At 41.8% G+C, this 144,179-nt stretch overlaps 1 protein-coding gene and 1 long non-coding RNA gene across 3 annotated transcripts; one reads left to right on the top strand and one right to left on the bottom strand.

Moving 5' to 3' along the window:
• The first annotated feature begins 23,289 nt into the window (after positions 1-23,289).
• Positions 23,290-113,894, top strand: Hsd17b4 (hydroxysteroid (17-beta) dehydrogenase 4). Its single transcript, NM_024392.2, is given in 24 exon segments — positions 23,290-23,396; positions 25,208-25,261; positions 36,187-36,294; positions 47,154-47,213; positions 49,134-49,155; positions 49,259-49,305; positions 51,110-51,194; positions 52,697-52,884; positions 60,874-60,965; positions 64,076-64,100; positions 65,921-66,049; positions 67,762-67,862; positions 69,761-69,997; positions 72,100-72,151; positions 83,136-83,207; positions 84,429-84,532; positions 85,823-85,888; positions 89,154-89,223; positions 90,273-90,379; positions 91,521-91,607; positions 94,327-94,413; positions 95,612-95,750; positions 107,260-107,387; positions 113,479-113,894. Coding segments are annotated over 24 exon segments (2,208 nt in total). The 5' UTR covers positions 23,290-23,338; the 3' UTR covers positions 113,569-113,894.
• LOC120098292 (uncharacterized) lies at positions 96,202-97,718 on the bottom strand. Of its 2 annotated transcripts, none has more exons than XR_015642958.1 (3): positions 97,629-97,718; positions 96,653-96,736; positions 96,202-96,527 (listed from the first exon to the last, which is right to left on the bottom strand). It is a non-coding gene; the product is annotated as an uncharacterized LOC120098292 (long non-coding RNA). The 2 variants fall into 2 exon arrangements; XR_015642957.1 differs by having other exon boundaries at positions 97,456-97,671.
• Positions 113,895-144,179: the final 30,285 nt, after the last annotated feature.

Genomic DNA, 144,179 nt, shown 5'->3' on the forward strand with positions numbered 1-144,179 from the left:
TGTTCCTTTGTGGGAGCTGTAGAGCTGTTGGCCTCCTGCCATTTCCCAAGAAGCAGTGCGAATAAGCCTGAACCTAAAGGGAATTCAGCTACAGGCTTCAACAGATCCAGAGAACCCCATCCAATTCAGGGCCCCCCTTTAAAAATTGGCTTTTGCTTTCAATTTAGGAAAATTGTTTTCAGTTGAGTTGTGAAAAATCCTGCCTGGTTGTTATTTGAGAATGACCTCTTAACCATTACATTCTACATTTCTGTAAATTGCTTGATCATTTCTGCCGGCATTAGTCACTTATTGCTATATCTCAGGCAATAGATCGTGTGTTTGTGTGTGTGTGTGTGTGTGTGTGTGTGTGTGTGTGTGTGTGTGTGTGTGTTTAACCAAAAACATTTAGCTGTCTCTCATGATTCCTAGAGTTACGTAGGCTCAACCAGACCGTCCCCTGTTTAGATTTGGGACTGGGAATTGACCTCAGGACCTCATGCATGTTCATGCTGAGTACATGCTACATACCCTGTACTTTTGGCATTTCTCTTCCCTCATGGCTCAATATGACTATAATGAGACAGAAGATTAGCCTGGGACTCTGGGGTGACTGGACCTCTTGATCTCCTCCAGCACTTTCTACCTCCGTCTCCTTAGAGTACCACAAACCCAAAAGCAGAAGTTTGCAGGTCTTTGAATACCTCACACTAAGACCCAACATCACTTCTCCTCCCTGTATCTGTCAAAGTACAGTACACCAAGACTCTTCTGAGAGTCCTCAATTGTACCCTTGGGGTTGATGGTTCTCTAGGAGAGGTTGAGGGACTCCAGGAAAGAGTTATACTCAGAGTAATGGTTCATTACACCCCAAGGATACAGTCAGCAGAGGAAAAAGAGACCAATTTGAATGTTTCCAGGGGGCCTCCTCCAGTAGAATTTTACAGACCACTTAATTTTTCCAGACGCAATGTGAGACAGCATATGCAAAATATTACGAACCACCAAGAAAGTTCCTCTGACTCATGGGATCCATGGTGTTCACTGAGGCATGCAGCTTCCACTCGGCTGATTCTTATCCCTGAGACTCCAGCTCCTCCAATAGCAAAAGAGCACAAACTGACTCGGGAGCCCCCGGGTGAGTTTTATAATAGATATCCAGTACCAACGACATCGTCAGCACAAACTGTTTGGCAAGGTTTCTGGTTCCTGGGTACATGAACAAATTTTGGTCAAGCAAGGTACTCCAAAGCATAGATATGATCTTCTGGAGTGTGGTGAGGGTCTGTGTTTTCTTTGGAATGTGCACACACGTGCAACCTGGAGGAACTATGTCAGAGCATGAACTCTAGAATGAGTAGTTCTTTGAAGTTGTCTTTACAAAGACAGTACTATGTCATTATTTTTCTTTTCTCTCCTGGCTCCAGTAAAGACACCAACACTTTGGGGAACTAGAGTTCCTGGGGGAAATGTTTTCAACTGGAAACAAATAGAAGAAATAATGGTAGACTAACCTGTTCTTAGTTACATCCTTGTCCATGTGAAAGGTGAGTCCCCAGCCGTGCCTGACAGATTAATTTAACTATGGACTATGCAAGAACACCTGGGTGCTATTCCTAGAGTTTACTGACCGATGCACAGCCATCAGTTAATCTAGTTCTAACTTTGGCTTCCCAGAATGCTGAGGACATACTTCCTGATGTGAAGATTTTCCTACCAGTTTGGGGTTAAAACTGACAGTTTTAAAGCAATAGACTCAAAGCAGTGGCAGATTCCTTTAAAATATCAAATGTATGTGAGCGTCTGTGTATGTGGATGAGCATGCTTGCCTGTGTACGTTCACGCCTGTATGAGGGACAGTACACATGGAAGAAGCATAACACGCATATGGGTCTTTTGTTTTTATTCAAACCAAAAGTAGTTACAGATGAGTCCATGACAAGATGTGGATTACAAACTCTGGTAAGTGAAAGAATGAATTTGGAAACAAGGAACAGTTTCAGCAAGAGTTAACGTTTAACTCATATTTAAAGTTTCACAAATATCTGGGTGATAGCAACAAAGGGGAACTTGTTTGACTTGGTTTTTGGAAAAAGGATCTCAGTTACAGCCCAGGCTGACATAGTACTCACAACCTTCCCGTCATCCACTCCCTTCCTGAGTACTGGATAATGTGATACCTACTTTAAAACCTTCTGTTTCACATCATTAACTTGAAGAGTAGACTTCTTCACACCTCATGAAGCTAGACAAATTCTGAGTTGACAGCCTGTGATCATGTGCCCCCTAAGCCCTGGGGTGGAGACCCAGGAGTGTACATCAGCATGGATCTGAAGAGAGTTGCTTCTCTTGCAGCCATATTTGTGGACTATTTTGCCATTGACCCAGGAGTCGATGAATTTTCCCCAGCATTTGCCCACACATCACTAGCACTGTCCTGAGGAAAAGCACTAACAAAATGTCCTGTTCTCTTATCAGCAGAGGATTAGAGAGCAAACTTAGGACAGACCCCTGAGCATTGAGCCCAAGGTGGGAGTTAGACTGTCACTGAGATTCAGCCCCAGTGGCTAGAAAAGACAGGGCCCTTCTTCACCCTGAGTTCCATCTAGAGAGCTGTTCCAGATCCCTTATAGACAAATCACAACATATTTCCTGACTCAGGAAAGAAATTTTTATTTTTCATAATTATAAAAAGATGTGGTTTAACTTATTTTTAAAATATGGAACTGGAAAGATGGTTTAGTTGATAGAGAACTTATCATGCAAGCATGAGGACCAAGTTCAGATCTTTGGCACCCTTATCAAACAAACAAACAAATAAAAAGAGTATGGGCGGGCTGGAGAGATGGCTCAGAGGTTAAGAGCACTGACTGCTCTTCCAGAGGTTCTGAGTTCAATTCCCAGCAACCAAATGATGGCTCACAACCATCTGTAATGGGATCTGGTGCCCTCTTCTGGCCTGCAGGTGTACATGTAAGCAATAATAAATAAATCTAAAAAAAAAAAAAAAAAAAGCACTGACTGCTCTTCCAGAGGTCCTGAATTCAATTCCAAGCAACCACATGGTAGCTTACAACCATCTGTAATGGGATCTGATGTCTTCTGCTGGTGTGTCTGAAGACAGATACAGTGTACTCATAAAATAAATAAGTAAATAAAGATATATTTTAAAAAATAGAGAGAGAGAGTATGGGGAATGGGAAAGTGGAGACAGGAGGATTCCTCTGCTGTCTGACCAGCTACCTAACCAAATCTAAGCTCTAATATAGTGAAAGAACATGTCTCAAAAAATAAGTGAAGAAATAAGGGACACACACAGACAGACAGGCAGACAGACACGCATGTCACAGGCACAAACATACCACACAAGGACATATACGAACTTCGATCTATCTCTTAATCATGCCCTCTCATCTGAGAATGACAATGTAAAGATATACATTGCTTATAAACCCCAGTCGACTTAGTTTTCCACAGCAGGCCAAGAAAGACATCTCTCTAATGTCTTACAGGTGGCCTTTGTCATACTTCCCTCCTCAACCCCAGGCTTTTAAAGGAAACAAGACATGGCTCACCACTTCCTTCAGCTTAAGGGAAGGGAAAAATCACCATTTTTAAAAATCTACTGTATGTTGTGTGTGTGTGGTTAGAGATGGTTATAAGCTACTGTGCAGGTTCTGGGACCAAACTGTGTAAGAACAGTGCTCTCTATGTGAGTGTTCTTAATGCTGAAACTTCACTCCAGGTCCATGAAAGTCACCATCTTGTGACTTCCTGGCTGCTGTCATTGTGAACTGAATTTGGAATGTAAAACAAACTAAGTCTTTCAGTAATCAATTTCAACACAAGAGGGGTTCCCTAGATAGTGTACCTCCAAGTCCTCAGCTTACTTTTCGTAATAGACAAGAAAATCTCCCTGCACACAATGAAGGCTCCAGTTCTTGGAAGCCAGCTCTGAGTTGATGTGATACTCCTCATGCAGACTATCACACGCTCAAGGAGAAAGACAGATGAGGCTGGACGTCTTAGAAGCACAGGGCATTTGTTCCTTCCTTACCAAGGGCAAGTACTCTCTGTAGATGCCCTTGCATAGTAAGCAGGATGTTCTCAGCCCTAAGCATTAGACCCAAATGGAGAGGAGCTCTGGGTTTCCGGCCCTGTTTGAGGGAACAGCATTTGCGGATATGGACAGAACTAGTTGAACCTAGACAGACCTAAAGATACTTTTCTCTCCAGTGCTAGGAAGAGAGATGCAGGACCCTACACCAGGCCTTTTCACATGGGTCCTGAGGATCAGAGCTCGGGTCTCCAGGCTCGTACAGCAAGTGCTTTGTCAACTGCACCTCTCCCCAGTGACTTTAAATTATGCTACTACACATCCTCTCGGGTACTACTTATTGGCCTGTTTTCTTTCTTTATAGATATTGCTTTCAATTTTCGTGTGTTTCCTTTAAAAAAACTATTCTATTTCTTTTCTTTTTATTAAAAGAAAAAGTATTATTTTATGTTTATGGGTGTTTGGCCTACATGTATGACTGTGCACCACCTGCATGCCTGGGTACCTGGAGAGATCAGAAGAGGGTATTGGATGCCCTGGAACTGAAGTTACAGACAGTTGTGAGCAACCATGTAGCTGCTGGGACTAGAACCTGGGTCCAATGAAAAAGCAGCCAGTGTTCTTAACTGCTGAGCCGTCTTTCCAGCCTTTCTGTTTCCTCTCTTGTTCTCCTTATCTCCCTCCTTCCCTTCCTCTCTTTATCGTCTCTCCTCTTATAAACATACTAAAGTATAACAGGCATATTGAGAAGTACAGATCTACAGAACTGAAAGGCGTACTAACCAACCAACACCACCCCAGGACAGCTGAACCCTCTGTACCACACGTACTCGGGGTAACCAATTTATTTCTTATAGAACTGGAGATTAGTTTTGCTTGGTTTTTGACTTGCTATAAATATAGTCATTCAGCACGTACTCTTTTGTAATGGGTTTCTTTTAATCATGAGGTTCCTCAGACATTCCTGAGTTACCTCCAGGCACGATGACTGTCAACTTCATGCAGCAAATTCCATGAGGATATCAACAATCATGATGATGTCAACTGTGAAATCATCCACAGTCCTGAGGTCCGAGACACCTCATTAGCCAAATAGTATTTGGAGGTGATAACATGTTGATGGTGCGTACCTGAACTGCTCTGTGAAGGATGACCTAACAGCAAGGCAGCTTCTAGGTTGTCCAGGTGACTGTCGAGATGGGACAAGCATGATGTCATCATATTTCTTGGAATCTGGGGACCCATAGACATCACCCCCCCCCACCAAATGGCATTTCTGAGAGCATCTGGGTAAGGATAGAGGTGAATGCCTAGGTTGGCCTGCTCCGTCCTCCCTAAGCAGTAGCTGGCTGCTGCTACTCTAAAATCTCCTGTGTACAAATGAGAGTGAACCCAGGGGAAATCTGATCCAAATTCTCATAGACGATAAAATTATTTGTTCCAGAACAGAGGAAGCAAGGCATCTTGGGTAGTCAAGATTAGTTCTTACAGAGATAAAATGGGTTTTGATCCTTTCCTGTTTTCTTTTAAGTTCTGTCCCCTTTCAGACACTTCTCACATGTTGGTTATCTCTGAATTCAGACTCTTCTACTCTGAGCACGATGCTGTCATAAGAAAATGTTCTCTGTTTGCCAACATGGAGGTGCTCCATGGTCTTTGCCATCCTCCCCCACCAGGACTTATACAGCATCATGCTCTTTTACAGAAGAAGAACTGGCTCCTGGAAGATAACACATCTTCTAGCTCAGTGGTTCTTAACCTTCCTAATGTGTCCATCCTATAATACAGGTCCCCATGTTGTGGTGACCCCCAACCATAAAATTATTTTATTGCTAGTTCATAACTGACATTTTGATGCTGTTATGAATTGCAATATAAATATCTGTGCTTTCCAGTGGTCAGAGGCAACCCTTGTGAAAAGGTTGGTCATCCCCAAAGAATGACCGACCCCAAATGAACTCCAAAGGGACCACTATTCTAGCTAATACAGCTAGTAAGTAGCTTAGCTGACTAGGGTTTGAATCTGCAACCAGTATTAAGGACCCTGTCCTTTGCCACTCACCCTTTGCTCATGCATGGGTGGGTGACTGACATGTGTCTCTGTTCCCAGATATGCATTTGTGCAAGGCTCTGTGGCTTAACGGAAGATGCTGTCAGAACGTACTTCAATCACCTTTGCTCTGTGTTTTCTTCCGTGATGTTTGCTCATGAATATGAAAATCAGAATGCTAACAGTCATTAGATGCAGCAACCAGCTTGCTGCTGAACGTGTGACGACTGAGGTCTCTTCTGTTGTGTCCACAGCTCCGGTGATTATAAAGCTTATGGATGAGGAACATCTGAGTGGCTGTGATGGCACCCATCACAGTAAGATAGGGCTACTCACTTCTGTTGAACAGAATTGATTGTAGCTGTAACACATAAAGCACATAAGGCATTTGAGTAAAACAACAATAAAAACAAACAAAACAACAACAACAAAACAAAACAGTACCTCACATATTGAAAGTGCTCTACTACTGTTCGTTTTCACCACCTCTACTGACATTGTCACCACTGACACTACCACCACTGACACTATCACCATTGATATTACCATCACTGACATTACCACCACAGACACTATCATCATAGACACTGTCACCACTGACACCATCACCACTAACACTATCATCGCTGACACTACCACCACTGATATTACCATCACTGACACTATCACCATGGCACTATCATCACTGACACTATCACCACGACACTATCATCGCCATCACTGACACTATCACCATGACACTGTCACTGCTGACGCTGCCACCACTGACAGGACACGACCATCACTACTTCTAGCTTCACCTGCAGTACCACTGCTGTCACCTACAAGAGGTGGGTGGGATGCGAAGGGGATGACGACTTGCTGAGTGCAGACTGAAGCCAGTATGTGGGTCAAGATTCATCCATAGTAAACAGTTTCTTCTTCTAAAAGAATTCTAGTTGCTAAATTTCAGATTCACACTACACTTCATCTGTCATCCTCGCTGGTTTGTGAAGAGGGGATCTGGTATTGAGTGTATTCAGGAGGCTTGCTTCATTCTGGGAGCTTTTTTAGATTATGGGTTGAATGGCCCTCATGCAAAAGTCTTGGGACCAGAAGTAGTTCAGATTTTGGATGCGGAGTTTTTTTTAAAATAATAACAACAACAACAATAATAATAATCATAATAATAAACCAAAACCCCAAACACTTGAAAATGTTTCAAAATTCTAACAACCTTTAAAATGTAGCAGTTTATATGTAAGGAAGATTCAGGTTTACAATAAGATGCTAACCTTTATTTTAGGAAATGTATGGTACCTATCACTTTACATTGTGATTTTTACCTTTACAATATAATAACACATTTAACCATCAGTGCCAGTGCTGTGCTCACTGCCATCCAACCAAAACCAAATTCTGACTGTGATCAAGTCTGCTTGTCCCTCTAACAGTGACCCCTCTCAGTCCTCAGTGCTTGGCTGACATCAGGTTCTTGGTACATTCTCACTCCTAGAAAGGTGATCGCTCAGTTTTCTATAAGTCACTCTTGCTCCCGGCCCTGGATTCCATGTGTATAAATGCAATCCGTATGTGTGTCATCTGAAGAGAACCTGCTGTTTCTATGAACTCTTTAAGACACACAAAAACATTCTGTTTGTCCCTCTTGGCTTTCTAAGGTGGCCCTATTATTTAAACTCCTGGCATTTCCAAGGTCCTGACCGACTGGTGTAAGGGGAAGGGGAGGGTTGATTCATGTTATAGTACTCTGCCTTTGTAGGTATTGACCCTGGTTTACAACTATTGGGCTGGAAGTGCTTTCAATTAACTGACTAAATCTACTCTTCCCTAGAACATAGACCTCTTGCCCACATTACAACACAGGTGATCTGGCCTGGATTTTATGACTTGCCTTGGTTTCTGGTGTTGTATTTTACTGCCATTCAGTATGCTGGACATTAATTAAGGATATATGTGCTCAGGCATGTTTTGGGAGTTGATAACCATGGCTGAAGTCCATTCCTTGTTACACTGGAACTTTCCCCTGTTTTTCCTTTAGAAGAATCACCCTGTCTCCAGTTCTCTTCCCCTCTGTGTATCAGCTACACCAGAGAGATGGCTCCACAATTAAAAGCACTTGCTTTGATTTCCTGACAAACCTGGAGGCCACGTAGAAGAAACGAGAGAAAACAGGAGCCGCCTCCGCGAAGTTGTCTTCTGACTGGCATGCCCTCTGTAGCGGGCACACTCAGACTCACGTGCACATACGCGCATGCACACACATCCACACACGCTTGCTCACACAATAGTAATGAAGGTAAAGTTGATAAAACAAACAAAATTCAGTTGGGCATATGATCTTTTCTGGCCCGTCAGAATATTCCATTCCTGTCCAATAATGATTGGTTCAGAACTAAATACATTAATACAGTGATACAATCAACACCGACTTAGCTGTAGGGGTTGGGGGTGCAGTACCCTGGGTCAACACGAACTAGAATGCACAAGTCCCTTACATTTGGAATACTTCCCTGGGGCACAGTGTTGGTGTTCTCTCTAAGCTCCACCCCCACAGCTACCTGGGAACAGCCAGGCATGCTCCGCCCCACAGTTGCCTAGCAACAGCCAGTTGTGGCTGACTAGAAAGGGGGCTGCTTGCGCCATCCTCTCTCTCTTGCTCTGTTCTGGGTTCCTAAACTCCTAAAATAGGCCATAGATTTTCCTAGTAGTTTTTATTTATTTACCTTTTGCTGGTGTTGGGCAGTGAATCCAATGTCTTGAGCTAGGTGAGCACCCTGGGCGATTTGTGCTCCTTCTCTCTTTCTACTTTTGAGACGGGGTCTCACTAGATTGACCAGGCTGGCTTGAAATTACAAAATAGCCCAAGTAAGCTTTGAGCTTCCAATCCTCCTACCTCAGCCTCCTGAGTGCTGCAGTTATAGGCCAGTGATTAAATCTAGTACCAACAGGCTCAGGTCCCTCCAGGATCCCTGCCTGAGATACAGGAGGAAACCATGACAAGAGGCTTCTTGTGGCTTCACATGTGGCTGTGAGTCTGGAGCTTCCTTGAGGAAAAACCCTGAGGAGAAACCAAATCTGTAATGCAAAGCCAACAAAGAAGGAAAAAGCAAACCACTCATGCCATGACCTCGGGCCTAGCTGACATCATCAGCCTGCTTGGGAATTCTGCCAGTTCAAAGCCAATACACCGCAATCACCACCATCATCGCGTTCATCTTAGTCACTGTTCTATGGCCATGAAGAGACACTGCCCTGGCTAGTTTTATGTCAACTTGACACAAGCTAGAGTCATCAGAGAGGAGGGAACCTCACTGAGATAATGCCTCTATAAGATCGGGCTGTACATGAGCCTGGGGGGCATTTTCTTAATTAGTGGTTCACGTGGTTGGACTCAGCCCACGGGCAGCGTGGGGCCACTCCTGGGCTGACAGTCCTGGGTTCCATGGGGAACAAGGCAGTAAGCAGCGAGGTCTGTGGCCTCTGCATCAACTTCTGCTTCCTTCATTTGAGTTCCTGTCCTTACTTCCTTCAATGATCAACAAAGACATGGAAATGTAAGCCAAATAAAAAACTCTTTTCTCTCCAACTTGCTTTGATTCCGGTGTTTTGGCACAGCAATAGTAACCCCAATGGCCCAGGCAACTTTTATAAAGGAGAGGATTTGGTTGAGGGCTTGCTAACAGTTTTAGAGGTGTAGTCGGTGAGCATCATGACGGGAGCATGGTGGCACCTATGACGGGAGCATGGTGGCATGGGCAGTCATTGGAGCAGTAGCTGAGAGCTACATCCTGATCCATAGGACGGGGCTTGGCCTTTAGAAACGTCAAAGTCTGCCCCCAATCACACACCTCCTCCAACAAAGTCGAACTTCTAGTCCTTTTCATCCTATTGCTTGACAAGTTGCCTTTTCAGATTGACCTGTAGAAAGCCTGTTCTCAGTCATGCTTGATATGGGAGGGCCCAGCCACTGTGCACAGTACTGTCCCTGGCAGCTCATCCTGGACTGTATAAGCAAGCAAACTGAGCAAGCCATGAAAGCAAGCCCATAAGTATCACCCCTCCATGGCCTCCACTTCAGTTCCTGCCTCTAGGTCTGTGTCCTGATTTGAGTCCCAGCCTTGCCCTCCTTCAGCGATGGCCTTTAAGCTGTCATATGAAATAAACCTTTTCTTCTCCAAGTCACTTTTTACTCACAGTGTTTATCACAGACAGCAAACTAGGACACTGAGTATCAATGAAGAATTGGATATTTGTATTCTTAAGGCTGAAATACATTATCAATGGCAGTCCTCCTGATGGACAAGTTTAGGCTAAACTTTTTCCAGTGGACATTTGGAAAACAAAACAAAATAACTATCACCACCACCACCACCACCACCACCACCACCACCACCACCACCACCACCACCACCACCACCACCACAAGAAAACCAATCCAACACTAATCAAAAGGCCTAACCCCAGTTCTATGGCTGGCAGTAAAAATGAAAACTTCCTATGTCTGATCTTGTTTCTTTCACAACACCAGGAGGTAGACGCACCATTTCAAAGGTGGGAAAATTTAGAAGAAAGACATTATTGAAGGATTCCCTGTTGCTAAGCTATAAAGGCAGAGTTATAACCCAGGCTGTGTGGGTTCAGAGCTCTTTGTTCAAACTCTGATGCAAACTGCTCACGACCCTCCTCCAGCCCGTGCACATCCAGTCTGGCAGGATTTGCCTCTGTTCTCCAGGTCCTGTGTGTTCTATATCAGGTCTCAGTTCAACAGGAGACTTAGATTCCAGGACTCAGGACACCCTGGGTCATCCACAAGGCTCACTGTGGGTTTTTCCAGTGGCAATTATGGACAATGGGGACAGAAGCCAATCCTTTTGAGGAAGTGGAATGTCTTTCCTGAGAAGAATTGTTATATTCTGTCTGCCTGTCTCTTTATATATTTGAAGAGGTCTTGTTGTGGGAGAACAACCAACCTTTCCTAATGAATCACTTGCAATTCTATTTCATTGCACATAGTTTTACTGCAATGAACTGGATGGCAATGAAAGGTAATAACTTTTATTATTTTATTTTATTGATAATGTTCTAATGGGAAGTAGAGATGACTTGAAACTTTTGATATTTATTCTATGTGAATTTCTTATCGATAACACATTTTTGCTTCACAATGAATTAAGAACAGAACCGGTTCTTCTATGCTCTAGCATCTTCACATTTCCCATGCCGCCTGAAGATTACAATATGCATTCTGTGCTGTTTTCCAATTCTTACCATTGTCTTGGCTTGGACCCCTGGAGATTGTGTGTGTATGTAGGTGACTTGGTGACAACAGAGACCAGTGAAAGCCACAGGCAGAGACTGAAGCAGCACCAGGCAATAGGATAGGAGTGAGGCTCCTGTTTGCCATTCACACCATATGGCTGCTGAGTCAAGGCTGTCACATTGTACTGCACCAAAGGAGAGGACTTGTTTGCACTGCATTTAAAACTCTAGATAGGCTGTAGTGGGTGACGTCTATGGTTTGGATGAGTGTTTCACGAAGTTCCTTATGTTAAAGATTTCTTTCCCATCATGGTAATGTGGACGTGCTGTGGATCCATAGGGGGTAGGACTTAGGATGTTCTTAGATTTTGGAAACATGCCCAGAGTTATTGTGGCACCCTTACTCCTCCTCTCTGCTTCCTTTCTAACTTGAGATGGGAACACTTGTACTCATTTGACCATTTATATCCACCGTGAAATGGGACCCTCATCAAAGGCTTAAACAAATCGGCCTATCTAATCGTGGACTTTAACCTTCAGTCAAAATAAGTCTCAACATTACAAGTAGCTTATGAAGTGTGTCATTAGAGTTACCTGAGGCTCACTGATACAGAGGGATGAGACTGGTGAGAGACTGAGGGGGCTCGAGTCAATTCTTGACTGATTAGCATTCATTTGCTTTATTTGTGTAGCTTCTGACATTCCAGACAGTCTTTTCTTGTATAGATTGTTCCAGTGAAGCCGATTTCTAGTCTTGATGTAGCTTAAGAACAAGTTTGACCAAATCCCCATATACCTGGTTTGATTCAGAGCTGGGAAATGACAAGGAACTAGGACTCTACCCTCTTTGCTGAAGCATTTAAGCTAGATCTTGACCTAGAACCTTCTTAGTGCAATTACAAGGCTAGCCTGTGTGTCTCCTGAGCCCCACTGTAAGCAGCGTTGGCTTTAGCAGGTCTGGAGCTAGGAAACAGAACTGATAAAAATGTCAGGGATGTAACCTTATGGTGAACTGGAGTCACGTAACCAAGTATTGTGAAAGAGAGACAGCATTAGCAGCAAAAGATCTAAGGATGAGGAGTTCATGACTGCACCAAGAGACTTTCCAAATCTGAAATCTGCTGGAGGAGCCAGAGATTTTGGGTGTGGCAGGTGGGGGAGCAGTAAGCTCTGGAACAATAAGTACAGGGCCTTAGTAACTCGTTCCTTCCTTTAGCCCTCCATATATTCTCTCTCTCTCTCTCTCTCTCTCTCTCTCTCTCTCTCTCTTCTTTTTCTCACTTTTCTTTCTCCATTCCTTCCTTTCTTCCTTCTTTTTGTCTTTCTTTCCTTAAAAAGATTAATTTATTTATTTTCTGTATGTGAGTACACTGTCAAACACACCGGAAGAGGGCATCGGATCCCATTACAGATGGCTGTGAGCCACCGTGGTTGCTGGGAATTGAACTCAGGACCTTTGGAAGAGCAGTCAGTGCTCTTAATTAAGAGCTGTCTATCCAGCCCACTCAGGATATAAGACCTCTTGATTTCAATTTGCTTCTGCTCCTGCCCTTCTCCTCCACTAGGCCTAGGTGGCTTTTTGCCTCCATCAGTGTTCAAATGAAATTCATATTTCCATTCAGCCTGAAGACATGTTCTAGATGAAATCTAGTGGTGGGGAGTGGGGGGGAGAAGGGACTGTGTGTTCAGTTATAGGCCTTTAATTCCAAGCATTTAGGATGCTGAGGCAGGAGGATGGTGTATTTGAAGCCAATAAGGTAAGACACTGTCTCACAAAACAAAACAAAAACAGAAAACGAAGTCCCAGGCATTTGATAATTGTATTAGGTTGTATCAGCCAGGACCTAAGGAATCACAGTGGTCAAAGGGACACAGTCACTGTTAATGCACCAGTGTGTTACTCCACCTTCTGTTTTTTGACTGTGATTTCTGCCTGCAGCATTTGACTAATTCTGCAGAGGAGAACCATCCCTTTACCAGGCTATACTGTAATGAAAAACCAAATCCCTAAGCCCCTGTGTGGTGCTGGGGTGGGGGAGGCAATGTTTTACCATTTATTGTAGCTGTTTGTAGGACAACCCTGGGAGCAAAGGACTCAAGACTCACAGGGCACTGTAGTTGAAGATAAGTCCTTACACTGTTCAAGAAAGGGTTCCCTTAGCTCTAAACCTGACCATTTTCTACCTATGGCTTGCTGTTGGCCTTTGAAGGTTATTGCTGGTCTGTATGTTGTCATTTAATTGCTTGACAGGAAACTCAAAAGGCAATTGAACTGTTAAACCAGTGATCTGGGTCTGAGAACAGAGACCAGTCCTGAAGGGTGCCTTAGGCTTGGAGACAGGAACCCCCTGCTGTGGAAATTGGAATCAGCTGCATTCCTTTGTAGAGCCCTTCTGGGAACACAGTCACAGATGCCTCTCCACTCTCCTTACCTCTTCTCTACAGCAGGATTCACAGGTATTGGCTCTATCTTGTGTCAGCTTCTGGATTATTAGGAGAAAGAGGCTAAGAGGAGTTGGAACAGAAGTCAGTATTCTTCAGCATAATGGAGCCTAGCTTGAACACCACTTACTGGCCTGATGTGGTGACTCGTGTCTCTAATCCCAGTGCTGAGAAAGGATGATTGTCATGAGTTCAAAGCCACCTTGAGCTACAGAGTGTGATATACAGATGAGTAAATAAACCAACGCACACAAGTCAATCCACATGCAGTACCAGCTGTTACTGTGGCTCTTTACTCCCTCTGGTGGTGGTGTGTTGCCACTGTCCTCTATAACACACAAACTTGTATATTAGGCTAAATCGCCTTAGTTACCCAACAGCAGAATATAACTGGGGTGGTTATAACAGTCTGATGGGGCAGAAAGAAGAAAGTCTATGCTAAATGTGGATACATTTTTCAGACGGTTCAGGAATTCAGCTCTGGGAAGTTTATAGAAGCATGTAGTATATCGTGTTCTACAAACTTCTTTTTTGGATGGGGATGTGGCTTGATGGTAAAACACCCTCCCAGCTCCTACAAGGTTCTATCCCCAGCACTGCAAGAAAACAAAACAAATCAACACAAACATTTTCTCTACCAAATGCTTGATCAACATGAGGGGTTTAGGAAATCAGCCAAAACAAAAATGCCAAATTTCACCACTCTTTTCCCAGCAGAGGGAAACAGTATAACACAAATGAAATGTGACGTCTTAATTCATATTCATATTCAGTGTCCCCTGTTGCACACAGAGAGGACCAGAAATAATGACACAACTTGAGATGTCCCTCTTTGAAATCCTGAGTGGAATTAACATATCTCAAGAACATATATCAGGAAGAGACTGTTTGCAAAGGAAGACAGACAAACTGGTAGCATGGTTTATATGGTCTATGTTTCTTTAGGGACCTTCCCAACGGGTGGGGTCAAGAACATTTGTTAAGATGAGACCATTTCAGGCCGAGGGTCTATAAGGGCCTTCTTTAATGGTCCTGATGCTGCCATGAGGTCAAGGTGCCTGCTGCATTTGTCTTATCCTTCATGCTGGGAAAATGTAAGTGTCTTCCCCAAGATCCTTCCCTCACACCATTCAGGTCCTGTGTCATTGCAGATGAACCTGACTTACTTTCAGTTCCCAGAATATCACAATAGTAACGGCTATCATTTACAAAAGCTGGCTATGACATGACCATAGTTTGCCAACATTTGGAAGCAACAAATATTCTTCCATTCTGTAGCACGTTGAGATACTGGAGTGTTATCCAGCTACCAAAACAGCTGTAAAACACACACACACACACACACACACACACACACACACACACACACACACAGAGAGAGAGAGAGAGAGAGAGAGAGAGAGAGAGAGAGAGAGCGCATAAATGCATGCTAAGTGAAAGAGACCCATTTGACTGGGTTATGAGGGTCAGATTCCAGATGACAGGACAGTTGGGAAAAGGCAAACTATGGAGACTGCAATGAGACCTGTAGTTGCAAAGGGGTAGGGGAAGGTGCATGTGAGCAAGGGGCAGGGGATAGGTATGTGCAGTAAAATAAATTTGACATGATAGATACATACCATTGTCCATTTATAAAAATCCAAATATTAGGGATTTGGATGTGAGGATGTGTGAATATGGGTTCATCCAGTGAAGAGATATACCATTCTAGTGGAAGGTGTTGAGTGTGTGTGTGTGTGTGTGTGTGTGTGTGTGTGTGTGTGTGTAAGAGAAAGAGAAGGGGAGAAGCATAAAGAATGCTCCATCTCAACTATGATTTTTAAGCTACCTGGGTTTGGGAACAATTTGTTAACTATCAACAGGCAATCGGTATATCTGTTAAGCCAAATGTTCTATCTAAATGTTGACGAGATTATTTATGTATTATGCTGGGGACTGAACTCAGGGTCTACACACATTCTAGGCAAGTGCTTCATCACTGAGTTTCTTTTTGTTTTATTGACGGTTTCTATTGCTGTGATGAAACATGACCAAGGCAATTTGGGGAGAAGAGAGTTTAGTCTGCTTATGGTTCCATTTCAAAGTTCATCATCCAAACCAGTGAGAACAGGAACTCACATAGAGCAGGAAGTTGAAGGCAGGAACTGATGCAGAGACCATGGAGGAATGCTGCTTACTGGCTTGCTATTCATGCTTGCTTAGCCTGATTTCTTATAGAATCCAGGACCATCAGCCCAGAGGCGGCACCACCCAGAATAGGCTTGGTCCTCCACCATCAATCACTAACTAAGAAAATACCTTACAGGCATGCCTGGTGTTTTCTTAATTGAGGTTCTCTCCTCTCAGGTGACGTCAGCCTGTCACAAATTGATATAAAACTTGCTAACACACTTCCCCAGAACCACAGTTCTTTAAACTGACAATTTATGTGAGTTATTAAACCCATAGTTTACACTATGAACACTATACACAATTAAACATAAATGCAACCAATCACATAGAATGTAAAAATGTACTTATTGTGTTGTTCCATAGTGAACTGTTGATCCCTCTTCATATAGAAAATTACCCTCTACTGAGGAATTAACCAGGAACGTCTTTTAGAAAGAGATTAAAGACTTTCTTCCTAAATCTATATAGTTAAAAAGAGAGGAGGTGCGATTCCACCCTAGGCAGGTAAAAATACCTTTTATTTGTCTTCCAGAATGTTTTCTCACATTCGAATGATTCTGTCCTCTCCTTGTTAGATAACTAGGTCTCCTACCATCAAGGTTAGGTGGGCCATGCCCTTAAGTTTGAGATGTTACAATGATTTTAGTGTTCTCATTTTGTATTGTTTATGAAAACGGTGGTCTATTCCTTTTGAGGAATTCACTATATTTCGGGACTACCTATTTTAGGTCTTGCCCTAAAGCATTAGATCTTGACACCGAATAAGCTCAACAGGAACCTGTTCAACAGCCATTATTTTCTAGTAAAATAATGATCAGAAACAGTTGCCAGATGTTTGAAATCTTGCTAAGCTTCCCATGGTTTTCAGGATGGTGTGGGTATCGTCTAAGTCCTTACTTTCTGTAGAACAGAGAATCAGAGGAGGGCTGCATAAGGCAAAACAATACATAAAATAAAAATGAAATGGAAAGAACAGGATATTGAGAAATAAATCCATGAACAGGAGGATATTTTAGGTATCTCAGAAACTAGGGAACAAGCAGGAAAGATACCAGTGAGACTTTAGACACAGGGAATAATATGAGTCACCAACCTGATCTAATGGCCATGTGTTGAGCTCAGGCCCAAGCAACAGAGCACACATTCTTGTCAAATACATGTGGAATCCTTATTAGTGCTGGCAAGAAGAGTCAGAAGGCCAACCTGATGTACTTCAGAAGATTGAAACCAGCATGTCGTCTTTGATATGAATGTATTCAGTTCCAAATCATCAGCGAGATTATTAGAAAATCCTCCTGTTTGATAGTCAATAAATCTGTAAAAGCTAACATGGGTATGGAGGTGAGGGACTCCAATCTCAGTGCTTGGAAGGCTCAGGTAGATGAACTTCTGTTAAAGCTTAACTTTTATACGTTGGTCAGCACTGAGCGCCATCACTCTATCTTGTGCTTTGAAGCAAGAATTGATGTGATCTCCTCGAACTTCTAAAACAAGATTCACACTCAGCTGCAGTTCTCTCAGGAATCTTATTTTGGCCAAAGGTACATAGTTCACGCCACACTGCAGCTACAGCTGCCTGCTGGCCATATTTAGAAAACACCCGCAGACATTTTTGAAAGTACAAACCACATTGCCAGATTGTTGTACAATGGAGACCTGTGTAGCAGTTGCCAGCGTGGTGATTTAAGACTGTCTAGGGATACAGAAAAGAGAAAAGTTTCCTGTTTGGGCTTTGTTGGATTTCCAGTCTGCTGCTGCTAGCTGACCAGAGTTGGTGAGCCTAAACTCCACTGGGAAATATTTTTGGTTCTTTTTTTTTTTTTTTTTTTTCGGAGCTGGGGACCGAACCCAGGGCCTTGCGCTTCCTAGGCAAGCGCTCTACCACCGAGCTAAATCCCCAACCCCCGGGAAATATTTTTATAAGCATATTAGTTCTGCTTCTGTGTGCTGCTTCTGATATCCCATAGGAACCTGAAGCTTTATTGCAGCCGCGTTACAGCTACTGTTTCTACCAGTACAGGTAGTTCAAGGGCATAGGCCATGAACTTTGCTACTCCAAAGGATGCATACGTTTCTTTCCTACAAATAAGTTCCTTTTTCCTCCCGTTCCTCCTCTTATGCATCTACCCGATGCCATCGAGAGCTCAGCTGCTCTCAAAACTCCTTTGTAGCTAAAACTTACAATCCTCCTGTCTCAGAATCTCTTGCACTGAGGTAATGGGCTTTTTACACACATCTTTCTGAAAAAATTTCTTCCTGTAGCTGAATAAGTATATTATCTATTTATGCAAATGAAATAAGATGAAGGAGAAAAACATTTAATCTCAGCACTTGGGAGGTAGATACAGGAGGATCTAGGAGTTCCAGGTCATCCTCAGCTACATAGCAAATTTGAAGCCAACCTGGGCTACCCTGGGCTACATGAGACCCTATCTCAAAACAAACAATCAAACAAATAGACAAACTAAATGAAAAACAAATAACTCCAAACCAAACCCACAATGCTGGCTGGGTATAGTGATGCACACCTTTTATCTCAGGATCTGAGAGCAGAGGCAGTGGATCTCTAAGAGTTTGAAGTCAGCATGGTCTACGTAGCAAGTTCTAGGCGAGCAAGGACTCTATAGTGAGACTCATCAACAAAACAAAACAAAGAACTCAAGAAAACAACATCACTGCAAAAAACAAAACAAAACAAAACAAAACAAAAAAACCAACCAACAAAACAAACAAAGAAACAAACAAAAACTTATGTTCATGTTACCAGCTGAGTGTGAGAAGAAAGCAGATCTGAACTTTAGTAAGATACAGCTGCCTGCTGACTGCTGCGTCCCCTTGAGGATTTCTTGTGACCCTCTAAGAATAACATTTCCATTTCTATCCATGACTGAGCATGATTTATGCAGTGTAATTCTTAGCTTGTATTTACCCCAAATGAATCCATTTTTTTTTTTAACTTACCTCTGCTACTGAGGTCTAGATGGGAGGTGGCCATGTAAAAGCTGTACTGTAGGCAAACCCCGCTGCTACTCAATGAGAATATTGCAACTAGCCAAGAAACACAGTTTTCACCTTGCTTCTTCATATTTTTATTCCAAGAAGGTAGTTTTTATGTGTTACCACATTTGACACCAGTATTTTCAAGGGTTCAGCATGGTTCTCTATTTCACACACCAAGTTCTTCAACTGGAGACGAAACTATGAAGATCCCAGGAAACAGTCATATAGGTGGGGGAAAAAGGACTAAGGTTATCTTATTGCCCAGTGTCAAGTAGATCTAGGCTGCCCCTTCATGGCTTAAGTGATAATCTGGACCAAGCTGTTAAACTAGAAAAAAGGGATGGTTGAGCCTTTGACCAGCTGAGAAACAGTCTTGGCAACCAGTCCACATGTTGCCAGGAAGGAAGAAGCCCTCTGGAGAGATGTAGGGAGTGAGAAAGAAACGGCAGGCCCTTGTTACTGCATTCCCTTCACGATTCTCACCTGTTAGTAAATGTGGCTCATTCAGTGAACATCTAGGCTCTCTTCAATCAGATTGACCCTTCCTCTCTGAGGAGGAATACAAAGTATGTTGGTCTATCAGAGGGTTGAGACATGTCCTCAGTTTACTGTGACCAAGGCCAGAATATGGCTTAGAGCTTACAAGCACTCTACCACTGAGCTAAATCCCCAACCCATATTGTATATTATTGTATATGTATTTTTTGTTAAAATTCTATTTTAAGGGGTTGGGGATTTTAACTCAGTGGCAGAGTACATCTACCTTGTGCAAGACAACTCTAGGCTTTATCCTTTCTACTTTAAAAATAATTTTTATTATAAGAATTTGACTCACGTAGACATTGCTAAAGTAGTACAAAGACTGAGATACATTATAGTACGTTTGAAGACACTGCTGTAAATATGATTTAGAGTCTATCTAGATTTGAGCTGGGGCCAAGGGCACGTGGGTTGAGAACCACTGAGGGAGTAAACCAGAAGTTCTATTTGTGGTGGACTGTATCATCCTAGCCTTAAGGAGTAGCTCTATCCTACCAAGTTTGTCCTTTATGCTAAGGACAGAAGACAAAAGGAGGAAGAATCTCAAAGTTCATTTATTTGCTCTAAATACACCAGGGTGACTTTTTTTCTTTTCCAGAGTCTGGTCTGACTATGCAGACCTATCTGGCCTGGATCTCTCTGTGTATACCAGACTGGCTTTGAACTCAGAAAGATCTACCTGGCTCTGCCTTCACAGAGCTGGGATTAAAGGCATGTACCACATGACTGGACCAATATGCTTTTAATTAGCAAGAATAAGTCTCTCTCTCTTTTTTTTTTTTCTTGTCCAAGTAAGAACAGGACTCCAGGGCAAGACAATTCTATACACGTAGGAATAGATAAAGCCATACTTATGTAGTGAAACTCTTTTGCATATTAAATCAGACAACTCATTCTACTTTGACGGTTGTAATTGCTAAATATGTAGCCATTCATATTCTGAACATATTTGTAGACTTACTTTGTTTGTCACCTGCATTTTCTTATTTCTGTTGGTCGTGGTCAAGGACAAGCTAGAAGTAGCCAGATCTGGTTTTTGAGATTGAGATTGGCAAGTGGAATACCAAAGCTCCCATCCCTGCTCTACCCCGACTCTATAACGGTTCAGTTCTAACAGGTGTGATCCAGATTGTCCCTCTTCACAAGTTCCGTCTGAGTTGATTTTGCATTTCAATTTCTAAAAGCAGGGATAACGCGGTCAGACTCGTTCTTAAAAAAACAGAGAGACAGTTATTGGATAAATCAAGAAAGATTACAAGACGAGGTCAAAACAGATACTTCAATGGTGACTTTGGAACCTGAACTGCTCCAAACACTAATTCATGTAATCACTCCTTTTTTGAGCTAGCTTGAGGAAGTTTGACTCCTCATTGTTGCCACAGTTGTAGAGGCTCCCCGCCCCCCACCCCCCACCCCTCCAGTCTTAAGGGCACAAACCCCACACTGTTACTGAGTGGTCACCGTGGTCACCTTGCTTTTACCGGAGTCAAGTTCCGGATTCCCCACAGCTAGGCTCACTTCTACATTTCAGTTTAAGCTCCTGTTTAAAAATGCTCGCACACTGGGCCGTGTGTGGACAATAAGGAATGCAGAGAACCCAGATAGGAGCCGGCCGATTTACCCTGGGGTCCGTGGTCTGGAGTAGGCTCCACGGGTGAGGTTGGAAGCCATTGCATCAGAGAAAAGGTGCCAAGGTCCTGAGCTGGACAAGCCCTTGGCGTATTGTACCTCCTCCCTGTTTCTCTCGGCAATCACTTTCTGTAGGTGCTGGGCATAAAGCAGAGTCGGGAGCAGAATAGGCAAGTGCTCCTAGCTCCATCCTCAGCCCCACTCCTCCTTTCTTCACTGACTTTGCTTTTTCTATTGGAGAATTGTCATTAAAATAGTGGGTTCACAGTTCCAGTGAAGGAAGTTGGTTTTACCAACAGAGGTTAAGAGAAAAAGAGAAAGACTCGAAAAAAGCAGAGTGGATTGGTAGTTTCAAAATTCTTTTCCTTGAAACAAAAATTATAGGAGTGAGAACGATGGACAAATACCAGGCTAATTGGCATCGTGTTACTTTGTTTTCTGTAGAGTAAGCTGGAGAGAACCCTATTGTCTTTGCAATTGGAAATTTGTTGGAAAATTTGGCTGGTATATGGCTACTTTTTAAAGGGCTTTAATCTTTTGTTTTTAGAATTGTTTTTAAATGTTGAACCCAGGATGTCACTCACCCACCTTTTTTTATCTTGAGTCCTATGTGCTCTCTGAACTCATCTGCCTGGATTTCAGTGAACATGGGAATTCAAGGGTCAAATGTGATAAGCAAATGTGGACGATGGCTTTGAGAACAAAGTGCTGGCTTAGCTTTGAGCTGCCAGTGAAAGGACTTGAACTGTGAAGTTGAAGGTCTGGGTTAGGCAGCAACTCTGCTCCCGCTGGTGTGTCAAACCACATTGGCAGTTCCCAAGACTGAAGTTGTCGGCTAGGTAATTACCCCAGAATCTTCCCTCCCTTGCCCCCTACACAAGTGCCTAAAACTGATGCCATATTCTTGTTCAGGTATAGTTTTTCCAACTCTTTGTTTTGATGAATGACCCACCATAACATTGATTATCAAGTCAGAGTATGCCTTTCTGATGCATGTCCCTCACATCTGACGACCCACAGAGACCTATTCACTCCATTCAAGTTATACTCCAGATTTTCCTCTTCAAGATTTCTTCCTCTGTCCTCTTTGAGCTCTTCCCAGGTCTTTTATATCTTCTCGCCTATCTCTACTCAAAACTCCTTAAAAAAAAAAAAAAAACCCAAAGTGTTCTTTCCAGTCAGTAGATGTATTCTAACCATCTTTCGGACTAATCCTGCTCAGAACCATTTTCTGCGCTGAAATATGATCTAGTTAGCTCCGTTTTGCAGCTCCATTCTTTTACTGCCCCAGCCTAGCTAGTATTTCCCCTCCCTTCCCTTATTTCCAGTTGCCCTCTAACTTGCCCAGTCATTACTCAAGCAGCTCTGCTTCACTTCCTTGGGAAAGCCTTTCTTTTTTCCATCTTCTCTCCATGGGTGCATAGTGTTCCTTTCCTTTGCCACCTTCTGTTGGCACACCTGCACACTTTTCTCACAAGACTTGTCAGGCAGCAATGCTATTGAAAGTTTAAGTGTCACATTATTAATAGCTTCGATAGCCTTTTTGCTCTGGCTGCTCAATATTTGTTGAATAAATGACTGACACTGTATGGGTGTTCCCAACACGTAAATACTACACTCAATTAGCAACACTTTTATTTTGTTTGTTTGTTCAGTTTTGTTTTTATTTTTTGTCCACTGTGTCTAGAGAAGGCAGTCGTAGGGATGCAGGTCCAGGATTCTGCATTTTGACAGTTTCATTGTGACTTTCATATAGTAGATCCAGGGGATACACTCTGAGAAGTCTTGATTGCTGTGAGAGATAACTTTCTTTTTTAGAAGCTTTGTCAAAATGAATGGGAGCCAAGTGCTATTCATCAGTGGCTGAAATCAGAACACGCTGAGTGAATGATGAAGCTGTAGTGGAATATATGAAAGTAGAGTAATAAGTCACTTAGCCACATGGGCCTTGGCAGTGTTCTCTTCTGAAAGAATTTCCGAGGCAATTCTCTTGGACAGATATTTCTCCGCTAAGGAGAATTGTTCTGGACTACATTTCCCATGAGGCCAAGCCAGACCCACGCAGGCGCACTTGGAATCACCAGCGCCAGTTTCCCGAAACCACCAGGTCACTTGTTTGTGTCCCGCCCCTCCTCTCCCCGCCCTCCGTGCCCGTTTCACAGAGCAGTACCCGGGCCACTGCCAGTGTGTGCGTGGTGCAGGATAGACTCATGGCTTCGCCTCTGAGGTTCGACGGGCGTGTGGTCCTGGTCACCGGCGCCGGGGGAGGTGAGTCTGGTGCTGGGCCCATGATCTGGATAGAGGGACTGTGTCGTGCAGCTGCCCGGGTGCTGAGCTGGTGCTGGATCAGGAGGGACCGCGGCGTGGGCCAGGCACGGAGGGGTACTGGGTCAGCAGGTGCTCCGGGTTCCAAGCACGGTGGGAGCTTCTAAGGCCCACGTTTTTCCCAGGGGAGAAGTCAGCAGGGTTGCAGAGTGTACAGCTGAGTAAAGTTCGTCCTCTCTCTAGTCTGTCTATGGACTGTGACTTTTGCTGCCTTTGGACGCTTAGGCCTCTGTTAAGTCACACATGGGTTTAAAAGAATTTCTTGGGCCTGGCATCCCACCCGAGGAGGAGTTGACATGCTAACCCCTTTGAGTGTCGTTGAGTGTTTGTTTTCCTCTGACTCATGATTCAAGTTTTTTGAGAAGTACACACACCAAAGTTCACCAGAATTGTGGCAAAGGTCACAAACTTTTTTTGTGTGTGTGTGAAAGGGCAAGAGATGATACAGGGATAGATAAGATAGGAAGAGAGGAGAACTTGAGAGCAAGGGCATTTCTGAAGCGAGCCACCCAGTGGGAAAACTGCCTGTCTTTTATTTCTGCATGCCTTTTATTTCGAAAGAGGTAATTGTGATTCAAGCAATACTAAGTTTAAAGGACAGGTAGATGTTTCGCAGTGAAATGTCTTCATTAGTTCCACGCCAGTGAGTAACTTCTAACCTCAGTGTGCAGGGTATTGACTTAATCAACCTTTAGTCTCTCACCTTTGTACTTAAAAGGGCTCTCAGTTACCAACTGTTATTACTGAGACAGGGTCTCATCTAGCCGAAGCTGGCTTCAACGCCTGATCTTCCTCCATCCATTTGTATATTTACTTGTATAAGTGTTAATTTATCTTTTTTTTTTTTTTTTTTTTTTTTTTTCCGGAGCTGGGGATGGAACCCAGGGCCTTGTGCTTGCTAGGCAAGCGCTCTACCACTGAGCTAAATCCCCAACCCAAGTGTTAATTTATCTTAAATATAAGATAAATAAGTTTTCTATTAAGCCTCCCCATTTAGCAATGAAATGCATTAACTAAAAATCGAAAAAAAAAGTTAAGAAAAGTTTAAGCCAGAGAAAAATCTTCTGGAAGCTCTGGCTGTTAACTTTACAGGTCAGTTCCCCAAGATTATTATTATTTGCCAGTCTCATATATTCAGAGTTAAAGTGATTTGTAGTTGACAGTTGCATATTCCAGGTTCAGTACGGGTTATAGAAATCAGACATTTTAGAATAAGAAAGAATTTGGGTTTCAGGCGGGGTTTTGGAAGTCATACCTTTGAGCTGCCATTGGATCTCTGTCATAGTCCAAGAACCATAGATCACTAGGGTCCTGAAGTGAGGGGACTGCCACTTATGGGTTAGGAGACCAGGTTAAGAAGTTGCCTCTTCAGGCACTGTTTTTTAAATATGGAGGGTGTTTGAAGAGAAGCAACTGCTTAAGCAGCAAGTGCCAGAGCCCAGGGAAGGTGGCACCTGTCCCATTTCTGCTTCTTAATTCCCGTAATTGCACCTAGTGGTGGACTCCAGCTCACAGGCAGTGTTCTAGCAGCCAGGGAGAATGCTAGGAAATGGGTGGGAAAACATGGCTTTACCTTGTCTAACTTCTGCAGTCAGGAGAGGGTCTTAGTGGAGAGAATGAAGAGTGTTCCATCCGAGGCACCATCTTCGACTGTGGTAAGGAACTGTTGAGGTATTACTTTAAAATGGAGACCAAGTTTCATGGAATGAAATAACCATGCTAATGTCTTTCAACTTTCCTTTGTTTCTCCTTAGGGTTGGGCAGAGCTTATGCCCTGGCTTTTGCAGAAAGAGGAGCATTAGTTGTTGGTAAGATGTGTTTTTCTTTTAAACTAGTAGCCATTAGCAAAAAAAAAAAAAAAAAAAAATACAGTTTTCACAAGTGTCCTTTGTTCTTCTAGTGCAATTAAGATTTCATTTCATAATTTTTATTTCTGTCAGAGATTTTTTTTTGTTGTCGTTGGTTTTTTTTAGTTTAAGGCTAACTTTCCTTTATAAAGGTTGGCTTTTATTTATTTTTTTTAAGGCAGAATCTTATTTATTTAGCCCTGGGTTGTTGAGATTATAGGTATTCGCCACCATGCCTGGCTTAAGTCACTTTCTGAAGTAATCTAGTTTTATATAGACTTTTTTGTTTAAAAGAATTGATAAGGAGGTATAAATATTCATTGTATAGATGGAAATTCTTGGCTTTAGTTTTGTGGGTTGTTATTTTTTGAGGTATACACTCATCTGCCGACATGAGATATTAAATGAGAAGCCCCTGATAAGTACCTTAGCATCCTGTGTTTGGGAATTGGTGTGGGTACAGGAACCACTTTGTCCACAGTTGGGAATGAATGGGAGGCAGAGCAGGGATGTATGCAGGGCAGATGCTCAGGCCTGATGATAGTTTATAGTATATTCTGAGGTTAAAACTGTTGGCTCACAGTGGCCTCCTAAGGGTTGACCCTATAATATTTAGCAAGGCTGCATATTACTTATTGTCAGGTCTACTTGAAGAAACTTCGTGTGCAGGTCTGAAGACACACACCATTACTGTTTTCTCTTTCTTCATGTGCTATTAAGTTCTTAGTATTTCACCCTTAGCCCCTTTGTAATGTAAATTCTACTCTCTTTTTGAGTCTTCACAGAACTTGTTCAATCTTTCCTAACTCCTAAAGGACTCTAGAATATTTCCTTTTGCAAAGAGGGCATTTTGTTCATTGCTGACATGTTCTTGTTGCTGTTGCTTTTTGGTTTTTGTTTGTTTTTTTGGAGGAAGGGCTGTACGATATTTTTTTCTTTTCTTTTTTCTTTTCTTTTTTTCGGAGCTGGGGACCGAACCCAGGGGCTTGCGCTTGCTAGGCAAGCGCTCTACCACTGACCTAAATCCCCAACCCCTTTTTTCTTTTCTTTTAAACTAAGACATGAACATAGTGTATAAACTTATTTTAAGCCAGGGGTCATGGGGATTTTTGTAATCCTAGCACTTAGGACACAGAGACAGGAGGATCAAAAGTTCAAGGCCAGCCTTGGCCATACCCAGTGAGTTCAGAGCAAGCCTAAGCTACAGGAGAATGTCACTTAAAAACCAAACCAAAGCAAACAAGCGAACAGTCCCTCCACCACCTCCTGGAACCAAACAAAACCTCCAGAACAACAAACCAACCAAACAGCCTTGCGTAGACACCTCCCACCCACCTCCAGTCTCAACTCTTTCTTCATAAATGATTTCAGAGCAGGGAAGCTTGAACTCTTCCTCGGAGTACAAAAGACAAAGCACTACAGTGACATACACGCGTCTGCTCATGCTACTGTTCCACTTCTCATTGGCCCAGCAAAGGCAGCCGTTCCTGGGATTGAGCAGGGGTTATGGGAGACCCATTTATTCACAGTTTATTCTGTTTTTAGGTGTGTGTGAGGCGTAAGAATATATATGAGGATTTTAACTATCCAAAGTTTATCTCAAAATGGGAAAGGTGCATTGTGTAAGCCTTGTGGGCACTGGTGGGAAGTGATTGAGGCCATTGTCTCAGTGTCTTTGCTTACTCAGACTTTCCGGCAACCTTGGCAGTTTCTACTGGTGGCCCAGTAGAGAGTTGTTTCTTTTTCATACCCATTAGCCCACAGATTCCCCACATGTACTCTAACATGAAGAAGCAGCCCAGTGCTTGCATTTAAAGCATTTATCTTGTATTAATACTTAAAGAAAAAGGCCCACTTTAGGTATCAGTATTCTCTGCAAGTGTAAGCAAATGGTAATCAAGAATGAGCAGTGACGGAGTGAGCGAGTGAAGCTAAGAGAACACGAGGAGAAGGACTAAATCCTGTGTGGATTCCAGCGTATAAGGAACAACTGCATTCGCATTGCTGTCTCCTCTCTAGATGTTTCCATGAGCATCACCCACACAGTTAGGTGAGAAAACCACTGTTACAATGAGTTTCTTACCAGTTAAAAAGCCCAGTTAAAAAAAAATCCTACGAAAGGTAATAAACTTAGCCTCAGGTGGAGCAGTTGTTTACTCTGCAGGTATTTATTGAGTGTCAGTTGTAAAGCACATACACCTCATACAATGCTGGATGGGGCGTCCCAGCAGCATGTGCATAGTACTTAGGCTCCCCACTTTGTCTCTTATTTTTGCTGTGTAGCTCAGGTTGGTCTTGAACTTGCGATCCTGCTGCCTTAGTGTCACTCCTGCTGGGAGTGTAGGCATGTGCGGCGGCTATGCCCTGTGGCTCCTACTGTAGGAAGCTTAGGTTGTAGTGAGAAGGCAGTAGACACACAGTAACAAAAATATAATACATAAAGCTAGATGGTAGAGTGGAAAAACTTAGGGAGATTGGGATAGAAGATGCTAAGCTAAGACTCTTGAGGAGGAACCATCCAGGAGTGGAGTTTGAAGGACTGAGTTTCTGCCAGAGATGTCCTTTGGAGCTGAGGCCCTGAGATGGGGGCAGGTCTGGTGTGTTTTAAAGTTAGTGTGGGGTCAGTGCGTCTGGACTGGTGGAGGTCACTGAAGGGAGTTGAAGCTAGAGATGAGAGCATAGAGTTAGCAGGAGGCTAGAGCACACAGAACGATCAGCTTTGACCTGGTTCAGAGGGTGAAATACTGCAGACTGGGTGGAGGAGCAGCATGGCCTGGTGTAGGGGATTACTGTTTTATTCTGGGTGCTGCCTGAGGCTGTATGCCACAGGTTAGGAGTGGAAAGGAAAGGAAGGAAGGTCAGGAAGCCTGCGGACACAGGTTGGTTGTTTTTGAATATACTTTGTAATCTTTAAAAGTGAAAACAAACAAGAAGGAAAGAGGCCAGCCAGAACCTTTTGTAGTCCTGGGATTTGGTTGTCCTCCATGACTTCATGTGGTAAAATTTAGTGCACACATGCACGCCCGGAAGATGGTGAAGCCTAGTCAGATAGTGGTGTTTTGAGTTGGCACCTCTGGGGGAGATTAGGTTTCAGTCCCCTGTGGCCCCACCCTCACCTCTTAGTTGGATCCTGGTGACTTTAAAGAGAAGAGTCAGGGAGAGGGAGGAACACTGGTTTCACCTCCTGTAGTTCCATGGTGTGCTCTCTCTGCTCTGTCTTTGTCTCTTATCTCGGTCTTTCTCTGTGTGCACATGTCAGAGGCTAACTTCTGGTACCATTTATCAGGAGCTGTCTACACTGTTTTTGAGGCAGGCTTTATTGGCCTAGCGCTCACCAGGCTGGCCAGGCTGGCTAGCAGGCTCCTGTCCTGCTTCCTCAGTCGAGTGTGCTGCTGTTCTCGATGCTCCAATTTGTGTTCTGGGAATCAAGCTCAGGTCTTTCATGCTTTCAAGCCCTTTGCTCTTTCTGCCTCTCTGTTACTGTCACATATAGCCTGGGCTGGCCTAGAATTCAGTCTATGGTCAAGGACAGCCCTCAACCCATTCCTCCTCTGAGTGATCAGTCTCCATTATCTATCTACTCTTGGTCTCTGACAGTTTAGTTCTCAAACAGGACAAGAGGTCTGAGGATCAGTCTTTTGTTTTTTAAGATTTATTCACTTATTTCTTATATGTATAAGTACACTGTTTAGCTGTCTTCACACACACCAGAAGAGGTCTTCGTTACAGATGGTTATGAGCCACCATGTGGTTGCTGGGATTTAAACTCAGGACCTCTGGAAAAGCAGTCAGTGCTCTTAACCACCGAGCCACCTCTCCAGCCCTGAGTCTTAGTCTTTAATTACTTGTTTTCTTCTCCTTTAAGGACATGTTTGCCTCCTTCCTGGTGAGGAAAAGAAAATCAGTTAGATAAGGCTTGGCCGACACTGACTCCCAGCCCTGCCAGGTGTGGCTGTGGAAGAGGATCAAGTCAGAAGGCTCCACCCTCCCCAAGGGGAGCACTATCTAAAGGGGTTAGGGTTGAAGGAGCTTCCCCTCCCTCCACTCCGCGCAGCTACAGGACACCATTACTGAAAGAGAGACCAGTCTTCATCATGTCATAGTTTTGGGGTCTGGGCATTCTCAACACTAGAGCAGTAAAAGCTAAGTTCTGTTTAGTAATCTCCCAGTCTTAGCCGCACAAGAGGTCAAGACAGACGCTAGTGAGGGCTTTGCTTTCTGAGTGGCTCTTCCCTGAGCCTTTACACATTTAGATACATTTGTAGCCATTCTAGAAAAGATCTTTCTGTACCAAGGCGATTGCTTTGACCAAATGCACTGTGATAGCCAGTCCAGTGTTTCCTTCCTTTCTTAGCAGTCGGGCTGTGTTGCTTAAGAGGAAGCCCCGCAAGGTCCCCCGCTTCCCCGCAAGGCCCTCAGTAACTATTGGCTATGCCCTGTATAAGCTTGTCTTTCTCTAATGTAAGAAAAAAAAATATATATCTATCACACACCTGGTTAATTTTCCTTTTCTCTCTCTTTGGAAACAGGTATTATTGTCAGATAACTTAGCCTGCCTTTGTACCCTGGATCCTCTTGCCTTCACTCCCAAGTTCTGGGATTACAGATATTTTTACATTTAAGTTAAAAAAGAAAAAAAAACAAAACCAAAAACCAAAAACCAAAACAAAACAAAACAAAACCAACCAACCAACCAAACAAACAAAAAACCCAAAATGCTTTGGAGGTCAGTGAGGTCGCTCAGCAGGCTCAGGAGCCTGATGCCCTGCTTTCCTCCCCCAGAAATATGTGGTGGAAGCAGAGAACTGACTCCTTCCTTCTCATTTCCCTTCAGGCCCCATGTGAGCCCACAGCACCCGTGTGGGCCCCAAGTACACACATCTAAAGGTTGTCTTTGGTAGTCATCAGGGAACAAGCATAAACGAGTTAAAACTCCACTGGGACCAAGCTACTGTAAAGTTAGTTAAATGCTTTTTTGGGGTGTGGGAGGTGCTAGGGATGACCATTTTCCTTTTCTGGGAATTGAACTTAGAATTTTATGCATGCTGGGAAAGTGCTTTCTCATTGAGCTATATCCATAGCCCTAAAGTAATTCTTGTAAAAAATATCAGATTACATTTATAATAATAATAATAATAATAATAATAATAATAATAATAATAATAATAATAAATTGTTTGTGGTGTGTGTGTGTGTGTGTGTGTGTGTGTGTGTGTGTGTGTATAGAGTGGGGTGTGCATGCTATAATGTACCCGTAGAGTTCAAAGGGCAACTTGTAAAAGTTAGATCTTTCCTTCCCCAATGTGAGTCCTGACCCTATGCTGTCAGGCTTGGTAGTAAGTTCCTTTACTGGCTGAGTCACCTCATAGGCTTTCATCTCGACTGTCAATGGAACTGACTATGACTTGGTGACAAATACTTTGAATGCTAAGAACCTGATGTTAAGAATGTGTGTATGTCATGCAGTACTCTTAGTGGGTGGGTGGGGAGTTGGAAGAACTGCTGTATAAGGGATAGTGGAAGAGTGGCCTATGGCTAGCAAAAGCACTGAAGTGAGCCTGCACTATGTGGCACCTTCAGATTGGCCAGTGGATAACAGGAAACCCACTGCAGATCTGAGCAAGGCACCGTGACACCTAACAGTTACTTGGGTACCTGCCTAGGGCAGTGTTGAGGTGTTAGAATCAATGAGGGCAAACGCCCAGGGGGCAGCTGCAGCTATCCAGGCTCAAGTGATACAAAAGGAAGAAAAGGAGAATTGTCCGAAAGTCTGGTGCCTCCCACTGCAGACCTGAAGCTCAGAGCATGAACTGCCTGGCAGGGACGGTAACCGGGAGCTCAGTAAACAGTTGAAGAATTCTCATGAAATTGAAGACAAAAATGAATGATGCGTGGCCTGTGCTTTTCAGAAATGGGAGACGGGCAAGAGTTATGCAGATTAAAAGTGAGCTGGTACTGGACAGATGGCAAAGGTGGTAGAAATGTTGGCTGTGTAAGCAGGAGGGGCTGACTTAGAAGCCACGCAGGGTGTAGCGGCTCAGGCGACTGCAAGGCCAGGACTTGGAAGCGTAGACAAGCGGATGCCTGGGTCTATGGCCAGTTAGCCTAATCGAGTCAGTGAGCTCCAGGCTCAGCAGAGATCCTGTCTCAACCAAGGAAGGTGGATCTTGAGGAACCACATCTGAGGATCATGTCTTACCTCCACACATGTGTGCAGAGTTCACCTGGACACATGTAAATCATGTGCAAAACCATACACAACACAGAAGTGAGCTGTATTTTCATTGTTTCAGCTCTGGCTTAGCATCCAGCCTAGAGAGCAAGACACCAACAGATATTCCCTTCCGCTTCTCCCCTGCTCTCTCTTCCCTTCTCTTCTGTCTGTCCGTCTTTTGAGACAAAATCTTATAGTCCAAGGTGCCCTCATCCTCATCATTGTAGCCCAGGCTGGCCCTGATCTTAGATCTCCTTGTCTCAGCTTTCCGAGTGCTGTGATTACAGATGTCCATTGTCATATACTTACTATTATTAACTGCCTCCAAAGAACCATAAAATGCTAGGGCAAAGGACAGAGAGAAAGAACGAGAAAACCCATTTCCAAGAATCATGGCTTCTACAGCACATAGATTTCTGATTTCCCTCCAAGGTGTACACAAAACACTGAAAAGCAGTGCTATGACCCTCATGAAGCAAATATGCACTCAGGTCGGACCTTTCCCGCTCAACATTTTAATGAAGGGATTTATGATTTGTAATACATATGAAAACGAATTAAAGGCTTTTAAAAATAAAAGTCACTTGAAAATATAACAGAGAAGAGCCGGGCATCGTGGCACACACTTTTAATCCAGCAGAGGCAGGTAGACAGGTGGATGGATCTCGGAGTTTGAGGCCAGCCTGGGCTACAGAGTTCCAGGACAGCCAGAGAAACCAAAAAACCAAACCAAACCATCCCCAACAACAAAACAGCAATAAAAACAACCAACCAAAAATAAATCAAAAAAGGATACCAGAGACACATATGCCAAATGGATAGAGATGACTAATGAGAGTTAAGTGTTAATTCATTAGAGCTCAAAGAAGTGTGCGTTCAAGCAGTGGGCTAAATGTACGCCCAATCTTCAGATTGACAGACAACACTGAGAAAGTGGGGATTCTCTGACAGTGGCTCTGTCTTTAAGATAACTGCAACTGGATAAACTGGATAGCTTGGTTCTCTTTCTCTCTCTCTCTCTCTCTCTCTCTCTCTCTCTCTCTCTCTCTGTGTGTGTGTGTCTGTGTGTGAGAGAGAGAGAGAGAGAGAGAGAGAGACAGACAGACAGACAGACAGACAGACAGAGATAGGGTTTCAAGTGCAGTTTAGAATTCTGTGGATCTATGAGTTCCTAAAACAGCTGTTATTTAATGAAACCCTAAGAGTAGATTTTTAGGAGAACTGTTCCCCAACCCAACAAAGAAAACAAAACCTCTACAGCCCTTAATAGACTTCGCAGCCAGCTCACTGATGTATTAAAGTGACAAGAAAAGAGGGAAAAATAACTTGCTTAAGAAACAAACAAAAACCTTCCAGGATGTGAACTGATTTTTTTTTTTTTTGAAAGAGGATCTGATGTAGCCCAGGTTGGCCTAGAATTCTCTGTGTCCCTAAGGATGACTTTGAAACTCTCGTTCCTCTTTTCTCTATCCCCACGTGTCAAGATTGCAAGCATGTACCAGGACAACTGTCTTTGAAAAGGACTTGAATGGAGAATTTACAAGTACATCCATCTACATTAGGATTTGTGAGGATCCTGCTGAGAGAACTATGCTTACCATCATGATCTTCCCACAGAGGTCAATCTTCCCACAAATGTCCTTAACCCAAGAGGAGTGCCTGCTTCATCTTTCCTCTGGATCTTCCTCAAGCAAACATGTTTCATTTATTTTTAGTAGAAATGATTGTCCTTTTTTAAGGCTGAGTGCTTGAGTGTGACAGGAACAAAGTGTTCCTAAACTAAAATTTGCAGTTAACATAGTCTGGGCTAAGGTATAAACTGTGTTTTTATCCAGTAGTCATTTCAAAGTCTTAAAAAACTGTGGGTATTAAGCACACCAGTGTATAATTGTTAAAAGCTGGGAACCATACATCAATACAAGCTGTTTGGTTTGTTACGTTTGCGTCTCCAACTTCACCGTGGTGTGTTGGAGTGGTGGCCGTGCTGCATAGTGTGGGTATCTGTGTGTTTTTGAACACAGATAAACTTTTAAATTATTGCTTTTCAAGCCATTCAGTGCTTGAACAGGTGTTTCTAGCCTCATGATTGAAGGAATTTGTTAGTTTACTTCTGTTTAATGATGCATCCTTTCAGCATTAGCAACCTTCAGTGTTTGTGTGTTTTGCTGCATTTTCTAACTTCTCCACTTGGGGGCAGTGTTTCATTACACAGTGAAACCATTCTCTCCACTTAAATGCTCTGGTTTTTTTGGTCTTGGAAGTTCTTGTGTTATTTTACTTTATTTTTGTAAAGAAGGAGGAAAGGGAAGAGAGGAGTGATGTAATTACATTTTAATTTAAATGTAAAATTAATTTAAAAAGAGCCATCAAAACTTTTTTTGTGTTAAAATTTTGATAATTTTTAACTAGGTTTTTTTTTTTGTCATTTAAATAATTGCATGGGGATGAATAGTTGATAGAATTCGGATTTTGAAGAATCATCTTCCTTCCCATGCCCTGAGGGGTAATGTAAGGCTGTTCATTATTTGTGTCTCCACAGAGTGTTTTAATTTTCAGTGAGACTGGTAATGTTACTTGGTTAGGAAAACATTCCTGCACACATTTAGGAAAATTCATTTATTTAAAAAATAATAAAAGAAAACGACAGGAACTCATCTCTTGTGACTGTTTCTACATGTGGCCAGGTGTGGGTGTTTTCTGCCTGTCATCCCTTTACCCCACAGTCATACACTACACACTGAGCCCTCACTTTGAGGTAAAGGAATGGTTTTCTAAAGAAAAAACCCTAATAACCAATCATCAATATTAATTGTAGTCTGTAACCTGTCACCATTTGTAATTAGTAATTTTTAAGATTATACTCCTCAAAATCAATGACCCATTCACAGTACAAGTCTTTGCCCCAAGTATTTTGCCACATTCTGTTTCTCTAAGTTATATGGCACTGATCTGCAGGTGTCCTTAGTGTCTGCATGCTGTGTCATAAAGCTTGCCCTGCACTGCTGTGCCACTTGAGTTTGTCATCTGTCCCTAGTGTTTGGTGACTTTGGCTTTGCTGTGTACATCTCGTGAACGCCTGACATCACTCACTAACGTTCAGTGAGTTAGAACTGAGGTGGGCGCCCTTCCCATGCGCTGACTCACACTGGAGAGTTCTCTGAGGACAGTCGGTGTATAGTCGGTGCTAGCAGTCGTATAATTGAGTGTATGAGGGTTTCGTGTGTTTACTTGTTAAAAACAATGAAGTCATGCTATAAGCTAGTGACCGAAACATACTAGCTTCATGTGATCTCTTTTAATAGATATTTTCCTGAATTCTAGATAATGACATTGTGTTTTGGGACAAACTACTGTAGTAAGGACACAATGTGTGTGTTAACTTCCATTCCGAGTTTACAGTACACTATTAGGTACTATGTTACACAGTAGGCCTAGGTAAGTATTCATTTTGCATAATTGAAACTTTAGGCCTATTAAAATTCCCCAGGTCCACTTTCTCCCAGTGTGTGGCACCCATCTTTCTCTTCTGTAAGTCTATGACTCTGACTATCCCAAAAAACACATATTAGGGGAACCACCTAGTATTTGCCCTATTCTGGTAGGGTTACTTTCCCTGGCATAGCGTATTAGGATTTACCCTCTGCCCATTGCTGCCCGTGGACGTTGGGGGTTTACCCTCTGCCCATTGCTGCCCGTGGACGTTGGGGGTTTACCCTCTGCCCATTGCTGTCTGTGGACGTTGGGGGTTTACCCTCTGCCCATTGCTGCCCGTGGACGTTGGGGGTTTACCCTCTGCCCATTGCTGTCCGTGGACATTGGGGGTTTACCCTCTGCCCATTGCTGTCTGTGGATGGTGGGGGTTTACCCTCTGCCCATTGCTGCCCATGGACATTGGGCTGCTTCTGTTCCTTAGCTGCACTACTAGCGGCTCCCCAGTATTTGAAGAGAGCTTCTATTGTTTTTTCTTTTGATTTTAGTTCTTTTGGCTAAATGATTTCAAATGGATTTCTGGTAATTTCCTTTTGGTTTTTGATTTTGTTGACTCATTTTAATTGCACATGTTCATGAAGCTCCCCGTGCTCCTTCACGTGTGCACACAGTACGCATCCATCAGTCTGATCTCCATCTTTCTTCACACCTGCTCCCCACCTCCCTTCTCTATCCCTAGGTCATTAGGGCATTTCAAAGCCCACTTCTCTGTTTATTTGTTTTAAAGTTTCCAGAAACCCCTGGATAGTTTTCCTGTATATTTATTCTTGAAGTGAGGTTTCTCACACCTTCACCCCACTCACCCCCTCCTTTTATTTCTCTTACAGAGGCTTAAGTCATCTCCTTTCCCATTCCAAAAGAGGAAAAGCATAGTTCAAAGTAAAAAAATTCATGACTGACCCTTAAGTGTTTTTGCTGTTTGTATCTGTGTTGAAAACTTTATTTTCTCGATGCTGAGATAAATCTGGGCTTGTACGTGTGAGGCACGCGCTCTATAGCAGAACTGCGTCCCAGCAGAGGGACCTGTTTTGATAACAGGTATTTTGCCTTGTGTTTGGTAAGATTGGTAGTAATGTAGGTAGGAAGTGGGCAGGCGATTGAAGAACTACATCAATAATTTGAAGTTTTTATCTAACATACTTGGAAGGTGGGAAAGATTAATTGCTTGTTCTTTTCATTGCAGTGAATGACTTAGGAGGGGACTTCAAAGGCGTTGGGAAAGGCTCTTCTGCCGCAGACAAGGTCGTGGAAGAAATAAGAAGGAGAGGCGGGAAAGCGGTGGCCAATTACGGTACTTGATAACAGACTGGTTACTTCCCTCTGCTAATAAAGCTGCTCGCTTTAGCAATCCTCCAGAAATAACTCGGCACTACACCGAGCCTAACTGAATCTTACTATGAAATTAGATTTTATTCAAGTCTACCAAGCCGTTTGAGGACGTACTTTACATCATATGTGAGAAATTGCTAAGCTTTTGATGTAGATGATTTCACAAACCGTTCCAGATGTGGCTGAGTTCTTCACAGGCATGTTCAAAGTCAAGATCTCACACACCTCCATAGCATCTACTTTAATTCTTCCGTGTTCCGGAAGATTCTCACAGTATGCTGTGCTAAGTGATGAATGGCCCTTTCTGGTGTTGGCTGCCATGTTCTATTGCAGTTGCTACTGTATATCACCTTAACTTTGCAAAAACTTAAGGGTCAAATTAGATGTTAAGTGCATTGTGAGAAAACCCGCAGATACAGAACCTGCAAATACAGCTTTCACGGTTTGGTCTGTTGTGCTAGTGACGTTGGAATAGGTTCCTTGAATAGGTTCACACTTCAAGCTTGTGGCTGCTTACTTTCCCTGGAAGTAGGCTGTGGTAGCTAGGTTTCATTTTGGCAGCTTATAGGGAGGAACTAGGATATGACCCTTGGGGTTTGAGGGAGTGTTAAGATGCTAATGAGATGTTTGCTATCTTCCCCCCATATTGGTGATTTAGAAAAAAGTGTTTCAATTTTTTTCTTTAAACTCTAGAGCAGTGAGTCTCAACCTGTGGGTTACAACCCCTTTGGGGTTCAAATGACCTTTTCACAGGGGTTGCATGTCAGATATCCTGCATATCAGATATTTACATTGTGATTCATAACAGCTTTGAAGAAGCAATTCTTCACAGTTATGAAGAAGCAGGGATAATAATTTTATGGTTGGGAGTCACTACAACATGAATGAGTAACTGTATTAAAAGGTCGAAGCATCAGGAAGGTTGAGAACTACTGTCCTAGAGTCTTAAAAATTTACAAGAATAAAAATCTCAGGCTCCTCGCCTTTGCAGCTCCATTTGCATAGTCTGTCAATCATTAGGGCAACAGGCCCTCCAGGTTTTCCAAGTGATAATGCTTCTCAGGGTTGGACTCTCAGCAGCCATTGGAAGGGCCTGGGCAGGTCAGGCTCAGAAAGCTACCAGAGGCTACTGGAGCTGCTATAGCCCTCATGCGCTCCTGTGTACGGAGCTCACAGCCTTACTCAGGAAGTCTGCATTTTCAGCCATCCAGCACTGATGGTCAGGAAATCTGAAATTCAAGTGCTCCACAGCCTAGAGCTTGTTGAGTGCTGTGTCAGCTATGTGGACATTTCACAGCTGACCTCACCTGACAGTATTCAGTTGCGCAGGCGCAGGTGCACACGAAATTACCTTCAGGTGTGTGTGTAAGGCATCCAGGGCATGTGAAGAAATATTTTGCATAGAGTTGGGGTACAGCTACAAAATAGATCATTATATGTAGGCATATACTCCAAAACTTGTGAAAAAAATGATCAGAAATACTAATGGTTCCAGCATTTTGGAAAATGGCTAAAACACACACACACACACACACACACACACACACACACACACACACACACAGAGCCAAAACAAGCAACCATCCAAACAAACAAAACAAAACAAAACCCAGGGTTTTGTTGTTCAGTTCAGGCTGGCCTGAGAATCTGAGATACCCTCCTCTCACTCTAACAAACTCTGATCACAGAGGTGTGCTATAGCAACTGGCCAAGGGCAGGATGGATCCCATGGGTCCTGGGATAGATGTGGGTCCTGGGTCTCAGAAGAGCTGACATTTCCTGGGCCCGGGGGAAGGGACTGATGGTGTTTCCTGAGTCCTTTCTTGTGAAGGAGGAGCTTATAGCAGAGGCAGTGGTGATGGACGGCTGCAGGCAGAGCCCACTTTGAGCTTACTAGCTAAACATAGGAAGCCACATCGTTTGCTTTACTTCTTGTAGTTAATAGTGCAGAACTAGCTGCCGCTGCAGAGAGCCCCTGGGCAGCACCCCACGAGCGAACCTGAGCCTCGGGACCACAGGTAAGACCAAATTTTCTGCTGCAAGAAAGCTGCCTGGTGAGCTTGGGACACACGGAAGCAGAATTTCTCTAGGACCGGGCACGTTCTGTGTTTACCGGAAGTCCCTCACCCGCGGATCCCGGCCCGCAGCAGCTCTCTGCTCCCAGACCCGGTGAGAGAGAGACCCAACCGCCTGGTCAGGTGGACACTCCTGAGGCTGCAGAGCGGAAGAGACCACCAACACTGCTCACCCCTGCCCACATCCCTGGCCCAAGAGGAAACTGTATAAGGCCTCTGGGCTCCCGTGGGGGAGGGCCCAGGAGCGGCAGGACACCTGCCTGAGACACCGCCGGTACCTGAAAGAAACAGACCGGATAAACAGTTCTCTGCACCCAAATCCCGTGGGAGGGAGAGCTAAACCTTCAGAGAGGCAGACAAGCCTGGGAAACCAGAAGAGACTGCTCCCTGCACACACATCTCGGACGCCAGAGGAAAAAGCCAAAGACCATCTGGAACCCTGGTGCACTGAAGCTCCCAGAAGGGGCGGCACAGGTCTTCCTGGTTGCTGCCGCTGCAGAGAGCCCCTGGGCAGCACCCCACGAGCTAACTTGAGCCTCAGGACCACAGGTAAGACCAAATTTTCTGCTGCAAGAAAGCTGCCTGGTGAACTCAAGACACAGGCCCACAGGAACAGCTGAAGACCTGTAGAGAGGAAAAACTACACGCCCGAAAGCAGAACACTCTGTCCCCATAACTGACTGAAAGAGAGGAAAACAGGTCTACAGCACTCCTGACACACAGGCTTATAGGACAGTCTAGCCACTGTCAGAAATAGCAGAACAAAGTAACACTAGAGATAATCTGATGGCGAGAGGCAAGCGCAGGAACCCAAGCAACAGAAACCAAGACTACATGCCATCATCAGAGCCCAATTCTCCCACCAAAACAAACATAGAATATCCAAACACACCAGAAAAGCAAGATCTAGTTTCAAAATCATATTTGATCATGATGCTGGAGGACTTCAAGAAAGACATGAACACACTTAGGGAAACACAGGAAAACATTAATAAACAAGTAGAAGCCTACAGAGAGGAATCGCAAAAATCCCTGAAAGAATTCCAGGAAAACACAATCAAACAGTTGAAGGAATTAAAAATGGAAATAGAAGCAATCAAGAAAGAACACATGGAAACAACCCTGGATATAGAAAACCAAAAGAAGAGACAAGGAGCTGTAGATACAAGCTTCACCAACAGAATACAAGAGATGGAAGAGAGAATCTCAGGAGCAGAAGATTCCATAGAAATCATTGACTCAACTGTCAAAGATAATGTAAAGCGGAAAAAGCTACTGGTCCAAAACATACAGGAAATCCAGGACTCAATGAGAAGATCAAACCTAAGGATAATAGGTATAGAAGAGAGTGAAGACTCCCAGCTCAAAGGACCAGTAAATATCTTCAACAAAATCATAGAAGAAAACTTCCCTAACCTAAAAAAAGAGATACCCATAGACATACAAGAAGCCTACAGAACTCCAAATAGATTGGACCAGAAAAGAAACACCTCCCGTCACATAATTGTCAAAACACCAAACGCACAAAATAAAGAAAGAATATTAAAAGCAGTAAGGGAAAAAGGTCAAGTAACATATAAAGGGAGACCTATCAGAATCACACCAGACTTCTCGCCAGAAACTATGAAGGCCAGAAGATCCTGGACTGATGTCATACAGACCCTAAGAGAACACAAATGCCAGCCCAGGTTACTGTATCCAGCAAAACTCTCAATTAACATTGATGGAGAAACCAAGATATTCCATGACAAAACCAAATTTACACAATATCTTTCTACAAATCCAGCACTACAAAGGATAATAAATGGTAAAGCCCAACATAAGGAGGCAAGCTATACCCTAGAAGAAACAAGAAACTAATCGTCTTGGCAACAAAACAAAGAGAATGAAAGCACACAAACATAACCTCACATCCAAATATGAATATAAAGGGAAACAATAATCACTATTCCTTAATATCTCTCAATATCAATGGCCTCAACTCCCCAATAAAAAGACATAGATTAACAAACTGGATACGCAACGAGGACCCTGCATTCTGCTGCCTACAGGAAACACACCTCAGAGACAAAGACAGACACTACCTCAGAGTGAAAGGCTGGAAAACAACTTTCCAAGCAAATGGTCAGAAGAAGCAAGCTGGAGTAGCCATTCTAATATCAAATAAAATCAATTTCCAACTAAAAGTCATCAAAAAAGATAAGGAAGGACACTTCATATTCATCAAAGAAAAAATCCACCAAGATGAACTCTCAATCCTAAATATCTATGCCCCAAATACAAGGGCACCTACATACGTAAAAGAAACCTTACTAAAGCTCAAAACACACATTGCAACTCACACAATAATAGTGAGAGATTTCAACACCCCACTCTCATCAATGGACAGATCATGGAAACAGAAATTAAACAGTGATGTCGACAGACTAAGAGAAGTCATGAGCCAAATGGACTTAACGGATATTTATAGAACATTCTATCCTAAAGCAAAAGGATATACCTTCTTCTCAGGTCCTCATGGTACTTTCTCCAAAATTGACCATATAATTGGTCAAAAAACGGGCCTCAACAGGTACAGAAAGATAGAAATAATCCCATGCGTGCTATCGGACCACCACGGCCTAAAACTGGTCTTCAATAACAATAAGGGAAGAATGCCCACATATACGTGGAAATTGAACAATGCTCTACTCAATGATAACCTGGTCAAGGAAGAAATAAAGAAAGAAATTAAAAACTTTTTAGAATTTAATGAAAATGAAGGTACAACATACCCAAACTTATGGGACACAATGAAAGCTGTGCTAAGAGGAAAACTCATAGCGCTGAGTGCCTGCAGAAAGAAACAGGAAAGAGCATATGTCAGCAGCTTGACAGCACACCTAAAAGCTCTAGAACAAAAAGAAGCAAATACACCCAGGAGGAGGAGAAGGCAGGAAATAATCAAACTCAGAGCTGAAATCAACCAAGTAGAAACAAAAAGGACCATAGAAAGAATCAACAGAACCAAAAGTTGGTTCTTTGAGAAAATCAACAAGATAGATAAACCCTTAGCCAGACTAACGAGAGGACACAGAGAGTGCGTCCAAATTAACAAAATCAGAAATGAAAAGGGAGACATAACTACAGATTCAGAGGAAATTCAAAAAATCATCAGATCTTACTATAAAAACCTATATTCAACAAAATTTGAAAATCTTCAGGAAATGGACAATTTCCTAGACAGATACCAGGTATCGATGTTAAATCAGGAACAGATAAACCAGTTAAACAACCCCATAACTCCTAAGGAAATAGAAGCAGTCATTAAAAGTCTCCCAACCAAAAAGAGTCCAGGTCCAGACGGGTTTAGTGCAGAATTCTATCAGACCTTCATAGAAGACCTCATACCAATATTATCCAAACTATTCCACAAAATTGAAACAGATGGAGCCCTACCGAATTCCTTCTACGAAGCCACAATTACTCTTATACCTAAACCACACAAAGACACAACAAAGAAAGAGGACTTCAGACCAATTTCCCTTATGAATATCGACGCAAAAATACTCAATAAAATTCTGGCAAACCGAATTCAAGAGCACATCAAAACAATCATCCACCATGATCAAGTAGGCTTCATCCCAGGCATGCAGGGATGGTTTAATATACGGAAAACCATCAACGTGATCCATTATATAAACAAACTGAAAGAACAGAACCACATGATCATTTCATTAGATGCTGAGAAAGCATTTGACAAAATTCAACACCCCTTCATGATAAAAGTGCTGGAAAGAATAGGAATTCAAGGCCCATACCTAAACATAGTAAAAGCCATATACAGCAAACCAGTTGCTAACATTAAACTAAATGGAGAGAAACTTGAAGCAATCCCACTAAAATCTGGGACTAGACAAGGCTGCCCACTCTCTCCCTACTTATTCAATATAGTTCTTGAAGTTCTAGCCAGAGCAATCAGACAACAAAAGGAGATCAAAGGGATACAGATCGGAAAAGAAGAGGTCAAAATATCACTATTTGCAGATGACATGATAGTATATTTAAGTGATCCCAAAAGTTCCACCAGAGAACTACTAAAGCTGATAAACAACTTCAGCAAAGTGGCTGGGTATAAAATTAACTCAAATAAATCAGTTGCCTTCCTCTATACAAAAGAGAAACAAGCCGAGAAAGAAATTAGGGAAACGACACCCTTCATAATAGACCCAAATAATATAAAGTACCTCGGTGTGACTTTAACCAAGCAAGTAAAAGATCTGTACAATAAGAACTTCAAGACACTGAAGAAAGAAATTGAAGAAGACCTCAGAAGATGGAAAGATCTCCCATGCTCATGGATTGGCAGGATTAATATAGTAAAAATGGCCATTTTACCAAAAGCAATCTACAGATTCAATGCAATCCCCATCAAAATACCAATCCAATTCTTCAAAGAGTTAGACAGAACAATTTGCAAATTCATCTGGAATAACAAAAAACCCAGGATAGCTAAAGCTATCCTCAACAATAAAAGGACTTCAGGGGGAATCACTATCCCTGAACTCAAGCAGTATTACAGAGCAATAGTGATAAAAACTGCATGGTATTGGTACAGAGACAGACAGATAGACCAATGGAATAGAATTGAAGACCCAGAAATGAACCCACACACCTATGGTCACTTGATTTTTGACAAAGGAGCCAAAACCATCCAATGGAAAAAAGATAGCATTTTCAGCAAATGGTGCTGGTTCAACTGGAGGGCAACATGTAGAAGAATGCAGATCGATCCATGCTTATCACCCTGTACAAAGCTTAAGTCGAAGTGGATCAAGGACCTCCACATCAAACCAGACACACTCAAACTAATAGAAGAAAAACTAGGGAAGCATCTGGAACACATGGGCACTGGAAAAAATTTCCTGAACAAAACACCAATGGCTTATGCTCCAAGATCAAGAATTGACAAATGGGATCTCATAAAACTGCAAAGCTTCTGTAAGGCAAAGGACACTGTGGTTAGGACAAAACGGCAACCAACAGATTGGGAAAAGATCTTTACCAACCCTACAACAGATAGAGGCCTTATATCCAAAATATACAAAGAACTCAAGAAGTTAGACCGCAGGGAAACAAATAACCCTATTAAAAATGGGGTTCAGAGCTAAACAAAGAATTCACAGCTGAGGAATGCCGAATGGCTGAGAAACACCTAAAGAAATGTTCAACATCTTTAGTCATAAGGGAAATGCAAATCAAAACAACCCTGAGATTTCACCTCACACCAGTGCGATTGGCTAAGATCAAAAACTCAGGTGACAGCAGATGCTGGCGAGGTTGTGGAGAAAGAGGAACACTCCTCCATTGTTGGTGGGATTGCAGACTGGTAAAACCATTCTGGAAATCAGTCTGGAGGTTCCTCAGAAAATTGGACATTGAACTGCCTGAGGATCCAGCTATACCTCTCTTGGGCATATACCCAAAAGATGCCTCAACATATAAAAGAGACACGTGCTCCACTATGTTCATCGCAGCCTTATTTATAATAGCCAGAAAATGGAAAGAACCCAGATGCCCTTCAACAGAGGAATGGATACAGAAAATGTGGTACATCTACACAATGGAATACTACTCAGCTATCAAAAACAACGAGTTTATGAAATTCGTAGGCAAATGGTTGGAACTGGAAAATATCATCCTGAGTGAACTAACCCAATCACAGAAAGACATACATGGTATGCACTCATTGATAAGTGGCTATTAGCCCAAATGCTTGAATTACCCTAGATCCCTAGAACAAACGAAACTCAAGACGGATGATCAAAATGTGAATGCTTCACTCCTTCTTTAAATGAGGAAAAAGAATACCCTTGGCAGGGAAGGGAGAGGCAAAGATTAAAACAGAGACTGAAGGAACACCCATTTAGAGCCTGTCCCACATTTGGCCCATACATATACAGCCACCCAATTGGACTAGATGGATGAAGCAAAGAAGTGCAGACCGACAGGAGCCGGATGTAGATCGCTCCTGAGAGACACAGCCAGAATACAGCAAATACAGAGGCGAATGCCAGCAGCAAACCACTGAACTGAGAATAGGTCCCCTATTGAAGGAATCAGAGAAAGAACTGGAAGAGCTTGAAGGGGCTCGAGACCCCAAAAGTACAACAATGCCAAGCAACCAGAGCTTCCAGGGACTAAGCCACTACCTAAAGACTATACATGGACTGACCCTGGACTCTGACCCCATAGGTAGCAATGAATATCCTAGTAAGAGCACCCTGGAAGGGGAAGCCCTGGGTCCTGCTAAGACTGAACCCCCAGTGAACTAGTCTATGGGGGGAGGGCGGCAATGGTGGAAGGGTTGGGAGGGGAACACCCATAAGGAAGGGGAGGGGGGAGGGGGATGTTTGCCCGGAAACCGGGAAAGGGAATAACACTCGAAATGTATATAAGAAATACTCAAGTTAATAAAAAAAAAAAAAAATGAGGATGGAAAAAAAAAAAAAAGAAATATAAAAAAAAAAAAAAAAAAAAGAATCGACAAATGGGATCTCATAAAACTGCAAAGCTTCTTCTGTAAGGCAAAGGACACTGTGGTTAGGACAAAACTGCAACCAACAGATTGGGAAAAGATCTTTACCAATCCTACAACAGATAGAGGCCTTATATCCAAAATATACAAAGAACTCAAGAAGTTAGACCGCAGGGAAACAAATAACCCTATTAAAAAATGGGGTTCAGAGCTAAACAAAGAATTCACAGCTGAGGAATGCCGAATGGCTGAGAAACACCTAAAGAAATGTTCAACATCTTTAGTCATAAGGGAAATGCAAATCAAAACAACCCTGAGATTTCACCTCACACCAGTGAGAATGGCTAAGATCAAATACTCAAGTGACAGCAGATGCTGGCGAGGATGCGGAGAAAGAGGAACACTCCTCCATTGTTGGTGGGATTGCAGACTGGTAAAACCATTCTGGAAATCAGTCTGGAGGTTCCTCAGAAAATTGGACATTGAACTGCCTGAGGATTCAGCTATACCTCTCTTGGGCATATACCCAAAAGATGCCTCAACATATAAAAGAGACACGTGCTCCACTATGTTCATCGCAGCCTTATTTATAATAGCCAGAAAATGGAAAGAACCCAGATGCCCTTCAACAGAGGAATGGATACAGAAAATGTGGTACATCTACACAATGGAATATTACTCAGCTATCAAAAACAACGAGTTTATGAAATTCGTAGGCAAATGGTTGGAACTGGAAAATATCATCCTGAGTGAGCTAACCCAATCACAGAAAGACATACATGGTATGCACTAATTGATAAGTGGCTATTAGCCCAAATGCTTGAATTACCCTAGATCCCTAGAACAAACGAAACTCAAGACGGATGATCAAAATGTGAATGCTTCACTCCTTCTTTAAATGAGGAAAAAGAATACCCTTGGCAGGGAAGGGAGAGGCAAAGATTAAAACAGAGACTGAAGGAACACCCATTCAGAGCCTGCCCCACATGTGGCCCATACATATACAGCCACCCAATTGGACTAGATGGATGAAGCAAAGAAGTGCAGACCGACAGGAGCCGGATGTAGATCGCTCCTGAGAGACACAGCCAGAATACAGCAAATACAGAGGCGAATGCCAGCAGCAAACCACTGAACTGAGAATAGGTCCCCTATTGAAGGAATCAGAGAAAGAACTGGAAGAGCTTGAAGGGGCTCGAGACCCCAAAAGTACAACAATGCCAAGCAACCAGAGCTTCCAGGGACTAAGCCACTACCTAAAGACTATACATGGACTGACCCTGGACTCTGACCCCATAGGTAGCAATGAATATCCTAGTAAGAGCACCAGTGGAAGGGGAAGCCCTGGGTCCTGCTAAGACTGAACCCCCAGTGAACTAGTCTATGGGGGGAGGGCGGCAATGGGGGAAGGGTTGGGAGGGGAACACCCATAAGGAAGGGGAGGGGGGAGGGGGATGTTTGCCCGGAAACCGGGAAAGGGAATAATACTCGAAATGTATATAAGAAATACTCAAGTTAATAAAAAAAAAAATAGTGCAGAACTAGGCGGCTATATAATGCATATGCTTATATAGACTAAACGTGTACCTCCGTCTCTCCCATCCTCTCAGTTTGCCACTAAGGAACAATGTTTGTGTAGTTGTGTAAAATTAAATAGATTAAATTAAACTTAGTATTTGCTTGCTATGCTGGCCACTCTGTTGAACAGCCTGTACCCACATATTATTATTCGTTTCTATTTGTACAATGGTGGAAACCATTAAACTTCATAGGAAGTTTAAGAGTTTAATTAAGATGTAGTTATTTCACACCCTTCCCTTTCCCATAAGCAGTTTCATTGGGCAGCACTCCTCTAGCTAGTCTTTGTCAGAACTTTTTGTTGTTTTTTTATTTTGAGACAGAGACTCTCTGTGTAGCCCTGGGTGTCCTGAAACTCGATCTGTAGACCAGGCTGGACTTGAACACACAGAGTTCCTTCTGCTTCTGCCTCCCAAGTGCTGGGATTAAAGTCTTTTCTCAGCATTTCTTATTCATTCTATTCTATCCTTATTTTGCTGGTTAATGAATTGTCTGGCATAAAAGTTTCTTTGGGGATACTACACTTTGTTGATTGCTGTGTGCCTCTTTTGAGTTTATTCTGTTGGGTGGTAATATCACTCCTGTGCTCTGAGCCACAGAAGGTGACTGTGAGGAAGGTTATTGACATTTTGTCCTTGTTGCTCTTCTCAGATTCAGTCGAAGCAGGCGAGAAGCTTGTGAAGACAGCACTGGACACATTCGGCAGAATAGGTGATGTTTTCCTGAATTTATAGTGTCTTTAAGTTCCATTTCTGTCTCTGTGATAAAATAACCCCAGGAAAAAACAAGTTAGGGAGAAGGGGATTTCTTTTGGCTTGCAAATCTAGGATACAGTCTGTTATTGTGGGGAAGTTATGACAGGACTTCAGACACCAGTTACATTGTGAAATCAGCAGGACAGAAGTGCATGGGACTTGCTTGTACTCAGCTCCCTTTCTCTGTTCTTACAGTTTAGGGAACCCTGCCCAGGGAATGGTGCCGTCCACAGTGGGCCAGGTCTGCCACATCAGTTTACTTAAGGTAGTCCTCCACAGACGTGCCCATGGGCGAGCTCACTGTAGACAGTCCTCCAGTGAGCCTTTCCTCCCAGCCGAGTGCAGGTTAGCTCAGATTCACAATGAAAACTATTACATGATACTAACCAGGCACTTGCTAGATTTCTCATGTAATATTTTTGAGTTGACATTCGTTTAACAAACAAATCTCTTTTTCTAATTAGATTTGTGGTTTTGTTTCATGATTCAAATATTTTATTTAACTGATTTTATTTCATGATGGAATTGAATTGGTGATTTTATTACCATATACATACTTAGGTAATTTTTAAGTTTTTTGCATCTTAAGTGATTAAAAAATTTTGTGAGCATAAGCTCTTTGCCCTTTTAAATGATAATTCATTTAAATCTCAAATACATTTCTGAGATAAATCAGTATTTTGGCAATAACCGACCCAGTGTATATGATCTTTTAAATGATGCTTTGGTGTCTTACAGATTTAGAGAAAATATGTGTGCTAAGTGTCTTAGTTAGGGTTTCTATTGCTATAGTGAAACACCATGACCAAAAAGCAACGTGTGGAGAAAAGGGTTTATTTGGCTTATACTTCCGTAACACTGCTTATCACTGAAGGAAGTCAGGACAGAAACACACAGGGCAGGAACCTGGAGGCAGGAGCTGAGGCAGAGGCCATGGGTGCTGCTTACTGACTTGCTCCTCATGGCTTGCTCAGCCTGCTTTCTTATAGAACCCAGGACCACCAGCCCAGGAAAGGTACCACTCACCATGGGCTGGGCCCTCCCCATCCATCACTAATTAAGAAAATGCCCTACTGTCTTGACTACCACTTGAATGTATGGAAGCCTTTTCTTAATTGAGGTTCTCTCCTCTCAGATGACTTTAGCTTATGTCAGGTTCACATAAAACTATCCAGCACAATAAGACTCTTCATTTTAGAGATGTACTCTTAGTCCTTCCTCTCCAACTCCCTGGTTTAGTCTGAGATGCTGTCATTAAAATTAATGGATTGCAAGAGGGAAACAAGACTGTGTTTCCAGTCTGGACAGCACTACTGTGTGTCAGTTGAGTGTATCCCTTCTTTGTTTAGTCCAGCATACTTGTTCTAGTTTGGTTAGGTTGATTCCTAAGAGCCGTGGTCACCGGCCATTAGACAGGGACAGAAACCACAGAGTGTGATGCAGAGGATGGGGATGGCACAGGATTCCAGGGGCTGAATCTTTAAAAACCTCACTTTCTTTGCATGGTGAGATTACAAAGACATATCAAATAGAATATTGGTTTCTGACTTCAGTGGGTTTGTTTTGAATTCCTGGTTTATTTTATTTTATTTTATTTATTTTATTTTTGAGACACGGCTCATGTAGTACAGGTTATCCCACACTTTCTTTCTGTGTAGTTGAGGCTGGCTCTCATCTCCCTCCTCCTGCCCTCCCTTCTCAAGTGACAGGATTGCAGGTCTGAATCCCCATGCTTACTTTAGTGCCTCCTGAATTTGTGATCTTTTTACTGTTGGGGAACAAGGAGAGAACTTTTAACTTTCTGAGTGGATTTTGGCTTATAGTTGATTAATATGCTTACCTTCATTATGTAACTTGGATCTCTTTCATATCGTAGATGTTGTGGTGAACAATGCTGGGTGAGTTTTTCTGTACTTTGATTTGTAGTAGCGTACACACCATTGCGTTTACTGCTGTGCATTTTCCTTTCACTCTGATCATTCTGTATTATCAATATTTTAGGATCCTGAGGGACCGTTCCTTCTCTAGGATAAGTGATGAAGACTGGGGTAAGATGCTTTTCTTGCTTCTTTGGAATGTAACTATTATTTCGTCTTTTAGTATTTAATGAATTTATTACTATTAAGGAAATGCTTTGTACTTGCTACTGTTAATATAAATGAGTTTATTGAAAATGATTTATATATAGTTAGAAGTGTCCTATTTCTTAAACATTTGTTAAAAAATAAGTCATTTGCGGAATTTCCTGAAAACAATTTTGTTTCTTAGTATTAACTTTTTCTAGTAGCCTTTACTCTGTTTTATCTAGATATCTGTGTGTGTGTGTGTGTGTGTGTGTGTGTGTGTGTTTTCCCCATGAGAAGAGCAGGATGCAGAAGAGCCCAGGGAACTACAAATTAAAATCAAAGGTCTTGAGGAGAGGAGAGGAGAGGGCAAAACACGGATGCTAACCTGAAGCTTTCAATAAATAGGAAATATTTTTCATTTTCCTAACCTGTGTTGCAAAGGTTGAGCTTATACAACAGTGAAAGCCCATTTGCATTTATTTTTCTTTTGTTCCTGTTTATGGTCATCAAAAGTCAACAGACCAGTGGCAAAAGGGGTGGCAGGCATAGCCACTGAGGTGGGATAATTACATCATTGCTGAGATGAAGTTCAGCTTCTGTGCCTAGACCTTTTAGAAGAGGCACCATGTCCTGGTGACTGAGAATCAAGCAGCGGAAAGCTTTTCATTCTTCCCTTGGGGAAGCTGGGGTAGGAAGCTGAGAGAGAAGGTCTAAGCGCTGAGACTCCATCCTACCCCATCCTCATGCCTCATCACCCCTTTGTCCTGCCTTAGTTTTGCATTTACTCTGGACTTTCATCTAGCATTTCTATGGAAACTTCTGGCTTTGTTTGTTTTGAATTCCAGAATGAAACCAAATGGGTAAGAATGTTCAGAAATGGGACAGCTCCCAATCCAGGGTTGTTTTGTAAAGTGTTCTTCAGGTGGTCCACTCATTGCACTGCAGTCTTTAAAAGCAGACTGCTTAATTCATTTGAAAATATTGCCAAAAATGGAGATAATAGTATTTTATAGATATTCTCTGATGATGAGCTGTGTGGTCTAACTATGATCTGTTATTCTGAGTATAAGTTCTATATGTCAACTTCATGACTATTCACTTAGAAATTTGCTTTTAATGCGTGTATATCAGTTCATGTGTGTGTGGGATGTGTATGCATATACGTTTACATGCCAGAGACAATTTAGGTCATTGTCCTGAGGAATGCCACCCACCTCCTCTGAGATGGGGCCTCGTCCTGGTCAGGAGCTCAGTAGTAGGGATAGACTTGTTGGGTAACAAAGTCCCAACTAGCTGACCTTGCCTCACCAGCACTGGGATTACACACATTGGCTTCCATGCCTAACATTTTCACATGGCTTCTGGGTCTCTAACTCAGTTCTTCTGCTTGTGTGGCAAGCACTTTGCTGGGGAAGCTAAATCCCCGTAGATACTTACTTAAGTGGGGGTTGCCAGGTACACATGCAAGTCGAGATGTAAAAAGACTGCATTGTCTCCCTCTGGGGTTCTATCAGCACATTTTTATTTTGAGTAGCATTAATTAAATATAATCATGTTTAGATTAGTGTAAGGGTTAAGAATAATTTTATAAATTATAAGAAAGCTCGTTGGTATGGGTATGACTTGTTGATCGGTAGCATAATTGTAACAAAAACAAAAGTGGCTACCTAAGTGTGACAGTAGATGGTTACGGATGCCCCATATAAAATGAACATGTTTGTGTAAGTTTATTCTAAGACACACCTAACTTGTGACAAACATGTAATGGAAACAATTTCTTTTTCAGATATAATTCAAAGAGTTCATTTGCGGGGCTCCTTCCAAGTGACCCGAGCAGCATGGGATCATATGAAGAAGCAGAATTATGGAAGGTACAGTTGCCTGCAGTCAGCAGAGAGGATGTTTGCATGAAGTGCTCCTCCTGGGGGTGTGGTGCTGGGGCAAGTGCTCCCACACCTGTGCGGGCTTCAGGGTGCACACACTCACCAACTTTGTTCTTTCCTTTCCCCACATGCTTTCCATTATCAATGCATTTCCACGAACCTTTATCACGCTTTTTGTGTGACACTGTTCTTGGGGAGACAAGATGTGAATTGATATCTATTCATCCCAGATGGGGAACCAACAACAAACAACAGTACAAACACCACCAGAGTTCAGCTTAGCAAAACAAAGTAATGAGCTTTCTTGTCATTCGTTATAGGAATGCGGGTGAGGGGCTACTAAAAAGAGCAGCAATGACTCAAAGACAGCTGCATCACCAAAATTAACCCTCAGCATGGATGACAGTGCACAAAAACAACACTGGGAGCTCACTGCACAGCCTACAGGAAGCTCAACTCATTAGAGAGCGTCTTCTTAGGTGTCTCAGTGAATCTGAGCCTTTTCCAGACAACTGGGCTTGACTGAGACTGTCTTTTAGCAGCTGCCCCTACTACTTTTGTACCCTTTGGGAGGGAGATCTAGTGAGTCCTGTCGGTTTTGGGGACTTTCTGAAGTCTTTGAGTAATTTCCTTACTGAGCTTAATGAGCTCCCTCACAGCACATCCCTCTAATCATCCCGTGGCTTTATAACTTCCTCCCAAGATACAAGATTTTAGTTTTATAGAAAGCTGCTACACAGCAACTTTAGAAAGGGGTGTAAGCACTAAGGATTGTTATTTGTCACGCCCAGCAAGCAGGTGGACAGAGAGATGATGGCCATTTCTTCTCATGCTAGCCCACTATGGGCTAGTCTTTGCAGAGTGTTTGGGATCAGTTCTCTACTGCTGCACAAGTGTAATTCATTTACTCGTACATTTGTCCTGTCCTCTGTATGTCAGGTCAGCCCTGCAGTTGGGGCTTCAGACAGTTGTAGAAGCAAATTGTCAGTGATGCTTACTGTTTTGAGACTCCTGTTTTATCTTGAACTTGACAGTTTTGAAAGTAAACAATTTATTGTGTTTTAAGTGGAGTAAGATCGTGTCAGGTTATATGATGGTGTTTAGTATTATCCAGGAATGGAGCAGTGAAGTGATGACCACTGAAGAATTACAACTGCTTGACCTAATATTTCTTGCTAAAATATTAATTTACATGTTGCAGGTTTGTGTTTATAAATATTGTTGTTTTTGGTAGCTAGTACATAAACATTGTTATATTTAAATCTCCGTGGGTCTAACCAGACATTCTTTTATGTACTTAAATCCTATAGTTGAATTTGAAACATCACTGCTCTGTCAACCTTGTTAGATTCACAGCTATGAGAGGTGAAGCAGGCGTAAGACTGGCTTTGGCTCCACAGCATCAGAATAGTCAGGGCTGCAGTGTGGACAGCACAGGGAGAGATGATGTCGGTGTTGTGTTTTTAGAGTCCTTATGACTTCCCTTTTAGAATCATTATGACGGCCTCAGCTTCTGGAATATACGGCAACTTTGGCCAGGCAAATTATAGTGCTGCAAAGCTGGGCCTTCTGGGTCTCGCCAATACTCTCGTGATTGAAGGCAGGAAGAACAACATTCATTGTAACACCATTGCCCCAAACGCTGGGTCACGGATGACAGAGACGGTGATGCCAGAAGGTGAGTGTGCTGGGGTCTGCCACACTGTGTGGAAGGAGCTTCGTAAAAGGATTTGATTTTCTGAATACTTAGAAAATTTCTTTCCAATTTCAAAAGCATTTTCTGTAATTTTTTTTCTTTTCTTTCTTTCTTTTTTTTTTTTCTCGGAGCTGGGGACCGAACCCAGGGCCTTGCGGTTGCTAGGCAAGCGCTCTACCACTGAGCCAAATTCCCAGCCCCGCATTTTGTGTAATTTATGGCTGTTGTTGAAAAACTTAAAAAATACAGTGGAAGCTATAGAAAGTGACCATTAATTTTCCCTCTTGGAAGTAAACTTTAATCCTTTTCCTCTGCATAGCTAGGTATACACACATATATCTGTAGACAGGGTAATAACATTCTTACTGTTTTGTAATAAGTCAACACAGTTACTTATAATAATAGACTACTTATATAGATCATATAAAAACACGAAATGCATAGCATAAACATGGCATGTGACATATGTCATTTCTGGAGCAGTTCTGCTTTATAGGAAAATTGGTCCTAGTGTACAGTTCTCGTGTGTGCCCCTTTCCTGGGTTCCTGTTACCATCTGCTGTCTTGTTATAACTCGTGGACTGATGCTGACCTCTCGTTGCTAACCGAGGCTTGCAGTTGCATCAGGACTCACTCTGTCCTGTACAACTGTGAGACTCCTTACAAGTGCACACCTCATGTCCACTCTTAGAGAATCTCACAGAGCTCACCAGTGCTGCACTCACTCCTTCCTCTCCCTCTGGACGGGTAACGCGTGTGTTGTTGGATGTGGCCCATGGTGTGGGGGATCCATGGTGTGGGGCACCGCTGTTTGCGTATTGACTTACCTATGAGGGCATCTTAGGTGCTGCTTCTTTGTTTGTTTTATTGTTGTAATAAAGCTATGTACTAGCGAGTTTTTCTGTTAATTTGCACAGGCTAGAGTCATTTGGGAAGAGAAACTCAATTGAGGAAATGCCCCCACCACATTGGCTTGCAGGGCATTTCTTAATTAACGATTGGATTGGTGCTGGTGGGCACATGGCGTGGTGCTGTTCCTGGGCAGGGCGTTCTGGATGGTCTAGGAGAGCATGGTGAACAAGCCACGAGAAACAAGCCAGCAAGCAGTGCTCCTCCGTGGCCTCTCAGCCCCTGCTTCAAGGTTTCTGTCATGTGTTCCTGCCCTGCATATCCTAGAGGATGAAATAAACCCTTTTCTCCCCAAGTCTCTTTTGGTCATGGTACTTCTAGTTCTTGAGAAAATACTAAGAAATGTGATTACTAGATGATTGCAAGACTACTCTATCTGTGTAGGAACCACGGAGTGCAAGACTACTCTATCTGTGTAGGAACCACGGAGTGCAAGACTACTCTATCTGTGTAGGAACCATGGAGTGCAAGACTACTCTATCTGTGTAGGAAACACAGAGTGCAAGACTACTCTATCTGTGTAGGAACCACGGAGTGCAAGACTACTCTATCTGTGTAGGAACCATGGAGTGCAAGACTACTCTATCTGTGTAGGAACCATGGAGTGCAAGACTACTCTATCTGTGTAGGAAACATGGAGTGCAAGACTACTCTATCTGTGTAGGAAACACAGAGTGCAAGACTACTCTATCTGTGTAGGAACCATGAAGTGCAAGACTACTCTATCTGTGTAGGAACCATGGAGTGCAAGACTACTCTATCTGAGTAGGAACCATGGAGTGCAAGACTACTCTATCTGAGTAGGAGCCATGGAGTGCAAGACTACTCTATCTGTGTAGGAAACACAAAGTACAAGTCTACTCTATCTGTGTAGGAGCCATGGGGTGCAAGACTACTCTATATGTGTAGGAACCATGGAGTGCAAGACTACTTTATCTGTGTAGGAAACATGGAGTGGACTTTCACTGTGTCTTTGTCACTTGCATCTCCACCAGTGCTGACCTAGAATATTCCTGTGCCACATCTTACCAGCATTGGGCAAATCAAAATAGAATTTTAGTGTTTTTAATAGTTACCTAGGGGTATGACATTACTATTTTAATTTGAGATCCCTTGATGACACATGATGCTGGGCACTTCGCTATGCTGTTGGACTTATTTCCTTCGCTGAGTTTTTATTGGTTTACTATTTATTTTTATTCTGGGTGTGCCCATGGTGTTTGCATATGGATACATGCTGTGCGATGCATGTGGAGGTCAGAGGTTAACTGTGACATTGGTTTTCTTTTCTTTTTTTCTTTTTTTTTGACATGGTTTTCTTATTCCACCCTTGTCTGGTTCTGTTGATTAAACTAAAGTCACCAGATAGGATCTTGCTTGTAGCCTAAACTGGATTCCCATTTACCATCTTGCCTCCACCTCCTGAATGTCTGCGCCTTCATTCTTGGCCTGAGTTAGTTTCCTTTTTGAGTTTTAAGTGTTTGTGTATTTTGGAAACATCTTTTGCAAATATATTTCCCACCATGTGTGGCTTGCTGCCTACTCTTTTTTTCTTTTTCCTTTTTTTCTTTTTATTTAATCTTCTCTCATACACTACAGTCCAACCATAGTTTTCTCTCACTGCACTTCTCTCAGCTCCCTTTCCCAGCTCTACTGCTCCTCCATTTCCCTTCAGAAAAGATTAGGCCATTCAGTCATATCAACAGAACGTTGTATAACAAGTTTCAGTAACATTAGGCACCAACCCTCATGCCAAGGCTGGATGAGGCAACCCGGTAGGAGGAAAAGAGTCCCAAGAGCAGGCAAGAGTCAGATGCCCCCACTTCTACTGTTAGGTGTCCCACAGAAATCCCAAGCTACACAACCATAAACACAGAGGACATGGGGCAGACCCATGCAGGCTCCATGATTGCTGCTTCAGGCTCTGTGAGCCTCCATGACCCCTGCTTAGTTAATTCTTTAGACCTTGTTCTGGTATCCTCCTCCCTCTGGCTCCTATAATATTTTCTTCCCCTTTCACACAGGTTTCCCTGAGTTGCAGCTAATGTTTAGCTGTGGGTTTCTGCATCTATTTAATCCCATCAGCTGATGACAATTGGTTTAGGCACGGATCTATGAATATACCAGAATATATTTAGGAATCATTCCATTGACTTTTTTTCCCTGGCTGCTTGTGTTTTGGTTCCACTCTAGGTCTCTGAACCATCCAGCTGCTGGTTCCTGCCATCCGGGTAGTGCTGGGGATGGGTTCCCTCTTGTGGAATGGCCTCAAGTTAGACCAGCATTGGTTGGCCATTCCCACAAGTTCTGAGACATTATTTCCCCAGCACATCTTGAACGCAGGACAGGTTATAGATTGAAGGTTGTGTGACTGGGTTGGTTTCCCAGTCCCACCATTGGAAACCTTGCCTGGTTGCAGAAGATGGCTCATTCAGGCTCTGTATCCTCCGTCACCTTCATGGATTCCAGCAAGTTACAACTGCACTAGGTTCCCTTCCCCAAGTCCAGTTGTCCTCATCTCTCCTCATGCTCTATCCCCCATCCCTTTGCCACCTGATCCCTCCTTTTTCCACCCGTCACCACCTGGCCCTATTCACCTGCAGAATCTACTCTATTTCCCCTTCCCAGGGAGATCCATAGCCCCCTCCTGCAGAGCTCTCATGTTGCTTAGACTCTGGGTCTCTGGATTGTAGTGTGATTATCCTTTTCTTAACAGCTAATACTCACTTAAATGAGTACATACCATGTTTGTCTTTCTAGGTCTGGGTTACCTCACTCAGGATGATTTTTTTTCAAGTGCCATCTGTTTCCTACAAATTTCGTGATGTATTTTTTTTAACAGCTGAGTAATATTCCATTGTGTAATGTACCCCATTTTTTTCATCCATTCTTCAGCTGAGGGACATCTATGTTGCTTCCAGTTTCTGGCTATTATGAATAAAGCTGGTATGAACGTTGTTGAGCAAGTGTCCTTGTGGTACGGTTGAGCATCCTTGGGTACATGCAGAGGAATGGTATAGTTTGGTATAGTTTCCAATTTCCTGGGAATCTCCATATTGATTTCCATACTGGGCTGTACAAGTTTGGAATCTCAGTCATTTTGATTTGTACTTCCATGATGGCTAAGGATGTTGGATATCTCTTTAAGTGTTTTTCACACACACACACACACACACACATGCATATATTACACATATGTACACATACATATATACTACTATATTATACACACACATATATATTCTATGTTATATACACATACATATACACATACACAAATATACACATTTACATACATATATGGATTTATTAGAATGGTTTACAGTCAGTGATCCAGCTAGTTCAACAATGACTGTTTCCTCATGGAAAAGCCAAGGATTCAGAAGTTGCTTAACCCACAAGGCTGCATGTCTCAGCTGGTCTTCAATCTGTGTCATAGTTGTAAAGAAGTGGGTTCTCACGCCAAAGGAGTGCCTCACAGCAGGATAGATGAACTTGCCAGTGAGACTGAGGTCAAGCAGGCCAAAAGTGAAAGCGTTCTCCTTCCTTGTCCTTTATGTGGGCTGCCAGCAGAAGGTGTGGCCCAGATCCAGGGCAGATCTTTCTGCCTCTGATGTTCCAGATTTAGGGCGGATCTCCCTATCTCAAATGATCTACTCAAGAAAACCCAACTGCTTGGGTTTAGCTGATTCCAGAATAGTTAGGTTGACTACTGAGATTAACCATTACAAGTCTACCTCTTGTCAACTGGCCACAGTCACATCTCCATATGTCATACTTAATTTCCGGAGTATATATACATACATACACATACATATATATTGTTTGTTTTTCAAGACAGGGTTTCTCCATGTATCCCTAGCTGTCCTGGAACTCTCGAGTAGACCAGGCTGGCCTCAAACTGAGAGATCTGCCTGCCTCTACCTCCTTAGTGCTGGGATTAAGAGCATGTACCATCACCACCTGGCTATACTTAATTTCCAAATGAAAACAATAACAGAGTCATAATTTTGCCTAATAGGATACAACTCTCTAATGTACAACACACATTCATTATGAATTTTAGAATAGGTAGCAATGTCCTGTGACAAACAGTCTTTTAGTGTCTCATGCTTTAATATACCTACTGATGATATTTCACTTGATATTACATTACATGACAAAGAAATAGAGGAACACACTTATCTCTTGATGTATGTGCATATGCAAAAAACATATTCTTAACAAAATACGAAAGAGAGCGGGAAGGTAGGTCCAGGTTGGAGGGAGTAGGTTACTGGGGCATGTGCTTGAAGGGTGCATTTGCCTCTGCCACTTCCTGTCTTTCCTGTGCCTCCTAGCTGTGGTGAGTTGTACAGTTCTGCTCCACTATACGTCCCCAGCATGATGGACAGACACCTGGAAAACCCTGAGCTAGAGCAGTCTTTCTCTGACTAGGTCTCACACGTTTCCTGTTAATCCCTGGGTACCTGCTGTAGTTACTTCCAACACTGCATCACTCCTTTCCTTTACTCTGTTTCTGTTGTACAGGATACACATCTTTGAATTCTTCATAACTCTTACATGTTCTGCTCTGTTTTTTTTTCCCCTTTCTCTCCATTCTGCTTACTGAGACAGGTCTAGCTACAGTGTCTGCTGGCATGGAACTCGCTGTATGGGCCAGTCCGGCCTGGAACTCTCGATCCTACGGCCCCAGCCTCCTGAGTGCTTGTTTACAGGTGGCTTCCTTCCTGTCTTTGCCTTGCAGTTTCAGGAGTTTATGGCACCAGGTCCTCAACTATATCGATTCCTTACTTCCGTTAGAGTGATTTCGATTCCTAGCGTTTTCTTTCTTTGTTTTTCTCCACATATATTAATCATGTAAAACAATTGCTGCCATCACAGTTTCACACTTTACATACTGTACTTTGATTATGTTTACCCCATGGCCTCCTTTGTTAACCTCACGCTCTTGTTATGAACAGCCCCCTCCTTGCTTCATGGAGTTCTTCAGTCTGGATTCTCCATGTGTGAGAGAGAGCATGTGAGCGTCATTTCTTTGTCTGGCTTATTTTCTTTTGCTTCTACAGTTTGCACCTGTGCACCTGGTATCCGTCTGGTCTTATATATTGTTTCTCTTTTATTAGAGCCTGTAATGTACTACTTCGTTGTTCTAATCTCCCGGCTTGGTCTTCCCAGGTCTCTGCTGTGTTTGACCCTGGCTCCGGCTCTTTGTTAGCAGGACTTTGCATTTTTGCTGGATTCTGCTGCTTTGGCAGTAAAACAGGCCTGTTGGGCTTTGCCTGAGCATTTATTCTTATACCTTTGGTGCTGTGTTTATTCTTTGCTTTAGATGTGCGCAACCAGGTCTTCAGTTTCTTTTCAGCTTTTTGTGTTTTGTTGTGTTGTGTCTGTGTCTGTGGGTGTGGGTGTGCACACATGCGTTCTATGTCCTGTGAGGACCTGGGTTGAGTCTCCCTCTCTATCTTACCCATTGAGGCACTGACCCTCAGTCTAATCAAGAGCGTGTCAGTATGGCTAGTCTGCCAAGCTGAGCTGACTTGCTCTGGCATCTCCTGTCACTGCCTCCTGAGGCTAGAACAGGCAGGGTGCCACACCCAACTGGCATTTGTGTGGGTTTTGGGGATCTAAACCTCACATTTGAGCAACAATGTGAGCCGAGCATTTAGTCCCATGTTCGTTATGGCTGTCTGTAGGTAATGTGTTGCTCTTCTGACGACTCTTGGTTTGAAGTTTACGCTCCCTGCTGTCATGTCAACACTGCCGTCTGTCTAGCTTCTGCTTGCTCGGTGGGTTGACGCCCATCGTTTCCTCGTGTCTTTGCCAGTGAAGTGTATTTATTTCATAGAGACAACAAAGGAAGCATCTTGTTTTAAACCCAGTCCATGAAGCTGCGTATTTTAGTTGGAAAGTAAAGAGCATTTATGTTTTGGATTATTATTGAGAGAAGTTTTCTGATTTCTTTATCACTGTTTCTCTGTTTGCTTGGCTCTTGTTCATGTCTTCTCCACTTCTTGTTCTCACCCTCTGCGTCATCAGCAGGGGTTGCTGGTTTAGAGCCCTGGCACCATGGGCTCCTTCTTAGTCCTTAGTCCTCTGGTTTCTGCCATGCAGTTTCTTTCCTGTGCTCTCTTGGTGGAGAATTTCTTCCTTTTCTGTGCTTTGGATTCCTTTAACTGTCTTTTGTACCCTTGATGCTTGAGAAACAAAGTAACAGTTTTTCAGGAGAAAAATAGAGTTGCCTAGGCAAAGATTGGTGAGCAAAACTTCATATAACATTCATTTAAATTTATATCAAAATTTTCATGAGAGTATAATTGTATTTGGTTATATCAATTAAACTTTGCATATACACTATCCTTTAGGTACAACTGGAAGGTATTATAAACAAATAAGGTACTGTAGTATATAGTCATCTCTCATTTGCACTTGGAATATCCAAGTACCATAGGTAGGGAAAGTACTTTAAATAATCAGCTTAAAGATCGAGCCTTATACTCACATTGCAGTTTGCTGCCCAGCAGAGCCAGGTCTTTGCTTACCTTGAGTAGTTCTTTTCTGCACTAACACAGTGCTCACAGAGTGCAGTGGGAGAGCATTCTTAGTTTGTAATCTCCAGTACAGCAGAACGTTCCAGCCCAGCGATCTCTGCCATTATACTTGCCAAGGACGCTCCTAGTTTCCCAGGTTCTTATTAAACAGCGGGCAGAGAAAAATAACTTTGAGAACGAGTGCTACCTAAGACTGTCAAGTTTTATATTATTCACTCACCAGTCCTTCTCAGGCAGTGCTGGTAATTTTTTTTTTTTTCAGTGAGTATATGCTACCCATCATTAAAAGGCACACATGATGCCTGTAATTGCAGAAACTTGAGAATATGTTAGATTTTTCTTAGTTGGGATGAAAGTTCTAAACCCCTTTAAGTGTAGATTAGTTATATGTCATTTTGTTCACATTTGTTTTAAACGTCTTTGGTTACTTGTGTAAAATGTTCCACACAGTAGAATGACCCATGGAGCCCGTACGCACACTTGGTTACGTACTCTCTGGTCTTCGTTTCAGACCTCGTTGAAGCCCTGAAGCCAGAGTATGTGGCACCGCTGGTCCTTTGGCTTTGCCATGAGAGCTGTGAGGAAAATGGTGGCTTGTTTGAGGTAATTTGAAACCTTGTTGTTGTCCTAAAGCTTTGCTTTGCTAATTAAATTTAAACAGACTGCATCACTGTGTCCTAAATGCTTACATTTGGAAAGGTGTGTACGGTTGCATCACTTGACTTGTAAATGTTTTGTATATATTATTATGGAGCACGAGTTAAACCGGGGAAGGAGGCATACACTGTCATCCCAGCCCCTGCAGGGTGACAGGACAGAACAGGAGTTTGCTTCTTAGGCTTCAAAGCAGGACCATGTTTTAAACAAATGGAGATCCCTGTCCTTTTTTTTTTTTTTTTTTTTTTTGTAGAAAGTGACATCATTACAAACTTTTTTATTGGATATTTTTATTTACATTTCAAATGTTATTCCCTTTCCTGGTTTCCCCATCCGTAAGCCCCATCCCCTCCCCCTCCCCTTCTTCTATGAGGGTGTTTCCCTCCCCCAACCACTCACCCTTTCCGGCCTCCCCTCCCTCACATTCCCCTACACTGGGGAGAGGGGTGGGGGGGTGGTCCAGGCTTGGCAGGACCAAGGGCTTCTCCTACAGACTCTTTTTATTGCTCTCCACTTTTAACATTTTCCCCTAATTACAATGTGGCTGATTTGATGTGTTTAGTAAACTACAGAAAGTCTTACTGATTTAATAAGCTGAGTGATAAAGCAGATGTTTACAGTTAACTGGGCCAGGATTTGAATGTGTGTGTGTGTGTGTGTGTGTGTGTGTGTGTGTGTGTGTGTGTCCCGTACTTGCTGTCTTGCAGGGTGACTGTGTAAATTAACGCCACCGAGCTTTAGTTTTCTTGGTATCTTTGTGACAACTGCAGATCATTTAAAACATGGGAGCCTGATGTTTCCTTCTTGTAACTTTTAACTATAAATACAGTAGGTATTATGTTAGTGTTTGACAGATTAATAAATAAAACTTTTTTATTTTAAACTCAGCAGTGTTTCTGTTTCTCCTTGTTAGAAGCTTTCAGTGTCTATTGTAAAACAAAAGCTACATACAGTTTTCAACCATTTGTTGGAAGTTTTGGTACACTAGGGATTGAATTTAAGGCCTTGTGCCACCATCTCAGCTAATTTACATATTTTAGTGTATCCATTTGTGTTTGATCTTTTTCTTTTAGCCTAAAGTATTGTATATTAGACTCTACCCCATTTTTGAAATTCTGTCAATAACAAACCTATTGTATGTATACTATAACATTCAAAGTATTCCTCAGTAGCAAAAAAACCCCTCTCTCAGCTTGAAGTAATATATTATTAGCCAGTTTGATTTGAATTAAAAGCTAATGCATAAATAAAGGGAAAGAGTTCTCTCTATATATGAGCAAAGCTGTGTGCCTCTACTCAGGCCACTGAATGTGAATTATGGAAATCAGACTTAGAAAGAACTTTGCACCCTTAATTTTACAGAATAGAAAAAATGTAATAATATTGAGACACTTAGAGTTTGAAGTTTGGTCTAACCTCTTTTTACCCAGTTAGGAACCAAAATATTACTTATTTCTTTATAGTTATATTATTAACTGCACAAACAAATATATCATCTTTGTGGAAATCTTAAATACACAGGAATGTGGATAGGAGAACATACAACCACACATTACAATCCAGAGAACTCCTATTACTGTCTTTTTAAATGTCTCCTTGTAGCTTATTGTTAGATGTACGTTTCCATAGCTTCTTTCTTTAGATGGACATTTATATACATCCTCATCTCTACCTCCATACAGCTAAGGTCATGCATGCATATAAAGTCTTATGTTCTGTTTTCTTTTATTATCTGTGGACTTTTTTGTTTTTTAATTCAATGTATGAGTGTTCTGCTGCATACACATCCACAGGCCAGAAGAGGGCATCAGATTCCCTTATAGATGGTTGTGAAAATTGAACTCAGAACTTCTGGAAGAGCAGCCATAAGTATGCTGTGCAAAGTTCTGACGGATTTCTGGAGTTGCTGGTGGTTGCACATTAGTCCAGGGGGTGCAGTTGTTTTGGCCCTTGAGAAGAGTTTATAGTTTGTTACTTCACCCATGTGGTTCAAGGTGACGCTGTTAGCAGATTGTTGAAGGAACATCTTGGTCAGGTGATGTGGTCCAAGGTTGGAGATGCTGACCTTTGATCACCTTCCAGAGAACTAATGGGAAACCAGAGGAAAGGCTTGGAAAGATTTTACTGAGATGGAAGTCAGGAAATTAAATACACTTTGCTAGGATAGCAAGTCAGATCAGTTGGAACAAAGGACCAGCTGCTGTGAGAAAGGCCACTCATGGTGTTTGCTGAGGTGGGCAGGGAAACTGTTCTACTCACAATGAGCCTTGGGCAGGAAGAATGCACTGTCTCTTCCAGCTAGCAAAGGAAGAAATAACCGCATTGTATTATGTTGGCTTTGACTTTGTGGTCCCTAATATAGAATGCATGTCTTACTTCGGAGGAAACAGCTAGCCATACTTGCTGCTTAGGTGAGTCAGAGGGTAGGGGAGCCTGTGCTGGTTGGTTTTCACACAGACAGTGACAAGTTCGAGGATTGCTCATCGAAAGGCCAGTGTTAGAAAGTTTTCAGTTGCCTCTCTCCCCAGTCCCCCTTTACCCTTGTTTGTGGACACAACCCCAGCATATTTACCTACCCTAGTTGGATATTTTACAAAGGTATGAGCACAGTAAAGGCATATGCTGACGAGAAGTCATAGTGTTGGCCTAGTGCCACTAGAGTGTCGGCTGTGGTAAGTTTCTTTTGTTATGCATGTGAAATTCCAATAAGGTCTGGCCAGTAGTGTGTAAAAAGGATGAGTCTTTTTAATCAGGTACTATCCTCTTTAAGTTTTGCTTGAGTGATTTCTACAATATCATAGAAATAAAACACACTATCTTTTCCTGTGAACACGAGAATGTGGTTCTTTGCCTTGTTTCAGCCTCATCCCCATGGCTTTGCCTGCTGCAGACCCCTGCTTTCATGCCACCAGCATCGGAAAGGCGTGGAGCTGGGGGTGTGCGTGGAGCTCTAATGCCTCATTTGTGTCAGCTAGTGTCCTAGTACTCCTCATAACTAAGACGTTCTTTTAATGATTTACCTTAGATGATCTGTTTTTTTTCCTTCCCTTTGTTAGGTTGGAGCAGGATGGATTGGAAAATGTAAGTCCCTGTTGGGTTTCGTATTGTATTGGACTTTTTCATTTTATAGCCTGTCTAGCCATAAGAGATGGATAAGGGTCTTGTCAAATGCCTAATCACTAGTGTATACTTATGCAGACTTGAATACTTGGTCCAACAAAAGGTACTACAGCATGGGAATTACTCTGCGGGTTTCTTGGACTTTTAAGGACCTGTGCCATCCCTATAGTTTGCACTTGGTTTATCTTCCTCTCTTCAGATACTGTGTTTTCTGTTTCGTTGACATCCTCCATTGGCTCTGGCTTCCCACGTGCTTCTTCCTCTTCCTCAGAACAGTGAGAGAGAACTGCCTGAAAGATGGGAGGAGCTTGTTCAAGATGGACAAGCAGCTTCTCCAATTCTCTCATGTAGTTCTCTTTTTAGACTGTAAGATTCAGGAGAGAGGGAGAGAGGGGGAGAGGGAGAGAGGGAGAGGGAGAGGGAGACACACACACACACACACACACACACACACACACACACACACACACACAGAGAGAGAGAGAGAGAGAGAGAGAGAGAGAGAGAGAGAGAGAGAGATACAGAGAGAGAGAGATACAGAGAGACAGAGCCAGAGCCAGAACAGGGCTGCAGCTGAGCTGTGGGAATTGTTTCCCTCCAAAAGTGAATTCCTTTGGCTTCACTCCTTTGATGTTTCCTCTTTTAAACCTTCTGAACACCAAGTGTGTTAGTTGCTTTACAACATTAAAGAATGAAAAATTCAGGATCTCAGCTTGTTTTTAGCTCTCTGCTGGTATCACAATTAATCATAGAATTAATTGAATTGTTTAGAAGACCGATATCACTGGAGGACATTGGTACACACATTGTAAATATATATACGATATATGCATCAATGACTCCAGTCTAGTTAAATACAAAGCGACTTATATTTCTCAGTTTGAGTGTCTAATGATGCCCATTTAAAATATCAAGATAAGTGTTGCAGTAACAGCTACACATGGACACTTTTACAGTAGGAAAAATCTAGAAACTGGAATCTTTTTCATTTCTTTAAGATGTCTTAAACTACTGTTCTGCCATCATGCTTAAATGTTATTACTAGTTAGTTATTCCTATAGAATGCTTAAAAAAGAAAACAGGGTTAAATCTCTAAGAGAACTCAAGAGCAGCAGTACTTCCTGTGACCCTGTGTGGTTCTGGTGGGGCTGTGGGGATGGAGGGCGAGCCGCGAATGGTGGCCATGTAGTACAGGGTTTGTTGCAGAGGTTTGTAATCCCTGCTCGCCTTGCCGCCTTGCCGTTGCTTGCAGAGGTCTCAGCAGCAGAGCTTTGTCCTGCCAGTCTCCATCTATAAACAAGGAGGGGGAGCACCCCTGCTCCAGTCTCCATCTATAAACAAGGAGGGGGAGCACCCCTGCTGATTGGTCTGTGGTTGGTGAGACTTTTGGCCACATTGCCTTCAGTAAGAGACTCTGCTGTTAGTTCCCGGCAGAGTTAGAGAAATTTTCTCTTCAGTTTCACGTATATTTGTTTAAGTTCATATTAAAATCTGATTTAATTCTGTGGTATTTAACTTGGTGCAGCTTGCTTAACCTAGGGAGTGGTGGGGTCACAACAGCATCTTTGTCCGTTTGTGTTTTTGTGCTGTGCTCCTGTTGATTTCTCTCTGCCTTCACCTGGGATCTTTCTCTATAAGCTGACATTTCTGCTAATGGGTACTTTAGAGAAAAATGGATTCCTTTCCCTATGACTTCCCCTTATCTGAAGACAGGCTCTTAAGCATCTCATGTTCTGTCTTTAAGGTATGTGTTGAATCTCATGTTTTCTTTCCATAACTAGTGCGCTGGGAGAGGACCCTGGGAGCCATTGTCAGGAAGCGGAATCAGCCCATGACTCCCGAGGCAGTGAGGGACAACTGGGTGAAGATCTGTGACTTCAGCAATGCCAGCAAGCCGAAGAGCATTCAAGGTAGAGTCCCAAGCCGTTGATCCCAGTCAGGGAGCAGAGGTGACAAGCTGTCTTCCTCACGTGGGGTTTCCTCTGTTCACACTGTGGTGACGCCTACACATGGTGTTGGGAACAGTTTCTGTTGTAGTAATTATTCTTAGTCAGGGGTTTCTATCCCACCTGTGATTATTCAGTTCCCCGATAAAAGACGCACAACTTTGATATTTACAATAAGTCTTCAGATATCTACCCTCTAAGCTTACTATAACCTGTCGTGTTTGATCTGGGCAGCTCTGAACTCCAGTTGGTCAGCTCTCATGGCCATATTTTCAAGACTCATCTACTCCATGGCGTCTTCTCCCTCTGCCTTCTCTCCTTTCTCTTCGTGGTCCTCCTCAGACCCTAAAGTCCTGGAGGCGAAACCCCACCTACCTCTCTTCTGCCCATCTCTAGGCTGTCAGCATCTTTACTCAAACAATAGTTTTAAATCAAGAAGCAGGGTTACACAGTATTACTTTTTATAGGAGAGAGGATTCTCTCATCCCTGAGGGCAACCAGGGCCCGTGTTTAGCATCACAATGCATAGCAACAGACCAAACCTCTACAGCTAGCATTCTTCAGACCAAGGACAGAGTTGTTCCTCAGCCAGTTTGTTCAGTTTCTCAATCCCATGTGTTTGGTCGGTGTGTGGTGGATGGATGGCTGTGGGGTGTGTACGTGCACCATCTCCCTGAAAGCTGGCTGGTTGTAGAATCTTACATTTTCTAGCCATATGCTCTTTTATTGTTACATTTACTTTTAATTGTGTGTGTGTGTGTGTGTGTGTGTGTGTGTGTGTGTGTGTGTTTATGTGTGGGTATGTACATGTGAGTGCCAGAGCCTGTGGAGTTCAGAAGAGGACATCAGGTTTCATGGTGCTGGAGTTATAGGTTGTGAACACTCCAGGGTGGGTGCTGGGGACTGAACTCAGGCCCTTTGTAAGAGCAGTGTGCACTCTTCACCTCGGAGCTGTCTCTCCAGTCCCTACCCACATGCCCTAAAAGTGCCTCCTTCTCTGGTGTAGTTAAAGATGTGCATTGATTCAGCACGTTGTTTTTGCTGTTCTCTCTTCCGTCTTCTTTTGTCACCTCCTCATTATTTTAGGACTTCTGTAGAAAAATTCAGACCCCAAATGTTCAGCAAGATATTCCCAGAAATTCTGGGCTGTGTTGCATTTCTGCTAGCTGAACTCCTACCATGTGAACACAAGGTGGTAACTGCTTCTTACTGCTCGTTTCAGATGTACAGCTTATTAATTGAATGTTAACTTCTTCTGATGCAGAGATTCTCTTATGTGTATTTGTTTTTGTGATGCTGAGGACTCAGGAGCATAGCATGCTGGGAAAGCTCTGTACCACCCAGTACAGTCCAGGTCCTGTGGACTTTTAAAATCCAGTATCTTCACTCTCTGGAAATGTTGTATACGTATATGATGTATTGTGAGCATAGTCACTGCACTCCTTCCTCTAACTGCTCCCAGGTCCACCTTCTCTTTCCCTTCCTCAGTCTCAACTTCATGTCTCTTGTTTGTCTTTAAATAACCCTCGTAGGTTAATCAGCAGGGCTGTGAGGCTGCCCACTGGAGGGGGAGGGTTGGGTCAGAAGTGTGTTGTAGCCTTTCTCTAGCTTATTGCAGTTCTCCTAACTCAGGTTTTATAGTAAAACTCTGTCTTTTCTCCTCTTCTTAATTGTAGAGTCCACAGGTGGTATAATCGAAGTTTTACATAAAATAGATTCAGAAGGAATCTCACAAAATCACACCGGTCACGTGGCATCTGCAGACGCATCAGGATTTGTAAGTAGAAGTGCCTGAGGCTCAGCTTTCCCGTTGCCTTCCTTTTGGAGGCAGTCACTCTAGTTCTTCATGGAGAAGATGAGTGGTGTGTGTTCAGTCTGTCATGCTTGTCTTTGCCATAGGCTCAGTTGACATACACGGAAGTCATGGTGCTCACGTGGGCATGTAGCTCCCAAGTCAGCCCGCAGCTGTCCAGATGACTGTTCATCTCTTCAGCCTTTCCTCTGAGGTTTCTTTGGACAGGAGCATGTGTTTTGCTTTGTTGGAGGACTGTCGTAGTGTGTGAGTGCGGGAGCAGAAGGCACCAGCTCAGCTCAGCTCCTTCTCTTGGCGCTGGTGATAGGCACAGAAGCTGAAAGCTTTTCTCTGTTTTTAAGGGTATAGTTTTGCATGTGAGTTATGAGAGTCTTTTTTTGGGGTTACGATGAATCAAGGTAGTTACTAGGTTGATGTGTTGGCTAGCCCACACCCTCCTTGCTATTTGAAAAGTAACCCAGGGAGATACTGGGTGGGAGAGGGAGAAGAAAGCTGTTTCTTCTGCTGCTGAGCAGGACCTGATGAAGTGTCTGGTGCTTCTGGGTGCTGCCTGTCAGTTATGGCAGTCCGTGCCACTCTGAGGTGGCTGGTGTTTCTGTGTGCTGTCTGTCAGTCTGCCTCCACCTGCAGCCCCCATTTCGCTCGTTCACCTTCTCTATGTCTTCATGGTTCACTTTAAATGCTTTTGAAATAGATTTGAACTTTTTGGCAAACTTTGGTGGGGGGATGGCACCGATGGCTGGTGGGCAGTCTGTGCTATAGGTCGTGCTCCCCTTCCTTCTGCCAACCACAAAGCATGGCCTCTATGCTAAGCTGCCTGAGTCAAGAACATTTAGCAATCTAAACAATTCCAACACCTTTTAGCAAAATTATTCTTAACCTATTAATTAAAAAAAAACAAATGGGTGATTTATTGTGAACTGTATAGATAGGATGTAGATAGACTCAACACATAGAAGCTGGACACTGAAGTATAACTTTCTTTTTTATTGTTTTTCTTCAGTTTGACAAGTGTCTTCTTTGCCACCAGTAACCTTCCTTCAGTAATGGTTTGTCCAAGTTTTTGGTAAAGGTGTTTATTTTAGTGGTTCTTTTCCTTTATTCCTTTTTGCCCACCAGCTCTTTTGAGGGAAATCATTGATAAACCGTCTTAGAAAATGCTGGTGTGGTGGCCAGTCTGATGCTCGCCACTGCATGAGCAGCGTAACAGGAGGGCTCTCGCTCTGTGACACGTGTCAGTGTCACCTCAGGACACGCTGATCTATGTCTATCTTTGTTTTAATAATATACATACATACACGTATCTTTATTCTATAATATCTAAGTATGCATTTATGTGTATGTTTCTCTCTCTTTAGCCTACAGTACTTTGCATATATATTATGGTTTCCGGTTTAGTGTTTTTATGGGATTCTTGAGTATGTGAACAAGTGGTTCTCAGTGTCTATATCTGTTTCTTGGGACTATTCCTTTTGTCTGTTTGTACTGTTCTATTCTGATCTATCAGTTTGTTTTATTTTTATTAAATTATATATGTATGGCATATATATAAAATGATATATATTACATACATACTTTGTTATTCCTTAGAAACCTCTTTGTTTTCTAATGAGAGACAAGAAGGGTGTGGAGCCAGATGGGAGGGAGGTAGGGAGGACCTGGGACAGGAAACTGTAATCAAACCAAGTGTAGTTAGTAGACAAGTAAGAAATACTTTGTCACCCCTCCCTGGTGTTTTGTGACCCAGGAAGCTGTGCTGTTAGAAGTCTGGTTTTAGACCTGAGACTATTGTAAGTTTGTGATTGCGACCTGAAGGGGATGCTGCTGTGCAGAGTGATAGAGCCTTCCTGCTTCTCTCACAGGCTGACGTCGTTGGCCACAAACTTCCTTCATTTTCTTCTTCATATACGGAACTGCAGTGCATTATGTATGCCCTCGGAGTAGGAGCTTCAGTCAAAAATCCAAAGGACTTGAAGTTTGTTTATGAAGGGAGTGCTGACTTCTCCTGTTTGCCTACATTTGGAGTCATTGTCGCTCAGAAGTCCTTGATGAGTGGAGGCTTAGCAGAGGTTCCTGGGCTGTCAATCAACTTTGCAAAGGTACACCTACCAAGAATATTGGTTTTTTCCTCTTTATTTAAATGTTGTTGATAAATGTCTCATCCTACATTATTATGCACAAGTACATATACATATATACATACAATTTCTACATAATATGAATATACATTGACTGTGATGGTTAGCTTAGAAATAATGATTTAGTATGTTTTTTGATTTTTCTTTTCATGAATCAAAGGGGGGGTGTGTGTGTTGGTTTCAAATTCCACAAAGAATATACTCACCTATAGTCCTGCAATCTTGGAGTAATGTTGTTAATCCTCTCTCTGCCATTTACTTGTTACTGTAATTGTAAGTAAGTAGGTTTGGGCTCCTGCACACAGGAAGACTGAGTCAGAGCGTGAATATGTTTTGTTTACATCATTCCTCAGTTTAAAGGGCTACAAACGGCCCGGGCCCATCAGGAGATCAGCTGTCCCACCCCTAGTCATGGAGCTATTGGCAACTGTTAGCTGCTGGAGAAGGAGAGGAAGTTTTCTCTTGAGTGTAGCCTGGTAAATTAACCAGGCTTCAGTTGAAGACTACACATCCAAGTATGCGGACAGCATAAACCGTTCTTGTTGGGCTTAAAATAAAAAGACATGGGGTTGGCTGGGTAGGGAGCGAGAGGAGAATATGGAGGGGTTGGCGAGGAGGAATGGACATGATCAAAACTCATTGTATGAAACACTTAAAAACTAAAGAAGGAGAAGAAATCTTATGGGGCAGAAAAGAGTATAAGCGGAATCCTTGTAATTCCATAGGGCTTCCTTCTCATAGCAGCCACAAACAGATGACTGACCAGAGCTATGGGCAGATTTCTGTCTAGTTGAACTGATCTGCCCACTGCCAGTGCCTTTCCTATTGCAGTAGATGGGGACTCACTTTCTTAGATTATTTGATATCATTGGAAGAAGGGCCAGAAACCTGGGCTGGATTTTCCTAATCTCTCCCATGCTATGTGCTCTATAAGATGTTCACATTCTGTGACCAGGAGTCTCAGGATTCTTTGCTGTGAAGAGACACCACAGCGACTCTTATATAAAGTAGCTTTGTAAACTCTTACAAACTGGCTCACAGGTTCAGAGGTTTAGTCCACTGTCGTGGCAGGAAGCATGGCAGCATGCAGGCAGACATAGTGCTGGAGGAGCTGAGAGTTCTGCATTTTGATCGTAAGGCAGCAGGGAGAGACTATGCCACACTGGGCAGAGCTTGAGCATACAAGGCCTCACAGCCTGTCCCCACAGTGACAACATCTCCTCCAACAAAGCCACTCCTCCAGCAGTGTGTGCCATTTCCTGTGGGCTACACATTCAGACACATGAAGTACACGGGCATTCCTGTCACCCCGCCACAGGAAGTGACTGCCATCTGGAGACCTGTTTCTCAGTTGCCCTGGCTTAGGATGTCAAGGCAGCTGGTACCATGTGGAAGGCTCTCCTTCATTTGGCTCCCATCACCCTTGTTCCCCTCTTTCCTTCCTTCTGGGTCTGCAGGGAGACTGAGAGCTGCCCTACTGTAGTAGGGTGGTGGGCTTGGACTGGTTATGCCCAGGTTTGCCTGCGTGTGCTGGTCTGCCACACTGAACTGAGGTCGCTTTTTCCTTACAGTGGGCACGGTTTCTATGCTTTGAGACGTGCATGAAGGGAATGCTGACATTAATGTTTATGGATTGTGAAATTAATGGATATGTCACAGGCATACCCATCACTTTGGTTGTGTTTGTAGAGTTTATCTTTGTTTTAGTTGAGTCACCTCTACTCGGTTTGTGTGTCTTGAGGTTAGCAGCCCAGGCCCCTTGGCTCATTTGTACTGAGCAGACAGACAGACTGCTCAGTATGTTCTCGGCCTTACTATAAGCACGTGCAACAGAGCCTGACTGAGAGATCCGGGAAGGATCCCTGGATCTTCTTTCCTCCAAACGATCTGTTTGTCTTTATGCCGGTGTGCTAATTATGTCTATATTGCATGAGTAAGCAAAACCTCTACTGATAGATCACACAGGAAGTGTGGAGAGGAAAATGTCATCTGTGCCGAGCAGTACCCACGTAGAAACTGGTACAAGAAAGTTTGCTAATGAAATTACATCTGTTATAACATAGGTTCTTCATGGGGAGCAGTACTTGGAGTTGTATAAGCCACTTCCCCGATCAGGTGAGTTTGTGTGAATTGCCTAATACTGTGCTTTACTTTTCTGGTTAACCTTTCAAACCAGCTCACTGTGTTAAACTGATATAGACAACCCAACACGAGTGTTCTAGTGTTCTAGAAGCTTCCACCTGCAGCTGTCCAGTAGATGATGTTAACTAGTAACTGTTAGATCTATTGTTCTTCTATCAACAGTGAAACTTTTGGTTTAATACTATCAGTTTATCTGTACTAACATATGTGCCATTCTGATTATATATCGGATGTGGTTCCTGTGACTGTTCTTGATTTGCATAAAGCAAACAATGCTGAAAGATAAATTTGTCACTTTTTCCCCTATTCACTTTGAAGAAAGAAAACAAACCTACCTAAGATTTTTTCTTTCTCAGGAATAATTTGTTAACCAAAGTTTATCCTATCTTTTTTCTCTCTCTGCATCTATCCATCCATCCATCCATCCATCCATCCATCCATCCATCCATCCATTTATACTTTTTGAGATAATATCTCTTGTAGCCCAGGGTGGCCTTGAACTTTTTCCCTAGTGCGGATGATCTTGAATTTCTGACCCTCCTCTTCCTCCTCCTCCTTTCTAATAAGTGGGATTAAGGCTTGAGCACTGGGGATGGAGCCAGGGGGCTTTCCATGGTGTGCAGCACCCTGCCGACTGAACTCTATCCCTAGCTTCATGTGTTTCTTTTAAAATATGAATTTAATTCCCCCTTTCATTACTCCAGTCCAGCATAAGCTACCTGCCTTTTGTACCCCACTCTCAAGTTGGTAGCCTTTTTTCTTTGCTTATTGTTCTGTATACACACATGCACGCGCACACACACACACTCTCATACACACACACACACACCACACACACACACACACCTCACTGAGTTAGGTTTTTTGTTTGTTTGTATATGGTTTCAGGGCTGACCACTCTTATTGGACAACCAATAAGGGGACTCATTCTCTGGAGAGGATAATCCTCCTCCTTCACAGTCAGTAGTTGCTTATAGTTCGTTGTCTTGGTGGTGGGACTCTGAACTTCCCCGTTTTCTGGTTAACATGTCCGTTGACAGTGCTGTTGCGCTGTCCTTCGCATTCATCCTCTGGAGGAGAGACAGTTTCTTAGGCGACTTCCTGAAATCTGTCTCTTTCATCTTCCTTTTCCCCCTTCATGTGTCCCCTGAGCCACAGGTGCCGGAGCTGGGATCTTTTGATGTAGATGTATTTGTTGGGGCTGGGATCCCCACCATTCACTGATTTGTTCATTGTTCCAGTTGTGGTTTTCTGTAATGATCTCCCTTCACTGTGAAGACAGGCTTCTTTGGTGAAGGATTAAAGCTATGCTTGCCTGTCGCTATAAGGAACAGACTTAGAACACAGGAAGACATTATGCTGCTCTAGCGAATGGCAGCAGTAATTCTCTAATGCCCATGTCCTCACTGGCTCCTGGCAGCTGCTTAGCTTTCCAGTACCAGGCATGGTTTCCCTCATGTTGCGTGCTCCTTAGTCTAATTAGGCAGCTGTTGGTTGCCTCTCAGCCTGTGAGTGCCCTCATTACACCTTGAAGCATGTCTTGCCGTGCTGCCTGTTGCCATGGTTTATAGGTGTTGCGTCTGGGTAGAACTGTGTAATTGCTTCCCTAGTTTGCATAGTCACAGAAGCTAGGATACAGAATTTCAGGTTAGATTGATGTAAAGTCATCCGAATCCTGGGTCCTAAGTGTGGTGCTTTTAGTGATAGGGGTCCACCTTTAGCCCCCGAGGGTAACCAAGGACTTCATCTGCAATCCATATTGATTTGGGAGCCTCTTAAACTACCCTGACCAACCATTCAAAAGGAGGTTTCTCATGCCTGGTACTGGGGTTTTTGCTAGTTTATGGTTCTTATGGGAAGCACTGTCAGCCTGAGTAACTTCCTTAAAATAGAGTGTGTGAATGTATCTCTTCATATAAGATGGTTAAAGGCAAAGGAGGATTTGGTATCTTGTCACATAATGTAATGTAGAGATCAGCAAGTAGCTAGGCTCCTACCTTAGTTTTTTCTTTTTTCTTTTAATTTTTTATTAGATATATTTCTTTACTTACATTTCAAACGTTATTCCCCTTCCCAGTTTCCTGTCCATAAGCCCTCATTCCCTCCTCTTCCCCTGCCCATCCCCCATATGAGTATTCCCCCATCCATCCCCCTTATTGCCTCCCCATTTTCCCCTGCACTGGAGGTCCAACCTTTGCAGGACCAAGGGCTTCCCTTTCCACTGGTGCCCCAACAAGGCTATTCTCTGCTACATATGCAATTGGAGCCCTGGGTCAGTCCATGTATAGTCTTTCAGTAGTGGTTTAGTCCCTGGAAGCTCTGGTTGGTTGGCATTTTTGTTTTTATGGGGTTGCAAGCTCCTTCACCTCTTTTAATACTTCCGCTAATTCCCCATACTCAGTTTGGTGGTTTGCTGTTAGCATTGACCTCTGTATTGGGCATGCTCTGGATGTGTCTCTCAGGAGAGATCTATATCCGGTCCCTTTCAACATGCATTTTTTAGCTTCATCAAACTATCTAGTTTTGGTGGCTGTATATATATGGGCCACATGTGGGTCAGGATCTGAATGGTCATTCCTTGAGTCACTGCTCTAAACTTTGCTTCCATATCCCCTCCTATGGATATTTTTTACCCCCTTTTAAGAAGGAGTGGAAGCTTCTGTGTTTTCATCCTTCTTCTTGAGCTTCCTGTGGTCTGTGGATTGCATCTTCAGTAATTCAAGCTTTTGGGCTAATATCCACTTATCAATGAGTGCATACCAAGTGTGTTTTTCTGTGATTGTATAACCTCACTCAGGATGATATTTTCCAGTCCCATCCATTTGTCTATGAATTTCATGAAGTCATTGTTTTTGATAGCTGAGTAATATTCCATTGTGTAAATGTACCACATTTTCTGTATCCATTCCTCTGTTGAAGGGCATCTGGGTTCTTTCCAGCTTCTGGCTATTATAAATAAGGCTGCTATGAACATAGTGGAGCATGTGTCTTTGTTATATGTTGGAGCATCTTTTGGGTATATGTCCAAGAGAGGTATAGCTGGGTCCTCAGGTAGTGAAATGTCCACTTTTCTGAGGAACCTTCAGACTGATTTCCAGAATGGTTGTACCAGCTTGCAATCCCACCAGCAATGGAGGAGTGTTCCTCTTTTCTCCACATCCTCGACAGCATCTGTCGTTACCTGGGTTTTTTATCTTAGCCATTCTGACTGGTCTGATTTGCATTTCCCTGATGACTAAGGATGTTGAACATTTTTTTAGGTGCTTTTGGCTATTTGATAATCCTCAGCTGAGAATGTTTTGTTTAGCTCTGTACCCCATTTCTTAATAGGATTATTTGGCTCTCTGGAGTCTAACTTCTTGAGTTCTTCGTATATTTTGGATATTAGCCCTCTATCTGTTGTAGGATTGGTAAAGATCTTTTCCCAATCTGTTGGTTGCTGTTTTGTCCTAATGACAGTGTCTTTTGCTTTACAAAAGCTTTGCAGTTTTATGAGGTCCCATTTGTTGATTCTTGATCTTAGAGCATAAGCCATTGGTGTTTTGTTCAGGAAATTTCCCCAGTGCCCTTGTGTTTGAGACTCTTCCCCACTTTTTCTTCTATTAGTTTGAGTGTATCTGGTTTGATGTGGAGGTCCTTGATCCACTTGGACTTAAGCTTTGTACATGGTGATAGGAATGGATTGATCTGCATTCTTCTACATGCTGACCTCCAGTTCAACCAGCACCATTTGCTGAAAATGCTATCTTTCTTCCATTGGATGGTTTTAGCTCCTTTGTCAAGTGACTCTAGGTGTGTGGGTTCATTTCTGGGTCTTCAATTCTGTTCCACTGATCTATCTGCCTGTCTCTGTACCAATACCATACAGTTTTTATGACTATTGCTCTGTAATACTGCTTGAAATCAGGGATGGTGATTCCCCCAGAAGTTCTTTTATTGTTGAGTATAATTTTCGCTATCCTGGGTTTTTTGTTATTTCAAATGAATTTGCAAATTGCTCTTTCTATCTCTATAAAGAACTGAGTAGGAATTTTGATGGGGATTACATTGAATCTGTAGAATGCTTTTGGCAAAATGGCCATCTTTACTATATTAATCCTGCCAATCCATGAGCATGGGAGATCTTTCCATCTTCTGAGATCTTTCTCAATTTCTTTCTTCAGAGACTTGAAATTCTTGTCATACAGATCTTTCACTTGCTTGGTTAAAGTCACACCAAGATATTTTATATTATTTGGGACTATTGTGAAGGATGTCATTTTCTTAATTTCTTTCTCAGCCTGTTTATTCTTTGAGTAGAGGAAGGCTACTGATTTGTTTAAGTTAATTTTATACCTCGACACGTTGCTGAAGTTGTTTGTCAGGTTAAGTAGTTCTCTGGTGGAACTTTTGGGGTCGCTTAAGTACACTATCATATCATCTGCAAATAGTGATATTTTGATTTCTTCCCTTCCAATTTGTATCCCTTTGACCTCCTTTCGCTGTCTGATTGCTCTGGCTAGGACTTGGAGTACTATATTGAATAAGTAGGGAGAGAGTGGGCAGCCTTGTCTAGTCCCTGATTTTAGTGGGATTGCTTCAAATTTCTCTCCATTTAGTTTGATGTTAGCTACTGGTTTGCTGTATATTGCTTTTACTATGTTTAGATATGGGCCTTGTATTCCTGATCTTTCCAGGACTTTTATCATGAAGGGGTGTTGAATTTTGTCAAATGCTTTCTCAGTATCTAATGAAATGACCATGTGGTTCTTACCTTTGAGTTTGTTTATATAGTGGATCACATTGATGGATTTTCGTTTATTAAACCATTCCTGCATCCCCGGGATGAAGCCTACTTGATCACGGTGGATGAATGTTTTGATGTGCTCTTGAATTTGGTTTGCAAGAATTTTATTGAGTATTTTTGCATCGGTATTCATACAGGAAATTGGTGTGAAGTTCTCTTTCTTTGTTGTGTCTTTGTGTGGTTTCAATATAAGAGTAATTGTGGCTTCATAGAAGGAATTTGGTAGTGCTCTGTCTGTTTCAATTTTGTGGAATAGTTTGGATAGTATTGGTATGAGGTCTTCTATGAAGGTCCGATAGAATTCTGCACTGAACCCATCTGGACCTGGGCTCTTTTAGGTTGGGAGACTTTTTTTTTTGTTTCTTTTTTTCGGAGCTGGGGACCGAACCCAGGGCCTTGCGCTTCCTAGGCAAGCGCTCTACCACTGAGCTAAATCCCCAACCCCTGGTTGGGAGACTTTTAATAATTCTTCTATTTCTTTAGGAGTTATGGGGTTGTTTAGATGGTTTATTTGTTCCTGGTTTAACTTTGGTACCTAGTATCTGTCTAGAAAATTGTCCATTTCCTCCAGATTTTCCAGTTTTGTTGAATATAGGCTTTTGTAGTAGGATCTGATGATTTTTTGAGTTTCTTCAGATTCTGTAGTTATGTCTCCCTTTTCATTTCTGATTTTGTTAATTTGGACACACTCTCTGTGTCCTCCCGTTAGTCTGGCTAAGGGTTTATCTATCTTGTTGATTTTCTCAAAGAACCAGCTCCTGGTTTTGTTGATTCTTTGTATAGTCCTTTTTGTTTCTATTTGGTTGATTCAGCTCTGAATTTGATTATTTCCTGCCTTCTACTCCTCTTGGGTTTATTTATTTGTTTTTGTTCTAGAGCTATTAGGTGTGCTGTCAAGCTGCTGACGTATGCTCTCTCCTGTTTCTTTTTGCAGGGACTCAGAGCTATGAGTTTTCTTCTTCTTCTTCTTTTTTTTTAATAAGTTTATTTTTCTTGGATATTTTGTGTATTTACATTTCTTTTTTATTTTTTTATTATTTTTTTTTTTATTAACTTGAGTATTTCTTATATACATTTCGAGTGTTATTCCCTTTCCCGGTATCCGGGCAAACATCCCCCTCCCCCCTCCCCTTCCTTATGGGTGTTCCCCTCCCAACCCTCCCCCCATTGCCGCCCTCCCCCCACCAGTCTAGTTCACTGGGGGTTCAGTCTTAGCAGGACCCAGGGCTTCCCCTTCCACTGGTGCTCTTACTAGGATATTCATTGCTACCTATGAGGTCAGAGTCCAGGGTCAGTCCATGTATAGTCTTTAGGTAGTGGCTTAGTCCCTGGAAGCTCTGGTTGCTTGGCATTGTTGTACATATGGGGTCTCGAGCCCCTTCAAGCTCTTCCAGTTCTTTCTCTGATTCCTTCAACTGGGGTCCTATTCTCAGTTCAGTGGTTTGCTGCTGGCATTCGCCTCTGTATTTGCTGTATTCTGGCTGTGTCTCTCAGGAGCGATCTACATCCGGCTCCTGTCGGTCTGCCCTTCTTTGCTTCATCCACCTTGTCTAATTGGGTGTCTGTATATGTATGGGCCACATGTGGGGCAGGCTCTGAATGGGTGCTCCTTCAGTCTCTGTTTTAATCTTTGCCTCTCTCTTCCCTGCCAAGGGTATTCTTGTTCCCCTTTTAAAGAAGGAGTGAAGCATTCACATTTTGATCATCCGTCTTGAGTTTCGTTTGTTCTAGGGATCTAGGGTAATTCAAGCATTTGGGCTAATAGCCACTTATCAATGAGTGCATACCATGTATGTCTTTCTGTGATTGGGTTAGCTCACTCAGGATGATATTTTCCAGTTCCAACCATTTGCCTATGAATTTCATAAAGTCATTGTTTTTGATAGCTGAGTAATATTCCATTGTGTAGATGTACCACATTTTCTGTATCCATTCCTCTGTTGAAGGGCATCTGGGTTCTTTCCAGCTTCTGGCTATTATAAATAAGGCTGCTATGAAGTTTTCTTCTTAGTACTGCTTTCATTGTGTCCCATAAGTTTGGTAATGTTGTATCTTCATGTTCATTAAATTCTAAGAAGTCTTTAATTTCTTTATTTCTTCCTTGACCAAGTTGTCATCGAGTAGAGCATAGTTCAACTTCCATGTATATTTGGGCTTTCTGTCTTTATTATTATTGAAGACCAGTCAGATCACCAGTGCATGGTGATCTGATAGGATGCATGGAATTATTTCTATCTTCCTGTATTTGTGAGGCTTGTTTTGTTGCCGATTATATGATCAATTTTGGAGAAGGTTCCATGAGGTGCTGAGAAGAAAGTATATCCTTTTGTTTTAGGATGGAATGCTCTATAAATATCTGTTAAATCCATTTGGCTCATGACTTATCTTAGTAGGTCTATGTTTCTGTTTAATTTGTTTCCATGATCTGTCCAGTGATGAGAGTGGGATGTTGAAATCTCCTACTATTATTGTGTGATTTCCGATGTGTGCTTTGAGCTTTAGTAAGGTTTCTTTTATGAGTGTAGGTGCCCTTGCATTTGGAGCATAGATATTTAGGAGTGAGAGTTCATCTTGGTGGATTTTTCCTTTGATGACTATCAAGTGTCCTTTTTTATCATTTTTAATGACTTTTGGTTGAAAGTCAATTTTATTTGATATTAGAATGACAACTCCAGCTTATTTCTTCTGGCCATTTGCTTGGAAAATTGTTTTCCAGCCATTTTCTCTGAGGTAGTGTCTGTCTTTATCTCTGAGGTGTGTTTCCTGCATGCAGCAAAATGCTGGGTCCTCTTTATGTATCCAGTCTGTTAGTCTATGTCTTTTTATTGGGGAATTGAGTGTGTTGATATTGAGAGATATTAAGGAATAGTGATTGTTACTTCCTGTTATTTTCATTGTTAGAGGTGGAATTATGTTTCTTTGTCTCTCTTTTAGTTTTGTTGCAAGGAAATTATATTCTTGCTTTCTCTACATTGTAATTTCTTTCCTTTTGTTGGAGTTTTCCATCTATTATCCTTTGTAGGGCTGGATTTGTAGAAAGATATTGCATAAATTTGGTTTTGTCATGGAATATCTTGGTTTCTCCATCTATTTTAATTGAGAGTTTTGCTGGATACAATAACTTGGGCTGGCATTTTTGTTATCTTAGGGTCTGTATGACATCTGTCCAGGATCTTCTGGCTTTCATAGTCTCTGGTGAGAAGTCTGGTGTAATTCTTATAGGTCTGCCTTCATATGTCTCTTGGCCTTTTTCCCTCACTGCTTTTAATATTCTTTCTTTGTTTTGTGCATTTGGTGTTTTAACTATTATGTGATGGGAGGAATTTCTCTTCTGGTCCACTCTATTTGGAGTTCTGTAGGCTTCTTATATGTTTATGGGCATCTCTTTCTTTAGGTTAGGGAAGTTTTCTTCTATACTTTTGTTGAATATATTTACTGGCCCTTTAAGTTGTGAGTCTTCACTTTCTTCTACATCTTTTATCCTTAGGTTTGATCTTCTCATTGTGTCCTGGATTTCCTGTTTTTGGGCTTGGCGCTTTTTGCATTTTATATTATCTTTGACAGTTGTGTCGATGTATTCTATGGTATCTTCTGCCCCTGAGATTCTCTCTTTTATCTCCTGTATTCTGTTGGTGATGCTTGTATCTACGGCTCCTTGTTTCTTCCTTTGGTTTTCTATATCCAGGGTTGTCTCCCTTTGTGCTTTCTTTATTGTTTCTATTTCCATTTTCAATTTGTTCACCTGTTTGGTTGTATTTTCCTGTGATTCTTTCAGGGATTTTTGTGTTTCCTCTCTTAGGAGTTCTACTTGTTTACTTGTGTTTTCCTGCATTTCTCTAAGGGAGTTCTTTATGTCTTTCTTCAAGTCCTCCATCATTATCAAAAAATGTGATTTTAAATCTAAGTGTGGCTTTTCTGGTGTGTTTGGATATCCAATATTTTCTTTGGTGGGAGAACTGGGCTCTGATGATGCCAAGTAGTCTTGGTTTCTGTTGCTTAGGTTCCTGCGCTTGCCTCTAGCCATTGGGTTGTCACTGGTGTTTGCTTGTCTTGCTGTTTCTGGGAGTGACTTGACCCTGCTGTAGGCCTCTGTGTCAGCACTCCTGTAGAACTGTTTTTCTGTTTTCTTTCAGCCTTTCCTGAGAACAGGTGCTCTGATTTCAGGTGTGTCAGCTCTCCTGAAGACTGTCTTCCAGCTCTAGGTGCTAGGCGCTGGCAGGAATCAAAGGGTTCTGCCCCGATTGCTCATGTAGGACCTTGGACCCCGAGGGCATAGTTGGCACTATGTGATTCCCTCTTGTGTCTGGACCATGGGCAGAGCGTATTCTCCTCTGACTTCTCAGGAGTATCCACATCTCTCCCTTAGTTTTTTTCTTAAACCTTGATATTTTACTAAAATTTGGAGCTTTGTAACTGCTTTTAAGGTGTAGTAGATTTGTTTCAGTATATTGTATAATAAATTTCTAGTCTGTTTATTTAGTCAGAGACAATATCCAGTTTGTGGTGACTATGGAATACTTACCATTTCTAAGGCATAGTATTAGGCATTAGATGCTTTTTTTCCTTTAACCTGGCTGTATGTTGGAATTATCTGAACTATTATATTACCTGCTATTTTATTGAAATATAAATTCTGCACCCAAGCTCTCTAGATCCTGCGTGTGTGTGTGTGTGTGTGTGTGTGTGTGTGTGTGTGTGTGTGTGTAGAGGTTCTTCTTTCATGGTTCACCTGTACCCAGCGTAGTGTGTTCATTTGGGGAACCATCGTTAAAATAAGTATATGTGTCTTAAATATTGCCCGTAGGTACATACTCCCAATGATTACAGTTATACACTGATATGAATAATGGGTAATACTTTTCTTGATTTCTTTTATATCTTTAGTCTCAAGTTGTATTTCTTGTCAGTTCTTTGTCTTTAGTCATGTCTATGTGTATTTGGTAGTTTTAAAATTACTCTTAGGAAATATGGATACTGAAAATTTAAGTTGAGAGCCAGGCATGGTGGTACCACATTCATCCTCACACTCTGGAGGTAGAAGCTTTCAGGGAAACTGAAAACAGTTCTTCCTCCCTTAAGGACCAGTTGGGTAGTACAGCAAGATTTGAGAATACAGAGAGACAGAGACAAGAAGGGTTGCCACAGGGACTTGAAATTCAGGTAAAGAAGTTCAGACTCCATTCTGAAGGTAGCAGGGGTTTATAGAGGACTCAGAAACCATTGGTTTTGGAAAGCATCGCTCTTTGTAATACTGTTATAATTTCCCACCTCCCACCCTTAGATACTTAGGAAGTTATTTGTTTCTCTGTGAATCTGGAGTCTTCTCTTTCTGTTCATTGAATTCCCACTCTTGCCAGCTTTGTTTCTCCCTCATGTAGGTGTCCTCTGCCTCCATTCCTGTTCTACTAGGAGCTTTCTCCTCTCTGCAGCCATAGTGCAGAAAATGTGTTTGCTATTTTCCTGTTAAATTCCTAAATAGCTATCCTCAGACTTTGGGATTAACTTAAAAAGTACTATCTCAGTTGTTCAAGTATCAACAGGGATGTGCTATCTGTGAATCACAGCTGACGCTCATGTTGTGTGGCTTAGGGGCAGGGCGTTAATTCCAGTTGTGTAGAAAAAAAAAAAAAGAGAGAGAGAAAAGCAGGCTTTAAAAAAATTAATGTTTTTCCTCGGCAGTTTCATACTTATATATAAATACTCTCCCTCTCTTCCCTTTCCTCCCTACTTACCCTTCCCAACTGCCTCTGTCCCACAAGGTTCCACCGCTGCTGTTTGCCACGGTGTCGGCTTTTGTTCTTCTCACCCACAGAGTTTACCCAGTTAAATGAGGAACAAAGAGTTCAGAAAAAGAATGCTTACAAAGTGTTTCACAGAAGCCATAGAGATTTGAGATTTGAGAAGGAATGGGGCAAAGGGGACTGGTGCTTACCCAGTATTTGGATGACAATTAGACCTTCCAAGAGGAGTTGCTATATTAATTTTCAAATTCTTATATCAGAAATATTCATGTTTCAAATGTAGCAATTTAAATGCTGTGTATACACAATTTCTTTTTTTAGTATTTAAGGGAAATATTTAAAACTATAATTTTTTTTAACTTTGCTGAATCAAGTGAAAAGCCTGGTAAATTCTGTGGTGTTTTAATTATTTATCTTACTTTAATTTTAGGGGAATTAAAATGTGAAGCAGTTATTGCTGACATCCTGGATAAAGGCTCTGGCATAGTGATTGTTATGGACGGTAACAGTTTTAATTCTTACAATAATGTCATTAGACTGATAGGCTTTTCATGTAATGTTTACCACAGAGATCGATTCAGAAGTTTGTATTCATTTTATAGTTTGTAAGAAAGCTAAGTAAGCAGTTTAAATTTTCATGGGTTTGCTAAGAAAAATAAGGGAGGAGGGCAGTAGATTGGGGCTGAGAGGCTAGGGCACGTGGGACGTGCCAGTGGGTGAGACAGCCTAACTTAGGCCCAGGTGGGAGACACGTGACCTAGCGCCAGTCACAGGAAGAGTTATCCTCCTGTGGTAGAGTGGTGTAGCTGGGCGGTGTTAATGAAGCTTTTCTCTTGTTAGCTATTTGGAACGTGATTATTCTACATTGTAGTTGGGTTTCTAGACTGTTGGACTCATCATATGGTTTGAACACTGGATCCACATTTTATCTGTGGGACAAAAGGGCTTATAGTAGTTTATAACAGTAGGAAAAAATTTATTGAGTTTTCAATAAGTGTTGAGTTAATAGAGTGCTGGTTACTAAACATAAAGACATAGTGCAAAAGCTTAAGCTTAAGAAAGTAGTAGAGGTGTAAAGTTTGCTACTGAGAGCAGTGGAAATGCCTGCTCTACCTGGTGGTGGTTCTGCGGTGAATACTGGAGACCATGCCAGTACTCCTGGACTTACCATGGGGCTGCATCAGTAAACACAGTGTAAGGTGAAATACCGTTGATACAAAAATGCATTAAAAGCCATGGATTGGTTGAACATGATAATGCTCTCTGCACTCGGAGGAACCTTTTTGTATTGGGAACTGTTCTTTCCAGGGATAGAGTGGGGAACAAAGGGAGCGGAATGGCCTTCTCTGGGCGGCTCGTCCCCCCAGGGGCTCTTCTGTCCCCATCCCTGCTCACTGGCTCTTTAGGTCCAGCTTGAGTGTGGTAGCTTAAATTTTCAAGAGGAATTGTTTGGAATATTTGTAGCAGATAAAAAATTGATATTGGTAGTAGTTAGAAGGTTTAAAAAAAACCCCACTGTTCACAGTAAAGGGATGGGGAGGCTCTTCTTGCCTTCAGAGACTGCAGCAGAACTGTGTAAACCCCTACAATCACTGTAGTGCGGGCTTAGCTCTGTCCGCATTTTATTTTTGAAACCATTAAAGGAATTGGCAAACAAGCCTATCTTCATTACCTAGGCAAATCTTCGTGTAATAATCGTTTTTCCCCTTTGCTTCTTTTGTAGTCTACTCTTATTCTGGCAAGGAACTTATATGCTATAATCAGTTCTCTGTCTTCGTTGTTGGCTCTGGAGGCTTTGGTGGAAAACGGACATCAGAAAAACTCAAAGTAAGACTTTTTTTAAGGTTTTATATTTGTACATCTTTATGCATATTATAGCAGTTCAGTTTATGTGTTCAATGTGTAAGGCATAAGATCATTTGCATATCCTCAAACATCGATTGTTTTGTATGTACTGGGAATTTCATGCTCTTGATGTAGATTATTTGACTTGTACCACTACTACTGACTTGGCCACACTAGCCGGTTCTTGATGGAGGATGATGACTTTGACCATCTCTTTCCCGTCTGATGACCACTGTCTACTTTCATTTCTTTAAGAGATTACTTGTAAATATGTATATGTATGTGTGGGTATGTGCATGTGTCCTTCTGTCATGGTGGTGCTGGAAACCAAGTGTTAGTCCCCTGCAAGAGCAGCATGTATGCTATCTGCTGAGCTGCCTCTCCAGCCCCACCTCTTTTGATTTTTTAAAGATTTACGTCTAATTCTATAGAGCAGGTTGACTTCAGACTTGTAGCCATCTTCCTGCCTCAGCTTCCCCAGAGTGAGCCTCCACAACCAGCATTCTGCATTCTTCTACAAGACTGACTTCCTAGTTTATGCATGAGTTTTCTGTGGTGGCATTCCCTACTCCCCACCTACCCATTCTCCTCCCTACTTACTGAAGAAGTAGCTTCTTCCCTTGTGGCCTTTTAGGATTATGCTTTTTGGGGTTTGTGGGATAAAGTTGATAATGTCTTAGCTGGGCATTTCATAATGAAAAATTATCAACACTGTAATTAGAAAATCTGACTTTACTGTATAAAATTTATGTAATAGCGACAATATTTTATTCCATATAAAGAACTAAAACATTGACATAGCTGTTGGACTGTAATACAGTGTGACTCTGACTGCAGGGATCTGATGTCTGGGCCTCTATGTGTGCCTGCATTCCTGTGCCTCCTCCCTCATAATCAATAATACAAACTGAACTTTAAAAACGTGATAAACTGTATTACTTTGTTAACATGGCAAATTAAGATATATAAATTGTTTAATTCTCAGAGTTGTCATCATCTTTTTATATAGGAAAAACTATCTTTGTCCTCTGTGGCCTGGAGAATGGTTCTGATAATGTTTCTTATAATGAAAAGAATAATTTCAGGGAAATTATAATTTATGAAAAGCTAGGAGTTATGAAATTTCAAATGTCATTTTCCTTAGAACATAAAACATAAAAAAAACCCCTCTATCCAGTTTGCATAGTTTATTGACACATGATCGCTTATTGGATGTCAGTTTTGCAAGAGAATCACATACATTTAAGTTGACACACAGTATCTTGATTTCAGGCAGCTGTAGCCGTACCAAGTCGGCCTCCAGATGCTGTACTGAGAGATACCACTTCACTGAATCAGGTGAGAGGAGCTAGTCCCCCTGGCTGATGATACTGCTCTGTTGCAGCTGGACATCCTATACTTTTGTGTGTCTTTAGTGGAGTAACTCAGGCATCTTATTCCAAGCAATGGAAAATTAAACACCAGGCTTTGATTTCTAGAATAAGTTCTCAGAGGAGGGTCATCCTTTGGAGTGATCTGAAGAAGGGCTTGCAGGTAATGATTGGCTTTGCAGAAAGGTGGTCTCTGGATGCTCCCTCCTCTGAGATGAAGGGCTGCAGTTTGTCAGGGAAGAGGCTGAGGGGTAATGAGAGCAGAGTGTAGGTGGAGAGAAGCATGGTGCATGAGAAATGAGGCCAGATTTATGCTGGCGAGTTATGGAGGACAGAGTGTGTGAGCAGACCTGTGCCAAAGGTGGAACTTGTGCATGAGCATCATGCCGGGTTTTATGTATCTAACTTTTTAGTCACAAGGAAACTGGCAACGGTGTAGTTTAGCCTACAAATGTCACTTCTCATAGGCTGTTTAAATGTTCACAGGAGAGTTTTCTCACTGCTTGACTATACAAGTAAAACAGATGTTTCCTGGAAAATAAAGATTTCTAGGCATTGATGCATGGAAAAGACCAACAGTAAACAGCTCTCAGTACCAGGCATTGTGTTTGAGAATGAGAAGCAAACTAGTTTCACCAGACACATGTCTAATGCTAATTATACTGTTAGGATTTCAGTTATTACTAAGTAGGTTGTACTTTTTGTTAAAATGTAATTGTTAATATTTTACAAAATGTTTCCATGCTAAATTGAAAGCAAGTATGACCCCAGAATCAGGTCTTCTCTTGGGGAACCCTTTCAGATTTAGGCCATCTCTTTTGGGGGCTAAAAAAAAATTAAAAATATCGCAGATACTTGGTAGGACTATCTAGGTTAGTTGCACAGCTCCCAGAAAATGCTAATTGTCAATAAGTAGCCCTGAGATAGATCCTGCTCAAATCTTGGGGTTTCAAGATGAAGAAAGTAATCTTGAGGGCTGAAAGACAATGATGAAGTAACTTTACACAGAAGATAATTAGACAGGCGTCGGATTCCTCCAGAGCAGAAAATGATGGGGCACCATTCTCAAGAAGTCAATGTCCTTGTAAAAGAACATTCCCCATGGAGGAGCTTTATCTAATAGAGGTGACTAAGAAACACTGATAAAAGTCTGGAAGTAGCCAAGTACAAACTGATGCCTAGGCTAGCGACTGGAAGAGCAGAAGTGACACATAGCGTTAGGAGCTCTGAGAAAGTACAAGCGAGGCATCCCTGTAGGAGCCATGAGAGGCCTGTGGATGGGAGGTGAAAGATATCAAGGAAAACTAAACACGAGTTAGGAATAGGTTGAGAAACTGAGGAAGAACAATGAAAAAGAAAATGCAGGGACCTGGAGAGGTGGCTTGGGTTAAGAGCACCAGCTGCTCTTCCAGAGGACCCAGGTTCAATTCCCAGCTCCTATAGATATGACAGCTCACAACTGTGTGTGACTCCAGTTCCAGGGGATCCAGTACACCTTCTGGCTTTTGTGGGCACAAGGCACAACATACAAGCAGCCAAAGTGCTCATAGGCATACAATAAAAACCAACATCTAAGAAAAAGAGTGAAAACAGGGGCCAGAGCTGAAAGGACAGGGATTGAGTATGGAGAAAAGACAGAAAACGATCCAGTCACTGGCTGGAGAGATCTGTATAGTTAGAACAGCAGCGAGCACAACACTGAGGACCCGTCGACCTCTGTGCACGCCGTCCATACGGCCTATGGCTTGCTTCAGGGATTACTACTTTGGAGCTGGAACATTCTTTCCCCATAGCAAAGGTGCATTGCTAACTCCTTAATGGAGGGTGTTTTAGGAGTACTGCAGGGAAGTGCTTTACTTTGAAAAGGATTTTTAGCTTTCTGTATCCTGCAGGACCTCAGATTCTCTTGTAGGATATTTTTGTTTGATCCTCTTCTCCAAAAGTGAGGAGCTTCTTGGGCTTCCATCCATCTGCAGTCATGTGGGTTTCCAGTGTTCATTTACATTGTTGCTAAAATCTTGTAAAATGCATTAGAGATTGCTAACGTTCATGAGGCAATACCATGAGTTGTATCTCCTTTGATTTCCCCAGTTGTTCTGTGAAAGTGAGCTCTCTTAGCCTCTTTTTTTTTTCTTTTTTTCAGAGCTGGGGACCGAACCCAGGGCCTTGCGCTTGCTAGGCAAGCGCTCTACCACTGAGCCAAATCCCCAACCCCTCTTAGCCTCTTTATTGTTGTTCCTCAATGAGAAACTCAAGGCTCTCCTTGGTGAAGAAATTTGTGCATCACCGATAGCTGGATGTGAACCCAGGCCCCATCATAGCCCATGATGTGGCTTATGTCTGACGACTTCCCTCTGTGGCCCGGGAATGTGTCTTTCTTTCATTGTATACATGATAGTGCATATTTTTCTAGTATACTGCTTTTGAAAAATAACCATTTAGTTTTCTAACACACGTAATCTTGTATTTAGAGAAACATAGTACAGGAAGGAACACTGAGCCACTGAGAAGTGAAAACTTCCTTCTCAGCATGAGACTTAAGGAGTTCCCGAGGCAGACCCCACACTGACTGGAACAGCACTTATAAAAACCATTATATACTCAGCTTCCCTCAGAAGTTCTGCTCCCAGCCCTGGAGAGCATGCTAGTTTGAAAACTTTACAGTTTAAATACCAGAAAGCATGAAGGCTTTCCCTGTTGTTACCTACACTTTTCTGTCAATCCCGCCTGACCTATGTCATTTAGTAGTGTGAAAATCTGAGCTTTGCATGTATGGAGTCACACTGGCAGGCGAGTTGGTTCCTTTTTGTGCATGGGCATATTCAGGATTTAGTGGTAGAGAGATGAAACTTTGTGAGAGGTCTTTGATGTTTATCTGCCAGTATTTTGTCAATAGACTTCAAATTTAAAAAACAAAATAAGAAAATTGGACCAGGTTTTGATTGGCTAAATGAGACTTTAAACCTTCACCTATCCACACCGTTTCCCTTTAGGCAGTGGTGTGTAATTCTTCCCTTTCCTTATTACCTTATCCCTCTCTCTGCTGATGTCAGCAAAGGACCTTATTGAAGCTTAGTTACAGGTAATCTTGGTTTTGTAAAAATTAGCTGTCTTTTAGATCCCAGCCTGGGTGTATGTGCATTATGCGTTTTAATCAGTAGCCGGTCATGCTTCCTGTCCACACTTAGTGCTTCCTCAGCAAACACTGAATACAGTGTACTTTTTCTCTGCAGGCCGCTCTGTACCGCCTCAGTGGAGACTCGAATCCTTTACACATTGACCCGAGCTTTGCGAGCATTGCCGGTGAGTTGTAAATGACGGGAGTCACTGAAAACATTAGCTCAGTTTACTAACTATCCATTTAAAGAAAGTACTACTCAGGGCTGGTAATTTGAATAACATTTAAAAGATAGCTCTCATATTTATTCAAAGGGTTTAGAAAAGTAGGAAATATTCAGAAAATTCTGAGTGGTTCACTTGAAATTCAGATGGTGGAGCGAGGCTTCTACTGCTGGAGTTAGGGCTGCCACTTTGGGGACGGGTGTGAGCTCTCATGAAGAGGTCATTAGGGAAGAACAAAAGCCTGAGAGGCTAGATAGGTATATGCTGTCACCTACTTGGTTTATTTCAAACAAAATGAAATGAACAACAATGCCAACCAACCAGAGCTTCCAGGGACTAAACCACTACCGAAAGTCTATCCATGGACTGACCCTGGGCTCCAACTGCTCATGTAGCAGAGGATAGCCTTGTTGGGGCACCAGTGGAAGGGGAAGCCCTTAGTCCTGCCAAGGTTGGACCCCCAGTTCAGGGGAATGTTGGGGGGGCAGTAAGGGGGGTGGATGGAGAAACACCCGAATAAGGGAGGGGGAGGGGATGGGGAGCTTATGGACAGGAAACCGGGAAAGGGAATAACATTTGACATGTAAGTAAAAAAAAAAAAAAAAAAAATATATATATATATATATATATATCTAATAATAAAAAAAGAAATAGATCTTTGTGTTCCTAGCCTTTGTATATTTATTTCATGTTTTTAAAAAATTTTTTTTTGCTGTTTTTAATTTTTCCTCAGGAAGTACTATTTACAGAACTTTTTACAGTCTCAATATGTAGCCCTGGCTAGCCTGAAACTTGGTATATAGGCCAGGCTGGCTTCGAACTTAGAGAGCTCCACCGACTTCTGTCGCCATTGCTGTGATAAAAGGTGGAGCCATCTTTCCTGGCTTGTTCTGTTTCTTAATACATAGCATAGTTCATATTGCACTTTAAAAGACATTAAAATACTGAATTAAATACATATATTTAGATTTACCACTTTTCGTCTATAAGAATTTTTTAAATTTTCTTAGGTTTTGAGAAACCCATATTACACGGATTATGTACTTTTGGGTTTTCTGCAAGGCATGTTTTACAGCAGTTTGCGGATAATGATGTGTCAAGATTCAAGGCCATTAAGGTATTTGTGTCTTGCGTATTCTTGAGGGGCGGGGGGTTGGGATGGGTTTCTCTATGTAGCACTGGCTGCCCTGGAATTTGTGCTGTAGATCAGGTTGGCCTCAAACTCAGAGATCCGCCTGGCTCTGTCTACTGAGATTAAAGGAAGGTGTGTCACCACCTCCTGGCCTCAGCATGTGTACATGTGTACGTTTGAAGCTCAACCCTTGCCTTAACAAAGATGTCAGGAAGCGGCTGCATCAGAACTCTCATAACAGCACTGGCTGGATTTAGTGTTTTCAGTTTGTGCTGCCGAGTCAATTTCAGGATTTCACTGTTTGCTCGTTTTGTTAGTAAAAAAGGAAAATGTCTCCACCTAACAATATTTTAGGTAAAAAGATATATGCGTGAAAGCCATGCAAAGTAGCTTAGTATATATTTATTAGTTTATGTACAGTGTAAGAGTGAAGATATATTTTCCCTTAATAACACTGTTTTCATGGGTTTCATTTAATCACAATTATTTTCTTTAACTCAGTAATCCATGTATAGATTCACACAGTAACCTAAGTAATCTGATCTAAACCTTTGTTCTGCGTATTCACTGGACCCTTCAGCCCTGATTAATTAGTCTTCTTTGGTTTTTAAATTGTTTGGGTGGCTGCCTGAGTTACTACCTCATAGGATTATGGTTTTGTCTTGAGCAAATGCTGTTTACTGATGCTGCTCTCTCCTTTTCTTTTTTCCAGTGATGAAAATTGAATTTAGGGCTCACATATGCTAGGCAAGCACTCTGCCAGGGAGCTATGTTCCCTGCCCTGATTCTCTTGTTTTGAGAGAAAAGAAATAGCTATGTGTGTGTGCACACGACTCTCAGTGTCTGTGCCTTATTTTCTGTATTTTGGTATCTTCTATAAGCTTAATATATTTAAATCTTTAATATTTTCCTTTTATGCTGACCTCAGAAATTTCCTTGACAAGTAGAGAGTTTCGTTTAAAAAACATCTTTAACGCAAAAACTCTTTTTTTTTTTTTTTTTTTTTTTTTTTGGTTCTTTTTTTCGGAGCTGGGGACCGAACCCAGGGCCTTGCGCTTCCTAGGTAAGCGCTCTACCACTGAGCTAAATCCCCAGCCCCAAAAACTCTTATTTTAATATTTTATAGGTTCGTTTTGCCAAACCAGTGTATCCAGGACAAACTCTACAAACTGAGATGTGGAAGGAAGGAAACAGAATTCATTTTCAAACCAAGGTATGAATCAGAGTTGGGCCTGCTTGCCACACACCACCAGTTTGGGCTAGCATTTTGGTGGTTAGTAATAGGAATCTTTGAGAGAGAAACTTGGGAGTGAGTACTTTTAAAGTTAATGCTGACTTTTAATTGAAGCAGATTCAACATATACCTTTTAAATTCTCTTTCTCTCACTAATGAAAGATTTCAAAGCTTTGCTCAAGAGAATCAGAACAGCAGTTTGTCTATCTAATAGGAAAGGTCTTCTAACCAAATTTTCGCAGAGTTGTAGGAACAGCTATTTGTGTGCTAGAGACCAGTGGAGTTGTAGCCTTTCGTTTTTTTTCCCTGTACAGAAACCATGTGCTCTTGGTAACACAAATATCTATAAACTAACATCTTGTATCCTGGAGCCTGGGCCTAATGAATGGCTGTGAAGACTTGTGTAGACCTAACTAGTGATGCTCAGCACTAAAGGGACGTCCGACATTGTCCGTTACCATCGGTGTAAAGAACAACTTTGTTGCCACAGCCAGCAGCTAATGGCCTTCTGTTGCTCCGCATTGTGTGCAGCGGGCTTGCGTACTCCAGCAGTGACATTAAGCTTTTGCTTATGCAGGTTCTGCAAACACTGTTGTCTTCAGAAGCAACTTCCAATAGCAACTCTATGCAACTGAAATATAAGAAAACCTAGTTTCCTTAGAAAATTTAGATGTTGGTAAAGACTTGTGGGGGGGGGGGGGAGGGCACAGACAGCTTTTTAGCAGCCACACAAAGGCAGCCCCAGGTAGCTCTGCAGCCTCAGTCTCAGGGCTCCTTCTCTGCATTGTTTGCTCCTCTAGGAACTGGTAAGTTGTCGAGTTCTGCTCCAGCACTACTGCCTTCCTGCTGCTGGCAGTGTTTTCATGCATTAGGGACAGCATTTGTTTTATTTTGCAAATGTCTTCTGTGTTAAACCTGTGTAAGCGCTGCCTTATCCTCAGGGGCCAGGGCTCTGATTTTTTTTTTTTTCTTTTTTTCTTTTTTAAATTTAAACAGAATCTCACTCTGTAGCCTAGGTTGCCCTGTTAGAACTTGTGATCCTCCTGCCTCTGCCTTTAAAGTGGTGGCATGGCACACATCGCCAACAAGCCCAGCTCGTGTAGTACCTTAAACTCTGTCCTTTCCCACGGACGCACAGTCTGGCCTCCTCTGCAAACTTACCTCACTTGAAATCTTTGCTTCCTGCTCTTTACTCTCTCAAATGTTTGTGGTAGAGCCAGGGTACTCGGGATGGGTGTTAGGGACTGAACCCAGGGTTGCCCAGTTAGTTAACTACCGTGTACCCCAAGCCATGGAGTTGAGATGTTGTTTGAAAGTTAACACTCACAAATGGGCTGGAATGTAGCCCAGTGACACGGCATTCATCTGTTGTTCACTAGGCCCTGGGTTCAGCCTCTAGCACCATGAAGGAGGGAAGGCAGGCAGGCAAAAGAACGTGGACTCCAAAACTCCTGGACCGTGACACCATATGCTATGTTGAAGGTTTTTAGTTTCATGCAGTCCTGCACAGAACATGTGCAGTTTGTGCGAACTGAAAGAGCGGAGAAACAATGCCTACGTGTAACGCAGTCTTTCCATTTTAGACAACTCTAAAATGCTTTCCGTCTTCAGAGTACTTGCTCCTTCTCTGGTAATTACAGGGATGGAGAAGACTCCTACCTTGACCCCCTCCTTCCCACTGTATTTTAGGAAACATTTTAAGCAATATTTCAGAACTGTATGCTCATGTGCCTACAAAGAACAATTTTCTAAAGTGTATTTTGTTTTTTCCATTAATTGTGCCTGTGCTTTTCACTGTATTTAATTCTTTTTTTTTTTTTAAAGAAAAATTGTTGGAATGTATTTCCCCCTCCTTTCAAGTATGAAGGGAAGTAGTCAAGGGAGATTAGTTAAAATCAAAGTTGCTACCTTCACTTTTAGAAACTTATTATCTATATTGTGATTCCTTTCTTTCTTTTGAGACAGTGTGTTGTAGCACAGCATGTACAGAAATGCGCTCTTAGTTCAGGCTGTCCTTGAACTTGCAGGTCTCTTGCTTTGGCCGTTTGGGCAATAGGGTTACGAGCCTTGGCTTCCAGTATTATTCTTCTGTGAACAGTCATGGGGTGGTAGGAGGCACAGGACTCGGACTGAGAGCTTCTTTAATGGCAGACATAAAAGACTGTTTTTACTTCATCTTATGTGTGCTTCCGACTTGAAATAGCATCCAGAATCATGGTGTTACAAAGACTATGATCTTTCTTAGCCAGCTTTGGTCTAGTCTCTGTATGGGGCTATCATGGCATGCCTTCTACTATGGACAAGAGTGGACCCTTACTCTGACTTCCCCCAGAATATACTCGGGCTTGGGGAAAGAAAATGTTCTTAACCACAGAGCCCTCTCTCCAGCTCCTGTAGTTAGTGTTTTAGGAGATGGGATCTGCTTGTAGTTTTTCTTTTCTTTTTCTCCCTTCTTTAAAGACCATCAGTAGACCTCTATCCAGGTCTAATAACAATTGTATTAATTCAGAAAATATCCATGTCTGTTACTTTATCACACAGACCATTGACTTTTTGTCTCATCTGGCTTTCTGTTTTTTGTTTGCTTGTTTGTTTTTTCATTTCAAAGAGAAGTATGTTTCCTTGAAGTGACTCACGTTTCATAATGGGATGGTAAAGTCAGTGAACTGTGTTCCTTCCCTACTCCACTTCTCCCCAGGTCCAAGAGACTGGAGACATTGTCATTTCCAATGCATATGTGGATCTTGTTCCTACATCTGGAGTTTCCGCTCAGACACCTTCTGAGGTAGGCTGCTTAGGCTGGCACCCAGTGACTTCTGTGTGAGTCACGGTAATGTCACTTTAGGATTGTTCAGGTCACTTCTTTTAGCTATGAAAAGGCTCTTGAAGAAATGACACTAATTTAAAATTGATTGGAATGAAAAATATTCTCACAGCTTAGAGTTTTTAAAATCTTTGCAGAATATTGGAATATTTTAAAGTTGCCTCTTTCAATAAGAGTGAGTCACTCATTTTTAATGAGAAATCTTTACAAGTATTTGGAGAAAAAAAGGTGAAAACTTAAATAACCTATACTTTTTTATTGATGTAAAAGTTTGTATGCAGTGGGGTGGGATTAAAAAAAAAAGTTTGTATGTAGATATGAAGATAACAGCATGTCTCATTTAGTAAAATATTTATATTTTAGTTAGGTTAAGGCTTTTGATAAAAATGTTTGTATTCTATGCCCAAAATATTAACTTAATAATGCTAAGACTTTCATACTCATCACCTTTTTTTCATAAACCATGTTATTTCATAAGTAAAAAGCAATTAACATAAGAATAATCTAAGATCAAAGCCTACGACACCTTATAGTCAGAAAAGATTAAAGGCTTCATGGAATTTACTCCTGTTTTATAAACAAAGAATGATGACCATAACTTGATTACTTGTTCAGTGTTTCTGAGCAGTGACTTACACGTAGGTACACAGTTAGTCAGTTTGTGTGTGGGGTGGTTGGGTACACTGACCTGAGTAGGCACTCGTGTGACTTTGTCTTCCTCAGTTGCTTCTCCCCTTTATCTTTAGACAGGGCCCATCACTGGGCCTGGGGCTGACCATGTCAGCTGGACCAGCTTCCCAGAGCGCCCCTGAGCGCCTTGCTGTGCTGGGAAGCCAGTCTGATTCCCACTGCTGGCTTACGTCATGTATCGCCACACGGCATTTAACACCTGTTTGGGATTCAAATCAGGACCTTATGGTTACAGAAGAGGCTTTTTACCCCTGCACCAAAGTATTGTTTTAAAATTACGGTAAACATTTTCTGGTAGGGTAAACCAGTTCTGGGCAGTATACTATGAGGAAAGTGTGAAATAAGCCTGTGTGAAAAAAACAACAGTTCAGCTCTGGTATTTATGAGCAGGTTAAAAGTCACTTTTAGTGCATGTATCTGTAATAAGTTCTTTGTGAAGTTTTCAAATAAAATTTCCTCTCTTTGTCAGGGTGGAGCACTGCAGAGTGCTCTTGTATTTGGGGAAATAGGTCGACGCCTCAAGGATGTTGGACGTGAGGTGGTAAAGAAAGTAAATGCTGTATTTGAATGGCATATCACGAAAAATGGGAATGTTGCAGCCAAGTGGAGTAAGTGATATTCATGACTTTTTATTATTCTAAGGTGACTTTTGGTGGAGATAAAGTATGTTTTATAAGTAATAATAGCCTCTTTGAAAGCAGGTGAATCTGAGCTACATAGTTTTGTTTTTGTTTTCCATGTCTCAGGACATTCAAAGGCTTACTTTTTTTTCTTAAATTACATATGTCATCATTTGTCAATCTCTCTCTCTCTCTCTCTCTCTCTCTCTCTCTCTCTCACACACACACACACACACACACACACACACACACACACACACACACAGAGTGCACTCTACTTATTCATTTCCACCGCAGCTGTTAACCTCTCCTCCTCCCTGCCTGCACACCATGTTGGTAGAGTGCTGGTGCAGATTCCTTAATGAATATGTGTGTGTTCGGGTTTTTATTTGATAGCTATTGAGAGAGTGCGTTTAGTGCTGAAGATGTACTACATGGTAGTGTTGGCCTAATTGTTTTATTATTTTATTGCATTCTTATATCTTTACCCTCATTCCACCTTAATCCCATCCAAATCCCCAATGCTAGGTTGGAGAGGAAGAAGTCAGAGGAGAAAGGGGCGTAGACCTCTGTAGGCTGCAGATGGTAGGTTCATTGGCTTCCCTGGGGTGAGCACAGCCTTCATTGTCAGAACACCCAGCAGACCATCACGAGCAAATGCAACAGCAGTGGGCTCAGTGTAAGGGAGCAGCAGCAGGCCCTCTTGGGCCTCTCCCGTTTTTACCCTTTCCAGACTCTCCAGAGCTGGCAAAAGATCCCGCACTCCTAGAACATGAGACAATTATAGTTGACAGCTGTGAACACTGAAGCAGCCCATATCCCACACCCGAGATTTAAACAAAAACGTGCTCATATTACAGAACTGGGTTTTAAAAGAAACCAAAACTCACTCTGTCCTGGAGTGCTTTATGCCATGTAGAAGTCCTTGGGTTTGATCTGTAGCACTGGAGAAAAAATGCTGTCTACATGGATACCTTGAAAAATCATACAGGTTTATTACTCATTACAACTAAGCAATTGCCACACATACTTAGTCAAACCCAACACCTAAAGCCTGTCTAAATCATTTAGAACTTTCGGAAGCAATTTTCTATTTCTTCTTCTTTAAAACATATGTAAGTTTGTTTTAATATAACATTTGCTTTTTTTTTTTTTAGGCACCATATGTTAATTATATAAAACATGGTTTGTATTAGTGTAGAGAGGAAAGCAACAATGTATCTGTTAAAAAGTAACCACAGGGAATCTGCTGTATTTTTTCCTTGTGGGAAACATTTGCGCTTGAGGAAGGAGAAGGAAGGCTGAAATGTGAGATACAGGCATTCCCCAGATTCCAGCTAGCCTCATGATTTCTGAGCTAGCTCATAAGTCAGCAGAGAGCACAGCTTGCTTTCTGTTTTTCCTTCCATGTTTCTCCGGAGGAAATCAACTCTCCTCTTGAGGAGAAAGTGCATTAGCAGTTGAGTTATAGAGCATAGGCCTAGTAGTGCTCAAAGAGAGGGGTACGTGTTACAGAAACAATGAAGGGGCTAAGAGTAGGAGTGGTGAAGCTGGCAATATAAACTGTAGGAGTTCATGTTGAGGACAAGCGGCTGATCTAGGCAAGCAGGCCAGTTTCCCACAGTGTGATAAAAGTGGTTAATAACCAACTAAGCTTTATCTGCGAGACAGCGTGCTTACATTGGAAAGTTACCTGTTGTTAGCACAGTTGTCTCCACTCTATCTATTGCAGAAAGAGAGACGTTTGGAGTCTTGTTGATTGTTAATTGTTAATTGTTAATTGCTGCCTGTCATCAGTTCTTCCACCGTGGCCCAGCAAAGCAAGCTGTGACACTGCACTGAACCCCCGGGTCACAGAAGGCCCACCTTTGCCTGTGCTCCGATCGGCTTTATCTGTCAGCCTCATTTACTCTCAGCCGTGACACTGTTTTCAGTTCTGGTTCTTGTGTTTGCTCTAGTCTCTATGTCACTGAGCCATGTCATAGTATTTGGCTGCAGTGACAGCTCTTCTGGCCTATGGTGTGGTAGGAGGTGTCCCTTTTGGCAGCCTTTGTTGCATCGTGGTGGTTGTTGATACAGAATAGATATTTAAAGACTACCTTAGGGAATATCTTGCCTCTACTTCCCCAGCAGTTTTTATGATGTTGATGCAGAAGTACCAAGTATTACATGTTTTATATTGTTGTAAGTAGCCCAGCCATGCTCATATCATGGTACACCAGAAACAGGATACAGGGAATGGAGATGGGGGTACAGGCTGAGTGTGGTGTCACTATCTCTGAGCACATTCCAACCCAAGATCCCAGACCACGCTTGTCTTTTCCTTTCCCTCCCTGACAGAACCACAGCTCTGGGTAGAATGTGTGTATATTGGGGTAATCATTTAAGTCAATTTAAATCTAGTTCTAGAGAGAATGCTGACAATCAAATGAGACCCTGTTGGCATTGATTGTGGAGACAGAGTCATAGGTTTGCCACTTCTGAGGCCAGTCCCATATTTTTAGGTAGGAACAGGAGGGCTGTCTGAGTGAGGGCAGTGTTGTCCCTTTCTGGCAGGGCTGAGAGAGCTTAAAGGCCTTTCTCCTGCCAGTGAGAGGGGAGATCTAAAGCCTACGGTCGGTAGGAACAACAAGTCAGAGAGAGGGCCTTGGGAAGGGAGGCACTCTGCTCACGCCTTGGTCTTCATACCTGGTGCAGCATTTAGGAATAGCAATATTCATACTTGAGGCTTCCTTACGCTAGAGGCCGAGCTCTTACCTGTCTCCTTTTCAAGAAGTGACTGTTGTGTCATTTTATTTAGTAGATTGGAATAAATGGCTGTAACTGAATGAACATAAGCCATCATTCCCAAGGTTCTGTGCCATTGGTTATCTTACACTTTGAACAGAGGCCATCCTTGTCCCTTTACTTTCTAGGGATCTTTGACTGGGGTGAAAAGGTAAACATGGGTAAAATGTGGGTAAAGAAGTCTCTGAGTTCCCTTGGAATACACCCTTGCTCCTGATGCTCTTGTTGGACCTTGGTCATTTCTTGTTACGTGGCTCTTTTCCTCTGATGTGGGCTTAGCTCTGAGAAGGGCCTGTACCATGTCTGCTGGCAGTTAGGTCTGCAGCCCACTTCAGCGTGCACAGGCCCAGGCTACAAGTGCCAGAAGCCATAGAGGAGTCACAGTTTAGAGGGATGGGGTCATGTCCTTTAGAACCAAACAGATGCTTGTTTTCTGTTCAGTAACTTTACTCTGTCTTTTGTTTTAGGGGTGAAATCTACCATTGAAGCACTTTACTAGAAATGATCATATTGGTTTAATTTTTAAAGCTCATTTTCCTTATGTTTGTCAAAGTTCACTGAATTCATTATGGAAAAACTTTACAAACTAATATGAGATAGCTACTGTGGGTAAGCAGTTGATATAGATTATAATTACTGACATCCTAGTTTTCTCCAGCTTTTATTTTGAAGGAATTATATTTAAACATGAGACTTAAAAACTGGTACCATGAGTACCCATATGGGCTCTATAATTTTGCTATAATTTATAGACAAAAATCAAAATTTTAAATGTTTCATAAGATTTTGTCTCTTTACTTGCACCATTGAGAAGTTTCTGTGTTACACATTTCATCCCCCCACATCTTACCAGTAATGAAAAGGTCCAGATAACCATCAGCCAGCGTGCGCCATCAACTCATAAGGTTTTATGACTTATGGCCCATAAGTCTAATTCTCCCATGAATGTGGTTTTTAAATCTTTTATTGAATATTTTTTTATTTACGTTTCAAATGTTATCTCCTTTCCCAGTTTCCTCTCCAGAAATCCGCTATACCATCCTCCCTCCCCCAGCTTCTAAGAGGGTGCTCCCTCACCCACTCCCTTCCTCCTGCCCCTTTGCCTACAGACCTGGCATTCCCCTACACTAGGGCATTGAGCCTTGACAGGACCAAGGGCCTCTCATCCCACTGCTGCCCAACAAGGCCATCCTCTGCTACATATGCTGATGGAGCCATAGGTCTATCCCTGGGTACTCTTGGGACGGTGGTTTAGTCCCTGGGAGCTCTGGGGTGGCGGTGGGGTCTGGTTGGCTGATACTGTTGTTCTTATGGGGTTGTAAACCCCTTCAGCTCTTTCAATCCTTTCTCTAACTTCTCCATTGCGGACCCTGTTCTCAGTTCAGTGGTTGACTGTGAGCATCCGCTCTGTATTTCTCATGCTCTGGCAGAGCCTCTCAGGAGACAGCTGTATCAGGCTCCTGTCAGCATGCACTGCGTGGCATCCACAATATTGTCTGGGTTTGGTGACAGTATATGGAATGCATCCCCAGGTTGGGGCTGTCTCTGGATGACCTTTCCTTCAGTCTCTGCTCCACACTTTCTCTCTCTCTCTCTGTTTCTTCCTGTGAGTATTTTTATTCCCTCTTCTAAGAAGGAATGAAGCATCTGCTTTTTGGTCTTCCAGCATCTTGAGCTTCATGTGGTCTATAGGTTGTATCTTGGGTATTCTGAGCTTCTGGGCTAGTATCCACTTATCAGTGAGTGCATACCATGTGTGTTCTTTTGTGACAGGGTTACCTCACTCAGGACAATATTTTCTAGTTCCATCCATTTGCCTAGTAATTTCATGAAATCATTGTTTTTTTTTTTTTTGTTCTTTTTTTTTCGGAGCTGGGGACCGAACCCAGGGCCTTGCGCTTCCTAGGTAAGCGCTCTACCACTGAGCTAAATCCCCAGCCCCGAAATCATTGTTTTTAATAGTGAGTAGTATTCCATTGTGTAGATGTACCACATTTTCTGTATCCATTCCTCTGTCGAAGGGCATCTGGGTTCTTCCCAGCTTCTGGCTATTATAAATAAGGCTGCTATGAACATAGTGGAGCATGTCTCCTTGTTAAATTTTGGAGCATCTTTTGGGTATATGCCCAGGAGTGGTATAGCTGGGTCCTCAGGTAGTACCATGTCCAATTTTCTGAGGAATCTCCAGACTGATTTCCAGAATGGTTGTACCAGTCTGCAATCCCACCAACAATGGAGGAGTGTTCCTCTTTCTCCACATCCTCGCCAGCATCTGTTGTCACCTGAGTTTTTGATCTTAGCCATTCTGACTGTTATGAGGTGGAATCTCAGGATTGTTTTGATTTGCATTTCCCTGATGACTAAGGATGTTGAACATTTCTTTAGGTTCTTCTGGGTCATTCAATATTCTTCAGTTGAGAATTTTGTTTAGCTCTGACCCCCATTTTTTGATAGGGTTATTTGATTCTCTGGAGTCTAAATTCATGAGTTCTTTGTATATATTGGATATTAGTCTTCTATTGGAGGTAGGGTTGGTAAGGATTGGTAAAGATCTTTTCCCAATATGTAGGTTGCTGTTTTGTTCTAGTGACAGTGTCCTTTGCCTTACAGAAGCTTTGCAATTGAATGAGGCCCTATTTGTCGATTCTTGATCTTAGAGCATAAGCCATTGGTGTTCTGTTCAGGAAATTTTCCCCTGTGCCCATGTGTTCAAGGCTCTTCCCTACTTTTTCTACTGTTAGTTTCAGTGTATCTGGTTTTATGTGGACTTCCTTGATCCACTTGGACTTGAGCTTTGTATAAGGTGATAAGAATGGATTGATTTGCATTCTTCTATATGATGACCGCCAGTTTAATCAGCATCATTTGTTGAAAAATTTGGTGTAATTCTGATAGATCTGCCTTTATATGTTATTTGACTTTTTTCCCTTACTGCTTTTAATATTCTTTCTTTGTTCAGTGCAGTTGGTGTTTTGACTATTATGTGATGGGAAGAATTTCTTTTCTGATCCAGTCTGTTTGGAGTTCTCTAGGCTTCATGTATGTTTATGATCATCTTTTTCTTTAGGTTAGGGAAGTTTTCTTCTATATTTGTTGACGAGATATTTACTAGCCCTTTAAGTTGGGAGTCTTCACTCTCTTCTATACCTATTATCCTTAGGTTTGATCTTCTCATTGAGTCCTGGATTTCCTGGATGTTTTGGTTTAGGAACTTTTTGTGTTTTACATTATCTTTGACCATTGTGTTGATGTTTTCTATGGTGTTTTCTGCCCCTGAGATTCTCTCTTCTATCTCTTGTATTCTGTTAGTGATGCTTGTGTCTATGACTCCTGATCTCTTTCCTAGGTTTTCTATCTCCAGGGTTGTCTCCTTTGTGATTTATTGTTTCTATTTCCATTTTTAAATCCTGTATGGTTTTGTTCAATTCCTTCACCTGTTTGGTTGTGTTTTCCTGTAATTCTTTAAGGGATTTTTGTGTTTCCTCTTTAAGGGCTTCTACTTGTTTACCTGTGTTGTCCTGTATTTCTTTAAGGGACTTCTTTATGTCCTTTTTAAGTCCTCTGACATTATCATGAGTTGTGGTTTTAAATCAGAATCTTGCTTTTCCGCTGTGTTGGGGTATCCAGGACTTGCTGTGGTGGGAGAACTGGGTTCTGATGATGCCAAGTGGCCTTGGTTTCTTAGGTTCTTGCCCTTGTCTCTTGCCATCTGGTTATCTCTGGTGTTAACTGTTTTTGCTGTGCTTGACAGTGGCTTGGCCTTCCTGTAAGCTTGTGTTTCAGCACTCCTGGGAGACCTGCTCTCTCTCGGCAGGGATTGTGGCACAGGGTCAGGTCCTGGTGTAGATGGAAGCAGGAAGGAACCTGTCCCAGACTGCTCCTAGGTTCCTGTGTCCTGAGGGCTCTGGGTGTGTCCTTCGGAGCAGTAGTGGTGCTCTCAGGTGTGTCAGCACTTTTTTGAATCCAGCTCTCTCCTGGCGGTATCTGAGTACCTATTTACTTATTTCTAAAACCATCCAAAAGTTGTCTAGTAAACCCTTTCCATTCCATTCTGCTGTCTAACGGTTGACTGAATTAGAGGCTTAGGGCTGGCATGCATGTTGTGTTTGAGGACCTGGGTTCTATTCCCAGCACCACACAACAAAGTGAGTAAGAGTGGGAGGCTCAGGTAGCCTACAGAATTGTTTGTGGCTGAAAGTTAAAGCAGTTACACTGATCTGACATTTGGAAGTAGAAGCATCTAAAGGTAGATAAGTTTTTCCCTTTAACTGAAGCTAAGAAAACCCAATCCCAGCTTATGTGTGGTGTTACTGTCTGTGTTTAACTCAGCTAGTGTCAATCAGAGTAGAGAAATGATATGTTTGTTTATATGGTGTTGCACCATAAGGGTCTTTTCTCACTCAGGGTTACTAAAGTCAGAACAATTCTGAATTCCAAAGACATCCAGGCTAAAAACTGATCGGATTATGGACTGCATGTGTGCATGTGGTATGAGCGGCTTGGAAAGATAAGCTTTTATCTTTAGAGAATGGGAAGATTGATTGATCCTGCGGATAGTTCAGTATTCATGTGCCCATTGGGTTGGAAACTATGCTTATGAAAAGATTGGAAGAAAGGAAGACCTAAGTCAAGGTCATGATAAGGAAGGACAGGGAGAGAGGACCATTGTGAAACTATTGCTAAAATAGAACCAACCTCCTCAAGCGCTAGTTATGTCTGGATATCAGAAGACAGAAAGATGTCTGGGGCAAAACTCAGGTTTTGAACCTGTGTTCAAACCTGTGTTTGGTGACTCATCGCTGAAACTGCAGTGAAGAGGAAGGAGTTTGCAGAGAGCAGATGAGCTGTGATGGCAGAACTGTGGGCAGTCACGGTTTGGGCTGGACTGTGGGCTGTGTGCCTAGAGCCTGTGGCTGAGTGACAGCTGTGAGCAGAATGCTGGAAAGCACAGTTATAATGAGTTAGCTTGCTTCCTTGATAATTCCTGCAGGAAGAAAGCAGAATAAAAAACTATGAAAGAAACCTAGGTTGTGGAAGATTGTCTGCCGTTCCTGTTCAGGTAGAATTTGGCTCACAAGCTTCAACTGTATGATCTCCTATCCAGTTGTTAGTCAAGGAATTTCCCAACAGTGACAGCCGCTGCTGTCCAGTGCACTTCCTGACTGTGTGCCCAGAGAATAACATTGTTCCAAAGGCCATCTGTCCCCTGGGTATATACCATGTGTTCTAACATCACTTACAAATTATTTTAACAATAAATTTTGGCCTAGAGATAAGACTGCAAGGATTGTAAAGAGAACAGTTATCTTTCATCTAGCACTTCAAATTGTTAAAATTTTATCTCATTTTGTAAAAGTATATGTACTTAAGGGTAACTTGGAGATGTAGTGTTGTAGGGGTGAATGCTACTCTGTTATTCCAAGAACAAAGACATTGGTTGATAAGGAGCAGTTATCAATGTCAGGAAGTTAACATTGATATAGTGTTATTATCTGCTCTAACACCTCATTAATGCTCCACCATTTGTCCCAATAGTGCCAGTTAAAGCTAAGGAATAATAACAGTAGCAGAAGCAACAGTAGCAATGGAGAGAGGAGGGGAGGAGTCCTCTGGGTCTGGCCTGGTCACACACTCCACACTCAGTTAAGTCTCTGGCTGTTGGAACCTGGATACACCTGTGTTTCATTTGTTACCTTGATGGATTGGGAGAATATTCATTAGTTTGTATTTATTTGATATTATTCATGGTTGGGTTTTTGAACTTTTGGCCAAAATAGTAGCAAAGTATTGTGTCCTTGCAGTATTCTTTTTTCTTGTTAAAAAAAAAAGGACCTTATATTTTAATGGGACTGGCGGTTCCCTTCTGTAATCCTAGCGTTTAGGAAGAAGATGTAGGAGGATAACCCACGAGTTTGAGGACAGCCTAGGCTACTGGGTGAATCAGTTTTTTCATTTGTTGCTGTTGTTTGGTGCATAAAGCAACTTCCTGTCACCCCTTTCACTCACCTAACAGTTACTAATATTTCTCGTCAGAGAAGTCTATGGCATCATGAGGTGGCGGATGGATTTGTGCTCACAAAGACCTTGCCATCCTAGGCAGCGCAGTTTTCCTTCCGTAGCTCTGCTGTGATTTTACCTTGCCTTGTCCCTGTGCAGGCGGTGAAGCAAAGCTGAAACATTTCTGAACTCGTTTAGAGACTCAGTGATCATAAATTTGATCTGTAATCAGTCATAAACACGGTAAACTCCGCCATTGACTGGAAGTGCACTTTTGAATTTCTGTAGTGAGGTTACTTGTAACCCTGCAGATATCTGAGTCTAGAGGATTACAGTGGAGAGTTCTCCCACATAAACCAAACCCAGTGAATTTGAACAGTTTGCTCCGTTACCCCAAACTTTTATATTCTTGCTAAGAACCATTTTTTTTTTTTTTGTAGTGGAGTTAACTATTAGCTTTTCAGTTTCAAGTCTCCTGCCTGCTAATGGTGAGTACATAAGTCTGAGCGAGGGAAAGTGTGAACAACCACAGATGCTGCTGACCAGGAGATAGATTTTCTCCTTTACTTTAGGGTTAATGTGTGTGAAGTACATACAGTTTTATTACTGAGTGGAATGTTTATGTGCACTCCTCCTCCAAGTGGGCCTTGGGCAGAGTTGTGCAGAATTAAAATTGCAGATGCTAAGTCTGTTGGCTGGCAGAGGTTTGCTTTCTTTTAAAGTTCTCATACCCTCTCTTTTCTGTCCCTTCCATTATCTTTCTGACTGTAGAGATAACATTTACTATGAAAGTGTGTTCACGGGAATCCCTGTAAGATCAGGCCTTTGCTCTGTGTTAGACTCCTACTGCCTCTGCCACCCCGTCTAACAGTCACACTGCAAACTGAAGGAAGAGTGAGGCAGCCTAAGCAGAAGGCCCTCCCTGCTCTCTGCCCTTCCTGTTTTCTTCTTCTTTTGTTGTTGTTTTGTTTTCTTTCCTTGGCAAAATTCTCTTCCGTGGAGACCTAGGGTGATTGGGTTCTATTTTCAGCAATTGCTAAGCAGAAAGGTACTTAAGTGCTCTGGGTGGTCTTATGCATTCTCAGTTCTCCTTATTAGAGTTGGGAGCTCTTTGCATCCTTTGGGAGGGTGGATACAGCTGCCCCAGAGATAGAAAGAGCACACACACGAGGCTCACACTGCATGTGCTGACTGGGTTTTCCTGTATGCACATCAGTCATAGGGGAGACAGCTTAGACATCCTACGTGTAGCTTCAGCAAAGCTCTGTAAATGTTATGCAGAAAGCAATGGAGTTAAACTCTTAAAAATGTTTTTTCAGTTTGTTTCTGGGACAGTTAACCTCTCTATAAAGAAGTTTAATGGAAGAGAAACTGGTTAAACAAACAAACGTACATTATAGCTTCCTCTTGCAGTAGATGGTAATTAGCACATGACTTACAAGTGGTCACTGCACTCAGAGTGAGTGACTCTGGAGCACTCAGTCCTAAAGGGATGACTGCATCAAACTCCTTCTCTCAAGGCTCAGGGATCTGGGCAGAGGAGGAGGCGGAAATGGATGGCTCCAAGGAAACGGCACACTTGTGCCACATATGAGAGCCCCAGACACACATGAACTCAGAGACCGTGGCAGCATGCACAAGGCCTGCACAGGTCTCAGCACTAAGAAGGGGAAGTGCACACAGTGCCCACCCTTACTTTTTATTGTTTTATTTTGTTCATTGAGATTTTGGAGTAGGGTCTTTCTACATAGACCTGTCCTGAAATTCACTATGTAGGCTGGCCTCGAACTCACAGAAATGCACCTGCCTCTGTTTTATAAATGCCGGTGTTAAAGGTGTGTGTGAACACGCACAGCCCAAGAAGCTATTTGCAATTGCAGTAGATTCATGCTGAGAAAGTTTGTTCCAGTGGACTGTGACTAGGTACATCAACCACACCCCAGGGCAGGTCCTGTGTCCAAGGTATTGGTCAGAACAAAATGAATTCTCGGCTGGTATGTGTGAGTTCATGTGCTTTTTGTTTTGTCTTTTATTTGTATTATTTTTTGTTTGATTTTTTTCTTTTTTTGAGAGAGAGAGAAAGACCATGGTATGGGTAAGGATGTGTGAGAGGAGTGGGAGAGAAAAAACAAATTGTATGAAAATAATTAGGAATAAAATTATCATACATTATGACTTATTTGTGAATAACTAGAGTGTTATTCAAATTTAGCTCTAAAATCTTGCTGCTCAGGGGCTAGAAAGTTTGGAGAACGTGATGAGCTCTGAGCAGCCCCACATGCTGCTACTGCACTAACCTTCTGTGCTGACTGACTTTAAAGTCCTTGGTTATACCCAGCCCAGCAGCTTCACTTCCCTTTAGTAGCTTGTTCTACATTTAACTCATATTGAGTATTTCTATCATGAAATTCTTCATTAAGGAAAAACTGCTAACGGCTTGACTGTTTTGAAGACCTTTCTAAAGAGTAGGACTTAGAAGCTCCACCTGAAGGAGCAGGAAGTCACTGTAGGAAGTGCTGTGAGTTGGGGCTCAATCTTGCTCACCGTGAGGTCCTGTCTCTAAATGAAGAGAGTACGTGTTCTAGAAGTACAAGGATAGAATACACAGACATTGCCTAACTTGGAAACTCTAGCGGTTTCCATTTTGTTTGGCTTTTGGAGGCTGTGATATTTTTGAGGAAAAAGTGACACACATTGCTTTCCTGTTTCCCAGCCATTGACCTGAAGAACGGCTCTGGAGAGGTTTACCAAGGCCCTGCCAAAGGCTCTGCTGACACGACCATCACAATTTCTGATGAGGATTTCATGGAAGTGGTCCTGGGCAAGCTTAACCCACAGAATGTAATGTTATTAAAGTTTTATTTACGAAGTCTATTCTTAATATTCTGATTAGCGATTCATTTTTAAAATTACTATTACTATTTCAGTTAATTATTTTTCAAAAGATTTTTTTAGGGGGTCTAATTCCTGTTTACTATTTACTAAAACAATATAAAACCTACACTAAGTGTTTTGAATATACAGTTTGTGGTTTAAAATTTGTGTGTGATTGGTATAAGATTTCAGTTACCAAAATTTTGGGATATTTGCACAGTTTTTACTGGCTTAGGATCCGTAATTCAAAAATTAGAAATCTAAAATGCTCCGAGATTAAACAAAAGAACAAAAAAAAAATGATTTGCACTTCTCAGGAAGTTTCAATTTTTGAAACATCTTGGAAGTCAGGGTTTTGTATTAGTGACATTTAGCTAGTATACAGCATTAATAACTCATTAAAAACCCAGAACTAGGGTATTTTACTAATATTCACTGGGTCACTGAAGTTGACGCATTCTAAGGAATGTCAGTACCTTCTGTGACTATTAATATTATCTGAGACTGTTACCTGTCTTTAAACACAATTGCAGTAGCTAGTAAAGGAATTGTATGGAGGAGAAAAACTTGTTATTTTTAGTTTGTGATTATGTTGCTTGAAGTTCCAATCTTGTTATCTGGTCCTTACAGTGGATGGGCTCTGACAAGTGTTTGAATGCACAAGTATTAAGAAACAACTTCCACATAGTAGCAAACTCATGAAATGAAAGAATTGAAGAAAACCTGATTAAAAGCTATTTACTTATTTATATGCTATGTAGAATACCTGTTTATAAAATATCTCAAAAGTGAGAAACTGTCTGAGAAACACATCTGTTACTCAGTCCCTGTGAGAACCACCACGGAGAGAATTGGGAACAACAACCAAACCAACCTAGGCTGTTGTTTCCTTTCCAGGGTGCACAGCTAAGGGGTTTTGGGTTTATACATCCACAACAGGAGAGCAGAAATATAGTTTCGGCCACACCCTGTGGGCCTCCTGCCTCAGCTGCTCTGCTGTCAGAGTGCAAGTGAATACGACCAAGCATCTCTCCTTGTGAAACACTTGGACTTGTACCAGTGTCAGTCAGGTGACACGTACTCAGGCCCCTTAGCACTATTACAGCAGCCAGTCCCAGAGAATTTTCCAAGTAACAAAGCCAGCGTTAACAGTTAATGCCCGTCCCTGATAGAGTCATTGCCCCATTATTACCATATAGTGTGCACCAGCTCTGCTGTCTAGACCACCTATCTGAATTGTTGGAGTCCCCAACTCTTGAACAGTAGGTCTGTGGTTTTAGGATGTTATACTGCCCAAACCCTAGTAGTGATGGTCAAAAGGATCTACAAGAACCTGTGGTGCCAAACTCAAGATTGCTTAACAAACCAATATCCCAAGAGACATTTTCAGGAGAAATTTGGTTTCTAAGAAGGCCATCCTCTGAAAGTAGTTGTGATGTCTACTCTGCCACGCAGAATAAATCTCCATGTAAGATCACTATGAGGCTCAAGCGCTGCCCTAGGGTACGTCCTGACTGTGGTAACTCTTTAGTAACAGGGTTAGAGAGATGAGTGGCTAAGAACACTCCACTCTTGGAGAGGATCCAAATTCAGTTTTGAGCACTGACATCAGGTGACTCATGGCTCTAGTGCCAAGAGCCCTCTGGCCTCTTTGAGCACCTGTACACATAAAGTCGTGCAGGTATATACACATATACACAGTAAATCAACCAATCAATCTTTTAAATAAAAGAGCTCAAAAGATCATGGCTGAATGAAATTAGGAAGACATGCAGGAAATAAATGAGATATTCTGCAAAGAGGAAGAAATCTTGGAAAACAAAGAAGTCAATAAGATACAAACTTTAGTCAAAAGTCCCAACCAGATCAAATAGAGAAAAGAATTTACCTTGAAGAGAGGTCTTTCAGAATGTCACAATCAGACATAGGGGATAAAATAATCAGGAGACTCAGTGTGTGTGAGATGCCATGAAAGCCTCAGACAGCTGTGTCAGTGCACACAGAGAGAGCTAAGGTTCCGGACAGAGAAACTTCTCAATGCATTTGTGGTTGAAAACTTCCCTCATGTTGGGCAAGGCCTGGGCATCCAGACCAGGACTCAGGCTTCCCAAATGAATGTGATCAGGAGGAACACTCACTGCCACACAGTGGGACCGTCAGAGTACAGCTCAGAGGAGGACTCTTTACACCTGAGGAGCTGAGAACTCACAGGTGAGCCCTCAGCGGCCCCATCAGACGGACAGGAGAGTGCAGTGGAAGTGCTGCAGAGCAGGAGAGCATGGAAGGATGCGCCTCAAGGCCGGAAAAGAAGTAACTGCCAGTGAAGGTGATGCCTTCTCGTCAAGCTCTCCTCCAGATGCAAGCAGCAGGGAAAGATGGTGAAGACAGCAGCAGTGTGGAGGTGCCTCAGGGAGTATCCCACCTGAGAGTAGAGAGGAGGCACCCTCAGGAGTTAGGAAGTGTAATCCTTGCAGACTGGTACAACCATTCTGGAAATCAGTCTGGAGGTTCCTCAGAAAATTGGACATTGAACTGCCTGAGGATCCAGCTATACCTCTCTTGGGCATATACCCAAAAGATGCCCTAACATATAAAAAAGACATGTGCTCCACTATGTTCATAGAAGCCTTATTTATAATAGCCAGAAGCTGGAAAGAACCCAGATGCCCTTCAACAGAGGAATGGATACAGAAAATGTGGTACATCTACACAATGGAGTACTACTCAGCTATCAAAAACAGTGACTTTATGAAATTCGTAGGCAAATGGTTGGAACTGGAAAATATCATCCTGAGTGAGGTAACCCAATCACAGAAAAACACACATGGTATGCACTCATTGATAAGTGGCTATTAGCCCAAATGCTTGAATTACCCTAGATGCACAGAACACATGAAACTCAAGAAGGATGACCAAAATGTGAATGCTTCACTCCTTCTTTAAAAGGGGAACAAGAATACCCTTGGCAGGGAATAGAGAGGCAAAGATTAAAGCAGACACAGAAAGAACACCCATTCAGAGCCTGCCCCACATGTGGCCCATACATATACAGCCACCCAATTAGACAAGATGGATGAAGCAAAGAAGTGCAGACTGACAGGAGCCGGATGTAGATCTCTCCCGAGAGACACAGCCAGAATACAGCAAATACATAGGCGAATGCCAGCAGCAAACCACTGAACTGAGAATGGGACCCCCGTTGAAGGAATCAGAGAAAGAACTGGAAGAGCTTGAAGGAGCTCGAGACCCCATATGAACAACAATGCCAAGCAACCAGAGCTTCCAGGGACTAAGCCCCTACCCAAAGACTATACATGGACTGACCCTGGACTCTGACCTCATAGGTAGCAATGCATATCCTAGTAAGAGCACCAGTGGAAGGGGAAGCCGTGGGTCCTGCTAAGACTGAACCCCCAGTGAACTAGATTGTTGGGGGGAGGGCGGCAATGGGGGGAGGATGGGGAGGGGAACACCGATAAGAAAGGGGAGGAGGGAGGGGGATGTTTGCCCGGAAACTGGGAAAGGGAATAACACTCCAAATGTATATAAGAAATACTCAAGTTAATAAAAAAAAAAAAAAAAAAAAAAAGGAAGTGTAACCCTACGGGAGCAGATGTATAAGAGAGTGACAACATGTCGGTGTGGTCAGCCACCAAACTCTAACCCAATGGAAAGGAAAAACAATGAGCAGAGAATTCAAAACTAGGAGAAAATCAGCATCTCACCAGCATAAGCATAGTAACCAAATGTAAATGGTTATACTTCAACTAAAGCACATGGACGTGTCGAATGAATTAAAAAACAAGGTTCAACAATGTTCTGTTACAAGAATCTCATTTTACTAAGTAAAATCCCACATGGACTGAAAGAAAATGGAAAGATGACATTGCAGACTAAATAGGAATGGTGAGTGGGACAGTGTGCGGCTGCATTTGTATCTGAAAAAGGAGACAGAGACAAAAACAGATGAAGTTCACTGTTCAGTGACCAAAAGTCAGTTCATCCAATTATAAAGGAGTGTGTATCTAATATTGGAGCACTGAGTTTTAAAAAACACTGTTAGATGAAAAGAAATGATAGGCTTCAGTACAGTAAATAATGGGAAAGCGCTGTGCCCCACACAACAGTGAATAGATGATCACTCAGTCAGAACAAGTGAGAGTTAACCCTACTGTAGAGCAGCTGTTTCACACACCAGATGACTCAACATTGCGGATCATCCAACCGGTACAGAATACGCATCCTCTTGTCAGCAAGTGGGACTTTCTCTAGAATAGACCACATATCGAGCTATCCTCAATAACACCCCTTAAAGTGAAAACACCAGGCCCAGATGGCCGAGTGTTCCCTGACTTTTCAACAAGAACTAACAGCAGTGCTTGCCAGGGCAGGAATCCTTCACACTCAGTCAGTGAGGAGAGCATTGCTTTGTTACTCAGAAGTGACAAGGACACACATGCGTCATAGGTAAACAGACTATTCTCTACAAAAATACTTGCAAGGCAAAGTCTCAACATGTGTGTGTGTGTGTCTGAGGGAGCACGAAGACAGACACACAGACACACACACACAACCAAAGGAAGTCATTCACCATAGTCACATTTATTTTATCCCAGGCGTGCAAGGATGATTCAACATATGCTAATATGTCATCATATCAAGAGAACAAAGGGAAAATCATATGACCATCTCCATAATGCATTAGAAAGTATTTAGTAAAATTCAACATACCCTTCCTGATATGAGTCCCAGCAAATTAGACAGAGAAGGAACAGACGAGCACAATAAAGGATGCATATGACAGACCACAGGTGATCTGACGGACTGGGGAAAGCTGGCGCATGTAAGACAGGGAGCAGTGCGGGAGGTTACTCTCCCCACTCCTAAGTGCTAGCCAGAAAGAAATAAAGACATGCCCTAAACAAGGTGTGACGGAGGAGACCAGCAGACATGGGAAAGGCTCATGGGCCTCGACCCTACACAGAGAACTACAGGCATCTAAGGGGTGCTGAGAGATGGAGACGTAATCTTACCCTGGGAAGAGCCCCAGGTTGATTATCCAATACCAAGTGATCAGCCTGAAAACACACATACAAGCAACATTAATTATATGGACTGTGCAGATTGCATTTATATATTTAAGAATAGACTCTATGTGTGGGTGTGGGGGTACTTGTAACACCAGTTAAAGAAATAGAGTTTGAGAGAGAGAGAGCGAGAGAGAGTGCACGAAAGGTGTGTATGGGAAGGGTAGAGGGATGAAAGGGAAGGGAAGAAATGATGTAATTATATTTTAATTTCAAAACCCTTTAAAAAAGACATACAGAGGACAGAAGAAAGCTAAAATATTCATTTTTGCAATAATGTTGCAATAATGTTTTTAAATGTAGAAAAACTATCAAGAGACTTAGAAATGTTAAAATGTGGAGGGTTTAAGAATTCATCTAATACACCAGCCTTCTGCTTGCACATTATTTAACTCACGTGACAAGGGTGTGTTACCGTCCTGAGTTTTCGGAGACATAGGGGCTGGAGCTTCAGGAGGTTCAGTGGTTTGCCCAGGTTCCCGTTGCCAGTAAGTGACAGGGCCTGGGCTCATCCAGTCTTCCTATGCTGTTACCTATCACCACAGTGTGGTACTGTTGTATTTTGTATTATCTGTGGCCACTGTGTGGTGCAGGTGTGATTAGCATCTTCAGTTTGCTTTTCAAATTTTGAGTAGAATAGTTGTATCAAGAAAGAATGCAATGCAGTCTTTTATTTAGGTAGCCTCAAATCCACATGTGATAATGAAGTGAGGTCAGAAGTACAGATTCAAACAGTATCACCAAGCCTGTCAAGTCAGATAACAGTCTGTGATTTCTCTAGATGTGCGGGGGTCTTTTGTTCTTAGCTAAAATTATGTGTGCAATCTATAACTGTTAAACTCTTATAGGTAGACTGAAGCTGCCTTCCTTGTCCAGTTACTAACTCACCTGCTGTCAGCCTGAACACCGTCCTTTTGAAAGAGATGAAGTGTAAGGCTAACTGTTGGCCTTCTTCCCCTCCCACTCTGCAGGCCTTCTTCAGTGGCAGACTGAAGGCCCGAGGAAACATCATGCTGAGCCAGAAGCTACAGATGATTCTGAAAGACTATGCCAAGCTCTGAAGGACCCACTGCGTGCTTTAATAAAACCAGAATCATTACGTTCTGTCTACGCAGTCATGCTCCAGCCTTCTTTGAAACGATCCACGGTAATGTGCAGCAGAAATTGCTTAACATTTTCAGATTCAGATAACTTTCAGATTTTCATTTTCTACTAATTTTTCACATATTATTTTTACAAGGAACTGTAATCTAGCTAGCAAATAATTGTTCTGTTCATAGATCTGTATCTTAATAAAAAAAAATCAACCAATCTGGTTTCTCTAGACTTTGTAATAGTGTTAGCACTGAATGGAGAATTGAATGAATAAAAGCCACTTTACCTCGTCTCCCTCACTGCTTCTCTCTGCATTGATCCCCTGTATTTCATGAATTTCCCAGTAAATCCTCGTTTTCTACTGTTAGGATAGGCTGTTCCTCAGAACAAAGTCTTTGTGCTCTCAAATAATTCTTTGATCCCCACTGCTTGAAATTTTATATTTTCACCGTGCTTTTAAATCCACCAAAGATAGGACATGATTGCTTCATCGGTGGCCTGGGATCATTTAGTCTCTCTCTAGCAGGCATGATCACACAGCTGGGCCCCTACATTTGCCTTGGTGCAGTGTTCCTGGCACTGTGCTTGTGCTTGGGTGGCTTGTCTGCAAAGGGAGGGCTGTGTGGATGCCAGGCCCGGGTGGAGGAACCTGCGGTTTGTGCACTCAGAATTCCCTCTGTGACTATGCAAATCAGGCTTTGCAATGCGCAGTTCCTAGGTACAAAGGTGACATGGGAGTGCTCTGCAGCTCTGCACCTACCAGGGCAAGTCTGGGTGCGAGGAAGTTACACAGCCTCAGTTTCTCTTAGAATGCAAGCAATGAGGCTGGGATATCCTTAAAAGGAATCCCGAGGCAACTAATAATTACTCTGTGCCTTGAAGCGGGCCATGACCTTGGACCAAACAGCAGGGGAATTCCTGGAGGAGGCCAGTGGTCTGTTGTCTTCCCTGCAGCTGAGGAAATGGGTCCCTCAGAATTAACCTGAGTGCAGAGTGATCCACTCTCTGTCAATTTAATTTTAATAAGACAAAGGCAGTCTTGCATTGTTGGTCTTTATTATACTAAATTCCTGCTCATGATGAGTTTGGGGAAGCCTGATGCCCAGTAATGTCCCAGTAGAAGTAACTTATCTATCCAAATGCCACTGTTCATTAATGAAAGTTGATTCTGTACCCTGGATGCTCAATCCTTGTCCTAAGGAAGTTGTGTTTTGGTTATCTATCTGTCAGTCTTAAAGGTCCGAGAACTACTAATAGCCAGATAAGGATGCATGTTACTAGTCTTATGTTCCTTCTCATTTTGGAATTATTTAATATTGCAGAGTGTGCTATCCATCCTTATACTCTCCAATAAGCGATACGTAAACTTTCTAGCGAACCCATATGGCTTTTGTTTGTCTCTTATTAGTTTGATGTAGATCAGAGTTGATCAGACATTTGGACTTCAGTGTTTTTACTGGGAAATGTTCATACATTCCTTCCTCGGCCGTCACAACTAAAGGGGACCAGGCTTCACTGCTGCTGTGTATAGTGGGGGACAGTCAGTGAGAGCATGGTGGGGACTGGTTACCTCAAAGCTCTTCGACAGCAGATGGGATAGGGGGTGAAGGATGCTTCTGTTAAGACTGCCTTCTCAATAGTGGCTGTGCTCACTCCACCACCATGTGAGGAGTGGTCCTGTCTGAGCAAGACAGCTTAAACGAAGCATCATTGTCTGCTCCACAGGCTGCATAGCACTGCTCAGTGAACATGAGTTTAGACCTTCATGATCAAACTCGTTCTGGAAACAACTTGACAGATACATGTGAAAGTGTCCTTCACTAATTTCTCTCAGTTCTGTTACATTGACAAGGTTAACCAGCATAATAGCCAACGTGACACCCTGAGAACAAGAAGGAAGCTAGCGGCGTGAGAATGCCCACGGCATCACATAGCTATAGAGTTTGAGTAACAGAACATCGTGACACACAGGCAAATGGAACTTAGAGAGAGCTCAGCAATGAATCCACATACATACAGCCAACCAACCTTTAACGAGATCTCCATGATCCTGTTGCAACTGAAAGTGGAGAAGGTTTTTTATTTGGGGAGGGTGGGCATATGGACTTCTGTGTACAGAAATATGCTTTCCTTACATTATACACAAAAATCAACTCAAACGGAGCAAAGCTCTAAACGTTAAAAACTAAGAAATGGAAAACTTCAGGCATTAATGTATGCAATCACCCTCTGGAGAGGCCTTAAGAGGCATGATCACCAAACAAAAACTAGACAAATGGGATTATATGCGATTCAGAAACATCTACACAGCAAATCAACAGTAAGACAACCTATAGAATGAAAGAAAAATCATTTTACATTTGTCATCTGATGAGATTTATCCAGAAGTAAAAGGAACTGAAAAACTGAACAACAGGATAAAAAAAAGGAGTTAAAATATGCTGGTGAACTGAATGGATAAAAACAACATGCAAATGGCTATCAAATAATAAGAAAATATACAGGTTTACTAACTGTCAGGGAATTGCAAATCAAAACCACAGCAAGTTAACATAGTAGCAAAAGTGACTACCATCAAGTAAACTCCAACAAATGCTGGTAAGGATGTAGAGGAGAACAAATAAATACACTTGGGGATCAACATAAGTACAGTCACTATGGACACTGGAGAGTCGCTTCAGAGCTAGGGATTCATCGTTTTACTGCTGGGTATCCAAATGGTATCCAAAGTCATCGAAATGAGAGCTGCACTCCCAGTTTATTACAGCGTTGCCCACAGGGGCTAACATATGAAATCAACTGGATGCCATCAGTGGATGAAGGATCACAAAAAATGTGATTCACACATATATTCACACATTCATATACATTCACATATATTTACATGCATATATATTCATATTCTGCTATTAAAAAGACAGACCGATAGTCAGTTGTTTGCAGCAGCAAAACGGTCCAGCATTATGCCATGACGTTAAGTGGAATAAGACAGGCATAAGTAGATGCATTAGTACACTGGTCGTTAGAGTCAGAGGGGCAGAGGGAGAAGGACAGAAAGTCCGTAAGTAAGGGGCACCAAAAAGGAGAAGAGGAATGGCTTGCTTTTCTTGCTTCTCTACCAGAGTAGGGTTCTACTCTCTCGTTATTTCAAAATTACTGTGTGAGTCCCAAGTTTCTAAAACGCGTACACACACCATAGAACAGAGGAAATGGCACAATTGTTAAATTGCTGCATAAGAATGTGCATGAGAATTCTGATCCTCAGAACCTACTATGTAAACACTGGGTCAGTGGGGCAGCTGTCTGTAATTCCATTCTAGGGGTGGAGACAGATCCCCAGGGCAAGCTGACTTGCAAGACCAGCCATATGGTCAAACTCTGGGTTTGACTGGGAGAATTTTGCTTCATTCACTAAGGTGCTAGAACCAACAGAAACAATTCTTGACAACTTGGGGCCATCACACACAGACACACACACACACACACACACACACACACATGCATACACACACATGCACAAACACAGATGCACACACACATGCACACTTTCACACACACATGCACAAACACAGATGCACACACACATGCACAAACACTTTCACACACACATGCACAAACACAGATGCACACACACATGCACAAACACTTTCACACACACATGCACAGACGCACACACACACATAGACACATGCACACACACACATAAACGGGCATACACACACATGCACGAGCACACATAAATGGGCACACATATACATAGTTGTATATATAAACATGGCAACATTGCTGTTTTTAAGAGAGAGATGTTCACTACCTTTATTCTATAGTACATGTAAGTACAAAGTTATTATAATGTACCCCATAAAACTCATATAAATATATCCCAATAAATCCCAAACAAAAACACCACAAGGTGATATCTCCTATCACCCGGTAGATGTTGATACTGAAAGTGTGATTTAAGTGAGGAGGACACCTGGGCTGTAAAGTGGTCCCCAGCGTAGGAGTAAGACTGGGAGATTAGAGGGAGGTCGGATATGTACTGTTCCTTTCTGGCTCAGTACACACTACACACCAGTCTCTGTCTCTCTCTCTGACTGTCAGTCTGTCCATCCTGTCACTCTGTCCTCTCCTGCTAAGACTACACCCGCCTACCTGGGTGGGTTAAACCAGGAGCAAAGCACGTTCCCTTACGCTCCGCGTCTCAACTTCGTGTGGGGCTCTTTGTTATTCTTTTTCTTTTTAGATTGTGCGTGTGCACGTGTGTGTGTGTGTGTGTGTGTGTGTGTGTGTGTGTGCGCGCGCGCATGTGTGCACTCATGCATGTGTCTGAGGAGACTACGGAGGCATGTTGGAACCCTGTGGAGATGGTGGTGGGTCCCCCACAAGAGCATCGGCCACGGAGTCACCTCTCTAGCCTCCTGTATTGTTTCCAAAATAGCAATTTTTAAGATCATGAATAGTTTGAATTGACTGGATATTTAATTAAACTAATGTATAGCAGAGACTTAGGTGTTAATAAGAAATGCATCATACTTTAAATAGCTGATAACATTCAATGAATAAATCCAATTTTATTGTACTTCTTAATTTTTTTTTTTACTTCTTTTTATTGGTAGTTCTTAAACATCATTACCACCAATAGAAAGTTAGTATCTTACAAATAAATTAGAAATTATTACTCTAAATCCTTAGTAGCTTGCCAGGTACTAATTGGTATTTCCACATGAAATACATATATATTTCCTCAGACATGAACTGTCTATTCTTAGATTTTTCTTTTTTGTTCTTAGAACTGACAGATTTTTAAAAAGAAAAGCCACATTTGCAAATGGTGTTTTAATTCTGAGAAGTGTCATGTTGTGGGTGTGCTGGGTAAGGTCTGAGAGACAGAGCAAGACAAGGTCACCCATTCACACATTGGATTTGTTCTAAACATTTCAAGCAGTATTTCCAAGATGGCGTGCCATCTTGATATTGCCCTGGGCAGGTGTGTGTGTGTGTGTGGGGGGTGAATCATAGGAAAACACAGACATTTATTTACATTACTAATCATAATAGTAGCAAAATTACAATTATGGAGTAAGAATAAAATGATTTTATGATTGGGGTCACAACATGAGGAACTGTATTAAAGGGTCCCAGCATTAGAAAGTTTGAGAAGCACTGGTCTAACTGAAAGGTGAAATGGGAAACCACTAGTGCCAGAGTGCGGCCACTCTGGCCAGAGAAGGTTCTTCATGTTTGACACTCTTAATTTCTGGCTTACCTTATAAGTTAAAAAAAAAAATCTACACAGTTAATGCTTTCTCTATGTAGAAAGGCTTCATTAAGCCAACTTTTATGACACATCAGAGGTGCTCCTCTTCCAGATCTCCACCCTTCATCTCATTGCATACTCAAACCCGTATGTTTGTATTTAGTGATAAAAGTCTCGTAGCTGACAAGGAAAAGAAATCTCTCCTGGTTTTAATTAGGTTATCACTGCTGTACGTAAAGCAACAAGGAAACACCCCAGGGACAATCTGTTAGTCTCAAGTTCTAAGTGAAAGCTCATTTTCATCTTCTTTATCTATTTGACAATGATGTTACCAATACTGAACTGCTGTGACTTTATCACTTAGACATCAAAAAGTTCAGGTTCTGAAGATGAAGCAATGCTCTGAGGATGCCAGCACTGTCTATTCCTCTATAGAGAAGCAGTGGTGTACAGCTGTGTTCTGTGGTGCATGGCTCTTGGAAAAATGCTGAAACTCAGTAAGAGAGGGAATCAAACTATGGTAAGCTCAGAAATCTGGACAACCACAAAGTAAGAGACACTTAATACCCTGGAACCCGCCATCCCAGGGCCAACATCTGTGAAAGTGAGTGTCCCTCTGCAGGGCCAAGGGTGAAAGAAAGAATGCAAGCAAACGGCATCAGTATGGGTATTAAACACTATAACTACTGGAAAATGTATGCAGTGTGTTGGCCTAATGTTGCTAATATTCTAATACTAATTTGGAGTCCCCAAAACTGGTTGCCCCAGAGATGAGTTTATACATAGATGCTAGCTAAGTGAACCTCCCCCCAGTTGATTGTGATTGGTAATTAAAAATGCCAACAGCCAATAGCTGTGCAGAAGAGACATAGATGGGGTTCAGACCCCTTCCCCCATCTATAGGACAACGAGGAAGATGAACAGGCAGCGAGGAGAAGATACCATGGGTTAGCTGGCCATGAGTACATGACCGTGTGGGCTAGCCAATTGGAGTTAAGGGCAGCCCACATGAAACATGGTAAATAGTAACTTAGAGTTACTGATAGGAAAGTAGATTCTAAAAACATGGAGGAGAGTCAGTTGCTCAGCTATTGTTCGGTTTAGGGCTTATTGTAAATATAAAGACTGAGTGTGTTTTTATCTGGAAACTCAACAACCAATGTGGGGTAGAAACCCCAGGCCTGGATTTTAAATATTTATTACTATAAATATAGGCTTTCTAAACTTATATTCTACTTAATAATTAACTAGAAAGTGGAATTTGGCATCATTCACAGTGAGCCCCCTGTAGTAAGGAACCACCATGAGAAGAAGAAAAGCTCAATTTGGATTATTCTACAGCATGCTAACACTGAACATTCTCATCTCCAGGAGCCCAGAGCTGTACAAAGACTCATGAGTAGCTTTTCCAGGAACCCTATTTGGTCAAGCAGAGTGACTGGGACCTAATGGGTGGCCTGCGCTATTGGAGATGCATTCTGCAATATGGCAGTGAATGTAGGGTACATACCACCACCAAGAACCAGATCAGTGTGTCTGTTAACTCCCTGAGACCAAATGTCATTATAGCTTTGTGCAGACTTATACTAGTGCCAGGAAGAAAATAAAAACCTGCACAGTTCCCCAAATGTCTCCCCACGAAGGCACACTCAGCTGCTTGCTTTTGAAGGTCAAGAAAGGAAAATCCATGGTTACTAGCCCTGACCCTCCCAAAGGAATGAGTGGAAGAGAAGGGAAACATCTCGGAGGCTCTGACTATTGTCCTACCCCCAGGCATGCATGAGTGAGGGAAGACTGCAACGTTGTCCCTCTAGCCATGCTCCTACTTTTGGTTATCCATTAAAGCTGAAGATGTCTGTGCATGAGTTTCCTGGCTACTGATCTAGGTGTGCATGACCATAGTCCACCCAGGAAAGAACTTTGCCCAAATCCAGTTAACGTCTCATTCCTGTGCTCGCTTGAACTACTGAAGCAACAAAGAGAAATACTGTATTTCCTGCTGCTGTTGTCTGCACAGGCGCATCTGCTGCCCTGTTCTCATGCCGTCTCAGTATGAACCAGCATCAGGAGTGGGTGTGAACACTGTAGAGGGATACACCACCTCTCCCTCTTTCTGTATAGCACCTGAGCTCATAGAACTGACTGGTCACCAGGGCATGTGTCAGGTCCTTACCTCTTCTGGTGTGGAGACTGGAGGCCCCTGCTAGTAGTAGAACTTGTGGAAACAGTTCTGAAGGAAACTTCCATTGCCTCATAGGGACATAATGCACATTTTATAAATAGCTACACAGTGAGCACAAAGCAATTGGGTAAGCAAACAAACAAGAAGGAAACATTCAAACCGTTTGGGACATCATGAATAGAACAAAACAAAAAGTCTTTGAGATACCTAAAGGTCAAGATGGGGAGGAAAATGAAGTTAAGAACAGAGAAAACAGGGTCAGGAGAGATGACTCAGTGGTTAAGTCATCTAGAGGACCTGGGTTTAATTCCCAGCACCCACATGGGAGCTCACAATGGTCTGTAACTCCTCTGACACCCCGTCACATAGATATAGCTGTAGTCAAATCATCAATGTACATAAAATAAAAAATTATTTAACCAAAAGAGCAATGGAGAAAATAGTCGGACATGGTGGCTCATGCCTTTAATCCCAGCACTCAAGAGGCCGAGATTGGCCGATCTCTGGTCTATAGATAGAGTTCCAGGACAGCCAGGACTACATAGAGAGATCCTGTCTTGAATCTCAAAAAACAAAAAACAAAAAATGCACAAGAAGAACAGAGAAAACATTTTTGTACAGGAAGTTTGTGTTACATGAATAAGTATGACCAGATAAGACTGTCATGATGAGATTTTGTAGTTCAACTTTTAAAAGTAGAAGAGTACAAATCTCAATTTTTGGACTAGAAAGGGCAAAGCCACATTTAAGAGTATTCTCATAAGCACCTAGCCTCGCAGAGACTTGAAGTACCATGGAGAATTCCCAGGAGGCCCCTAACCACTCAGAGGAGAAGGGGAGGAGGATGGGGGAAGGAGTGTGTGTGTGTGTGTGTGTGTGTGTGTGTGTGTGTGTGTGTGTGTGTGTGTGTTGGGGGGGCAATGAGCAGAATGTAAAATAATAAGTTAAAAAAATTTAAATAATAAGAAAGAACATCCTCATTAGACCACCAGCAGATTTCTTAGAAGAAATCTCAGTCCTGAAACACATTATTATGCCTAAGAAAACTGCCCTTCATATATGAAGAAGAAATATAAACTTTTGAAAACATAAAAACTGAGTCAAATTTTGAGACTCAGATGAGCCTTATAAAAGATGCTGAAAGGAAAGTGCTAGCGAGATGGCTTGCTGGGTAAATTGCTCATAGGAAAAGCATGAAAGCCCGAGTGTGAGGTCCTAGTACCTATAGAAAAAACTGGGCTTGGTGTTATTCCATACTGGAAGTGATGTGGGCATGGGAAGGGAAGGGTGTGTGTGTGTGTGTGTGTGTGTGTGTGTGTGTGTGTGTGTGAGAGAGAGAGAGAGAGACAGAGAGACAGAGAGACAGAGTGTGTGTGGGTGTGTAGGGCTTGCCTGGCCAGCCAGCCTAGGTGAATTAGAGTTGGTAAGTTCTCTATGTTCAGTGAGAGATGCTGTCTCAAAAAATAGTTATTCTGTATACATCAACCACAGCAGGACAAGTTGCTTGTGTTCAGAAGTAGTTGACCAAAATATAATTAGACTCTGTATTTAAAAAAAATTCCTTTATGCATATATAAGTACATTGTAGTTGTCTTCAGACACACCAGAAGAGGGCATCTGATCCCATTACAGATGATTGTGAGCCACCATCTGGTTGCTGCGAATTGAACTCAGGCCAGTGCTCTTTTCTTTTTTCTTTTTTTTTCCGGAGCTGGGGACCGAACCCAGGGCCTTGTGCTCTCTAGGCAAGTGCTTTACCGCTGAGCTAAATCCCCAACCCCAGGCCAGTGCTCTTAACCACTGATATAGCCCACCAGCCCAACCCAACTTTTTTAAAAGTGTCTGTGGTGTATGTTGTGTGTGTGTGTGTGTGTGTGTGTGTGTATGTGTGTGTATGTGTGTGTATGTGTGTGTATGTGTGTATGTGTGTGTGTGTGTTTTATTTGGTTGCAGTTTGATGTTTTCTTTTTTGATGAGATTCTGTTTTCTTTGTTTAGGAGCTCTTATTTTTTTGTAAAAGAACTTAAGGTTGGGTGTATAGAAAGGGGGAGAGGATCTGGAAGAACTTGGGGGAGGGGAAGAATATTATCAAAATGTATTTAAGTATAAAATTGTTTTAAATAATAAAAATATAATGATAAAGGGGCTATAATGTAATAAGACAAATAAACTCACATAGGCAATACACAAAGAAATAATACAATAAAAAATAAAATAAGGTGGAGAGTGATAAAGATGACAACCTATAGAGTTTACCAGTGCATGCACAAGTGTTCATATCCCCACTAACATGTAAACACATATGCATACACCATATGCACACATGCAATACAGTGACAATTAAGATGCTCAGAGCTGTTCTACATCCAACGTGAAAAACCATAATAACCAGCGTAAACTACGAATCTCATCAGACTGACAGCAGAAGAATTAAAAAAATGTGAACGTAAAGTATGTAAGTGTAGCTATATTATGTCTCACAGGGCAAGAGTTTAAGATGAAGCTGGGAAAAAGACAAAATGGTCATTAGATATAAATCAAGGGATCAATTCAAATCATAATAATTGTAGAACTATCCAATTAGTGTTGGAGTATCCAGTCCTAGAAAACAATGAATACTCATGGACCTATTCATTAAAATTTAAATATTAATTTATGTATTGTTATGATTACAATAGTCTAAAATGGAAAGTTTGTAGAGGAATTTTAATCCTGCAACATGGCTGCTCTGGCAAGAATCACATCTAAATATATGATCAAGCCACAATATAGACATGCCCTTAGTACACACCTTTCATCCTAACAGTGAAGGTAAGGTTAGTTGGTAGAAGAAAGCAGCCATACTGAGAGTGACATCTAATTGAGGGGGAGACAGTAACGAATCAGAGAAAGATCTGACAGAATGAGTCAGGAACAGGATATGCACACCTCACTGAGAATAGCAGAGGAAGAGAGACTACGTAAGAACCCCGAGAGAAAAAAAGGGTAGTGCTGAGTGTATGGCACTTTTACCCTGAGAGTTTTACAGAGGCAGGTTGCAGAAAGAACAAGCTGGACACAAGTGAAGACAGAATGATCCAGAGAATGAGAAGGGTTCGGAAGATTATAAGACATTGCCAAAGTTATTATGAGGCCAAGCAGAGCAATTCAGTCAGAAGCTGAGAAAAGCCAGATTGAATCAGTCAGGTCGGAAGATTAGATTGTTTGGAGGCTAGAAGCTTCCAGCACTAAACATAGGGATAGAACAGAAAAGGAAATGCTCTGGGCCCAGCCTGAGTCATTTATTTGACACTTGGGTGTGGCTCTCATCTCATCACTTCATCTGAAGAAATAAAAGAGACATTCTCAAAGATAAAAACAAAAGAAATTTTAGAATGTATAAAAGTACCTGGTTCCTGGCAGTGCATTTTTGGATGCTCAATAGATAATTAAGGAAATCAGGATGCAAATGAAATAATTTTTTAAAATATGAAATGGAAATTAATATCAAAACTAGAAGATACAAAAAGAAACTTTACAGCAAGAGTGATTATATATAAAATTGAAGAACTCAAGTGAATAATGCAATTATTATCATGGATAAATGAAACAGGGAATTAGTTGAAAATTCATGTTTAGTTGAAAATAGAAAAATCAGAAAAGAAATAAATGAAAGAGACTAAAAGAACTAAAAGACAAATAAAATAAATTGGCTCTATGAAAAGATAAAATTGGCAAATATTTAGCTAGACTGACAAGAAAACCATGACCCAAATAAATAATATTAAAATGAAAAATGAGATCTTATAATCAATATAGAAAAAAGCAGTTTATTATGGAAAATGATGTGATTTTACTTTGTAAAATTTCAAAGGAATGGAAGAGTTTTCTAAATACTGATTATCTGTTAAACTTGAATCATGATGATAGAAAGAATCTAAATATACCAATAACTAGTAATGAAATTGAATCAGGAAAAAAAGGCTCCCAACAAAGAAAAGTTCAGATTCACATGGTTCATGGCTGGCTTCTACCATACTTTAAGAATCAACGCTGTTTTTCTCAAAGTATTCAATAGGATTAAAAATGGGGGACCCTTCTAAACTTATTGTATAAAGCAAGCATTCTGTTACCCAAATTGGAGTGAACATAAGGAAAAGGAAACCGTAGGTCAACAAGTATGAGAGCAATAGATGTAAAAATTCTTTTATATTTTTGGTTGTGAGCCTAGCCTTTAAGGCTGAGCCATCTCTCCAGCCCAGATGTAAAAATTCTTAATGAAACATTAGCACACCGTGCTCAATAACACACAGACTGCTCATGACCAATGGCCAAATTACTTTCATCTCAGGGATACAAGGATGGTTTAATATATGAAAACCAATGTAAGTATGGTATTTTTTCAATAAAGTGAATTATAAAAAGGTGTATCATCATCTGAATGGATGCAGAAAATTGTTAAATTTCAATACTTCTTCCTGATAAAATCTTTTAAACAAATTACATATAGAAGGTTTCTTGTTCTCAAAAGAACAAGACTATATATGAAGACCCAGCCAGAGCACTATGATGACTGAGGAAAAGCTGAAAGGTTTTGTGTAACGGCCAGAACAGAAGAGGGGTGTGTACTCTCATTAAGTATAGTAGAAGAGCTTTAAGTCATAGCAAGAGAAAGAAATAGAAGACAGGTAAATGAGATGGAAAAAACTCAAATTACCATCTGTACTTACTAAAAACTTCAACCAAAAACAAATTACAGGAATAAATGAACTTAGTAAAGTTTCGAGAAACAAAGCCAGTACACACATTATTAGCTTTTCTTTACACAGTCAGGAATTCATTGAAAAAGTGATCCTGAAAGCAGTCCCAGTTAAATAGCTACTAAGGATCCCAAGAAATAGCTTTAAGTTACTAAATGAAAGAGGTATAGCATGTAAATTATAACAGACTGAGGAAAGAAAGTGAAGACAATATAAAAAGATGGAATGGTCTTCAAAGTTTATGCATTGGAAGATTAATGTCTGTATACACACAGAAATTTAAAGACTCAATATATTCCCATTCCAGTAAAAATGACTTCTTCACAGAGTTAGAAAAATTGATCCCAGAATTCACAGGGATATAAAATGGACCATGAATAGACAAACTAATATTTATAAAAAGAACAAAATTGGAGGCATGACTGGAGCTATATAGCCATAAGCAATCGAAATGTTATGATACTGGCGTAAAAACAGATACGCAGACCAACGGAATATGGATCCCAGAAATAGAGACATGTATTTACAGCAGCAAATTCTCATCAAAGGTGGTAGGAACATGCACTGGAGATAGGGCAGCTTCTTCAATAAACAGAGCTGTGAAAAATTGTCATAAAAACATTGAAATCCGACCCCCTCTCTAGCTCCACACATAAGTCAACTCAGAGTGGACAAACCAGGAAACATGAGAAACTATGAGCAGAAAATTTAGGGGGAACACTTGACTATGTTGGGATAGGCAGTGATTGTTTGAATAAGATTCCCCCAAAATGGATACAGAAAATAAAGACAAAAGTTGACAAATGGCTTTATAAAAAGCTTCTCCACAGCAAACAATCAAAATGGTGAAGAGATGACCAATACTATGTAACAGTTCATTGGCCACATGTCTACTTTCCAGAATATGTACTATGAACATAAAACTTAATAAAGCCCAAGGAATTCAATATAAATTGGGCAGATGAAGCGATAAGAGAGAACACAAATGCCTAATAAGCGTGTAAACAAATGCTAAATGTCATTAGCTACCATGGAGATACAGTTTAAAACTACAGAGAACATCACCCCCAGTTAGAATGACTGTTACAAAGAGTACATGCTTACTAGAGTGTGGAACATGTAAACTAATCCATTTTCCACAACAGTATAAGTGTTCTTCAAAAAAAAAACCCAATAAATTTCACAAGCAGAATTTTTAATGATTCCATAAAAAATGTAAGATTCTATAGTACAAAAATGCAGAACTGATGTCTAAAGGGTGGTTGTTTTTCAGAACTTAGGCAGAAAAAGTATAAAAAATGAAAGACAATTCTTTTGTAAAGATCTTTTTGGGCAGGAAATATAGCTGGGATTAGTATCATTCTAGTTTGGGGATTCTAAAGGCACGAGTCAGTAGCATCAAATGCATGTGGTTCATTCAGTGAATTATTAACCCTTTGACAGCATACCTGACGCTTGGTTGTGCAACCTTTGCTTGCCTCCAGTGCAGGAGAGCTTCGTTGGTCCTGAGGCTGTGGAGACTACCGCCCTAGTACCGAGTGTGCTGTTCTTTAGGAAACTCAGTAGTGTGCTTACATGGTACCTGGCACAATCTGTTGACTTTGGCCTTTACTTAATAAAACAGGGGAGAATAAAGCTCTCCTGTCTTAGAGACTTAGCTGAACTCCATTCCACAGAGGAGCATGGTCAATTAAGAATGACGAAGACTTGGCTGTCTGGACCACTTGTGAGATAGCTGGATGCACTCTCTACCTTGTTCCTGGGTTCCATCTTGTGGCATTAAGAGTCAGATGAGAATGAATATGGAGACCTGTAGACTGTTTCATGTTCTATGCTGCATGTTTCCTAAAGACAGAGCTGGACAGTGATCTGAAGGTAGGTAGATAAAGGTAGACTTCAGTGATTAAGATACTTTTGCTCCTTCAGATATGAATTGAAGGCCTGGACACTAGTTTGTCTCTGTGTGATGAAACTATGTTCTGTCAAAAGACCTAATGCCAGGAGAGAAAACACAGGTTACAGTATAGATAGTATAGCTGGTTCTTCTAGGTGGGATCTTCCCATCTTGAGGCTCTCTATCCTAGAGAATTCCTTATCCTAGGGCCCCTTCTGCAACCCCTTCCCTGCTTTGCCTAAGGTGCCTGGTCCTGACCTGATTCCAATAGGCAGATGATGTCAGTGGGATTCTTCTTAGCTCTGTCCCTCATTTCCAGGGAGAGACCTTAGCCCTTTCCTGGTCGTGTAGGTCCTTTCCCTGTGGGGAAGATTTTTGGGATTCAACCACCATTCACTTTATTTCTTGTCATCGGTAGCTTAGTTTTCTAGATGTGGTTTTTGGTTGGATTTGTCCAATAACCAACAACTTTCTAAAGAATACATCAGTTCCCCAAACTTCTGAGACTCTGTATTTTAGAGCAGTGGTTCTAAATAGAGTTCCTGAGCCAGCCCGACATCTCCTGGGAACTTGTTAGAAAGGAAAGGTTTCAGGCTTCACTCCAGACCTACTGAATCAGAAACTCTGGGGGTGAGGTCCAGAAATATACTTTAACAAGCCCTCCAGGGGACTGTGAGGCACAGTAATGTTTGAGAATTCTGTCTTTGACTTTTGCACTGTCCTTTGAGGACACAGGTTAGGCCACTTTATTTCCTCCTCCTCTCCGTCCTAGTAAGTGTTACTCTGCACTGTATCTCCCCAGCCTCCTGAAATTCAGCAAGCTGGTCACCACTGTGTTTATTGACCAGTGACTACCAGATCACAGTTACCAGAGACCACACAGTTACCAGTGAAGCCCCATAGCTCAATGCTGTGATTTAGAGATCACTTTTTCTTTTGTATTTATTTTTCTCTCATATATTCTACCCCAGTCACACCCTCCCCCCGAATCTTGCTACTTCCTCTTTCCTTTAGGATCCATCCATCTCCACTTCCTCTCAGAAAAGAGCAGGCCTCCCAGGGACATCAACCAAACACTGCATAACAAAGCTACAAACAGACTGGGCACATATTCTCACATCAAGACTGGACCAGGCAACTTATTAGGAGAATATGGTTCCAAAGGCAGGCAAAAGTGTCAGTGACCGCTCCCTTCCCCCTATCATCCTGCTCCCACTGTTAAGAATCCCACAAGAACACCTAGCTTCACAACTGTAACATGTGGAGGACCTAGATCATAGCCCTAGAGGCTTCCTGATCTCTGTGAGCCCATTTGAGACCTGGTCAGTTGATTCTGTGGGCTGTGTTCTTGACCCCTCTGGGTCCTCCTATGCTTCCTCCCCATCCCCCATAGAACTCCCTGAGCTCTGCCTAATCTTTGGCTGTGGGACTGTGCATCTGATCCCATCAGTTTCTAGATGATGCCTCTCTGATGATGACTATGCTAGGCTCTGGTCCCAGAATACTCTGCAGGCAGGGCAAACTGTAGGTTGGAGTTTTTGTGGCTGGGCTGGTACCCCAGTGCCTCCACTTGAGACCTAACCTGGTTAGAAAGGGATGGCTGGTTCAGGATTTGTAGACATCACGTCTTATTGGCATTAAATGGACCTATGCACTTCATGGTGACTAATATACAGTTCTTTCAGAAAAGGTGGGAGTAGTGGGTTGAAGACTCCAGGCATGGGAAGTCAGGAAGATGCCCCGTCTCACTCAGGATAATGGCCCCTTATTTTCCTTCCTCTCTTCTTTTCTCTTCTTGTTCTGGCTTTCTTCCTACAGGTGCAGGTGAGTAGTTTGACAACGTTATTAGCTAATGAATAGAAGGGAGCACGGTCTTATTTATAGACCTGGGTGTTAAGTGTGAGAACTAAGGCTACCCTTCATGGTTGCTACTTAATTTCCTCAGAAATAACTAGGGGGGAACTATAATACATCTTTGTTTAGAAGCCATGGTTTTCATTAAATTTAATTAAGTCTCCCACAAGCTTTAAATTTAAGATGACTTCAGAATGCAGGTGGCTTCTGTTAAGTATAATTATGTTCCCTTTATAGCCGTGGTTTGGGAAAGCTGGGGCGTCAGGCATCGACTCTATAAAGAGTGCCTGAGCTCTTGTAGGTGCGTCCATTCCTTAGCATGTCTTTTCTTTCCTCAGCCTCTCTTCCTACTCTTCTTCCCTTTGTCCCTCCCCCCTTTGCAGAAGTCCAAGGCTCTGTGAACTTAACAAGAGCTGTCAAGCTTTGTTAATTAACTGCTGACATTTCAAAAGTCCTCAGTACGAGTCTGGCTTTGGTTGATCACTGGGCCGGCATATGTATTTGATTTAAGATTGATTTTATTTTGTACAAGAAAGCCATAAGACTCAGGAACAGGCAAGAACAAAAACTGGGGCAAAAGTAAGTCCAGAGAGTACATGGAGCCTTGAGTTCATGAAGCACCCCCTACCCTATGTGAGTCCTTTGTCTTCCAAACCAAGTTCATTGTTTTAGTTCCAATTTAGAAAGGGATTGGCACATGCTTCTTGTGTTCAGTGCAGGAGAACTGCAGAAAGCTTTCTTATGTAACCAGCAGTGTTTCCTAAATGACAATCTAAGTCATGGAAGTAATTTGCTCAAGGTCACACAGAAGAGACGCTTAGTGTTCTCAAACCTAACCTAGGTGCAGTCTTCTAAATTGAGGGTGTTTAAGAGAGTAGGAAGAGAAGGGTGTGTGTGCTGTTATTAAACAGCTAGGCTGTGCAAAATAGGTCCTTAGGGAATCCAACCTTTTCACATGAAAAGAATTCACTAAGAGATTCCAGAACTGTATTTTCTGCAGTCGCTCAAGTTTAGTATCAGCATTTTTCCTTACCTAAGAGTATAATCAACCATTGCAGGAGCAGTGAGGGAACGTTGTCAGTTTGATGTGCTCTTAGGTCCAATTGCACCTCCCTCAGCTTGGGTGCACATTATCCAGGTCAATTTAGTTTCTTTTGCAACAGACATTTCCCTTTAAAGTTGCAGGCAGCATTTCTCATACCCACTTTACTTGATTCCAACCCCAATCTGGCACATATTGAATGATGTGAAAAACTGCCATTGTGACATCTGGCTGATAGGGACAAGTGTCAGGAAGTTGAATAAGATTAAGTTTTAGTGTGTTTTTTTTTAAAAAACACCGTTAAACAGAATGTGGGTTTTGATTTTCCTTGATTCTTTAGCATCCGTAGCATCTTCCTTACTATCAATTTTTTTTTCAGAGCTGAGGACGGAACCCAGGGCCTTGCACTTGCTAAATCTCCAACCCCCTATCATCAATTTTTAAATCAATTCTCATGATATTTATGCAAAATAAAAGATTATAATCCAAGACTGAATGTAGACTGGGTTTTAGTTGAATTAAATGATTTTTATCAAATGTCTAATGCTTCTGTAGGTCTTAAAAGGTCTATGTTATAGACTGTATGGTGACTTGTATAATACGATAATCGAGTATATTGTTCTTCTGATTTCTTTATTTGAACATGTCATGAAAACAAGTTAGTCCCCAGGTAAGTGTGCACAGTCTGGGGTGATCTGCACAGAGACTCAGATCTGAAACCAGCCTGTATTAAAAATGGCTGTCTTCTCCGGCACACACAAGTGCTTTTTGGAAATGTTTGCCCATAGCCTCTGATATTCTTAATGCAAAGTCACATTCCCTCTAATAGTTCCTGGGCTTATAAGACATAGCTGCAAAATCTTTGGTAAAAAAAAATTAACACATAGGTTGTAGTAGATCTAAACTGTATTTTCGGTTCATTTATCTGAAGTCTGTCATCCAGGGATATCGGCAGACACTTTTGTGACCCAACAAAGGCTATCAGTAGAATAGCCTGCCACCCTCTGTGTAGCTGTAAAGGATGGAGGAGGAGGCTGTGGAAATAGTGCCCCCGAGTTCTTTTGACAACTGGATAACCCTCCCTCTAACCATGTCTAAATTGGTTCAGGACCTTGGCAATCTCTCTCACTGGATCCAAAGTGGGTGGGTGGGAAACAGAAGGCTCGTTGTCTTCATTCAGGCTGAAACCCTCAGAAGGCTTGGACCCTCATGCAATGGAAGGCAGGGATGTACTCTCTCAGGCTGTGTCTATGTAAGTCTATGTACGTCTGTATCTATGCCTGTGTCTATGCCTGTGTCTATGCCTGACTATGCCTGTCTATGCATGACTATGCATGACTATGCATGCCACTTCACTTTGCCTTCCTTAGATTTATCAAATGTCTTAACTGCTTTCCACAATATTTCCTCCCATCTACCAGGCAATGGCCAGCATGCTTATAAAGAGATGTCTTACCTGCAATAAAATACCTGATGGTAAACAACTTACTTACACGAAGCACTGGGCTTCTGGTGCCCCAAAGGACAGGCAAGTTGTAAATAGTGGTAGCAGAGATGCTCCCAGGGGATGGTGTGTAAATTCAGGGGAGCAGCTGCAGTTGCTCCTGACTCGGGGTATGGACCAACAAGGGTTTTCTCTTTTATGCTCCTCATGCCTCATGCATGAAATACCAGAGGAAACCTGTGCTTTTGAAGCCTGAAGCATCCTTTTTATATGTGGCTTAAGAAAACCCATCTTACCATTTTACAGTATGAGCTTTTCTTTCTTCAAATGCAATGGAGAAAGCCTTGGAACAGCAGAAAGCCTGAGTATAAAATTAGAGCCAGAGCACAGGAGAAAGGCAAGGAAGCTGATGTTCTCCCTGTCTTTTGGTGCTAAGATGGTCACTTCCTTTTGTGTTCATTTATTTGTTTTAATGAAGGAAGAATTTCTTTCTCTGAGTCTGCTGCACAGAGACTGAGGATGTACAACTGAAAACAGGAGGCTCACAATCCCTAACACAGCTGGTTTTTGTTGTTGTTGTTGTGGTTGTTATTGTTTTGGCTTGTGCCTTTAAGTCTCGTCTCTTCTCTAAATTACTTGTAGCTGTTAATGTACTTGGGATTGTGTGCAGTAGTTAGGAAGCTTGGAAAGAGAACGCAGAAATATTTAAAAGACTATTTCAGGAAAACTTACCAATGACTGTTGGCTGAACTATACATGTAGTAGTGGGTACAAGGTAATCAAATCAATACATGGTTTTGCTTGATGATGAAAATAGGGGCTGTGTTTGGGACTCATCTGTGCTAGGGACCTTAGCAGCGGTAAGATTCATATTAAGTACATTTGAAAATGGTTTGTAATAACGTCCACAATGGGCATGTAAGTTCCAACTCAGTGTCTCCTCCTCTGGCCTGTGAATCTCCATTGTGGTCACCTAGCTCACTGAGGACAACGGAAATCCCACTGACTTCTCACAAGCTTTAGAGTATTCACAGTGGTAGAAGCCAGCATAAGTATTTCTTCTCTCAGTGCATTTGGAGATGTTTAAAAATGTGTACGTGGGCTGACTCTATGCAGCAGTGGGTAAAGAGTGCTTGTCACACAAGCATGACAAACTTAGTTCAACCCTCTCAACCCACATTAAAAAAATGGATACGGTGAGACACATCTGTAATCTCAGCACTTCTACCTTGAAGTGGTGGGCAGAGATAGGAGAAATCTCCCAGGAACACATAGGCTAGCTAGCCTACAGTAGATAGTATGACAGAGACAAGAGAGATTCTGTGTCAAAAAACAAGATGCGAGGAAAGAACTGACTTTTGGAAAGTTGTCTTAAGACCTCCATACACATATGTGCACACAGGCACACACATGTCCATATTCACCCATACAAACAGAAAGAGTGGGATGGAGGGAGAGAGAGAGGTGGGGGAGGGAGGTAAGGAAGGAAGGAGAGAGATGGGGTTTTCCTTCCCTTCTCTCTTGGATATGTTGTGGGCTAAGCTAAGGATCCTCTGCTGAGTATTGTTTTGACTGAATGGTATCTCTGTCATGAGTAGTTTGAAATAGTGAATATTCATATTCAAAATGTTGAGAAAGGAAAGTTAGAATCCTAGCATTCAGGAGGCAGAGGCAGGAGTCTCTCTGAATTCGAGGTTAGCACGACCTATGTAGCAAGCTCTAGGCTAGGCAGGACTGCATAGCAAAACCCCGTTGCAAAAAACCAAAACAAAAACTCAAGGCAAGACAAAACAAAGAAAAAACCCAACCAACCTCGAACTACCACCACCAATAAGAACAAACAAACAGCAAAGTTGGACACAGGCTAGAAAAAGTTTTATCAATTCTTCACATATCTACCCCATGACTTACTCCTTCCATTACATGTTCCAGAAATAACAAATCTGACTTCCACACGCTGTTTTATAAGCTGCAGTCTTCTAAATAAAATATGTGCTTTCTGCTCTTAGATGTCTAGGAAAAAATGAAGTAATATATCTTCTTTTGAGTTTAGTCAGGATTCTTTTATGTTAATGTACTTTTTAACAGATGAAGCTTCAGGACTTCAGGATAAAAGTCCGTTTAGCAATATCTTCAGGAAATAAATGTGAAGCAACAAACCATAATCAGAAATGTATTAAGAAAAACATGATTAACTCTCAACAAACAGATGTGTTTTAAAATATTTTTACCCATAGGGGATGTAAACTCACATATAAAATATCCTATTATAATAGCATTTTAAATATGCAGTTGTGTAATATATACACGGTTATACATTATATGTGGCTAACTATACATAGGCAGAAATAAACAGATACCTATAATAACATGCAAGGAAAACTGTCCCTATATCTACACAGTTGTATGGTTGGGTAAAGCTATTTCTTCCTATTGCAGGCAATTTATCCTTCAGAGTGAAGGAAGATACTGTACTTATCATAAATAGGATATTGGAAGGTAAGATGTAGAAAACAAGGGGTTATTGTCCAGAATATAAGGTATTTAAACAGCTTACCATAACACACACACACACACACACACACACACACACACACACACACACACAGGTGGTAGTTGACATAGACATTGCTCAAGATAATAATGACCAATGAACTATGAAAAATACTTTCCATCACTAGTTAGCAGTGAAACATAAAGTGAAAAAGGGTATCACCTTGCCCAGTTAGAATAGCTAGTATCTCAAAGAGGAACATAGCAAATTCTGGGGAGGAGCCACAGAAGGAGAAACATTCATTGTTCAATGTAAATTATTATAATTACTACAATAAGTACCAGGCAAGTCCCTTAAGAACAAAACAATCTTGTGGTCCAGCACTCCTATAACCACACATATACATTTCAAAGGAAATGAAATCAGTGTCTTAGGAGAAATATGGCCACTAGCACGCTCACTCCTCTAGTTTGTTCTCGGTTGCTGTGATAAACACTCTGAGGGAAAGCAACTTGGTCAGGAAAGAATTTATTTTGTCTTATATTTCCAGGTCACGATCCATTACTGAAGGTGTGAAATCAAGCAGACACTAAAGCAGACACCATGGAGGAAATTCTGTTTCTTTCTTTTCTTTTTTTTTTTTTTTTTTTAAATTTTTTTTTCTTGGTTCTTTTTTTCGGAGCTGGGGACCGAACCCAGGGCCTTGTGCTTCCTAGGCAAGCGCTCTACCACTGAGCTAAATCCCCAGCCCGGAAATTCTGTTTCTTGACTCAGTTTCCAGTTTACTCTCTGCTAGCTTTCTGATAGAGTCCAGGCCTACCTGGTTAGAGATGCTGGTACCCAAAGGGATCTGGGGCCTTCCACATCAATCTTCAGCCAAAACGATGTCCTCAAAGACATGCTAACAGGGCAATTGGATTGAAAGAAGTCTTCAATTGAGGTCATAATCTAGGAGACTCTAGATTGTGTACAATCAAAACCAATCAGCATGCTTATTACAGCATTTTTGACAATAGCCAAGCTATGGAAGCCACTGTTTTGTGTGTGTGTGTGTGTGTGTGTGTGTGTGTGTGTGTGTATGCCAAGATGAATAAAAGATCCCAAATAGCTAAAACTATAAGTCACTTAGAAATATCAACATAAACTAATGTATGAATGTGTCTCAGTGCCTGTGTTGAGTTTTTTCCTTTGGCTTTTTTCTTTTTTCTGTTTGCTTATTATGATTTGCCTGATTATTATTATTATTATTATTATTATTATTATTATTATTATTGTTATTGATGCCCACTTGTATTCTAATGAGAGGAAGAAAGGATGTAGATCTGGAAAGTTGGGGAGACTCTGGGAGGAGTTGGAGAGGGAAAGCAGTCAGTCATCAGAATATATTGTATGAAAACAATCTATTTTCAACAAAACAAACTGAAAAAGAACTCAGGCATGGTTTCTTAGATTTGACACATAAAATAAAAGTAATTAAAAAATAGATAATTAGACCATTTTACTTTCAAGAGTTTTTTTCTTCCTTTTAATGTTTTATTTATTGTGCCTGGTGCCCTTTACTGCTGTCATGAGCCAACACTCTAGCTCCATGTAATTGGATTTTATAAAAGAAAAAAGGAGGAGCTTCAAGAACCATCATCACAAAACTAAAAATAAAATAGATCACACTGGAAAATACTTACAAATAATCAATGTGATAAAAGCCAAATATTTATAAAATATGAATAACTCAAAGATAATTCAGTTAAAATAGGTAAAGTGCTAACTCCGACTACAAATTAGAACAAAAGCAAAACAAAACAAAAAAGACCCAAGTCACTTCACACCCTCTAGGAAGTGGAAGTTTCATGTAATCATTGCATTTTTGTTGATGCAGATGTAAAATGAACCAATCTCTGTGGAAAACTTGGACAATTTCTCAAAAAAGTGAAACTCGGATTTATTCTGTGACTCAACCTTTGGACCCTTAAGAATGTATTCAAGAGAATGGAGATCACCAACATCATCGCTCATAATAATTTTTTTTTAATAAGAACAGCCATTGAAACTATTCATCACGTGATGGACAAGCAAGCCAGCGGTGGGATATCCATGCCCTGGGATATGTCCGCACCTGAGGGGAGCAGCATCGCTATATTCTACAACAGGCATGAAACCTGAGATGCTATTTTAAGTGAAAGGTGCCCGACTTTAAAGAGCACATACTGTATTACCTAATTTCTATGAACTAATACCTGGGATACAGTAAGAAGTATCCATTCAGACAGAAGGAAGGTTAGTGTTTGACAGAGGCTGTGAGAAAGGGAGAAATGGCAAGTGAGGGCTGATGGGAAGAGTCTTTTGCAGGTAAAGATGTTAAAATTAAGTGCTAAGAGTTACACAATATAACTGTGGCATAAAATAATCGACAAACTTGAAAGCTGCTAGATTAAGATCGACCAACTTGTAACAAAAGAGGGGAAATTTAGTAAACTTAAATGCAGTGCAGGAAGAGAATGGCCAAATAAATGCCGATGCATTAAGAATAATTTAAGAACCGCTGAATCAACAATGGGAATTTAATGGCTTGGGATTGATGCTCTCTTCTTCTGTCCTCAAATGGTGGTGGGCTCAAGTTGATCTTTCTGGGAGAACAGCAGGTCGCCTCTATAGGCGTCTTAAAGGCAAAAGGCATTTCTTTAGCCTAAGCCTGCAGCATTAGATAACAGAGTGGGTGGTCACCACACTCAACTCTGTGGGTGAGCTGAGCTAGTCATAGCTAGATTCTGCAATAGTCAAACAAGAATAGACAGCTACCACTGGGTGGCAGCACAGTGTAGCTCTCCAGGATAAATCTGTGCTAAGCAACCGAAACTTCTGGGCATTTCATCAATTTCACAATCAAACAATCTCCCATTTATAGGCTCAATATTTTACTAGCAACAAATAAACAAACATTGACCAGAACTACAAATGTTGAATAAATTGAAATGCTGTTTAACAACTTCCCCTCTTCGGATGGTTTCTACTGAACTTTTAAGAAACAGTTGATTTCTGACTCAGATAAGCCAAGAAACAGAAAAGAAATGAGAACAATTCATAGATTTAGGGTGATGTACACGGTCCTCAGAGCACATGTAGGCAAAGTCTTCTAACATGGCGCACACAAGGCTTTTGTAGCACTGGCTGCTGTTTTCGACGCCTAGACAATACTCCCTGTGCCTAAACGTGTGCCTCAGGGTGCCAGGCTCCTCCCTTTACCCTATGTGACTGAGAAGGTTGAGTATGCTGTGTGTTCCTGCCTGAGGACCTACACTGCTGTCTTCACACATCTCAGGATGAGGGCACTAAATGATGAGATCACCCTAGCGCTTCCCGACTGCGGGAAACTGGGGCACAGAGAGGTATAGCTCTGAAGGTGAGGCTGTGTGATGAAACAAGGCACTCAGAGACTGGCAATCACCAAACGACATTGTATTGGTATCTAGACAGTAAAGATATCACTTCTCTCTGATCAGGCTGAGTGAATGTGCTTGCTGCAGTGACGTCACAGGGATTTTGTAGCCATGCCCTAAGAGCTTCCTCAAACCTCTCTCCTTAGATCAATTGAAATCTGCTGCCTGCAGGCACGGGCCTGACAATAGATAACCCAAGGCCACCAAACGAGGAAACTGAGCATCAAGTGGCTAAGAAAAAACAGACATGTCAGATCTTAGGTGCTTTGGTGCTGGGTGGTCGGTTCTGGGAAGGGGCAAGATGCTGCAGACTTGGCCCTAAGGCAGTAGAGGACAGATAAAAGTTAGATCAAAACCTTGAGGACACAGGTGAGCCGGGCAGTCCAAGTAGCTGTTTTGTTTGGAGCTGATGTTGGGTGGCACATGGTGTTAAGATGTTAACGTGCTGTGTGCAAAGTCTTACACTAACCAGAGAGAGGCTTCTCTCAAACTGGCATCATTTCTGTATCCTTATCCAGAAAATCCTTCAAGACAGACTGAGCTTAACTCATCCAAGACTGCATGGCATCCTATGCGATACCAGTTCAAGCTGTAGCAAACAAGAATGGCAAAAAACTTACTAAATGGAGAGATGCTCCTTGCAAGACAATAAGGTAGGGGAGTGTGTGTGTGTGTGTGTGTGTGTGTGTGTGTGTGTGTGTGTGTGTGTGTGTAGGTGTATGTGTGAGAGAGAGAGAGAGATTCTAAGTTAATATATAATAACTTTAGTTTAATCTAAAAATTTTCACTTAGATTCTTTTTTTTTTTGGTGAACTTGATGTCTTTGTTTTTAAAATTCACTTAGAAAAAATGGAGGTTCACAAATAGTAAGCTAGCCATATTAAAAATTATCTATTTATCATCTATCATCTATCTATCTATCTATCTATCTATCTATCTATCTATCTATCTATCTATCTATCTATCTATCTAGTGATCTATCTATCTAGTGATCTATCTATCTATCTATCTATCTATCTATCTATCTATCTATCTATCTATCTATCTATCTACCTATCATCTTCTATTAGTCCATGAGGTATCTTTTTTTTTTTTTAAAACTTGAGTGTTTCTTATTTACATTTCGAGTGTTATTCCCTTTCCCGGTTTCTGGTCAAACATCCCCCTAATCCCTCCCCCTCCCCTTCTTTGTGGGTGTTCCCCTCCCCATCCTCCCCCCATTGAGGCCCTCCACCTAACAATCACGTTCACTGGGGGTTCAGTCTTAGTAGGACCAAGGGCTTCCCCTTCCACAGGTGCTCTTACTAGAATATTCATTGCTACCTATGAGGTCAGAGTCCAGGGTCAGTCCATGTATAGTCCTTAGGTAGTGGCTTAGTTCCTGGAAGCTCTGGTTGCTTGGCATTGTTGTTCATAAGGGGTCTGGAGCTCCTTCTAGCTCTTTGAGTTCTTTCTCTGATTCCTTCAACGGGGGTCCCGTTTTCAGTTCAGTGGTTTGCTGCTGGCATTCGCCTATGTATTTGCTGTATTCTGGCTGTGTCTCTCAGGAGCGATCTACATCCGGCTCCTGTCGGCCTGCACTTCTTTGCTTCATCCATCTTGTCTAATTGGATGGCTGTATATGTATGGGCCACATGTGGGGCAGGCTCTGAATGGGTGCTCCTTCAGTCTCTGTTTTAATCTTTGCCTCTCTATTCCCTGCCAAGGGTATTCTTGTTCCCCTTTTAAAGAAGGAGTGAAGCATTCACATTTTGATCATCGGTCTTGAGTTTCATTTGTTCTAGGCATCTAGGGTAATTCCAGCATTTGGGCTAATAGCCACTTATCAATGAGTGCATACCATGTGTGTTTTTCTGTGATTGGGTTACCTCACTCAGGATGATATTTTCCAGTTCCAACCATTTGCCTATGAATTTCATAAAGTCATTGTTTTTGATAGCTGAGTAATATTCCATTGTGTAGATGTACCACATTTTCTGTATCCATTCCTCTGTTGAAGGGCATCTGGGTTCTTTCCGGCTTCTGGCTATTATAAATAAGGCTGCTATGAACATAGTGGAGCACGTGTCTTTTTTATATGTTGGGGCATCTTTTGAGTATATGCCCAAGAGAGGTATAGCTGGATCCTCAGGCAGTTCAATGTCCAATTTTCTGAGGAACCTCCAGACTGATTTCCAGAATGGTTTTACCAGTCTGCAATCCCACCAACAATGGAGGAGTGTTCCTCTTTCTCCGCATCCTCGCCAGCATTTGCTGTCACCTAAGTTTTTGATCTTAGCCATTCTCACTGGTGTGAGGTGAAATCTCAGGGTTGTTTTGATTTGCATTTCCCTTATGACTAAAGATGTTGAACATTTCTTTAGGTGTTTCTCAACCATTCGGCATTCCTCAGCTGTGAATTCTTTGTTTAGCTCTGAACCCCATTTTTTAATAGGGTTATTTGTCTCCCTGCAGTCTAACTTCTTGAGTTCTTGTATATTATGGATATAAGGCCTCTATCTGTTGTAGGATTGGTAAAGATCTTTTCCCAATCTGTTGTTTGCCGTTTTGTCCTAACCACAGTGTCCTTTGCCTTACAGAAGCTTTGCAGTTTTATGAGATCCCTTTTGTTGATTCTTGATCTTAGAGCATAAGCCATTGGTGTTTTGTTCAGGAAATTTTTTCCAGTGCCCATGTGTTCCAGATGCCTCCCTAGTTTTTCTTCTATTAGTTTGAGTGTATGTGGTTTGATGTGGAGGTCCTTTATCCACTTGGACTTAAGCTTTGTACAGGGTGATAGGCATGGATCGATCTGCATTCTTCTACATGTTGCCCTCCAGTTGAACCAGCACCATTTGCTGAAAATGCTATCTTTTTTCCATTTGATGGTTTTGGCTCCTTTGTCAAAAATCAAGTGACCATAGGTGTTCATTTCTGGGTCTTCAATTCTGTTCCATTGGTCTATCTGTCTGTCTCTGTACCAATACCATGCAGTTTTTATCACTATTGTGCTGTAATACTGCTTGAGTTCAGGGATAGTGATTCCCCCTGAAGTCCTTTTATTGTTGAGGATAGTTTTAGCTATCCTCGGTTTTTTGTTATTCCCGATGAATTAGCAAATTGTTCTGTCTAACTCTTTGAAGAATTGGATTGGTATTTTGATGGGGATTGCATTGAATCTGTAGATTGCTTTTGGTAAAATGGCCATTTTTACTATATTAATCCTGCCAATCCATGAGCATGGGAGATCTTTCCATCTTCTGAGGTCTTCTTCAATTTCTTTCCTCAGTGTCTTGAAGTTCTTATTGTACAGATCTTTTACTTGCTTGGTTAAAGTCACACCGAGGTACTTCATATTATTTGGGTCTATTATGAAGGGTGTCGTTTCCCTAATTTCTTTCTCGGCTTGTTTCTCTTTTGTATAGAGGAAGGCAACTGGTTTATTTGAGTTAATTTTATACCCAGCCACTTTGCTGAAGTTGTTTATCAGCTTTAGTAGTTCTCTGGTGGAACTTTTGGGATCACTTAAATATACTATCATGTCATCTGCAAATAGTGATATTTTGACCTCTTCTTTTCCGATCTGTATCCCCTTGATCTCCTTTTGTTGTCTGATTGCTCTGGCTAGAACTTCAAGAACTATATTGAATAAGTAGGGAGAGAGTGGGCAGCCTTGTCTAGTCCCTGATTTTAGTGGGATTGCTTCAAGTTTCTCTCCATTTAGTTTAATGTTAGCAACTGGTTTGCTGTATATGGCTTTTACTATGTTTAGGTATGGGCCTTGAATTCCTATTCTTTCCAGGACTTTTATCATGAAGGGGTGTTGAATTTTGTCAAATGCTTTCTCAGCATCTAATGAAATGATCATGTGGTTCTGTTCTTTCAGTTTGTTTATATAATGGATCACGTTGATGGTTTTCCGTATATTAAACCATCCCTGCATGCCTGGGATGAAGCCTACTTGATCATGGTGGATGATTGTTTTGATGTGCTATTGAATTCGGTTTGCCAGAATTTTATTGAGTATTTTTGCGTCGATATTCATAAGGGAAATTGGTCTGAAGTTCTCTTTCTTTGTTGTGTCTTTGTGTGGTTTAGGTATAAGAGTAATTGTGGCTTCATAGAAGGAATTCGGTAGTGCTCCATCTGTTTCAATTTTGTGGAATAGTTTGGATAATATTGGTATGAGGTCTTCTATGAAGGTTTGATAGAATTCTGCACTAAACCTGTCTGGACCTGGGCTCTTTTTGGTTGGGAGACCTTTAATGACTGCTTCTATTTCCTTAGGAGTTATGGGGTTGTTTAACTGGTTTATCTGTTCCTGATTTAACTTCGATACCTGGTATCTGTCTAGGAAATTGTCCATTTCCTGAAGATTTTCAAATTTTGTTGAATATAGGTTTTTATAGTAAGATCTGATGATTTTTTGAATTTCCTCCGAATCTGTAGTTATGTCTCCCTTTTCATTTCTGATTTTGTTAATTTGGACACACTCTCTGTGTCCTCTCGTTAGTCTGGCTAAGGGTTTATCTATCTTGTTGATTTTCTCAAAGAACCAACTTTTGGTTCTGTTGATTCTTTCTATGGTCCTTTTTGTTTCTACTTGGTTGATTTCAGCTCTGAGTTTGATTATTTCCTGCCTTCTACTCCTCCTGGGTGTATTTGCTTCTTTTTGTTCTAGAGCTTTTAGGTGTGCTGTCAAGCTGCTGACATATGCTCTTTCCTGTTTCTTTCTGCAGGCACTCAGCGCTATGAGTTTTCCTCTTAGCACAGCTTTCATTGTGTCCCATAAGTTTGAGTATGTTGTATCTTCATTTTCATTAAATTCTAAAAAGTTTTTAATTTCTTTCTTTATTTCTTCCTTGACCAGGTTATCATTGAGTAGAGCATTGTTCAATTTCCACGTATATGTGGGCATTCTTCCCTTATTGTTATTGAAGACCAGTTTTAGGCCGTGGTGGTCCGATAGCACGCATGGGATTATTTCTATCTTTCTGTACCTGTTGAGGCCCGTTTTTTGACCAATTATATGGTCAATTTTGGAGAAAGTACCATGAGGAGCTGAGAAGAAGGTATATCCTGTTGCTTTAGGATAGAATGTTCTATAAATATCCATTAAGTCCATTTGGCTCATGACTTCTCTTAGTCTGTCGACGTCACTGTTTAATTTCTGTTTCCATGATCTGTCCATTGATGAGAGTGGGGTGTTGAAATCTCCCACTATTATTGTGTGAGGTGCAATATGTGTTTTGAGCTTTAGTAAGGTTTCTTTTACGTATGTAGGTGCCCTTGCATTTGGGGCATAGATATTTAGGATTGAGAGTTCATCTTGGTGGATTTTTCCTTTGATGAATATGAAGTGTCCTTCCTTATCTTTTTTGATGACTTTTAGTTGGAAATTGATTTTATTTGATATTAGAATGGCTACTCCAGCTTGCTTCTTCTGACAATTTGATTGGAAAGTTGTTTTCCAGCCTTTCACTCTGAGGTAGTGTCTGTCTTTGTCTCTGAGGTGTGTTTCCTGTAGGCAGCAGAATGCAGGGTCCTCGTTGCATATCCAGTTTGTTAATCTATGTCTTTTTATTGGGGAGTTGAGGCCATTGATATTGAGAGATATTAAGGAATAGTGATTATTGCTTCCCGTTATGTTCATATTTGGATGTGAGGTTATGTTTGTGTGCTTTTCTTCTCTTTGTTTTGTTGCCAAGACGATTAGTTTCTTGCTTCTTCTAGGGTATAGCTTGCCTCCTTATGTTGGGCTTTACCATTTATTATCCTTTGTAGTGCTGGATTTGTAGAAAGATATTGTGTAAATTTGGTTTTGTCATGGAATATCTTGGTTTCTCCATCAATGTTAATTGAGAGTTTTGCTGGATACAGTAACCTGGGCTGGCATTTGTGTTCTCTTAGGGTCTGTATGACATCAGTCCAGGATCTTCTGGCCTTCATAGTTTCTGGCGAGAAGTCTGGTGTGATTCTGATAGGTCTGCCTTCATATGTTACTTGACCTTTTTCCCTTACTGCTTTTAATATTCTTTCTTTATTTTGTGCGTTTGGTGTTTTGACTATTATGTGATGGGAGGTATTTCTTTTCTGGTCCAATCTATTTGGAGTTCTGTAGGCTTCTTGTATGCCTATGGATATCTCTTTTTTTAGGTTAGGGAAGTTTTCTTCTATGATTTTGTTGAAGATATTTACTGGTCCTTTGAGCTGGGAGTCTTCACTCTCTTCTATACCTACTATCCTTAGGTTTGA

This window comes from Rattus norvegicus, chromosome 18, assembly GCF_021556685.1.
Source record: "Rattus norvegicus strain SHRSP/BbbUtx chromosome 18, alternate assembly SHRSP_T2T, whole genome shotgun sequence".
Taxonomy (NCBI): Eukaryota; Metazoa; Chordata; class Mammalia; order Rodentia; family Muridae; genus Rattus; species Rattus norvegicus.